At 39.5% G+C, this 132,329-nt stretch overlaps 1 protein-coding gene across 1 annotated transcript; it reads left to right on the top strand.

Moving 5' to 3' along the window:
• Positions 1-35,854: 35,854 nt before the first annotated feature.
• On the top strand, positions 35,855-111,634 carry ATF7IP2 (activating transcription factor 7 interacting protein 2). The gene is made up of 11 exons (XM_082669579.1): positions 35,855-35,968; positions 48,482-49,338; positions 50,353-50,477; positions 54,248-54,382; positions 54,943-55,041; positions 65,448-65,608; positions 84,839-84,909; positions 86,014-86,075; positions 86,514-86,580; positions 109,562-109,647; positions 110,249-111,634. Exons 2-11 carry the CDS (start codon positions 48,492-48,494, stop codon positions 110,660-110,662), a joined length of 2,067 nt encoding a protein of 688 aa, XP_082525705.1. The 5' UTR covers positions 35,855-35,968; positions 48,482-48,491; the 3' UTR covers positions 110,663-111,634.
• The last annotated feature ends 20,695 nt before the right edge of the window (positions 111,635-132,329 follow it).

Genomic DNA, 132,329 nt, shown 5'->3' with positions numbered 1-132,329 from the left:
AAGAGGGAGGATTATATTGCAAGATTAGGTTCTAGAAAGAAATACCTGGTTAAAGATTGTTGAGTCTAGTCACAAACTAGTTAAAGATTGTTAGGCAGTAAAACTCATGAATAAGTTGTTTGGGGTAAATGTTAATTTCATAGACTGGGCCATTAATCAGATATAACCACCAATAAACAAAGACATCAAACAACAAAATTCCTCTTCTATCGACAAGTTGCTCAAGTTTGTTACAGTTATCTGCACAGTGGAACTTGGCCTTGTCTCCATTTTTGGACAACTTTTATCTTCTCAACACATAATCCTCTTTACATCCCCATCCACTTCCCACACCCTAGCTTCTTGAATAAAGATACCATTCTTAAAATTAAAGCCTGTCGAACACATAACACATAAAATTTTTCTTACCAACAAACTCAATTTGCAGTATTTCTTGACCCTTAATATCACACAGATATAAATATTACACACATCAAAATTTGAATTATAATATCCTTGCCTTTCTGGCTTCTTTCTTGGTCTGTTTTGAATGGTTTTCTTGTCATCACATCAGTCGTAATGGCAATATCTGTTACGATCCTCTGAGTAGCAAGCAATGGAGATCCATGTTCACTGTCTTGAACAGTAATGAGAATGTATCACCCCACAAAATTAATAAGCCCAGCAACAGAGCAGACTTCAGCAGCTCAGCCATGTCACCAATGACCTAGTTTCTCTTGGTTATTCTTCAATTTCTCTAAAATTGGCTTCAAACTAAGGCTGTGAAGAGGCGCAGAACATGCCAACCCCAAATACGCCGCTTTGACTTAACAATTATCTTGAGTTGCCGGCACTTGAGAAACAGCAGATGCAGGAAGGGCTCTCTGACCTCCCCTTTCTACCTAAAATCAGGTCATAAAATTTCCCATGAGAATGGTGCCCTCCCTGCACCAGGGAGAGAAGAACATTCTTATCACCAGAGACAGGGAGTCGACACCAAAATGGACCTGTGCAAAGCAACCTACTGTCATAACCCTTATCTTCCATTAGTTTCCCTGTATATTTCCTAGTCACTGCCCCACAATTTACTGACCCTAGACCAGGCTCCTTTGTCTCTTTTCTCAACCCCACAATTTATCGTCATTTGTAAGCTTTTGGGTCTATCGGATTCTTCGGGTCTTCATTTTCCTTCTAAAGATTCCCATGTACACATAAAAATATTACATAAAATCTGTATGCTTTTCTCCTGTTAACCTGTCTTACATGAGTTTGGTTCTTAGGCTCAGCTACAGGACCTAAGAGGGTAGAAGGAAGTTTTTCTACCCTACATCTGCCTCCCAATGTGGTCCAAGGATGCCTGCCAGGAGCCCCAGGGCTACATACTTCTTTTCCTATTAGATGAAACAACATCTTTCCCAGAATTTTTCTCAGAAAAGGAAGGAAACTTCTTTCCCAGAATTTACCAGCATCTCATTTTCACTTCTCTGCCCAAATATGGTCACGTGGACAAACACTCTTAAGACAATTGTGGGTCCTGAGAAATGAAACTGTGTTTGCTGATTGCCTTAAGTTGATCAGGTGCCACTCCCAAGTCTATAGGTGGGGTCAATCCTACCTAAATTGTTTGGCTAATTTTGTTCAAGGAAATCCAGTGGACTGATGCCAGTGGAAAGGAATGGGTGCTAGGCGGCAAGCAATAAGGTTCAATTAGGATGGCTTAAGTTTTACTTGTGAAAATTCTATAGACTATCTCTACCTTCTACAACATATTGGGATAAAAGATTTAAACATTGGTGGAAAGGTTTGTAAAAGTGCTTCTGTTCAAAAACAGTATGGAGGTTCTTCAAAAAACTAAAAATAGAACTACCCTATGATCCAGCAATTCCACTCCTGGGTATATAGCCAAAGAAAATTAAAACACTAACTCAAAAAGATACATGCACCCTGATGTTCATAGCAGCATAATTGACAATAGCCAAGATATGGAAGCAACCTAAGCATCCATCAAGAGATGAATGGATACAGAAAATACAATGGAACCCTAAGAAAGAATGAAATTCTACCATTTACAACAATGTGAATGGACCTAGAGAGTATTACACTTAGTGAAATAAGTCAAGAGAAAGACAAATACTCTGTTATCACTCACACGTGGAATCTAAAAAGTAAAACAAAGTAATATATATAACAAAACAGAAACAGACTCACGGATAAGAGAACAAACCAGTAGTTACCAGTGGAGAGCGGGAAGGGGGGAGGGGCAATACAGGGGTATGGGATTAAGAGATACAAACTATTATGTTTAAAATAGATGAGCAACAGCATGGGTAAATATAACCATTATTTTGTAATAACTTTAAATGGAGTTTAATCTATAAAAATATTGAATCACTATGTTGTACACCTGAAACTAATATAATATTGTAAATCAACTATACTTCAATAAAGCATATGGGATGACAGTACACACACCAAGCCTGGAACAGTGTTTATTGGAGGAAATTATAGAGATAGAACAGTAGCAGGTGTGTGACTCCACTCTCCTCCAACGTCGCTTTTCATAAGGGGCAGAAAACAGACTTTGCAGAGTCAGATAAGAGTCCAGGAGATGAACCTAACCTCTGCGCTCACCAGGTCCACAGCTCCCTTCCATGTGACCTTGGTCTGTGGTCCAAGTCTTTCAGATACAGTCATTTGATATGACATACCACCTCAGCCCTTTTCCACCACATCAGCATGCTTCCAGAAAGGTTATTCTTTTCACTCTGAGCTTTAACTAGTTTCTGTAACTGAAACAGACTCTTCCCAGAGGAAGCCAGCTTCCTCCTTAGGAGGCCAGTCTGCAGGGAAGCAACGTCTGGACAAGTTAATCCTTGCCTCTTGGGCCACCGCTTGATTTCGAAGGATAGCTTCTATGTGTCATAGTCTGTTCCACTAGCAGACTTGTACCTGTACCCGTTGAACGCATAGGATTGTAAAGCTAGTCTCTGGCTTTGCTGTAGTAGACAATGAAGGATGGTTAGAACAGTGAGCAGGAAAAGGAAGGTCAAGAATAACACCTGAAGTCCTCCGCAAAACCAGGGACCAAGGGATGCCGGAGCAGACAAGAGAAGAGGTTCTAAGCTGCTGGTTGGGCACATTACTCAGCCATGCTACCTGTTTCTATATACAGGAGTCTGATTGTTCTACCTTGCCACCAGTGTGAATCTAAGCAACACAGTTTGGTCAGGGTACAATCCATCCCTTATCTGGTTTGCTAGGACACTGGGACTTGAGCCACTTCACTTGCTAGTTGGTCTAGCAGTTGAGAGATCCCATATGGATCTCACCAGTTCATTAATCCCCCAACCCAGAAATGAAGCCCCATGTGAAGCTGTAGTTTCATGTACTATGTACAACAACGACTTCCAGGCCCAAGGCTGGTGTGGATCCTGGGAGTCCTGGAAAACGTGGATGGCTACCCCAGAATGAAGATCATATTCACTAAATATGGCTATCTGTTTAGACAGTTAGAATAGCCCAAGGACACATAGTCTATTCCAGGGAGTTATAGTCATTCATGGTCATTGTCAGAGGTGTTTCAACTGGTAGGCATAAGCCTTGAGTAATTAAATAAGACTGAATCTGTAGCTGTGACTGGGGAGTGTGCATGGCCTGGAAGGAAGACAAGGTGCTTTATAGGCCCTGGGACCTGGATCTTTTCTTGGTGGTTTCACTGGCAGGCATTGGATAGGGTAACACAATAGAGTATGCGAAGGGGCCAGGAGTGCTGGGAGCAGACGTGGCATTGTGACCACTCTCCCCTCCACATCTGATTCTAGACTAATGTCCCATCTTGGAGACTATCAGGGGTGAAGAAATTTTCCTCTACCCTTCTAGGTTCTTCTGGCTGGTCTAAGAATTAAAATGACATGAGACAGATTAACAGGAGAAAATCAAAGAAAGGTTTAATAACATGTATACCTGAGAGAGACCCAGGAAAACTGAGTAACTCACCAAAAGGGTTAAAAACCTCACCTCAAATGCAAAAGAAGAGATTAGAGACGGAAGAGAATTTTAGGGGTAGTGGTTTAGGACTTCAAAAGTGAGGAAGGCAATTGACACTGAGATGGAAAAGCAAATGTTTGCTTAAACAAGTGTTTGCTGGGCCAGGCAGTCAATGGGACACAGAGTGGATTCTGGTCTCAAAGAGTTTCCCCCATAACACCTACTCCATATTCTTTTCAGGTATCTCTGGTGAGAGCTCTACTCTGGGAATATGTCTTCTATCTAAATTCTTTTAGGCAGTTAGGGAAAAGGTCAAAGTTTCTTCCTGAGTCTTGGGCCTTGGATGTTTTCAGTTCTAAATAATCCATGTGCCAAAGAGACGTTTTGGGTTGGCAAGTTTTGCTCCCTTACAAGTTTTGCTCTCTTCTCAAAACAATCAACGTAGTGAGCCTTTTCTCCAACTTTAGATTAGGTTGTACTTTCACGAACACCAGACGAAGCACTCGGCTTGTGTTTGGAAGCATGCCAAACAGAAACGGCTGCTTTTCACATACTAGAATCACATTCATGTCGACGAGATAGATATTCATTCTATGACAAGCACCACTTCCAAAGTGAGGCCTGGGAATTTCAGTAGATTCCTGTCTCCCATTCAAGCTCAGGATGGACAGGGACACAGGCCATTGAGTGCAAAGTGGGGCAGAATCATGGGCAACAGTTATAGTATTTTTGCTGGTATCAGTTGCTCTCTCTCCTGAGCTTTATTCATTTAAATTGAGTATCTATCATATGACTTTACCTGACAGTCTGTTTTGTGTGTGCGTGTGTGTGTGTATTTGTGTGTGTAATTAGCTTATTTTGCAGTTTGTCTACAAATTCAGGGAGAAATAAAACAATCTTGCCAACCAAAGAAACTTCCATACCAGTTTAATATGAAGTAAGCGTTACAGTATTTACGCGCATGCAAGGTAGCACAAAAGTGTCTACAAAGTCTGAACGGAATTTCACACCACTGTACATAGAAAAGTAGAGGCAAAAATAATTAAAACTACTCTCACCTCTGGGATTGTCTCCATATACCTTCAAAGTTAGCCCCGGAGGCATGTGTGTTTACAGCTCAAAGGATCAGAAAGCACTGATTTGCACTGCAAAATCAAAAGGTTGGCCCTCCTACGGGGCCTATTCTGTTTCCAGGAGACATCCCAAGTAGAAGAGGGAGGGGAGGTGTCAGGGAGGGAAAGGTCTCCTGAACCTTCTTAGTGACTCTAGGTCTAAAAATGTAACCAACACAGACAGATTAACAGGAGAAGAGCATACAAATTGATTTAGTACAAGTTTTCCGTGACACAGGAGCCTTCATAAGGAAATGAAGACCCAAAGAGACAGTTAGACTAGTGTAATTTTACGCTGGGTTTGAGGAAGAGTGGACAGTCGTGGGGGACAAGTTAAGGAGTGTGAGGTCTAACAAGTAAATTGGGGGAAACTTAGCAAGGCTGGTTGGTTAGGATTCTTCCTGGTGTCCCTTTATCTTCAGAGATAAGAGTGCTCCTTTCCCAGGTATAGGGAGGGCACCTCTCACCTGAGGGTTTTATGGCCTGTTTCTGGAAAGGACGGCCAGAGGGGGAAGGAGGTCAGAGCGATTTCCTTTCTGCTGTTTTCTCAAACTTCTTCAGCTTAAAATATTCAATATGTCAAGGTGCCATGTTTTAAGGTAGTGTGTCCTGAACCCATCAGAGGCAATCACCTCCCTCCTTTTTTTTAAACAAAGGAAGCTTGACCATGTCACCCTGACTCAGCCTGCTCCTGCCTTTCCTGCAACTGCTATTAACCATCTTTCAGAACAAATCACGTGAAAACTGCCGGGACCTATTTTACATAGTATACGTCTTTATATACTTACAGAAGTAATACGCAAACACATTCCTGTAAAGTTTTTCGAAAAAGACAGAAGTATATAGAATTAAAAGGTAAAATTTTCTTCCTCCGCCACCCTCCACCCACAGCCCACCCTGCCCCCACTCCTCCCTTCAGAAGTGACTCTGCCTTTTTTTATGCATATCAAGAAACAAGGACAGAAGTGATCTGATTGGTTGGGTGGGTCCTCTGGCTTCTTGGGTCTTCCGCACCTCAACGATGTCATGGCCCTCAGAGCAAAGTCTGGGGCACTGAAGGCCATCTATTGTATGAGGTTTTACATTTATTTATAAGGAATTTTATCTGAAAGCTAAACCTTGCCAGACATTACCCTTGACAGCTTGATCAGTGAATCTAGAAGATCTGTGACGGAGGCCCGGTCTGATTAAGATTTCTGGGCTTGTATCGATGAATTTTGACAAATTAAAAGCTACTGGGAATTCCTGGTGGTCCAGTGGTTAGGATCCGGCGCTTTCACTGCCGTGGCCTGGGTTCAATCCCTGGTTGAGTAACTAAGATTCCGCAAGCCACGCAGCGTGGCCAATAAAAAGAAAAAAAAAAAGGAAAGATATTAAGAGTGCCTCTTCTCCCTCTTCTTTCCTCTCTCCCTCCCCTTCCCTTCCTTCTCACCAGAAACATTCTTCCTGGCCTATCACACGCGTGCCAAAGTCTTCAATTACCACCTTCATTAGAATAACTTCGAAGCTCTCCCCAGGGATCCAACCTATAGCCAAGAGCATCCAGATGTGTCTTAGCAAGACTGGCAGCCAAGAGTGGCTCCATCATCCACCCCAATGTCCAAACAGAAACCTGAGTATCACTCCCTGATTTCACCCTCTTTCCTGTCCCCCACATCAAATCGAATGCCAAGCCCAGTGGCTTCTACCTTCTTGTTTAGTTCTTAAATCCAGAGCTTCCCAACCAGCGGGCCCTGCGCACTGCTGTGCCCCAGACCTGGTTAGGGTGGGTTGAGTTACCCGTGGTGCAGCTGGAGGAGGTGAGGGGCGGATCCCCAGGGCCAGTGCCTCAATCTGTGAGCAGTGTCCTCCCAGTGCCCCAGTGCACAGGATGAATAGTATCACTTTGTGTGTTCTGCCACTTGGGTCCTCTCCTCTCCATCCACGGCCACCAAGACTGTGGTCCCCACCGTGTGTCATCTCTCTGCTTCAAGCCTGCCCGTCCACTCCATGTGCCACACCAGAACCAACAATCTTCCCCTGACGATACTTCCCTGCTTCCCTGCCATCTGCAGGATAAACTTCAGGTTCACAGCCCAGTAAATCAGGCTATAGGACTCTTCTGTACCCAGTTGTTGCGGGAAACACTGACTGAAACCGCCCACCCTGGCCAGGCACCACAGTAACCATTTGCAGGAGTTATTTTACAACAGGAGGTCCTGGTAAGGAACACAGAACTAACAAGCCACCACCAACCAGAAGAATTCGGGAAAGGTCAAAAGGAGACGCCAGTCCATATGTCCTACCAACCTCCCAGAATCCTTCTCACTGGAATCCATCTTGGCTTAGCGATGTGCGCACCACCAGGAAGGACCCTGAGTCAGAATGATTGGCCAGAGACAACCCGGAAACGAATCCCATCACCATAAAACCCAAGACTTGGAGCCACGTGGCAGAGCAGTTCTCCTGGGTTCCCTTACCCTGCTGCTCTCCTCCTGGGCGCCCCTTCCCAATAAAGTCTCTTGCTTTGTCAGCACGTGTGTCTCCTCGGACAATTCATTTCCAAGTGTTAGACAAGAGCCCACTCTCGGATCCTGGTAGGGGGTCCCCCTTCCTGCAACACACTAATCTTTCCTGCCTTCTCTCCGCCCTCCCCACCCCCGTTCCCTTCTTCCTCTACTTTCTAGGCACACCAAACTACAGGTCCATCCATCATCCTTTCAGTGCAATTCCAAAAATTAAAATTCAAAATGGTTTTGACAACTAAACATTTTCTTTTCTTTCACAGCAAATTCATTTGGTAGCAAATGACTGACTGGTGGCTATTTATGGTCTTAATTGGTCATGCTTAGTACATGCTTTATACATTTTCCCTACAGATGAATTAATATTTTGCATTACCCACTGAGACGTTATGAAAATATGTATAGGTACTGTATTATCATTCTACAATTAAAACCTCTGAATTCTAAAATATAGCTCACCTTCAGGATGTTGAATAAGTGAGTGTGGACCTGTGGCAGATACTGGAATACTCACCCTGTCACCACCCCTTTTATCCAGCTAATTGATCGGTTGTTATTGCTGCTTCACAAACCATGCCAAAACTTGGTGGATGAAAGAACAATCATTGATTTAGCTCACACACCTGCAGTTTGGTCAGGGTTCAGCAGGGAGAGCTGGCCTCTGCTCCACCAGGTCAGCTGGGGTGGCTTGACTGGGACTGCAGGGCCCATTTCCAGGATGGCCCACTTACATGGCCAGCAAGGTGGGCTGGCTGTTGGCTGGGAACTCAGTCGAGGCTGAGGATGGGCCGAGGGAGGGGACGACTCAGTTCCTTTCCACATGAGCTTCTCCACCAGACCCTCTCCACGGGCTGAACAGGCTTCCTCACAACATGGTGGCTGGGTTCCAAGAAGGGGACTGAGGGACAGGAAGTGGAAGCTGTCCATTTCTAAAGCACAGCATCACTTCCACCTATTCCGTGATCACGTAGTTACAGGGTACTAGTCACAGACCTTGATGGGAGGAGTGTCACAGAATTTTGAAATGTTTTGAATAGCCACAATACTCCTCCTCATTCTTCAAGTAGCAGTTCCAATACCATCCCCTTTGAGAAGTTTCCTGCACTTCTTGGAAGAGTGCAAAACGCTCGTCCTTTGTATTTCCTTACAGTGTGTAGAGAATTTCCTTTTTTTTTTTTTTTTTTTTTTTTTGAGGTACGCGGGCCTCTCACTGTCGTGGCCTCTCCCGTTGCGGAGCCCAGGCTCCGGACGCACAGGCTCAGCGGCCATGGCTCATGGGCCCAGCCGCTCCGCGGCATGTGGGATCTTCCCGGACCGGGGCACGAACCCGTGTCCCCTGCATTGGCAGGCGGACGCTCAACCACTGCACCACCAGGGAAGCCCCAGAGAATTTCCTTTTTAAAAGCAACTTTACTGAGGCATAATTTAAATACATTAATATTCCCCTTTTGTAAGGCTATGGTTTGATCGGGTTTTGATGAATGTATACACCTGTGTAATCACCATCACAATCAAGACATAGAATATTTCCATTACGCTAAAAAGTTCTCTCCACCTGAAAGATTTCTTAAAGAGCTCTGTTGAGACTTTCGTTGTTCTTGTTTTTGCTGCTGCTGTTTTTTTGTTTGTTTATTTGGTTGGTTGGTTGGTTGGTTGGTTGGTTTGAGCTGTGCAAAGGGGAAGTAAAAGTTAAGAAAATCTATGATTAAAGTCTACTCTTTTGAATTAAGCGAAGTAGATGGAACGACGCATTTGTCAGATACTGCTAACCACAAAAGTTTGGCAGTTCCAAGCATTGCTATGCTTTGCCTCACTAAGGAAGTTGGGTAAAGTGAGTAATGACGACTAAGTCCCCACCTCCACAGGCACAAGGCACATCAGATCTCATTTCTGCCTAAGGTGCTCCAATGGCTTCATGCTGCCTTTAGAATGAAATTTAATCCCCTTGCCCCAGATGACACCACTGTGATCTGGCCTCTGGGACTCTCTATGCTATAGTCACATGGCCTTCCTTCAGTTCCTCTCAGCGTGTTCCTACCTCAGGGCCGTTGCACTAGCGGTTCCCCTTTTTGTGGCAATCAGATAGATCTTTTCAAAGTCACCTCCTCAGAGAAGCTGTCCCTAAACTCTTGACCTGAATACATTCCCTTGCATATCACAATATCAATATGCAACCACTCCATATCTGAACAGGGAATGTAGAAAGATCTGGATCTCATGCCCCTTGTCTACAGTGTTCCTCTCCTGTGTGTTTTGGCAGTAAGCTGTATCTTAGGGCTAATGATCCTTGGTGGCACTCTGTTAGTGAAATCAAATTTGTGACAAAACATGTGATTGTAGCATTGATCATACAGTTTTTAAATTACTGATTTACTTGTCCACCTTAATTTCAGATGACAAATCCCTTGGAGGACATGAACTGTTTCTTGTTCACCATGACCCTGGCACACCACAGATATGTTCATTAAATATATATTGAATGACTGAAGAAATAAATGAATAAAACTGTTGATACAAATAATCAATAATCGATCTATACTAAGGAACAGAAGAGAGTTTTATTTGAGCCAAACTGAGGACTATAGCTCTGGAGGCGGTCTCTCAGTAGCTCTGAGAAACTGTTCTGCTGAAGCATGGTTTTCAGCACAGTTTTATATCAGAACAAAGAACATACATCAAATGTGACAGGGGTACATTCCTTCAAGATTTCAAAAGAGATAGATTTGTATGTACACAGAGAGTCAGTATGACCCTGGGGTCCGAAAAGGGAACCTTATCTTCAAGGGAACGCTAATATTGGATGCATAGGAAGGGAGTCATTTATTCTTATCTTCAAAGAGGAAATTCTTTACCTTAATGGTTAAGGCAGATGTGCAACGTATGTTTGACAGGACATAAGTCAGGCTGTTGAAGTTCACACAAAGTTCAGGCCAGAATGACTTCTCCATACCTCAATATCTGAAAATTTCTTCCATCAAAACCTATAATTCTAAAACTGAGCAGTATAATATGAGAAGCCACTGTCACTGATTGAGATTTTGAGTTACTTTCTAACAAGAATCTTTACAGTTTCCCTGCTGGTCTCTTACTCTAGTTGCTACATGTGATGGTTAATTTTATGTGTCAGTTTGACTGGGCTAAGGGATACCCAGATAGCTGGTAAGGTATTTTTTCATCTCTTAATAATCAACTTTTTGTCTCTTGGACAGATATCTAAATATCTGGAAATGGAATTATTGAGTGGTATGATAAACACGTTTAATTTTATGTATATATATAATACTGCCAAGCTGTTTTCCAAAGTGGTGGTACCATTTTATACTCCCACCAGCAATATATAAGGATCCATTTGCTGCACATCCTCACCAGTCCTTGGTATTTTGCATCTATTTTTTTTATTTGAAGTATAGTTGATTCATAATATTTCACATGTATAGCAAAGTGCTTCAGTTATACATATATGTATATATTCTTTTTCAGATTCTTTTCCACTATACGGTATTACAAGATATTGAATATAGTTCCCTGTGCTATACAGTAGGTACTTGTTGCTTTCTGTATCTTTTAAGTTTTCGACATTCTAGAGGGTGTATAATGACATCTTATCATGGTTCTATGTGGCATTTCCCTGACGACCAGCTATGTTGAGAACCTTTTCATGTGTTTAAAGATCATTCTGAAACAGGCTGTACCTGGGACCTGAGACCCTTTGCTGCAGTGCTTGCACCTGGACAAATGTTTCCTCGAGCAACAAAATACAAAGAAACCATAGGGATTGAAAATAACTGCATATATGCTCAGTTGGGGCAAATTATGTTCAACAAGATACAGAAAGACCAAAAAAGCCCAAAAGCCAATTCTGAAGAGCCAGGAGAAAAACAGGGTACTGGGAGCAAAAGCAGGGTACTGCATATGCACCCTGCACACACCACCACCAAAGGGGTGGGCAAGCCACCTAAGCCGCCCCTCTGACCTGACCTCTGGCCCTGCCCCTACACTCACCCCATATAAGGAACCAGCTTATCCCTCCTTGGGGAGCAAGCAAGGGAACCTTTTACTTGTTTTCACTCCCTTCTGCTGCCACAGGAGTCCCAATAAAGCCTTGCCTGAATTTCTTGTCTGGCCTCTTATCAATTTCTATTATTAAGGAGGCCAAGAACCCTGATGGGTAACAATTCCTAGGTGAAATGGGATATGTGAACTTCAACCCGAAGGCAAAATGGAACAAACAAGAAAACACAAGCTTCCAACTTGTGTCCCCAAGACCTCTAACCAATGGGTTTAAAGGTCACTTGCCTCTAATAGCTTTGCCCACTTCCTGAAGTTCAGAGGTGTGGTGAACCCCTTCCTGCTTCCACCATTCTTAGAAATGACTGTGCATCTTCCACCGTTCAGATAACAATATGGCACTGCTACGGTCCTGCACCCAAGTTGCTTAGCAAAATGAAACCAGATGTAGAGGAAACAACTCCCTTGTTCTTGTCCTGCCTCACTACCATGTAGACCAAGACTTGAAAGCAACCTCTGGAGTTTGTCCCATTGATGTGGACGTTGTGAAAATACTTCACTAATTGTATTTCAGAAACTGATATCTTTTCTTGACAGAAACTTAAGTGCTGAGATTTTTTTTATGTGCTTCTTGCATTTAATTGGCTGAAGATACATACGAATTATTTTTTTTAAGAGAAAAGGTTTTCTTAAATCTGGAAAAACAAAACACAGAAGAACCAATGTTTCAAACAGAAAGTCACAAAAATTATAATCAATCTCATCAGTTCACTCAGTCCCATGTAATTAATTTTTTTTCATCTTGTTTTTTTGTTAGCACTTTTATGAATTCATCAGTTTTCCATTAGAGTTCTGAAAATGCTTATTTATTCAGTTCAGCAGTATAGTCAGTTACCAGAAACCTGTACTTGTCAGAGTCTTTTCCATGAATTCCTTGAAGATGAAATCCTTTTATAGGAACATTTTTGCAAAAGCATCAGAGTACACCCAGAACTGTCTCTAAGTGACAAAAGACTTAAGAATGACCACGGTTAAAGGTTTGAAGATACATCTGAATTCTTAAGAAAAATTTCAAATGTCTTCAAAGAAGTGGGCTTTGATTGGATTGATAGAAGAGAGGATACTTTTGTTACAGAAAGAGGAATGGTTATAAATCAACTAAAACCAAAAGAAAACAGGAATTGCAACAGATTGATTCTTAACAGGAGCTCCATGACTGCCAAACGTTGCAGGTTTTGGACAAACTCAAGCCTGAGGCAGGAACTATGATGCAGAGCAAGTTATGGAATGATCAAACTTGCCATGTAATTGAACTTGATACGTGCCTCACCTGAATGGATGCTTTGAGAGCTACCATTTATCCCTGCCACAGGAATGACACATGCTAAGTAGGGGCCACTCCTTCAGTCTGGGTCCAAGAATGGAAAGACACATCTGGCAGCAGTAGAGCCACCACTGACCTGCAACTGTTGTGGGTTGAATTGTGTCCCCTGAAAAGATAAGTCCTAGCCCCTTGTAACTGCAAATGGGACCTTATTTGGAGATAGGGTCTTTGCAGATGTAATTAGTTAAAATGAGGTCATACTAGATTAGGGTGTGCTGTCATCCGAATATGACTGCTGTTCTTATAAGAAGAAGAGAGAACACACAGAGACACACAGGGAAGAAGGTCATGTGACAACAGAGGCAGAGGTTAGTGATGTAGCTACAAGATAAGAACTCCAGGGCTTCCCTGGTGGCGCAGTGGTTGAGAGTCCGCCTGTCGATGCAGGGGACATGGGTTCGTGCCCCGGTCCGGGAAGATCCCACATGCCGCGGAGCGGCTAGGCCCATGAGCCATGGCCGCTGAGCCTGCGCGTCCAGAGCCTGTGCTCCACAACGGGAGAGGCCACAACAGTGAGAGGCCCATGTACCGCAAAAAAAACAAAAACAAAAGAACTCCAAGGACTGCTGGCATCCATCGGAAGCCAGGAGAGGGGAACAGAATGGATTCTTCCTCAGTACCTCCAGAAGAAACCAACCCTATCAACATCTTGGTTTTAGACTACTGGCCTCCACAACCGTGAGAGAATACATTTATTGTTTAGCCACCCAGTTCGTGGTACTTTGTTTTGGTAGCTCTATATAGCAGCCAATGTAAACATGAGCAAGTGAGTAACAAACCTTTGTTACTGGAAATCACTGAGATGTTGGCATCATTTTTCAATGGTTAAAAGTTAATATGTACATTATGGAAAACTGAAAAACACAGGAAGCAAAGTATACAAACACCATCCACAGTTATACGCACTTTATAGCTTGATGTGTCCTTCTAGGTCCTACGTTTGTATACATAGAACTAACCCAATATTTTTATGTAGTTGAGATTAGACAGTATGTATCATGCATTTCCACACATCATGATCATGCATATTTACCAATTCACAGTCCAAAAACCATGAGTATTTTGATAACCAAGAATACCCTACACCAACTCAATCAGGAAAAAATAAAATCAAATCCTTATTCTCTTGGTGTGATGGTTAATTTTTTGTGTTAACTCGACTGGTCATGGGGTACCCAGACTAAATATTATTTCTGGAGCCAATTCTAATTAATCAATCCTACTGGTTCTGTTCCTCTGGAGAATCTTGACTAATACACTTGGGGACAAAATGTCATAAAAGACAAAAATGGCAACAAGCCTCTTACATAAAGATATTGAAAGAATTGTAATTAAAATACTACATTCCCTTATGTGCAATACTAAATGAGACAAAAAGTGATGAGTACAATGCTTTTAAGAGAATTCATTATCAGATATATTCTCTTAAAACATTATCAGGAAGGTATGTTTCCACTGAATTATTTAACAATACATTCCTACAGTACAGCCAAAAGAATTGTATACATACATAAATTGCTATCATCAAAATGTAAATATGAACACATATGCCTACATCCCTCCCCATCAACAACCTAATGTACAAGTCCTGACATTTCACTGCTCAGAGGTGGTTTAACAATGCCATGCTCAAGATGCTTCTTTTGTATTAATTACTTCTTTTAAGATACTTACAATTTGGTTAATTCACTAACTCTATTTTTTTTTTTTTTTTAAGTATGCGGGCCTCTCACTGTTGTGGCCTCTCCCGTTGCGGAGCACAGGCTCCGGACGCGCAGGCTCAGCGGCCATGGCTCACGGGCCCAGCCGCTCCGCGGCATGTGGGATCCTCCCGGACCAGGGCACGAACCTGTGTCCCCTGCATCGGCAGGAGGACTCTCAACCACTGCGCCACCAGGGAAGCCCCTAACTCTACTCTTTATCATACAGTGTTAGCTCAAGATATCCATAAAGCTTAGATAAACACAGGTGCTTTATAAAAAATGCACATATAGAACTATGGATATAAGCCAAGACTATTTTCCAGATATGGAGATACTAGCAGAGAGACCCCTCCCTTCATGTTCTCCCTCTCCCACCGTTTCAATGACCAAGTACAGAATGGTGGTAGCCAGATTGCTAGAGTGGGAGTTACAGACAAGCAAGGGGAGAAGGCTAGAATGTTCCATGTGATAATGATTACAGCAGGGGACATCAGTGTGAAATAATACTTAGCTTAATGCAAACACAGATGGTTACATACTGAAATATTTATAGATATGTGTATATATGTGAGTTAGTATACATATATATTTTCTTGTTCAGTCAGCTGAGACGGTCTCTAAGGAATTAGAAACCAGTAGCAATCCAGCCCCCCAATCTTGGTTTCTAATACCATGCTCCAATGAAAGGAACCAGAGCTCTTCAGGGAAAAATGGCTAATTCTAGGGCAGGAAATGTAAGATGAGCTTGGAATATCTTCTACTACCAGAAAGTATAGAAGAAGTACTCAAACAAAAACACAATAATGGGGTACATCAGAAGGACACAGGAACCAGCTGCAAGTGCTCTATTTAATAACCAAGCTGAAACAATTTGAGCAACAAAATAAACAAGGTAGTATTGGACTATAAACAAAGTAAAAAATAACTAGCCACTAGTTCATATTGATCTTAAACATGGACTGAGTTAATAAATAGACAAATCTCCTGTGCAGAATTCCTAATAATATATGTGGATACTCCACCATGAAGGGTAACTCCCCACTTTCTTCCAAAGGGTACATTATGTAAACAGAGGAAAAAAGAATAATTTTGCAATGGAGAAAGTTGACCACATGACCTCAGGCACGTGATCAACAGTGATTCATCCTCTGTTGAGGAATGAAAAGTCACGTGGAGAGCATTTACCCTGATAAGATGTTACCAAATGGCACCTTACCTCTGTGGTCTTTCTCCAAGAAAACAATTACCCCAATATAATTACGAGAAAAACAGCAGACAATTCCCAGGTGAGGGACATTCTACAAAACATCTGTCTTATACTCCTCAAAACCAACAAGGTCATCAAAAACAGGGAAAGCCTGAGAAACTTTCACAGCCAAGGGGCGCCTAAGGAAACATGATGACTAAGTGATATGTGGTATCCTGAAGCAGAATACCTGCATGGGGAAAAAAACCCGTGAACAATCATCAGAAGACAAATGATACACCAGAAAATAACTCATATAAAAGACAAGCATTAGTATCCCTAATGTACAAAGAGCTAACCAGACATTGAAAAAAAGAAAAACGTCAGAAACCTAAGAGCAAAATGGGCAAAAGATATGAACAGATAGTTCACAGAAATATAAAAACAAGACACATTTTAGATGCATGAAAAAAATCTTCAACCTCTCTCATAGTTAAGATAATTACAGATGTAAACTACATAAACTACTAATTGTTACCTATCAGTTGCCCAAATCCAAAAGTGAACCACATATTTCTATGGGAGAAGCAGTGGAGAAAGAGCACTCTCATGCAGTACCAATGGAAATACAAAATGATACTATCTATAATCCCACCAAAAGGATCAGGTTTATGAATTGTATTCAACGCTTTGACCTGGCAATCTCACTTCTGGGAATTTATCTGATAGAATAAACCTACATGTACAAGGCTATTCATTAAAACATGGTTTGTAGTAGCAAAAGGTTGGAAATAGTTAATAACTAGTTTAATAAACTATGGAACATTCGCAATTGAAAAAAAAAAGAAAGTAAATGAACAAAAAGCTTATTTACTAACTACTCTTTTTTTTTTTCCCTGTCTTCTTCCCACTTTCAGTAAACCGTCTAGGGATTTTTTTTATTCAACCTTACAAAATAAACAAACAAACAAACAAAAACAAAATATGATCAACCTGCAACATCTCTTGACAGGAGCATAATCTGGCTCTGAATGACGCCTCTCTTGGCAGGATTTTAATACTAATTCCAAAAACTGTCAAGGAATGTCATTGGCTTGCGTTTACATAACTGATAAAGTATTGATTCGTGTTAGTAAACCAGAAGGCTTGAACTTAAGATGTGAGTTAATTGGGGTTATACTAACTCTACTCTTGTCATACACTAGCAACTTCTTTAACATCTAGAAAGACTAGATGTTATACAATTTTAACTTGTTTGTCCTTTATATACACCATAGACACCACGAAATAAAGCCAGATGCACAGAACGTAAGAGGATGATGGTTAATCTTGCCTAACTATAAACATACTGGCTTCGATCCCTTTGCCCTTTGTTCTCCTCTCTCCTCCCTGAACCAGCACAAACACCATGTGTTCTGCTCAGAGAGGTAGTTTGACCACTCCATTTCCAAAATACATGATTTCAAATGAATTTTAACAAAAGGATATGTGCAAAATGTGTTATTTCACTACCTCCACTTTTAATAGATTTTATGTACTTCTAAACATCTAGAAAAGGCAGATGTTTCCAATAAGAACTTAAGTTTGTCCCTCATATACACAGTAGTGTTGAATAAATTATATTCGTGTAACAACAGTTGTATCTGAATGTGACTTCTGGTTAGGAACATTATAGTCTAGGATGCTTCATTTCTCTTGATTTCTTCTCTCCAAAAATGACCAGCTGAATGAGATGTGGTTTTATGATTTCATTCCCAAAGCCATTTTCAGAAGACAATCTTTCTCTGAATTTTAACACAAAGTGAACAATATGTGTTCGTTTGCTAACTCTACTTTTGTCACTGATGGGGAAATATACTTAAGAACAAAATCTTCTCCCAACCCAGAAATCCTCTCCACAAATATAATAGAGAAAGAAAACAGTTTTATTATTGGATAAGGATTAAACCAGAATGTGATGCTCATCACAGGGAAGCCACCAAGAGATTGGAAAGCCAGGAAGAAACCTCAGCCTTTCTTCAGGGCATCCTTCCTCATGCCAAGCAGATACAACCTATTACCCATGTTCTCAAGATAAGTGATAACTAGTGTTCAATTGCAAGGACTTGACAGCACCATTCATCACACATCATTCGTCTTAAGTTCACCTGGTAATTGACGTAGCCATCAGGGTTTGCTAATTGGCTTTATCCAAAGGAAAAATAAGCTTATTTTGAGTATTCATGATGAAAGGTAGTTTTGCACCTTAGTAGGATCACACTGAACCTAGGCTCCTACTCTCTCACAGAAGCTGGGGGACAGGGGCTATATCCCTTGATAATTACACTTCAAAGAGATGGCTCCCAGACCCTTGAAAAAGATATTCCTGGATTTATATACAGTACAGCTAAAGTTAAATGAAATGCACATAATATACCGGGCAATGTGTAATATGAAATCTTCCATTACATGCCAGCAAAACACCTTTTGTAATTTTTTCTTCCCATCTCCTTCAACCCAATGAATGAGTACAAAAAGTATACTGTAGAGATGATTTAACAATTACATTTGCAAAGCTGATATTTCCCATAAATTTCTAAAAACCATTTATTGTGGTAAAATATACATGTCATAAAATTTGCCACTTAACCTTTTTTTTTTTTTGCGGTATGCGGGCCTCTCACTGTTGTGGCCTCTCCCGTTGCGGAGCACAGGCTCCAGACACGCAGGCTCAGCGGCCATGGCTCATGGGCCCAGCCGCTCCGCGGCATGTGGGATCTTCCCGGACTGGAGCACGAACCCGTGTCCCCTGCATCGGCAGGCGGACTCTCAACCACTGCACCACCAGGGAAGCCCCACTTAACCATTTTTAAGTCTACAGTTCAGTGGCATTAATTACATTCACATTCTTGTGCAACCATCACCACCATCCATCTCCAGAACTTTTTATCATCCCAAAGTGAAACTCTGTACCCATTAAACATTAACTCCCCATTAGAACACTCCCCCAAGCCCCTGATAACCAGTATTCTACCTTCTGACTCTAAGAATTTGACTATTCTAAGTACCTCATATAAGTGGAGTCATACAATATTCCCATCAATTTTTAAAAGCTCTTTACAAAATGTCATTCTATCTCTAATTTTAAATATACTAAGCACTTCTAAACATCCTGAAAGATTAGAAATTTCAAATAAGAACTTAATTGTCTACTATATATACAATACTGTTAAATAAAACTGCACACACACACACATAGCACTGGTTATAATTGAGGTATCTTCTAAGTATGACCATTTTGGCCTTGAACCATTCCCTCCTTACTTCCTTCTCTCTACCACAATACAGTGGGCAAGTACGGGCACGTATAATGCTTAGATGTGGTTGAACAAATTAATATTCAGAAGTCCCATATAGAAGGCAAGCTTTCCTATGAATTTCATCACGAACTGTGTAAAATATGATAATTTTTACTCACTCTATTTGTCATACGTTGGCAACCTCTTAATCATCTAGAGACTTGATGTTATCAAATTAGGATTCATTTGTCTATTATATACACTATATACACAGCAAAACAAAATGCATAAAGCTCACCAAAAGTGGTTTTGTCTGGAATTATGCAAATATGAACATATTACCATATTACCTTTTGCATTTCCTTCCCTCCCAGCTCCTCCAAACCATTGAACGATATAGACAGTAGTATACTCCTGACAAAGGAAAAATCAAAATGGAGCTGGTATTACTAAGAGACCTCTCTAAAATGGAGCTGGGAGGCCATTGAAGAAGCGTGACTTATGTACATCCAGCCTGATGGAATCTGACCTTTGAACCACTTATTGTCTTAATGAAGGCATCCAGAACATCTGCCCAATGTTCCAGAAACTCAAGATACTTATCAGACCCTCACCCAAAATAACTCATGACAGCCTATCTCTTAAGGACAATTATTTCCTTTCTTGTGTCAGAGTACAGCCTTTTGCCTTTATAAGCCCCTGATCCTTTCTCTTCCCTGGAACACTCTTTCAGTTTTACTCAAATCTGTGTCTTCCAAATTGCAAATTTTAAGACTCCAAATAAACTCTTTTCTTACATGCAGACTTCTGTGTTTTTTGGTTGACACTGCTCACAGAGGTGGTTTAGCAATTCCATTTCCAAAAGACAGTACTTCCTATGAACTTTAGCACAAAGATATTTACAAAGTGATATTTCACTCCCTCTACTTTAAACATACGTCCGGCACTTCAAAACATCTAGATAGACTAGATGTTTCAAATAAGGACTTTGCCCACTATATACACAGCAGTCCTGAATAAACTGCACACATATGACAACAGTTATGATCTAAAAGTGTCTTCTAAATATGAACATTCTGGCCTAGAACCCTTCTTTCTTCTCTGCATCCTCCACTGACCCAGTGAACTATAACACTCAAATTTTCAGGAGACAATCTTTCCTAGGAATTTTAACACAAAGCATACAAAATGTATTACTTTAACATCTATGTTTTTGTCATAAATTTGAGACAGGCTGGAACCTGGGACCTGGGACCCTTTGCTGCAGTGCTTGCACCTGGACAAACGTCTCCTTGACAACAAAATGCAAAGAAACTATAAGGGATTAAAAAGAACTGTGTCACAATGGAATATTACTCAGAAATAAAAAGAAACGAAATCGAGTTATTTGTAGTGAGGTGGATGGACCTAGAGTCTGTCATACAGAGTGAAGTAAGTCAGAAAGAGAAAAAACAAATACCATATCCTAACACATATATATGGAATCTAAAAAAGAAAAAAAATGGTACTGATGAACCTAGTTACAGGGCAGGAATAAAGATGTAGACATAGAGAATGGACTTGAGGACACGGGGTAGGAGGGGAAAGCTGTGGCGAAGTGAATGTAAAATAGCTAGCTAGTGGGAAGAAGCAGCATAGCACAGGGAGATCAGCTCGGTGCTTTGTGATGACCTAGAGCGGTGGGATAGGGAGGATGGGAGGGAGGCTCAAGAGGGAGGGGACATGGGGACATGTGTATGCATATGGCTGATTCACTTTGGTGTACAACAGAAACTAACACAGACAGTACTGTGAAGCAATTATACGCCAATAAAGATCTATTAAATAAATAAATAAGTAACTGTGTCGGATATGCATTTGGGGCAAATTATGAACAAGATACAAAAAGACCAAAAACCCAACTGTCACTTCCAAGGAGCCAGGAGCAGAAGCAGGGTACTGTGCATGCACCCTGCACACAGCACCACCAAGGGGGTGGGCAGACCATCCAAGCCAGCCTGACCCTGGACCAACCCCCACCCTCACCCCATATAAAGAACCAGTTCGCCCCCCATCAGGGAGCAAGAAGAGGAAACTGTTATTTGTTTTTGCTCCCCTCTGCTGCAGCAGGAGCCCCAATAAAGCCTTGCCTGAATTTCTTGTCTGGCTTCTTATCAATTTCTATTGATTAAGGAGGCAAAGAACCCTGGTCAGTAACAGACTGGCAACCACTTTAACATCTAGAAAGGCTAGATGCTGTAAACCAGGAATCGTTTGTTCATTACATGCACTATTACATACACAGCAACGTAAAACTAAATATATGACCCTAAAGGACAATGGTTAATCTTGCCCAAGAATAAACACACTTGCTTAGACACCTTTGCATTTGCATCTCCTCTCTCCTCCCCCAAACCAATGCACAAACACACACAATGTGTGCTCAAAGAAGTGCTTTGGTCATTCCAAACAAACAAGCAATATTTCTTGTTACTTTGAACAGAAAGATATTTATGAAATGTGTTATTTCACTACCTCTACTTTTAATATATATCAGGCACTTCAGAACATCTAGAAAGACTATATATTTCAAAAAAGCACTTAGCATTGTCAACTATATATAGTGAGGAATAAAATGCACATATGGAACAGTGGTTTTACTATGAAAATATCTTCTCAATGTGGCCGGTCTGGCATAGAAGCTTCTTCTCTTCCTCCTCACACCTTCTGCTCCATGTCCTCCAAACTACAGAACAAACACGGATGTGTGTGGCGCATGATGTGGCTTCTAGAGGTCATCTAACGATTCCATTGCAACAGGTCATTCCGGAAGACGTTCTTAAGATTGTTTTAAACAAATGGTTCTGTACAAGTCATGTGATTTCGGGCAACTACTTTACAGCCAGAAGGCCTAGATGTAGCAGAAGGTTTCCTTTGAAAGGTTGGAAGTGAAGAGCAGCTTTTCCATGATCTATGTACAGGCCTTCCGTAAATGGCCAGCAAATCTTCCTCAAGCACGGTGGGCACTTCCTCTTGGCCCAGTGTAGTACGTTATTCTACCATTTCTGGCTTCCAGTGTCAAGTCCTGAGGGCCACCGCCCCAACCTTAGTTGTCATGCGCTCCGTTCGCTTCCCGGCCCTGACAGCCTTCATCCACGTTGTTTGGGACCAATCAGTCGCTCCAGGTGCTGGATCTGTGCGACAACTTGGCCTGACGCTGAGGTGGCCAAGCTCATGCCAGCCTAGACCAGCCTTCCCTGCCCTGCTTACCCTTTCATTGGTCACCGTTGCCCTTGCCCCGCCATGCAAGCCACCCCAAGGCCACGTGTCCTCAGCAGGCTGGTGGGGATTCACCGCGGCCCAACCCAGACAGGGCGGCCTGTATGGCTGGGGCCAGGCTCAGATAGGCCTACAGCCATCAGGTCATGGTGGTGGAGGGAGGAGGTATCATGGGGGGTATGGGGGGAGGGTAGGGGGACAGTGGCGGGGGGTGGGAGGAGCTGTGGCTCTAGGTGTTGCCAGGCTTCTTACCTGCGGTCTGCCAGAAATTGGGGCAACAGTTCAGTTTTCCCCCTTTTAAACAGCAAACAGAGCTAACATAATCAGCTGAAGTTGTTAGCACTAAATAACCTCGTGTTTCCACCTCAAAATTCAGGTTACTGTGAATCCACAGGATCTTCGTCACAGCACTGGGGAGGTGAAAGGAAACACTAGTTTGCAACGACTACATTTTCCTAAATGTTTGGGCTACTTTGGGTTTTCTGTTATTTGCAAAACATCTGAACGGATAAAAGTCTGTCCTTTCTTCCTGGAACAACCTCCCTTTTAGACCAACTTCCCTGTGAAGCCACCATTTGGCAATTCATGTCAAAATTTGATATATAGATACCATTTAACAAAGTACTTTTTTCACGTCTGGTTCCTTAATTTATAGAACTAGGGAACAAGTCAGAAAGATATTCACTGCATAATGTTTATAAAAGAAAATAGGAAGGAGCATCATGCTATGTCTTCCAGTTGGGAATTGGCTAAATAAGTTACTGTACATCTACACAACAGAATGTGGTGCAGTTTTTAAGAAGAATGAGCTGGGTCTATGCTCACATGGAAAGAGCTTCAAGATATTATGTCTTGATGGATAAAGAGAATGGTAGGATGGGCCCATTTGTGTAATAATAAAAACTCTAAAATTGTACGTGCATATGTATAGATGTGTGTGTATGTGTAAGTATATAGGAAAAAGGCTGTAAAGTCATGGTAGGAAGGTTAGAGTGGGAGTATGGTTATGTTTAGTTGTGAAGAGGGGATTTCAATTTTTACTGAGTAGAATATGCTTGTATATGGTTTGTGTTTCATAAGGCTGCATACAGATAATCATTGGGTATATTTTAAAAAATCAAAATCATTTAATGGATTGGTGGTGGTGGTTTTAAAATCAGTCCATAAATTCTAGAATATTCCTCCATTTAAGAGGTAAAATTTACGGACTTCCCAGCTGTCCAGTGGTTAAGACTTGAACTTCCAATGCCGGGGGTGAAGGTTCGATCCCTGGTCAGGGAGCTAAGATCCCACATGCCTCCCAGCCAAAAAAACAAAACGTAAAACCGAAGTAATATTGCAACAAATTCAATAAAGATTTTAAAAATGGTCCACATCCAAAAAAACACAAAAACTTAAAAAAAAAAAGGTAAAATTTAATTTCCCCCCTCTTGAATGTGGGATGTTGCAGGTTAAGTTGTACTTTCCTGCTCAGAACTGGAATCAACTGTTTTTCTAAGAAGCTCTAGTTTCTTGGAGTGGGAAACAACACATAGACTGAACCCTGGGGGAGTCCGTTACCATGAGATTGGTCATTATTTCTTGGCTTTTTCAGTGGGTAAAGTTAGAAATACACAGTTCTTTTGTTTTCAAAAGAGAAAATAGACTATGAATTCACAGTGTAAGAAAAAAAGAGTTATTTGGATGAAGGTGCTTTCATGGTATAGATGAATTTGCAGTTTCCCATTCTCTCTTTTTCTTCAATTGCCTTTTCAAAATTTAGTTGCTAAGGACACACCATCAAATAATTTTTTCTTTTGGTAATGAATCTTCTATTTTAGTTGGAAAGACAGAAACAATTATCCTCTCTTTTTCTAATATAGTTACTTGTCTCTGAATCATTCAGATTAAATTGAGCTGTTGCATAACCAAAATTAGTATCTTTTTTGGTCTAGCTAAATATTTTTAAAATAATATTTTTGAGACAGAAAAGTAAAAAGAACAAAAATATTTTATAATCTTAGCCTTCAGAGGATTACTATTAATGTTTTTAATAAAAATTATACATATACATGTCAGAATGTTAACTGCTCATGGATTGGAAGACTCAATATTGTTATGGTGCCAATTGTCTAGGTATGCAATACAGTCAAAACCAACATCACTGCAGTTTTTTTGCGTAAAGTGACAAGTGGATTCTATAATTTATATGGAAATGAGAAGGACCTAGAATAGGCAAAACAATTAGAAAAAGAAGAACAAAGTTGGAGGATTTAGACCCTCTGAATTAGAGGCTTACTATAAAGTCACAGTAATCAAAGCCATGGAATATCGGCATGAGGATAAATATATAAATCAATAGAAACAAATAGTGAGTCCAGAAATAGATATGCGTATGGTTAAATTGCTTTTTGATAAATATGCCAAGTAATTCAAAGAGGGAAAGAACTGTCTTTTCAACAAATGTTACTGAAACAACAAGAAAAACAGTATGAACAAAAAAGTGAACCTTGATCCTAACTTCACACCACCTACAAAAATTAACTCAACATTGATCTAGACCTAAATATAAAAGCTATAGCTATAAAATGCCTAAAAGAAAACGTAGGTGTGAATCATTGTAAAGTTGGTTGCCAGGGTTCAGCAAACTATGGGCTGCTGACCAAATCTGAGCCACTACCTGTGTTTGTGAATAAAGTTTATACAGACATGCTTGTTCAATTATGTATCACCTATGGTTGCTTTCATACTACAGTAGCTGAACTGAGTAACTGTAACAGAGACCCTATGGCCCACAAAGCCTAAATTATTTACTTTCTGGTGAGAGAAAACGTATGCCAAGCCTTGAAGTTAAGCATATGCTTATTACGTGCCTTCCCAGGTGGAAGAAAAACATACGATCTCTGAAAGACTTTTGCACAAATGTTCAGAGCAACTTTATAGACATAATAGACAAAACTGGAAATAACCAAAATGCCCATCAGCAGGTGAATGGATAAACAAAGTGTGGTCCATCTACACAATAAAACTCTGTTCCCCATTCAAAAGGAAAAAACTACTGAACACAAAGCAACATGAATGGATCTCAAAAACGCTGTGCTGACTGAAAGATATAAAAAGCATATGCTGTATAATTCCATTTATATGAAATTCTAGAATAGGCACAACTAATATATCTTGATTAAAATCAGATCAGGAGTTTCTTGGGGCTGAGAATCAGAGGTTGCGGGTGATTACAAAGGGAACAGGGAACTTTGGGGGGGGGATCTTGACAATGGTGGTAGTTACATTACGCAGAACTCATTGTTTGCTTAAAACGTGTGCATTTTATTTTATGTAATTTTTATACCCATGAAGTCGATTTTAAAGTAAAAACGAAAAAAAATTTTTTTAGATGTTTATTTGTTTATTTTATTATTTACTTGGCCGCACTAGGTCTTAGGTGTGGCACGCTGGATCTTCGTTGCCACGCGCTGGATCTTCATTGCGGCATACAGGATCTTTTTTCTTTTTTTTTTTTAGTTGTTACATGCGAACTCTTAGTTGCAGCATGCGGGATCTAGTTCCCTGGCCAGGGATCAAACCTGGGCCCCCTGTATTGGCAGCATGGAGTCTTAGCCACTGGACCACCAGGGAAGTCCTGAAAAAGATTTTTAATGAATCAAACTTGAACTCATAAAATAGAAACAAATAGTAAAGCAAAGTCTCACTTTAGGACAATATTGAAATAATCTATGCAGAAATGGACCACAGGTCTGAAGCCTATTATTGACATAAGCACCTTGGAGACTAACCCTTGATCCCATTAAGTAAATGGTCAGGAAAGTGCTGAGTTGGTTTGTGCTTGTTACCAACTGACAAGCATAAAATAATGTAAATGTGTTGGGTTGTGCTGTATAGATTTCCTATCAACACGCTGGAGACCAGAGACTTGTGATAAGCATATGGTAAACGAGCAGACATAGAATTTAAGTCTTCCCTCTAGGGAGGGGCCATAAATGAATACAGACCCTCAAATCAGGAGGGGGAAAAGCATCTGTAGCCTGCAGAGTCCTCACTCTTGTTGGGCCTTATCATCCACAGCCATACAACCACTGGGGACGTCCAGGGAACCAGAACCTAGTACCTTTACCTGTTTACATATTACCACCCTGTGGATGTTTCCATAAACTTTGTTACCAGAGTGTAGGTTCTTGTTTCATTACAGAAGGTATTCAGAGGTAAGACATGGAGACCAAGTAGGCAAAGCAAGCATTTATTAACAGACGGAACGCTCTCAGGAGGGAGAGTGGGCAGGCTGAGTTCCTTCTGGCAAGCTGGTTATATGGGGTGTGAAAATGACTGGGCAGAATATTCACTGAGGAGGGTTTGGGGGGTAATTTCCTAGGTTTTGTCCCAGCTCCACCTTCCCAAGGGGAGGAGGAGTTTTTGTCCTTAGTTGGTCTTGCTCGGATCTGTCACGGTGTCAGTGCATGATGGGTACTGCTCTGGTTGCAATGCTAATTCTATTGAAATAAGGGCATAAAGAGCAAAAGGTTACTTTCTGATGCTAGAGATTCCCACTGTTCTTTGTTTGCCTCTAGGACCCCTGTCATCACAAGATGTATCGTTTCCTGTCACATGACTCGTGCCTCCCTTCTCTGCTCATATCTGGCTAACTGCCTGCTCTACAATTTTGCCATCAATGACACCTCATATTCTGTAACACTATCTGTGGGCATCTTTTAAACACATCACAGTCCCCAGATCTGATACCCATGTGGTGTGAATCCCCCAAAACTAAGCCTTTGAAGAAAGTGAAATAATTTCAGAGTTGGCGGACTGAGTGCATTCTAATGTATATTATCTCTTAATATTTCAATTGCTAAACAGACACATCATCCTTTATCAAGATTAGACTTGAAACATGTATGCTTCCTTGTCTGCAAATTCGTCAGAAGAGCCTAAAGTAGGCAATGTCATGGTCATAATAGCCCTCACCAGCCTCTGTTTTCTCACAGTTCTGCAGGCTGGGAAGTCCAAGATCAAAGCACCAGAAGATTTGGTGTCTGGCAAAGTCGTGCTTCCTGGTTCATAGTTGGCTATCTTCTCACTGTATCCTTACAAAGCAGAAAGAGTGGGAGAGAGCCCTCTGGGGATTGTTATATAAATGCTCTTTATCATGTTGAGGATGTACTCTACTATTCCTAGTTTGTAAGAGTTTTTATGATGAGAGGGTGATGGGTTGTTTTTCAAATGGCTTTTCTGCATCAATTAACTGATCAAGTGGTTGTTTGTTTTTTCTGCATTCTGTAAATGTGATGCTTTACATTCATTGATTTTCTTATGTTGAACCATCTTTGCATTCCTGGGATAAATGCCAATTGGTTATGGTGTCTCATCCTTTCAATATGCTGCTAGATATGGTTTGCTTCTATTTTGTTGAGGATTTTGCATTCACATTAATAAGGTATATTGGCCTGTAGTTTTATCTTCCTGTGCTGTCTTTATCTGGCTTTGGTATCACAGTAATTCTAGCTTAACATGAGTTAGAACATGTTCCACATCTATCTGCAGGGAAGGGTTTAAGAAAGATTGGTGTTAATTCTTCTTTAAATAACTGGTAGAATTCATTGCTGAATCTATCTAGTCCTGGTCTTTTCTCTTTTGGGAGGTTTTTGATTATTGATTCAATTTATTTACTTCTTATAGGCCTCTTCAGATTTTCTATTTCTTCTTGAGTCAGTTTTGGTAGTTTGTGGATTTCTATGAAGTTTTCCATTTCATCTAGGTTATCTAATTTGTTGGCATACAGTTTTTCATAGTGTTCTCTTATAATCCTTATTTCTATGTGGACAAGAATGTTGCCAGTCTTATCAGTAAACAAAGGATGTTGTGACCATCAAGCCATCAGCCACTACAGGCGCCCCAGAAGGTGTACCCTGAGGGGATTTAGGATGGAGAAAAACAGGATACTGGCCCTAAATAGTTAAGGTGGATATCAAAGGAATAATTTCATTAAGCCCAGACTCTTTCATCTTCCCATAGTTGGAAAGTGCTAAATTCATTAACCTGAGCTGTCTGATTTTTCTTTAATTAATAGTAATCTTTTGATGTTTGACAATTTGGTTTTTTGAAAAAACTCCTATGTATCCTGGCTCTTCCCTTACCTCTTTGGAAAAGTTCCCCGGAGCTACCTGAGAGGCTGTATCCAGGCTTAAGTCCTCAGTAAAGCTCCGAATAAAACATACTTCTCAACTTTCAGGTTGTACATTTTTTTCAGTTGACATCTATAAGGGTATTAGTAATGTTCCCACAATCATCCCTGCCTTTAGTGAGTCTTCTGTATTTTTTCCTTGGTCAGTTTAGCTAAAGATTTGTCAATGTTGTTGATCTTTTCAAGTAACCAATTTTTTTTTTACTCTGTTGATTTTCTCTATTTTCTGTTGGTTTTCTATTCTCTATTTCCTCTATCTCTGCTCCAATTTTTATTATTCCCTTCCTTCTGCTGGCTTTTGATTAGTTTTAGGAACTTTCTCTAGTTCCTTAAGGTATAAAGTTTGGTTATTTATTTAAAACATTTTCTCTCTTTTAATATAGACATTTACAGCTATAGATTTCTCTTGGAGCACTGTTTTTGCTGCCTCCCGTAAGTTTTGGTATATTGTGTTTTCATTTTCATTTGTCTCAAAATATTTTCTGATTTCCCTTGTGATTTCTTCTTTGGCCCAGTGGTTGTTTAAGAACATGTTGTTTAAGTTCAACATACATCTGAATTTTCCAGTTTTCCTTCTGTTACTGATTTCTAATTTTATTCCATGTGTCCAGAGCATATACTTTCTGTGATTTCAATCTTTTTAAATGTTTTGAGACTTGTATTGTGGCCTAACATATGGTCTATCCTGGAGAATTGTTCCAGATGCACTTGAGAAAAATGTCTAGTCTGCTGTTTTGGTAGGAAATGTCCTGTATATATCTGTTAGATCTGGTTGGTTTATACTATTGTTCAAGTCTTCTATTTCCTCATTGCTTTTCAGAGTAGTTGTTCTATCCATGTTGAAAGTGAGGTAGTAAAGTCTTCAACAATTATTATAGAATTATCTGTTTCTTCCTTCAGTACTGTCAATTTCTGCTTCATATATTTTTAGCTCTGTTTTTAGTGTGAATATGTTTATAATTGTTATATATTCTTTTTTTTTTTTTTTTGCGGTACGCGGGCCTCTCACTGTTGTGGCCTCTCCCGTTGTGGAGCACAGACTCCAGATGCGCAGGCCCAGCAGCCATGGCTCACGGGCCCAGCCGCTCCACAGCATGTGGGATCCTCCTGGACTGAGGCACGAACCCGTATCCCCTGCATCGGCAGGCGGATTCTCAACCACTGCACCACCAGGGAAGCCCGATATAATTGTTATATATTCTTGAAGGATTGACCCTTTTGTCAATATACAATGGCCTTCTTTTTCTCTTGCAACAGTTTTTGACTTAAAAACTATTTGTCTGACATTAGTATAGCCACCCCAGCTCTCTTTTGGTTACTATTGGCATGAAATATTTATTTTTATCTTTTTCATTTTCAACTTACTTGTGTCCTTGGATCTAAAGTGAGTCTTTTTTAAAATTTTAATTAATTAATCTATTTTTGGCTGTGTTGGGTCTTTGTTGCGGTGTGCAGGCTTCTCTTGTTGCGGAGCATGGGCTCTAGGCACGCAGTCTTCAGTAGTTGTGTCATGCAGGCTCAGTAGTTGTGGTGCACAGGTTTAGTTGCTCCACAGCATGTGGGATCTTCCTGGACCAGGGCTCGAACCCATGTCTCCTGCATTGGCAGGTGGATTCTTAACCACTGCACCACCAGGGAAGTCCTAAAGTGAGTCTCTTATAGAGAGGATATAGTGAGATCATGGTTGTTGTTGTTATTTTTAATCTATTTTGTCACCCTCTTTTTTTTTTTTTTTTTTGTGGTACGCGGGTATCTCACGGCTGCGGCCTCTCCTGTTGCAGAGCACAGGCTCCGGACACGCAGGCCCAGCGGCCATGGCTCACTGGCCCAGCCGCTCCGCAGCACGTGGGATCCTCCCAGACCAGGGCACGAACCCGTGTCTCCTGCATCGGCAGGCGGACTCTCAACCACTGCGCCACCAGGGAAGCCCATCACCCTCTTTTTAATTGGAGAGTTTAATCCATTTACATTGAAAGTAGTTATCGATAAGGAACTCCTTACTCTATTATTTTGATATTTGTTTTCTCTGTCTTTTTTTTTTTCTGGTTGTACCTCAATTTTTCCATTACTCCCTTCTTCTGTTTTTTTTTTTTTTAATGGTGTACCATTTTTATTCCCTTCTCATTTCCTTTTCTGTGAAAATTTTAAAAGTTATTTTCTTTGTGGTTACCTTGGGGGATTACAATTAGACTCGTACACTTATAACAATCTATTTTGTATTAATACCACTTTAACTTCAATGGTATACAGACACCCTGCTCTTTTACAGATCTTTCCCTCCCCCTGTCTGTTGTTGTTATCACAAGTTTCATCTTTACACATTGACTTTACTTAAAGTCAACTTATTTGTAGCTGTTAATCATATCTACAAAATACCTTCACAGGAACATCTTTTATAGTGTCTGACCAAACAACTGGGTACCATAGCCTTGCCAAATTGACACATAAAATTTAACCATCACAACAATCACACCAACAAAAAATTATTCAAGATAATAATAGTTTTATCCTATAACTTAATGTTGGATTCATAATCAGCAATGTTTTAATCTTCCATTTTCCCTTAAATAAAATTTAGTTGTTCTATTTTGATTTATGCTAACAGAAATGATACCATAAATGTTATGCTGAAAAATTCCTTCTGAATGAATTCATTCATTTGCTTTCATTTTATGGACTTTTAATGAGCACTTATTATGTACCAGATAATGGAAATAGGAATATATAATGATAACGAGAGGGTGGCAATGATGATTTTATTAGTAATAGTAGTTTTAAACTTTTATTAAGTACATACTATGGGTCAGGCACATCTTATTTAATATAATACATAAAAGATCGATCACCGATCTCAAGGTGCTCATAAGCAGTGGGAAAAGACAAATGAAAAAAGAGACAAAACACAGTATAATAAGCGTTATGGGCTTCCCTGGTGGCGCAGTGGTTGAGAGTCCGCCTGCCGATGCAGGGGACACGGGTTCGTGCCCCGGTCCGGGAAGATCCCACATGCCGCGGAGCGGCTGGGCCCGTGAGCCATGGCCTCTGAGCCTGCGCATCCGGAGCCTGTGCTCCGCAACGGGAGAGGCCACAACAGTGAGAGGCCCGAGTACCGCAAAAAAAAAAAAAAAAAAGTGTTATGCTGTAAATAAAGATGGAACCACCTGACTTGACATGTGAATAGACATTAGCCAGGTGAAGACGAGGAAAAAGACTTTTCCAAATAGTTGGAGCAACTATGCAACAAATGCAAATTCCCAAGTCTTGATTTAAAATGGTATTATTATCTCGATAATAATATAGCCTCTGGAAAGGCTGGAGATCAAGGGGGCAGAAATAAGAATGGTTAGCTAGGCAGGGGTTACTTCCCTGGAAAGTTACCACAAAAGTGTTTTTTCTCTCTGCCATTGCAGGCTTCCAGACTTCTCCGATGGCTTTTGAAAAAGATCCAGTAAAGACTGGTATAAAATCAACTGTCTAACCCCAGAGTTGTTTTTCACAGTTGACAGTGCTGAGAACTATATATAATCCTGAGTTCTTATGTTATAAGGTACTTTGTGGCTGCTAAAACTCCTCAATAGGTAAAGTAGTGACAATATGTATGTGTTTTCAAGATAGGAATGTTGATGATAGGTTTGGAAAACGGTACAATAAATTGGCATTTGGTAGTGTCAATTTTGTTAATCATATGAATAACCCTTTAGATAAAATAGTAAAAACCATTTATTGAGCACGTACTGTGTGTTCAATATTCAGCACTTAAAATGGATTTATCCACGTAATTTAATCCACACAACAATTCTAAGAGGCTACTTTTTACTCTGTGTCATGCATTATTGGTAATTTCACTTTATAGATGAGGGAACTGAGGCATGGATAAGTCTATAAGTAGGGTTCAATCATGAAAATAGAAACTGCTCCAGGTATTTCAAGCATAATGGTATTTAGGACAGAATTAGGTGCTTAAAAGCCTTTGGAAGGGCTGAAGGAGCTAATGTCACATTAATTTTCATTTGTGCCACTGCTTCTATGGTTGGTCCAGAGAATAGAGAAGTTGCTGCTGCTGCCACCCAAAAGCCAGAAAAGTTCAGAAAAGCACTGTTGACCGTCTACTGAGGCAGAAACTGGCAGGGAAGCAAGCCAAAGCCCAAGCAAAAAACACCGAGCAATAATTTATGTCTTTCTGCCACTTTCCAGATCTCAGGAAATACATCCCACTTGACAAAATGTAAATGAATCCAGAACACTGGTGGTAAGGGCATCTGGGAAATGTAGTTCTCAGGATTCCAGTATGCCTTGGGGAGAGCTGAGAAGGGTATGAGAATGAATGCTATTATTAGTTTTCTATTGTTGCCATAAAGTTACCACAAACTCAGTGGCTTAAAACAATACCCACTTATTATCTCACAGCTCTTTAAGTCAGAAGCCTAGTGGACTCAGCTGGGAGCACCGTTTAGGGTCTCATAAGACTGGAATCAAGGTGTCAGCCAGCCAACACTCTGGGGAAGAATCTGCTTCCAGGCTTGTTCCAGGTTGTGGGCAGAATTCATTTCTTTAGTGTGGTTTTCATGTGGTTCCTTCCATCTTCAATCCAGCACCCGTGGTTTGGGTCCTTCTTATGTATGAAATCTTTATGAATTTCCTTTCTGCTGCATCTCTCTGACCTGCTATTTTGCCTTTAGGGGTTCATGTGATTATATTGGGTTCACCTGAAAAACCCAAGCTAATCCCTCCATCTTAAGGTGAGTTGATTAGTAAGCTTAATTATATTTGCAAAATCCCTTTTGCCAAAGATGTAACATAACCATGAGAGGAATACCAGGGGACAAAGATCATGGGAGTCAGAATTCTGCCTACCACAATTCTCACTGGAAGAAACTATCAAACAAAAAAATTCCAACACAAAAGGTTAAGAGATTTGCTCAAGATCATCCATGTTATTCAGCTTTATCAATTTTAATAATAATAACTACAATGTACCAAGTGTCTACTATAAGTCTGGAAATATTCAAGGAGGTGTCTCCCTACTATCCCATGTATTTTTTTAAATCAAATATAGACAATATATATATATATTTTTTGCGGTACGCGGGCCTCTCACTGTTGTGGCCTCTCCCGTTGCGGAGCACAGGCTCCGGACGCGCAGGCTCAGCGGCCATGGCTCACGGGCCCAGCCACTCTGCAGCATGTGGGATCTCCCCGGACTGGGGCACGAACCCGTGTCCCCTGCATCGGCAGGCAGACTCTCAACCACTGCGCCACCAGGGAAGCCCCCTAGACAATATTTTATAAGAACTGTAAATGGAGTATAACCTTTAAAGATTGTAAATCACTATGTTGTACACCTCTAACATTTAATACTGTAAATCAACTATACATCAATAATAATAAATAATATAAAAATCAAATAGCAAATTGAGAGACTTCATAGTACTTCATATACTGAGTTATGAGAATTAATTTAAATAACATGGATAAGTGCTTAGTGCAGTGTCCGGGACAATTAAGAACTCAATAAATCCTTTGTTGTTATTATTCGCATTTTAGAGACAAGATCATTGTGGCTCTGAGAGGTGACCTAACTTGTCCAAGACTACATGGCTAATAAGTAACCCAGCACAATTTTGAATACAGATTGTCCAATTTCAAATGTGGAAATAAATGGGAAAAATGCATGTAATGAACTTAATTGACATAATGCCCAGTAAATATCGATTCTTATTAAAATGGCACACAAAATACCCAATCACCCTAAATAGGCATGATATTTCTAAAGGCTACTTACTCACTATTGACTGAATTAAGTCTAAATTCCTTATCTGGCTCCAGTTTACTTGCCTCACACTCCCTCCCACACCATCCTTCTCTCTCAGCAACCCTATACATACCCTTCAATTATATTCAAAATTGTTATTTTCTCAAGAGATCAGATTTGTGGTTAAGAGAGGTGTGGGGGGGCAGTGCTGGGCACGGAGGGAAGCAGTGGAAATCAGATGAAGCTGGTCAAAAGGTACAAACTTCCAGTTATAAGATTAACAAGTACTAGGAATGTGACATAACAACACGTTAAACACAGTTAACACTGCTGTATGTTATATGTGAACGTTAAGAGAGTAAATCCTAAGATTTCTCATTACACACAAAATCTTTGTTCTGCTTCTTTAACTTCGTATTTATATATGATGAATGTTCACTAAACATATTGTGATAATCACTTCATGATGTATGTAAGTCAAATCATTATGCTGTACACCTTAAACGTATACAGTGCTGTATGCCAATGATATCTCAGTAAAACTGGGAGAAAAAATTTTTACGAAACAAAAAAATTGTGCAAAGATTGGCAACATTTTACATTTTCCCTAGTGTTTGATGTAAAACAGCTGGATTCTCACATCTGTTTCTGCATTCAATCTGTTGCAAAAGACATAAATTTTCTAGAAGCTTCTGGAAAATTCCATTGAACACTTGCGACTATGAGAATGAAAAAGGCCAATAACATCTTCCTATTGTTATGAAAATAGAATGACCTTGTAGACCTCCAGGGATCCCTGGACCATATTTTGGGAACAGACTGGGTTAGAGTAGGTTTTTCTGTTAATGACCTATTTCTAGATTGTCCGACCTTGGCTCATTTTTCTAGTAGCCAGTAGTTATAGGCAGGCAGCTCCACCCTCCATGATGAGGAGGCCTTAATCGAACTAGCTGATGGTGATATTTCCTGCACCCGGTACAGTGAGGGTACTTAACTATTCAATGAACCCAGGATAATCACCAAAAGTGTGGTTATTCGGCCGCAGAGTAGGTCTCTTTAAGTCTGATGCAGCCTAGCTTGGCAGATCCCTGGGTCGATTTAGGAAACTCGAGAGAACACAATGGGGCCATGACCACTCGCCTGGGTTGCAAAATTTAAGGAGTTGTCACAAACCTCTGAAAGCAAGATCAATTATATTTTATTGTAGTGTTTTAAAAATTCAAATGGGTTAGCCAGTGCTTGCGGACGGGCCGCCTGTTTTTGTAAATACAGAGTTTTAATAGTGATTTTCGGAAAACTTTCAGTTGCTCAAAGTAGAGGCCCAGCTCAGGCGCTTGGTCGCGTAACCCGCTGGTAAGTCTAACGTCCTGACAAAGAAGCGCGGGAAGGCGAACTTTCCGCACCCCTCAGCAGACTTCCACTTCCCCGCCGCGTTCTCCCCGCCCCCTTCACCCGCTCGTCTCTGATTGGTTGGGCTGCCGCAAGTGCGCGCTGCCATTGGCCGGAAGTCCATCGGGGCTGGGCGCAAGGGAAACTTACCTCAGCTGGTTCGCGCGGAAGCGTTATTGTGCTCGGCGGCAGCGGTTGTCGGCGGTTGTCGGCGGTTGTGGGGCGAGAAGCGGCTGGCGCGGCGCCGCTCTAGGTACGTTGGGGCCGGGCGAGAACCCTGCGCGAGCGACAGTTGGCCGGCACGGAGGTTTCTTGCGCGCCGCGCGCCTGAGTGCCGGCCTCCGGAGGCCTCGGAGCGCCGCGCGAGCCGGGCGGTTGCGGCGGGGTTGACTCAGATGTGTCCGCGGAGTCGTTGGGGCTCCGACCCGGCCGGCAAGACAACGGCGAAGGGCGAAAGGACGTGTCTCCACCCGCTGTCCGAGCGGGCGGCGGGCAAAGCAGGAGTGGTGGGCGGCGGCGCGGGCGAGTCGGGGCCGCGGAGGGACGTTGCCTCAGGGTTTGGTACTCGCCGAGTAAGTAAGTGGAAGCGTGGGGCCCTACCGGACTACATTTACAGACTAACGGAGAAAATGTAGTAGTCCTCCGCGCAACTTTGGGATTCCGTCGCCAAATTTCCAGGAGTTTCAGTTATAATTTATCTGAGGAAACCAGGTGCCAGAACAGTTAAGTGATCTTCATCAGGTGGTGGGGAGGCTTTCCTTGATGTACATTTTATGCAGAAGGTACTAGAACATCAGGGAAAACAGAAAATTCCGAGCCTTAATGCCCACATGCCTTTTTAAAGGAAAGCGCCTGGAGCACAAACGTGTAAAGTACACCTGTGGAGCTCACCAGTGTTGGGATGCTGTGATTGAAGGATGAAAGCCGTGTAACGGCAGGCGTGGTTCTTTAACACAGTTTATTTTTGAGGAAGTTAAAGAGAAAAAAACCATTTCCTGCTTGTCGCCCTTCCCTCACCTACTTTCAATTTTGGCAAGTTCAAGAATGTGTCCTGTACAGAGGAAGCAATTATTTTGCTTTGTCTCTCTGATTACAACCTTGCTGTGCTTGGAAAACTGGCTTGGAAAACTGACTTCCACCTTTCCGTGATACTGTGTTGAAGATGAAGTTTCCAACATTGTAAGCCAGCACGTGTTGCTTGCTTTGTGACGAGCCGGTATTCACTGCTCTGGAGACTCATAGATGGTCAAGACCTAGAAAAAGATGATCATACTGAGTAATTCATTAGGAATAAAATGTTAAAAAAATAGAAGAATTATGTGAAACCCACTTAAACGGGCTGTTATGCTAGATTGGGATTTCATACTTCTTTATTATGATTTTGTCATATATTGTAGCCAGTAAATGACTGGCGACAACTATTTGCAAAACAAATGGGGAAGAACGTTCAAGATAGAAATAATTTATATCACAGGAAAGCTATTGAAAATACAAAAATGAAGCATCTGGCTGAAGGATTGATTACATTGAGTTCAGCTCTTTTGAAGTATGTCTTCTTAGTTCGTTCATCCTTCAATACATTTTTGGAAATGTTGAGTCTGACCGTAATCAAATTAATCTACTTAACTCTCAGTCTTATCTGCAAATTTGTACAGACTACATCCTAAGATTGACTTCTGCCTCAACAGAAGTGCATGATTTGCATCTTTTAAGAACTGGTGTATCTAGGTACATCTTGAATTTTCAGCTGTTTATCTTATTGACGCTCGTACTTCACCTCAACCTTCAATTCTGCTGTATTTCCTTGCTACTTAATATCTTGAATTCTGGTATGAAAATATTGCATGATCCCTGCATCTTTGCATGTGCAAATCATGTAGTTCTCTTATAGTGGGTGTGTACAGATGTATTTCATTTGATATCAAATTTTAAATAATATATTGGATACTTGTTAAAAATAAACTATGATTTTAAATGCACAAGAGTACTAGTTCTCATTAAGTTGAGTGAGATTATATTAGAATACAAAGAAACATATTCTTCTGTCTTATTTTGTCTCATGTCCTTACATTGTTTAAATACTTATTCTGTTCTCTAAAGCTTAGTTAAACCTTGACCCATACCTTTAAAATGCATTACTATAGACTCAGGTAACTTCGTATCCTTTTTTTATCTTTACCAATCTACGTAGGACAGAAAGATTGTAGTCGGGTAATATCTAGAGGGAAGTAAACATAACTGTTTGGGTAGGGGAGATAATTGGATATAATGTGAATTTTTGAATTTCTGATTAAATTTCTAGGCATATAAGGGGTGTTTGTGTACAGATCTTATTAAATTTAACCGTTAATTATATAGAGGCACTATATGTATCTACTAAATGTGGTATCATTAGTATACCTTTGAAGTTCTACTGTATATAGTGCTGCTGATATGAAATAGCTTATGGTAAAGCTATGGCAAAACTTGCTGAGGCCTGTTCTGGTACTCTTTATTAAGGAAAAAATAACCCTGGGTGGCTTTCCAGAGGTTCATTTTTATAAGTTGAGTATTCATTTAGGCAGCATTTAATAAAACTTCTACATGAAAAGCATCTCACTGAGGATATAAAAGTAAGACAAGTCTCTGCCCACAAATATCATGACTAAAATATAAATTTCTAATGGGAAATTCAGATAAGGAAGTAGTTCTCTTGGGGGAAGTTTTTCTCTGAAGAGATGATCTTTAAACGAGACCTTGAAGGAGTGGAGAATAAGGGAAAATGTTGGTATATGACCGTTCTGATGAATTTGAAAAAAAAGTGAAGAATAGGTTTATAGGAAATTCAGAGATAAAATTTAATAGCTTCAGGAAAAAGGAAATATAAAAAAGACAATGTAGTCGTGATTCTCTGGTTATGTATTTGCTTGTAACAACTCAAGTATTGATTTAATTACAAATGTGATGAAAAGCTGTATAGGGTATAGAAAAGAGCTAAATCCTCATCTGTATGTATAGGACCTTGATAGTGGCTAAAATTTGTAATTCAAGAAATACTACTGTGAATGTATTTTAAAATACTGAGATTAAAAAAAAAGTTAGTTTAAAATGATTGTTACTAGGCATTGAGTGTTGACAAGCAACTACTTTATTTCACTGTGAGCATTTTATGCTGCTTAATTTTTTTTTTTTTTTGGTGGTACACGGGCCTCTCACTGTTGTGGCCTCTCCCGTTGCGGAGCACAGGCTCCGGATGCGCAGGCTCAGCGGCCATGGCTCACGGGCCCAGCTGCTCCGCGGCATGTGGGATCTTCCCGTACCGGGGCACGAACCCGCATCCCCTGCATCGGCAGGTGGACTCTCAACCACTGCGCCACCAGGGAAGCCCTATGCTGCTTAATTTTATACCACTATGTCGATAAAATTTTTTTAAGTAAAAGCAAAATTCTACTAGCACTTAGAAGATGCTAATGCTGCTGGTCCATGGACCACATTTAGGGTAGTAAGGATTAGTTCATGCTCATTATAAGATTGTCACCTGGCACAAGTTGGTCATGTTTTGTCCTTTTGTCGACCACTATATATCCCTTAAAGGTAACCTTGTTACTTCATAATATCTGATTTGTACTTGTGATATGAGATTTGAGTCTTACAATCCTGGGTTTAAATACTGGCTCTGAACTGTGTTTTTCTGAACAAGTTATACAACCTAGCTTAGATTTGTTTTGGTGTAAATGTAAAATATAACAGGAATTGTGCTTTATTTAGTATTGATATTTATAATAAGGTAATATCTCAGCAACAAGGATCACTAGAGATAGAGACATTTTGTAATGAGAAAAACCAGTCCAGCACCAGGAATAGAGAAAATAAACTCAATCAGTATGTACCCATGGCTTCAAACTATATACTGTAGGGGGGGAGAGACAGTGATTCAGTTAAAAGAAATAGACAAATCATAGTGGAATAGACAAGTTGTGGAATCATAGTGGATCACTCTGAACACACTCCTGTTTTAATAGCTGGAAGATTATAAACAACACAGCTAAGAAATTTGAACTAGTTGGCGTCGACATAGAATAACACTGTACCCAACAATGTTGGAATACAGGTTTTCCTCAAATACACATGGAGCTTTTGAAAAAATTGGCTGTGAAACTAGCCTCAACAGATAATACAGGATGGAAATTATTCAGAGGACATTCTCTGATTACAGTGCAATTAAATTAAGCTAACCTTCAACAACAAAACTGCAACTTGGAAATCTGCAATTGCCTGGAAATAAATGTATTTCTAAATAATGCACAGATCATAGAAGGAATTATAATGGAAATTAGAAAATATTTTGAACCAAGTAATAAGAGGGCTTATCAGAATTTGTGAGACTTGACAAAGAGACAGGACTTAGAGGAAATTTTGTAGCTTTAAATGCAAAAAACCAAAAAGGACTGAAAAAGATTTGAGTTTTATCTCAAGCTGGAACAAAAATCAAGCCTGAAGAAAATTGAATCATAAAACTAACAGGAAATGATGAAATAGAACACTGCATACAATAGAGAGGAAAGTCAGAATGTCAGTGCTTTGACAGTATTGATTAAATGGATAAATTTCTAGTAAGAGTGACCAAGAGAAAGAAAAACAAAACATGTCAGCAATATCAAGAATAAAAAGAGACATCACTACAGATCCTGCATATATTACAAATGTAATTAGAGAATATTATGAAGAACTTTATAAACTTGAAATTCTGTTAAATTTTGAAATTTTGTGTGAAAAAAACAAAATTAACAGAAAAGTAAAATATGAATGATTCCTATATCTATTTTTAAAAATTCAAACATAATTGAAAACCTTTATCACTAAGTTAACTGCAAGCCCAGATGGCATTATGATGAATTATTTCTAACATTTAAGGAAGGAGTAATACTATTTGCAGACAAAAACTCTTCAGAGAATGGAAAAAGACTTTCCAGTTTTTTAATGAAGCCAAAATAACCCTGATTTCAAAACCTGATAAAGGAAAAGAATGACTCATCTTTCTCATAACATTGATACAAAGTCCTAAAAAAATGTTAGCAAGTTGAATACAGAAACATGAAGCAAAAAAATGGGCATATTATGACTGACTGAGGTTTCTTTCAGAAATAAGCTAGGTTTAGTATTTTAAGAGATCAACCAATATGATAGAAGTTAATTGAAAAAATGAGATTATATTATCTAAATATATATGAAAAGGATAAAATTGAAAATGCATTAATGATAAAATCTGGGAATAGAAGGGTATTTTATTAATCTAATATAGAGCATTTGTAAAACGTATAGCAAAAATCATAGTGGTGTTAGTGAAACTGCACACCCCTTTCAAGATTGGTAATGAGTGAAGGATGCCTGCTAACAGCATACCCATTCATAGCATACTGGAGGTTCTAACTAGTGCAATAAGAAAAATAAGGCTTAGCAAGAAAATTATGACACTACATAGAAAGTTCAAAAGAACTTACTTGGTTTAATAAGTGAATTTAATGAATTAGTTGGAGATACGATCAATAAAAAAGCACTGATTGTATTTCTATATGATACCAGGCAGAAAAATGAAATTTTAAAGTGATGCCACATAGAAAGTATTAAAAAATGAATATTAAAAAATGAATGCCTATGGGATAGAGGAGCAAAAGACATGAAACATATAAAACAAAGTAAAATGGTAGCCAGAAATCCAGCTATATCAATATTAATGTCAAGTGTGAATGGATTAAACAATCCAGTCAAATACCAGATTGTCAGACCAGAGGAAAAATAGCATCCAACTATATGCTGTCTGTAGGAGACACACATAGATTGAAAGATACAATTATGTTGAAAGTAAAAGCATAGAAAAAATCATGTGAATAGCAACTATAAGAAAACTAGAGTGGCTATACTAATTTCAGACAAAATAGACTTTAAAATAAATATTAGAGGTAAAGAGGGACATTTTGTAATAAAAGGTGCAGTCCCTTAGGAAGTTATAACAATTACAAACATGCCACTAACTAGCGCCAAAATATATGAAGCAAATATTGACAAGAACAGAGAAGTAGCAGATTTCAACAATAATAGTTGGAGACTTCAATACAACACTTTCATAATGGAAAACTAGGTGAAAGATCAATTAGAAAAGACTTGAATAACGCTGTAAATCAACTAGACCTAAGAAACATCTTTTGAACACTCAACCAAACAAAAGCAGATTATATTCTTCTTAAATGTACATAGAAAAATTTCCAAAATAGACATTATGCTAGGCCATAAAACAAACCTCAACACATTTTAAAGGACTGAAACCACAACAAACTACATTCTGTGACCACAGTGGAATGAAATTAGAACCTAAGAAGAAGAAATTTGAGAAATTCACAGCTATGTGGAAATTAAACAACACACTCCTAAATAATGAGTGAGTCAAAGGAGAAATCATGAGGGAATTTAGAAAATACTTTCACATTAATGGAAATGAAGACATAACATACAAAACATTTTGGGTGCAATTAAAGCTTTTCTTAGGAAATTTGTTGTGATAAATGCCTATATTTAAAAAGAAGACTTCAAATCAATAAACTGACTTTTAATCTTAATGCAGAAAGAGGAAACTAAACCTAAGCAGAATGAAGGAAATGATTAGTAAAATCAAGAAAGAAAAAAATAAAATTAATAAAATCAAAAGTTGTTTTTCAAAAAGATCAACAAAATTGACAAACCTTTACCTAGAGTGACCATGAAAAAGACTCAAATTACTGAAATTTGGAATGAAAGGGTGCATTACTACTGATCTTGCAGAAGTTAAAAAGATAATAAGAGACTCCTATAGAACGATTCACTTATATACTGATCAGTTTTATAGATGAACTAGACAAATTCTTTTTTTTTTTTTTTTTTTTGTGGTACGCAGGCCTCTCACTGTTGTGGCCTCTCCCGTTGTGGAGCACAGGCTCTGGACACGCAGGCTCAGTGGCCATGGCTCACGGGCCTAGCTGCTCTGAGGCATGTGGGATCTTCCCAGACCGGGGCATGAACCTGTGTCCCCTGCATCGGCAGGCGGACTCTCAACCACTGTGCCACCAGGGAAGCCCTAGACAAATTCTTAACAAGACCAAAATGAACAAAACTGACTCAGGAAGAAATAGAAAATCTGAAAAGCAAGTAAAGAGATTGAATTAGAACACAAAGAAAAACTCAGATGGTTTTTGTTGTTGAATTCTACCAAGCGTGTAAAAATACCAATTTCTTACAAATTCTTCAGAGAAATAGAACAGGAAGGCACACTGCCCTGATCATTCTGTGAGGCCAGTATTATCCTGGTAACAAAACCAAAGACACTGTAAGAAAATGACAGAACAATATCTCTTATGAATATAGGTGCAAAAATTGTCGACAAAATACTAGCAAGTTGAATCCAGCAACGTCATGACCATGTAGGGTTTATCCCAGGAATGCAAGGTTGGTTTCACATCCAAAAATATATTAATGAATGTACCATATCTGTAGAATAGAGAACAAAGCCATATGGTCATGTTAATGCTGAAAAGGCATATTCTGACAAAAATCCAAGGTTCCTTCATGGTAAAAAAAAAAAAAAAAGCAAAGAAGTAGGGTTAGTTGTGAAATTTTTTTTAACCTGTTAAGAGGTACCTGTGAAAAATCTACAGTTAACATCATGCATAATGATTAAAGACTGAAGGTTTTCCTCCTAAATAGGGAGCAAGACAAGGATGTCCACTCTTGCCACTTCTAGTCTACATTATACAGGAGGTTGTAGTCAGGACAATTAGGCAAGAAAATGGAATAGATTGGAAAGGAAGAAATAAAACTGTTGACAAATGACATGATCTTGTATGGAGGAAATCCTAAGGAATCTGCAAAAAGCTATTCTGAGATGAGAATAAGATCAATAGAGTTGCAGGATGCAAGATAAATATACAAAATTCTATTGTATTTCCATGTACTTGCAGTGAAAAATTCTGAAGTTTCATTAACAATAGTATCGAAAAGTGCAAAACTTTAACTCTGAAAAGTAAACATTATTGAAAGAAATTAAATGTCTAAATAAATGGAAAGACATCCTATATTCATGGATCAGAACACTTGATAGAATGAAGGTAATTGCTCCCTAAGTTGATCTAAAGATTCAACACAATCCCTGTTGAAGTGCCATCTGGCTTCTTTGCAGAAATTGTTAATCTGGTCCTAAAATTCACATAGATATTCCGAGAACTCAGAATAGCAAAAACAGTCTTGAACATTGAGGACTCACACATCCTGAATTCAAAACTTACTAGAAAGCTATAGTAATCAAGACAGTGTGGTACAGGCATAAGGCCATACCTATATATCAGTGGGATAAAATTGAGAATCCAGAAATAAACCTTCACATTTATATAGACAATTGGTTTTTGTTTTTGTTTTTGTTTTTGCATTATGCGGGCCTCTCACTGTTGTGGCCTCTCCCGTTGCAGAGCACAGGCTTCGGACGCGCAGGCTCAGCAGCCATGGCTCATGGGCCTAGCCGCTCTGCGGCATGTGGGATCTTCCCAGACTGGGGCATGAACCTGTGTCCCCTGCATCGGCAGGTGGACTCTCAACCACTGCCTCACTAGGGAAGTCCTAGGCAATTGGTTTTTGATGAGAGAAACAAAACAATGAGGGAGAAGGAATGGCCTTTTCAAAAGGTGCTGGAACAGCTCTATGTCCACATGTAAAAGAATAAGTGTGGACCTTCTCCCTCACTTTATTACTAACACACATAAAAATTAACTCCAAATGTATCCAAGGTAAAACAATAAAATTTTTAAACAGAGATAAATCTTCATGACCTTGGATTAGGCAGTGATTTTTTTTTTTAGGTATGACACTAAAAGCACAAGCAACAAATGAAAAAGTAAATTGGGCTTTATCAAAATTTAAAACTTTAGTTTCTCAAAGTATACCATCAAGAAATTGAAAAGACACCCACAAAATGTGAGGAAAAGTTTGGAAATCATGTCTATAGGGACTTAGATCTGGAATATATAAAGATGTCTTACAAGTCAACCATGAAAAGTCAGATAACCCAATTTTGAAGTGGACAGATGAGCCGAATAGTCATTTCCCCAAAAACAATACACCAGTGGCCAATAAGCTCATGAAATAATGCTCATCATCATTAGCCATAAGGGCAGTGCAAATTAAAATGACAGTGAAGTCATCACTCACACCAAGATGCAATACTAAAACAGACAGATGATAATGAGTATTGATGGATGAAGAGGTGCTAAAATTGGATCCCTCATACTTTCCTGGTGTGAATGTAAATTGGTCCAGACCCTTTGGAAAACAGTCTGTTTCTTAGAAGGTTAAATGTAGAGTTACTGTATGATCAGCAATTCCATCCTTGGGCATATACCCAAGAGAAATGAAAACCTGTTCACACAAAAATTTATACGTGAATGTTCATAGCATTATTTATAATAGCCAAATCTGGTTCTTTAGCAAGATGTGAATATCCAGAGTTATTCTTGAAAGTACAGTTTACCCTTGAACAACATGAGTTTGAACTATGCAGATCCACTTATGTGGGTATTTTTCAATAGTAAATATTATATAGTACTACATGATCTGCAGTTGAATCTGCTGATGGAGAATTGTGGATATGAAAGCATCATAACCACATATATGAAAGGCCAACTGTAAGTTATATGTGGATTTTCAACTGCACGAAGAGTTGAACCCCAACCCCTATGTTCAAGGATCAAGTGTGTGTGTGTAAATATAATGTAAGAGTAAAGTAAAACCTGGGATATAAAGTTCTAAATTCAGTGAAAAGAAATCTCTTGACCTCAGTGGTTAATGAAATGTTAGCTGAAAAATGCTTTTAGGGAATGTTTAAATATACTAGGCTCCACAGAATTGTAAAGCATTTGTAGACCTTAAAAAATAGGACATTTTTAGGGCTTCCCTGGTGGCGCAGTGGTTGAGAGTCCACCTGCCGATGCAGGGGACGTGGGTTCGTGCCCTGGTCCGGGAGGATCCCATGTGCCGCGGAGTGGCTGGGCCCATGAGCCATGGCTGCTGAGCCTGCACGTGCGGAGCCTGTGCTCCGCAACGGGAGAGGTCATGGCAGTGAGAAGCCCACGTACCTCAAAAAAAAAAAAAAAGACATTTTCATACTAAAATGACATGGAGATAAACATAAATAATAAAATGTAAAACATAACAAGTTATAAAAATCAGAGGGCATAAAACCAAATGTAAACTAAAGCTTTAATGTGTCATTTACAATAAATGTAATTGGATTAAATTCTCCTATTAAAAGACATTAGTTTAAAATATTTTCAATAGGTTTTATAAGAGACATCTAAAAAAAGTTGGTGGGGTGAATAACAATATATTCAGCATGAGTTACATCACCAGATAAAATAGAATAAAAGGGACAGATTAGATTATGTTTTTACAGTTCAAAATTAATAGGATGCTTTCAAACAATTACAGGCATACCTTGTTTCATTGCGCTTCTCTTTATTGTGCTTCGCAGATAGTGTGTTTTTTACAGATTGAAGGGTTGTGGCAACCCTGTGTTGAGCAAGTCTGTGGGCAGCATTTATCTAACGGCCTTTGCTCATTTGTGTCTCTGTCACATTTTGGTAATTCTTACAATATTTCAAAACTTTTCATTATTATATTGCTATGGTGATCTGTGATTAGTGGTCTTTGACGTTCCTATTGGAATTGTTTTGGCATTTTTTGGACAATAAATTATTTTCAAATTAAGGTATGTATATTGTTTTTTTAGTCTATTGTACACTACACTACAGCATAAATAGCTTGTATATGCCCTGGGAAACCAAAAACTTCATGTGAGTCACTTTATTGCAGTATTTGCAGTGTCTGGAACCTAACCTGCAGTATCTCCTAGGTATGCCAGTATACATCTGAGGGAAAGCAAAATTACATCCCTTCCTATAACTATATCCTAAAATCTAGATGGATTGAGGATGTAAATTATAAATGACAAATCTTTAAGACTTGAGAAAATGTAGATGACCTGTCGTTCTGACCTTGTGCTGCAGGACAGTGCCACGATTCCAAAGACCTCTGTGAAACGTGGCTTATTTGCAGCAAAGGACTCAAGTCTAAATGTCAGGATGGTGATGCCGGTGATCCCCCAATTAGACTGAGTTGTTGCTTTTTATGCTCCCAGTAATAAATTTCACTCACCCTCACTACAACACGTAAACTATTTCTTCACCTTTTAGGCAGTTACTAGTACAGTTGACCCTTGGAATTATTCTCTTTTTTTAAAATTCTTTTATTTCTATAGCTCTTTTTTTTTCAGACTTCATTTTTTTAGAGTAGTTTTAGACTCACAGCAAAATTAAGAAGAAGATACAGAGATTTCTCATATATCCCCTGACCCCCACATGCATAACCTCTCCCATTATGAATATCCCCCACCAGAGTGGTATATTTGTTATAATTGATCTTGATTCTGGTTAAATGGGTGTATTCAGTTTGTGAAAATTCTTTTAACTGAACACATGATATGTGCACTTTTCTGTAGGTACTTCAGTAAAATGTTTGGGAAAAAAAAAACCCAAAATAAAAAAATTAAAAATTGATCAACCTTGCTAGAGAAAAGATTTGGTTTGTCTTTGGAGAATATTACAAATATTGTATTCATGAAAAGGCTGTCAAATATGTAGTCATATAGAGAAAATAGAGTTCTATTTTGTATCAGGCCCTTAATGAAAATGTGCTGTTTTTCTGGATTTCCTGATTTTTATGTATACATAAAATAAATATTTATTTAGCCTTCAAGTCTAACAAATCCTGGAACTGTTCCTGGTCGAATGATATAGTGAATGAAAAAAATACAGTAAATGAAAACTTCGAGTAAGAAAATAGATAAGGATAAATCAAATTATTCAGGTAGCTTTGACTGGGTTATTTGCACCTTAAAATGTCTTAGATTCTGTCTTCGAGTTTAATAAGTGCTCTATAGTTTGTTAGGTAACTGGTCTATCATGTATTATATAATTTTTTTTTTTTGCTTGTATTATGCCTTTAAGTGCCTTGTAATTTGGCAGTTTTCCTTTCTTTTAAACCATTTACTTACCTATGGTTCAGATCAGGCTTGATGTGGGTACTGAGAAATAAATACTAAAATATTTTTCCCTTCTATGTAGTAGATTTTTCTAAATTAACAGAAATAATTCAGAATTAAGGATGTATTGAAACCTAACTTGGCTTTCTTATTTGAACTAGCATCACGTTGTGTATTTTAGTGCTCATTTCATACTGATGATTGTTGAGAATTACTCGTGCAGTACCATTAATTTGGAAATTTGAACATTAGGAAAGCTTTAAAAAGGTGCCACGGTATGTAGAAAATGGAACATTCCACACAAAACATTGTTTTTCGTTTTTATGAAGAAATGCAACTTAATCTTTAGATTATCTAAAGTATGGCCTACTTGGATTATTTAAATCAGAACTTAATGGTTACAGTAGTGAGGTGATATAACAAAAAGTGGCCAGATAAATGATCAGACTTAGTATCAAACAGAGGCTTACTGACAGTATAAATTTTGACTTTATATAGAGTTATAGAACAAAATTAAAATTATCAATGACAGATGAAAATGGGTATATTTTTCAATAAAAGTCATTATCTAAATCTGGAAAGATTAGTCTCGGCATTATTTTAATATTGTAAGTAAATGTTAACTTTTGTCTGCTAGAGATATTCATTTAAATATGGTATCTTAAATTCTAGGATATGAAAGATGGCAAGTCCAGATAGAAGTAAACGGAAGATCTTAAAAGCAAGAAAAACAATGCCTGCAAGTTGCCGGAAGCAAGCAGAGATCCTGAATAAGTCAAAGAATGTTGAAGCACTAAAAACAGCAGCAATTGGGAATAATGTGTCAAGTAGTAATCAGAATTCAAGTACTGATGTCATAAGTAGCAAATGTAGACATTCTGAAAATGATGCTTCCTCTTTGGACTCTATAAAAAATTCAGTATGTGCACCAAAAAGTAAAGTATTTTCTCAGAACTTAATAAAACCACTAGAAATTGTTGATTCGAAAACAAGATTAGAATACACTGAAGAACAAGTTGTGTACCCTTATGAAAAGCCAAGTAAAACAGTAGAATCTCCCAGGAAACTCTTCACACAAGACGCAAAAGATTCACAAAACACTTCTGAAAGCCATTTTGAATGTCAGGCAATTGTAACACGATCCATTTTTGAACATGAAGAGGATTGTAATCTGAAATCCATTTGCTGTCCATCCAGTGTATTGAGTGGTGTAGTTCAGATGTCAAAGTCTACAATAACCAATACCTTGGATGATAAGAGAACTGACAAGATAGTTTCCTATTTAGAAACAAACTCCAATTCTGAGTTTCGTGATAGAAGACAAAATAACACTTTAACTTTAAATTCAGATATCCCTTTTGTGCCTGTTGATAAAATACCTAACTTGGTAAATTCAGTCATTTCTAGTAACTGTGCTGCTGACATTTTGAAAAGTGAAGAATCCTGTAGAACCTGTCATTCCAGCATTTTAAGTTGTGAAAGTACAGATGCAAAGTGGCTGTCCTCATTTGACACTGATAGTAATAACAGTAAGTGCATACTTACGTTTCTCTTGGAGAAGTTAAAATAGTTACTTTGCTTTGGGCAGTTTCATAATCTCAGAAACAGTAGAGTACACATAAACAGGAAAACAGTAAATGATAATTATTTCAGAGTATCTTATTTCTGAACCATTCTTGGCGGGGAGGGGGAATGGTATCCTCTATGTCCAAAGGGAAGTAAATTCTGGCAAAGAAGGAATCAATCACTTTCCTTTGAAAGTACAACAAAATCAAAAGGTGGTTTATAGAAATTGCTTGGTTTATTTCATTTACACCTTTTTCTTTTTTTTGAAGTTTTATTAAATTAATAAGGAGGCTAGTTGAAAGGCAGAGTGGGTTTTTTAAATAGTTGAACCCATTTCTTTCCATAGAATTGGCCTGTATATCACATGCCAAGTGTAAGCGGATAGATAATGAGAATACATACAGGTTTGTGTGTAGAGTGAGAAACACATCAAATAATTAACCAATGAAGTTCTAGGGTTATAAAGTTATTAAAATAGCACAAATAAATTTCATTAAAAGGGTGTTTTTGTAGGTTAATGAAATATAAGAAAAACTTGATTTACTAGGATAAATTGTATTTGTTTTCTTGTGTATGCTACAGAGTGATCATTTAACAAGGTGAATTTTAAATTGCTTAAAAATAATAGTAGGACCACCTATTAAAAATATGTAGGACTGCCTAAGTAACTCTAAAAATAATGTAAGACCACCAAGTAAATAACTGTAAACAGAAGATCAAATGCTGTAATTTATTGTTTTTGTTAGTATTAAGTGTATATTAAATACTCTGGAAGGAAAGTATATCTGAGACCAGGACTAAAATACTCTTTTTTTTTAAGGATTAGTTTGTCAGAATTTTTTATACATTTTCTAAAAAATGCTGCTGTGGTCACATTTTAGTTTTTTAATTTGCTTAGGGGTCCCTAAATTAGAGAATTCCCCTGTTTCCTTCGTTGGAAGGAGTATTTTTCTGTCTCATCTTTCCGTCTCCCCAAGGCCATAATCAAAAGAAGAGGACGTTTTCAGAACACAAAGAAAATGTTAAGCGTGTGAAAACTTCAGAGCAAGTTAATGAAAATATTTCTCTAGCTCTGGGAAAGCAAACAGCATTGCTGGAACAGGTAAAATATTGGGCTTAAATATTTGCTTCAGAAACTTTTACTTTTGATTAGTAAAAAATGGTAAAAGTTAATTGATCTAAACAATGAGTACAGATAACTTTCATGATGCAGGGCAGGTATATGAAAACTGAATTATTAGCAGGTGGAGATATTAGGGAAAAATAATTGTTTACATCACCAAAACATCTCTAGATCCTTCAAAATGATCCTATGCAGAGTAACCTACAGAATCACATGAAGGTAGAGTGCTGTGGTAGAAAGAGAATGGGCTTTTTAGTCAATATTATGCTCAAATCTCTTCAAGTCAGACACTACCTGACCTTGAGCTTTGTGAACAATTCTGTCTCTTTTGTACTGGTCATGGCGTTCTTGATCTGCAGCTATAGCTGTTTATTATCACAATTGACCACTACTTCATAGACCCAGGCAACCCGGAAGTTCATTACAAAGTCCTGCTACATTCAGGTTTACTTGCCCTAATTTCCAAGAAATTAGGGAAAGGTTTACTTACCCTAATTTACACAGATATGGTGCATTATCTGACGTTTTGCTTTTATAGCATCCTTAAGTGTACTTTTCCTTTTCTTTTTGCCCCATTTCATCTCATTGTACTACAGTTTCCATTAATGTCTGATCAACTCTGACTTTAAGTGTAATGAGCTTCAATTTTAGTAGGTCCTGTATCAAGACTTGTTTTGATGATCATGTTTTGCTATTTTATTACCACTGAAATGCCACAACTAAAAGTCATTATGTGATAGATTGTCGTCAGCTATAGTACACCAAAAAATGTCCCAATCCAAACTATCCTGCTGTTTCAGAAACAAAAACACTGTTTCTAAAACAGGCCATTACAATTACATAGTTACATGTTATATCAACATATATTCACATAATAAATGGAAACCATTGAAAGACTCATGCAGAATCAGCTTAAAAGGTGAGTCAATACTTCCCCTTTCTACTTCTTATTTTCTTCTGCAAGACCAAAGGAGACATTAATAAAAAAATATGTAAATATTCTATTGTTTGCAGGGATGGGGTAGTGGAATTATGTTAAACATGGATCTAGCTTAAGAAGTTGGGCATTGCAGCTGTGTTACTCCCAGTGATTAGTAGCTGATTTCAGAAATAAGTTCTGATACGGACATATAAATACAAAATTTAATCTTCGAACATTTTAATTTCACTGGCACAGAAAAATCAGAGTTTTCATTCACTACTATTATCTATCTCACAAAATACTTGGTCCAAGTTAACAAAGAATATGGTCCTTGCCAGTGAGGTTGAAGGAATGCAGTTTATTTGTTATCCTCCCCCACCACTACCACCAGAAGTTTCTTACATTGTCGGGTGACAGCGTGGGATTTAGCTAATTCCTATCTTTTATCTGTCTCTCAGTAACTAGCTCTCCCTCACTTGATATTTTAATTCCTGTCTGAACAGTTAACTCTCTAAACCACATCTGTTTGTTTTTCTTGTTTGAATCCCAGCGGAATAGGGCCTCCCATTCTGATATTGTTCTTCCCTACTGAGAGAGTCCCAGAGCAGTTAACTCTTATCTTTTGAGGTTTCAGAAGGATCTTGGCCTGGTTGATTCCAATTAAATTACTGAAGTAGAGGGGTTTTTCTTCCGAAGTCCAAGTTGTTAACCCTACCCACCATTGGAGAAAGTTGAGGCGATAGGGGGGAGATATATATATATATATATATACACACACACACACACACACATACACACATAATTTCCAGTTTTTCTCCAATCTTTAGGCCACTTTGCCTACCATCTGCAAATTGTAGCTAGGACTTCATCTGATTCTATAATTTTTGACACATTACCATCTGCAGAAGATATTTATGAGGTATTTGGTGGAGGTTATTGTGTCTTCCTTCTGTATGAAGACCATAACCACTAAATGAGAACAAGTGTGTACTCTACACTAGAGGACGCATGCCTTGGAGGGCAGTTAATCCAAAGTAACCAAGTTTTAAGAGTCTGCCTCCATCTGAATCACCAGGAGTACTTGTTTAAATTGTGGTGTCTTCAGCTCACTACTAATTGTTTTAAGCTTCTCTTTTCTCAGACTTACCCGATAAGAATCATTAGTGGTGCCAGGCCTCTTTTCAGGAAATTGGTGAATCAGGGTAGGTCCTAGGAATTTGTGAATTTAACAAGTATTCCATATGATTCTTCCTTACCAGGGAAGTTTGACGAACACTGTATGGCTTTTGCTTCTTAGCAAAACAGTATTTCTGTATTCAAAACAGTTAAATTTGTATTCCAAGATTCATCAGGGTATGAACTTCACGTATTGACTTCAGCCAGTGAACTGGCAAGCATGCAATAATCCATAAAAACCACACATGGGGACAGGTAATGGCTGTCAATAAAAATAGTATGATTTTCTGAGCACTTATTTACATAATACATATGTTTTGAGCTGTTATTAATCAGATATTTAAAAGTTGTGAGAGTACAAATGACAATCATGTCTAATAATGTTGAGAAACCACTGTAGAAATGTTAATGAAGCATTACAGAAGAAATCGAGTAGATGATAATGTTGAAGATCAAGAACAATAGGGAATGAAAAGGAAAAACCTTGGGAATAATCAAATAAAATTACTGAATATGACTGATCATCTGGGTGACATCAGTATAAAGGAGTTTAACATAGAAACTATGTGCTACAGTTTTGAGCACCAAGAAACAAAATGATATGGGAAGATATAAATATTACTAATAAATACCTTAAATATATCATGACAGAATTTGTTATTAAGAGAGACTACCTACTATGTTGTGAAAGTTGCTAAAAGGGGCATATACATTGAGCAAACACCTGCAGTGGATATTTCTGAATGTATGGCTCAGCAAAGCCATTAATATCAGTAGGCACTGAGATTAATTATGCTACCTGAAAATAGGCCAACCTATTTTCTGAAAACTAGCCAGATAATGAAATTCATTAATGTTTCATGTGCTAACTACTATAGTCTGATAGAATAGCATGCATTATGCCAGATAGCATTAGTCACATAATTGCTTTTTTCACTTAAACAATAAGTCATCCCCTCCCCCTGCAAAAAAAAACTAAAGGAGATTATCTTGTATATTTATTTCTTTCATTTCAATTCAGTGTTTTCCATTTTATGGAGCTCTTATGCATATTATCTTTTTGTTCTTATGAAAATCCTATGAGCATCACTTGTTCAACATTGTATGACATCTACCCATTTGTGGACCAGGCAAATGAAGCTCAGAGATGTTGTGACTTCCCGAAGGTCATATAGCTTGTTAATGGTGGGGTCAAGGCTCAAATTTTCATAATTTCCTTTCTGTCTACTACAGATCAACCAGCCATTTTCACTGGGCTCTGGTTTTCAGATAAGTGGAGTCCCTTTTCATAGAATACTAGGTTTCAGCTATGGTCATTAAAAAGTATAAATGGGATATATATAGACTTTTACTATTCCTTTAATTTGTATTATGGAATTCAACCAAAACTGTAGGAAACTAAAATTAACACTAGGAGAATAAATTTAATTTCTGACTTACCCATATATTTAAATATTAGATGTGTTCTGCTGAATTTGCTATTTAACTTTTATAAACCATATTGACATAGTAATATAAATACATAAATAAAGTACCTGTTATTAGTTACAGTAAATCCAGAAAAGAGCAAAGCTGTTTTTAAGAAGTAGAAAATAAAATTGCTTTTAAATTTGAAACGTGGAGTGTTTTGGTTTTTATTTTAACATTCTAGGTCGGACATTTGATTCGACAGGAGATCTGTAGTATAAATTACAAACTATTTGATAACAAACTGAAAGAATTGACTGAACGCATTGGGAAGACACAGTGCAGGAGTAAACATGAAGCAATAGCTGATGAACTCTTTGTAAGTTTCTAATTTCATTTTATTTCATTTGAGTCCTTTTAAAAAGTAGAATTTAATGATATTTTACATATTAGGAAAGGAAAACAGTAAATGTGGACCCAAATCTGATCCCTGGCCACAACCCTGATGTGCTATACCATTGGTAATATAAGTTATTATATCTCAGCTGTATTGGCCCTTGAGAAATACTTGTAGAACCATCAGCCATTCTGTGTCAGTTCAAAATATATTCTATATTAGAGCTTGTATAACCTGTTTCAAACTTTCTTTAGGTTTTTTGTTTTGTTTTACTCTTCTAGGGTTACTTGCTAATTGGTGTTTCTACCAACATTAATTTTATTGTGGACCAATTAGAAGTTTGATTTTTTTAATCTTCTATTGTTGAACATCTTATAGTAGATCAAACCTGATTTAAATGTTTGGCTTACATAAGAATTTCTCATTTATTTGGTGGATGCCTAAGTCTCACAAAATTACATTGGCAAATATTTTTCTCTCCACCTCTATATGATATATTATTTGGTACTCTGGTTTTGTATTTATTTGTTTTTCTCTTCTAGACAAAAATAAAAAAACTTCAAAGACGTATTAGAACAGTAATGTTATCTCGAAGGAATTGTGTGGAACCAAACGTGGTATCCAGCAATACAGCTTGTAAGGTTGGTATAAACGTATAGGAGTTTTAATAACTTACTTGCCCCACATTATAAGTAGTTGGATTGTAAGAGCAGAATATACTTCCAACGAAGACATAGGTTTAAAAGACAATAAATTTATACTTAGAATGTTCCTCTGACTCTATCTCTGGAGAAGATACCCTCAGATAGCCAAAAGTAAATGCCACCTGTATTTATTTCATAAAGTGAGTAGAGAGGTGATTTGTGATTGCCTGTACTGCCTCCCTCCCCGCCGTTTTATCATGATGAAAAATTTCAAACATAGAAAAGCTGAGAGAATTTTACAGTGAACGCTTGTATAATCAACGTCTAACTTCTACCTTTACTCTTTTAATAAATTTATTTTTGTCATGTATCTGCCAGCCTACTCATCCCCTAAGCCATGTTCATATTTGGTACATTCATAAGTACTAACGTATTTTGTATCAAAATACACTTTGCAGTGTACACTTCCAAAATATTTCAGCATGGGTATCATTAAGTAGAGTTTAGTATCTGTTTATATTTTTTATATAAAATTTAAAATAGGGCTTCCCTGGTGGCGTGGTGGTTGAGAGTCCGCCTGCCGACGCAGGGGATGCGGGTTCGTGCTCCGGTCTGGGGATCCCACATGCCGCGGAGAGGCTGGGCCCGTGGGCCATGGCCGCTGGGCCTGCGCGTCCGGAGCCTGTGCTCTGCGGGACAGGCCACAACAGTGAGAGGCCCGCGTAACGCAAAAAAAAAAAAAAAAAAAAAATTTAAAATAATCATAAGTATACATTCACTGAATTTTTTCTTATGTCTTTATTCCCTGTAGTATCATATTTGCGCTAGCCTCAATAAATCAATTGGGAAGCATTTCCTTCCCTGTTTTCTGAAAGTTTGTGCAAGATTTTTATCACTTCCTTAAATGTTTGATAGAATCCACCTCTGAAATCTGGGCAAGGACCTTTCTTTGTAGGAAGACTTTTTCCTGAAAATGTAATTCTTTCATAGGTATAAAGTAATTCAGATTTTCCTATTTCATTTTGTGTATTAGTTTTGTAAGTTATCTTAGCAAGGAATTTGTCCATTTCATCTAAGTTGATGATTTTGTTGGCATAAAGTTATTGATAAAATTCCCTTGTACTTTTAACCTTTGTAGATCTGTAGTGATATACTCTATTTCATTTCTGATACTAGTATAATCTGTATTTCCTTTTTTTCTTTCTTTCTTTCTTTTTTACATCTTTATTGGAGTATAATTGCTTTACAATGGTGTGTTAGTTTCTGCTTTATAACAAAGTGAATCAGTTATACATATACATATGTTCCCATATCTATTCCCTTTTGCGTCTTCCTCCCTCCCACCCTCCCTATCCCACCCCTCCAGGCGGTCACAAAGCACCAAGCTGATCTCCCTGTGCTATGCGGCTGCTTCCCACTAGCTATCTACCTTACGTTTGATAGTGTATATATGTCCATGCCTCTCTCATGCTTTGTCACAGCTTACCCTTCCCCCTCCCCATATCCTCAAGTTCATTCTCTAGTAGGTTTGTGTCTTTATTCCTGTCTTACCCCTAGGTTCTTCATGACATTTTTTTTCGTAAATTCCATATATATGTGTTAGCATACGGTATTTGTCTTTCTCTTTCTGACTTACTTCACTCTGTATGACAGACTCTAGGTCTATCCACCTCATTACAAATAGCTCAATTTCGTTTCTTTTTATGGCTGAGTAATATTCCATTGTATATATGTGCCATATCTTCTTTATCCATTCATCCGATGATGGACACTTAGGTTATTTCCATCTCCGGGCTATTGTAAATAGAGCTGCAATGAACATTTTGGTACATGACTCTTTTTGAACTATGGTTTTCTCAGGGTATATGCCCAGTAGTGGGATTGCTGGGTCATATGGTAGTTTTATTTGTAGTTTTTTAAGAAACCTCCATACTGTTCTCCACAGTGGCTGTACCAATTTACATTCCCACCAGCAGTGCAACAGTGTTCCCTTTTCTCCACACCCTCTCCAGCATTTATTGTTTCTAGATTTCTTGATGATGGCCATTCTGACTGGTGTGAGATGATATCTCATTGTAGTTTTGATTTACATTTCTCTAATGATTAATGAAGTTGAGCATGCTTTCATCTGTTTGTTGGCAGTCTGTATATCTTCTTTGGAGAAATGTCTATTTAGGTCTTCTACCCATTTTTGGATTGGGTTGTTTGTTTTTTTGTTATTGAGCTGCATGAGCTGCTTATAAATTTTCGAGATTAATCCTTTGTCAATTGCTTCATTTGCAAATATTTTCTCCCATTCTGAGGGTTGTCTTTTGGTCTTGTTTATGGTTTCCTTTGCTGTGCAAAAGCTTTGAAGTTTCATCAGGTCCCATTTGTTTATTTTTGTTTTTATTTCCATTTCTCTGGGAGGTGGGTCAGAAAGGATCTTGCTGTGATTTATGTCATAGAGTGTTCTGCCTATGCTTTCCTCTAAGAGTTTGATACTTTCTGGCCTTACATTTAGGTCTTTAATCCATTTTGAGCTTATTTTTGTGTATGGTGTTAGGGAGTGATCTAATCTCATACTTTTATATGTACCTGTCCAGTTTTCCCACCACCACTTATGGAAGAGGCTGTCCTTTCTCTGCTGTACATTCCTGCCTCCTTTATCAAAGATAAGGTGACCATATGTGGGTGAGTTTATCTCTGGGCTTTCTATCCTGTTCCATTGATCTATATTTCTGTTTTTGTGCCAGTACCATACTGTCTTGATTACTGTAGCTTTGTAGTATAGTCTGAAGTCAGGGAGCCTGATTCTGCCAGCTCCGTTTTTCATTCTCAAGATTGCTTTGGCTATTCGGGGTCTTTTGTGTTTCCATACAAATTGTGAAATTTTTTGTTCTAGTTCTATGAAAAATGCCATTGGTAGTTTGATAGGGATTACATTGAATCTGTAGATTGCTTTGGGTAGTAGAGTCATTTTCACAATGTTGATTCTTCCAATCCAAGAACATGGTATATCTCTCCATCTATTTGTATCATCTTTAATTTCTTTCATCAGTGTCTTGTAATTTTCTGCATACAGGTCTTTTGTCTCCTTAGGTAGGTTTATTCCTAGATATTTTATTCTTTTTGTTGCAGTGGTAAATGGGAGTGTTTTCTTGATTTCACTTTCAGATTTTTCATCATTAGTGTATAGGAATGCCAGAGATTTCTGTGTATTAATTTTGTATCCTGCTACTTTACCAGATTCATTGATTAGCTCTAGTAGTTTTCTGGTAGCATCTTTAGGATTTTCTATGTATAGTATCATGTCATCTGCAAACAGTTACAGCTTCACTTCTTCTTTTCCGATTTGGATTCCTTTTATTTCCTTTTCTTCTCTGATTGCTGTGGCTAAAACTTCCAAAACTATGTTGAATAAGATTGGTGAGAGTGGGCAACCTTGTCTTGTTCCTGATCTTAGTGGAAATGCTTTCAGTTTTTCACCATTGAGGACGATGTTGGCTGTGGGTTTGTCATATATGGCCTTTATTAAGTTGAGGAAAGTTCCCTCTATGCCTACTTGCTGCAGGGTTTTTATCATAAATCGGTGTTGAATTTTGTTGAACGCTTTCTCTGCATCTATTGAGATGATCATATAGTTTTACTCCTTCATTTTGTTAATATGGTTTATCACATTGATTGATTTGCGTATATTGAAGAATCCTTGCATTCCTGGAGTAAACCCCACTTGATCATGGTGTATTATCCTTTTAATGTGCTGTTGGATTCTGTTTGCTAGTATTTTGTTGAGGATTTTTGCATCTATGTTCATCAGTGGTATTGGCCTGTAGTTTTCTTTCTTTGTTACATCCTTGTCTGGTTTTGGTATCAAGGTGATGGTGGCCTCGTAGAATGAGTTTGGGAGTGTTCCTCCCTCTGCTATATTTTGGAAGAGTTTGAGAAGGATAGGTGTTAGCTCTTCTCTAAATGTTTGATAGAATTCGCCTGTGAAACCATTTGGTCCTGGGCTTTGTTTGTTGGAAGATTTTTAATCACAGTTTCAATTTCAGTGCTTGTGATTGGTCTGTTCATATTTTCTATTTCTTCCTGATTCAGTCTTGGCAGGTTGTGCATTTCTAAGAATTTTTCCATTTCTTCCAGGTTGTCCATTTTATTGGCATAGAGTTGCTTGTAGTAATCTTTCATGGTCTTTTTTATTTCTGCAGTGTCAGTTGTTACTTCTCCTTTTTCATTTCTAATTCTATTGAGTCTTCTCCATCTTTTTCTTGATGAGTCTGGCTAATGGTTTATCAATTTTGTTTATCTTCTCAAAGAACCAGCTTTTAGTTTTATTGATCTTTGCTATCGTTTCCTTCATTTCTTTTTCATTTATTTCTGATCTGATTTTAATGATTTCTTTCATTCTGCTAACTTTGGGGTTTTTTTGTTCTTCTTTCTCTAATTGCTTTAGGTGCAAGGTTAGGTTGTTTATTCGAGATGTTTCCTGTTTCTTAAGGTAGGATTGTATTGCTATAATCTTCCCTCTTAGAACTGCTTTTGCTGCATCCCATAGATTTTGGGTCGTCGTGTCTCCATTGTCATTTGTTTCTAGGTAATTTTTTATTTCCTCTTTGATTTCTTCAGTGATCACTTCGTTATTAAGTAGTGTATTGTTTAGCCTCCATGTGTTTGTATTTTTTACAGATCTTTTCCTGTAATTGATATCTAGTGTCATAGCATTGTGGTGGGAAAAGATACTTGAAACACTTTCAATTTTCTTAAATTTACCAAGGCTTGACTTGTGACCCAAGATATGATCTATCCTGGAGATTGTTCCATGAGCACTTGAGAAAAATATGTATTCTATTGTTTTTGGATGGAATGTCCTATAAATATTAATTAAGTCCATCTTGTTTAATGTATCATTTAAAGCTTGTGTTTCCTTATTTATTTTCATTTTGGATGATCTGTCCATTGGTGAAAGTGGGGTGTTAAAATCCCCTACTATGAATGTGTTACTGTCGATTTCCCCTTTTATGGCTGTTAGTATTTGCCTTATGTATTGAGGTGCTCCTATGTTGGGTGCATAAATATTTACAATTGTTATATCTTCTTCTTGGATCAATCCCTTGATCATTATGTAGTGTCCTTCTTTGTCTCTTCTAATAGTCTTTATTTTAAAGTCTATTTTGTGTGATATGAGAATTGCTACTCCAGCTTTCTTTTGGTTTCCATTTGCATGAAATATCTTTTTCCATCCCCTTACTTTCAGTCTGTATGTGTCTCTAGGTCTGAAGTGGGTCTCTTGTAGACAGCAAATATATGGGTCTTGTTTTTGTATCCATTCAGCCAATCTGTGTCTTTTGGTGGGAGCATTTAGTCCATTTACATTTAAGGTAATTATCGATATGTATGTTCCTATTCCCATTTTCTTAATTGTTTTGGGTTCGTTATTGAAGGTCTTTTCCTTCTCTCATGTTTCTTGCCCAGAGAAGTTCCTTTTGAAGTTGTTGTAAAGCTGGTTTGGTGGTGCTGAACTCTCTCAGCTTTTCCTTGTCTGTAAAGGTTTTAATTTCTCCATCAAATCTGAATGAGATCCTTGCTGGGTAGAGTAATCTTGGTTGCAGGTTTCTCTCCTTCATCACTTTAAATATGTCCTGCCAGTCCCTTCTGGCTTGCAGAGTTTCTGCTGAAAGATCAGCTGTTAACCTTATGGGGATTCCTTTGTGTGTTATTTGTTGTTTTTCCCTGGCTGCTTTTAATATGTTTTCTTTGTATTTAATTTTTGACAGTTTGATTAATATGTGTCTTGGCGTATTTCTCCTTGGATTTATCCTGTATGGGACTCTCTGTGCTTCCCGGACTTGATTAACTATTTCCTTTCCCATATTAGGGAAGTTTTCAACTATAATCTCTTCAAATATTTTCTCAGTCCCTTTCTTTTTCTCTTCTTCTTCTGGAACCCCTATAATTCGAATGTTGGTGTGTTTAATGTTATCCCAGAGGTCTCTGAGACTGTCCTCAGTTCTTTTCATTCTTTTTTCTTTATTCTGCTCTGCAGTAGTTATTTCCACTGTTTTATCTTCCAGGTCACTTATCCGTTCTTCTGCCTCAGTTATTCTGCTATTGATCCCATCTAGAGTGTTTTTCATTTCATTTATTGTGTTGTTCATTGTTGTTTGTTTCATCTTTAGTTCTTCTAGGTCCCTGTTAAATGTTTCTTGCATTTTGTCCATTCTATTTCCAAGATTGGGGATCATCTTTACTATCAGTATTCTGAATTCTTTTTCTGGTAGACTGCCTATTTCCTCTTCATTTGTTAGGTCTGGTGGGTTTTTATCTTGCTCCTTCATCTTCTGTGTGTTTTTCTGTCTTCTCATTTTGCTTATCTTACTGTGTTTGGCGTCTCCGTTTTGCAGGCTGCAGGTTCGTAGTTCCCGTTGTTTTTGGTGTCTGTCCCCAGTGGCTAAGGTTGGTTCAGTGGGTTATGTCTACTTCCTGGTGGAGGGGACTAGTGCCTGTGTTCTGGTGGATGAGGCTGGATCTTGTCTTTCTGGTGGGCAGGTCCATGTCTGGTGGTGTGTTTTGGGGTGTCTGTGGACTTATGATTTTAGGCAGCCTCTCTGCTAATGGGTGGGGTTGTGTTCCTGTCTTGCTAGTTGTTTGGCATAGGATGTACAGCACTGTAGCTTGCTGGTCATTGAGTGAAGCTGGGTGCTGGTGTTGAGATGGAGATCTCTGGTAGATTTTTGCCGTTTGATAGTATGTGGAGCTGGGAGGTCTCTTGTGGACCAGTGTCCTGAAGTTGGCTCTCCCACCTCAGAGGCACAGCACTGACTCCTGGCTGCAGCACCAAGAACCTTTCATCCACACGGCTCAGAATAAAAGGGAGAAAAAGTAGAAAGAAAGAATTAGTAGAAGTAGAAAGAAAGAAAGGAGGGAGGGAGGGAGGAAGGAAGGAAGGAGGGAAGGAAGGAAAAAAGGAAAGAAGATAAAGCAACATAAAGTAAGATAAAATATAATAAAGTTATTAAAATAAAAAATAATTATTAAGAGAAAAAAATTAAAAAAAAAAAAGACGGATGGATAGAACCCTAGGACAAATGGTGGAAGCAAAGCTATACAGACAAAATCTCACACAGAAGCATACACATACACACTCACAAAAAGAGGAAAAGGGGAAAAAATCATAAATCTTGCTCTCAAAGTCCACCTCCTCAATTTGGGATGATTTGTTGTCTATTCATGTATTCCACAGATGCAGGGTACATCAAGTTGATTGTGGAGCTTTAATCCGCTGCTTCTGAGGCTTCTGGGAGAGATTTCCCTTTCTCTTCTTTGTTTGCACATTTCCCGGGGCTCAGCTTTGGATTTGACCCCGCCTCTGCGTGTAGGTCGCTGGAGGGCGTCTGTTCTTCGCTGAGGCAGGACGGGGTTAAAGGAGCAGCTGATTCGGGGGCTCTGGCTCACTCAGGCTGCGGGGAGGGAGGGGTGTGGATGTGGGGCCGGCCTCTGGCGGCAGAGGCCGCCGTGACGTTGCACCAACCTGGGGTGCGCCGTGCGTTCTCCCGGGGTAGTTGTCCCTGGATCACGGGACCCTGGCAGTGGCGGGCTGCACAGGCTCCCCGGAAGGGGGGTGTGGATAGTAACCTGTGCTTGCACACAGGCTTCTTGGTGGCGGTAGCAGCGGCCTTAGCGTCTCATGCCCGTCTCTGGGGTCCGTGCTTTTAGCCGCTGTTCGTGCCAGTCTCTGGAGCACCTTTAAACAGCGCTCTTGATCCCCTCTCCTCGTGTACCAGGAAACAAAGAGGGAAGAAAAAGTCTCTTGCCTCTTCGGCAGGTCCAGACTTTTCCCCGGACTCCCTCCCGGCTAGCCGTGGTGCACTAACCCCCTGCAGGCTGTGTTGACGCTGCCAACCCCAGCCCTCTCCCGGTGCTCCAACCAAATCCTGAGCCTCAACTCCCAGCCCCGCCTGCCCTGGCGGGTGAGCAGACAAGCCTCTCGGACTGGTGAGTGCTGGTCGGCCCCGATCCTCTGTGTGGGAGTCTCTCCGCTTTGCCCCCGCACCCCTGTTGCTGTGCTCTCCTCCGCGGCTCCGAAGCTTTCCCCCTGCGCCACCCGTAGTCTCCGCCCGCGAAGGGGCTTCCTAGTGTGTGGAAACCTTTCCTCCTTCACAGCTCCCTCCCACTGGTGCAGGTCCAGTCCCTATCCTTTTTTCTCTGTTTATTCTTTTTTCTTTTGCCTTACCCAGGTACTTGGGGGGGGAGGTTTCTTGCCTATTGGGAGGTCTGAGGTCTGCCAGTGTTCAGTAGGTGTTCTGTAGGAGTTGTTCCACGTGTAGATGTATTTCTGGTGTATCTGGCTTCTGAATAACTAGGCTTCAAAATGCTTAGGATCTGGACTCAACCTCAGCCAGTTTCTGATTAAAACTGAAGTGGCTCCTTTTTTTCTTGATCAGTCTTACTTTGGATATAATTTGTTCTTCTTTTTCCAGCTTCTTAAGAGACAAAGAGCATTAATTTTTAACCTTTTCTACTAGAAAACATTTAAAGCTATAAATTTTCTTCTAAGCACTGTTCTTTCTAAGCACCTTCTAAGCATCTTCTTAATGCTTATATTATGTACTTTTCAGTGTAGAGAGTATAATATAATCTGTATTATATTGTATTTTTGTTTTCCATCAGTTGAAAATAATTTCCAGTTTCCCTTATGGTATTGTTCTTTGACCCATGGGTTATTTAGAAGGATATGTTTAATTTCCACACATTTCTAGGTATCTTATTTTTATAGATATCTAATTTCATTTTGGTCAGAGAACATACTGTGTAAAATTGCAACATTGAGAGTTACTGACACTTATTTTATAGCCCAAGATATGTTTTCCCTTGTTGAATGTTTCATGTATACTTGAAAAGAATATTCGGTATAATATTCTGTAAATGTCACTTCTATGCTAATTGTGTCAAGATGGTTGATAGTGGTGAATCATGGCCCTTAAAGGATGTCCACGACCTAATCCCTGGAACCTGTGAGTATGTTACTTAATGTGCTAAAAGAAGCTTATAGATGGGAAGATTATCCTGGTGGGCTCAATAAAATCACAAGGGTCCTTATAAAAAGGAGTCAAGAAGGTTAAAGACAAGATGGAAATGGGACAATGAAAGCAGAGGCTGGATGATTGCACTGAAGATGGAGGCAAGGGGTACAAGCCAAGGAATGCTGGCAGCTTCTAGAAGCTGGAAAAAAGGAAACAGATTTTTCCCCTGAAGCCTCCAGAAGGGATGCAGCCAGCTAACAACTTGATCTTAATGAAACTGATTTCAAACTTCTGGCCTTCAGAAGTGTGACGGAATAAATTTCTGTTGTTTTAAACCACCCAGTTTGTGGTAATTTGTTATCGCAGCCTCGGAAAACTAATATAGAATGTGGTACCAGGAAGTATGGCATGCTGTTGTAACCGATACCTAAAAATGTGGAAGTGGATTTGGAATGGTAGAGGCTGGAAGAATATTAAGGCGCATGATTTTTCAAAAGCCTGGATTGCCTTGATCAGACTCTTAGTATTATAAAAATATAGATGATAAAGTCTGCAAGTTAGGGCTCAGGAGGAAATGAGGAACATTGTAGAGAAACCCTGTATAGTCTAAGAGAATACCTAAATCTTCATAAACTGTTGGCAGTAATACGGATATTTAAAAGCACTGTTGGTGAGGACTCAAAAGAGGAACATGTTATTGGAAATTGGGGAGGGGATGGGGTTCTTGTTACATAGTGGCAGGAAGCTTAGCTGAAATGTTACCTACAGTGATATGGAAAGCAGAATTCGTAAATGATAAACTTGCGTGTTTATTAGGCTGATGAGATTTTTGAGCAAAATGTTGAAGGTTTGGCTTGGTTTCTTGCTTCTTACAGTAAAATGTGAGAGAGAAAAGATAAATTGAAGGAGAAACTTTAGCAAAAAGGAACCAGGATTTGATTGGGGAAATTCTTAGCCTATCCAAAACTCATCAACTAGAAGAGCAACTTGGAAAATTGATTTATTTCTGGTCTTCACTCTTATTAGAAGTATAACAAAAGTAAAAGTTTCCTTGTTGAAGTCTAATGTTTATTCCTAAAGTTTAGTATAATAGGAATAAAATGTTGTCTAAGTACTTAGGTATTTGTTTCTCCTTCTTTCCGTTCAAGCTAGGAAGTTGATTTGTGCTGTCATTATTTTTATTTCTTTTGAAGTATTTTTTAAAATTCATTTTGGCAGAGTAACTGCAATCATGGTCATCAGCCATTGATATACATATAATTTAATATATGTTTTACTGTGTGTATGCAAGAATATTTTGAGAACACTTTCCAAGTGGAATTTTAACCTATCATCAATTTTGTTGGAAGAGCACAATTGGTAACCCTCCCCTCAACTGCTTTTTCCTCACCCAACTAACAGGTTGCAAATTCAGAGACTATGAATTTGGATAAGAATCCAGAGTCAGTTAATAGTCCACAGGAAAGAAAAACTTCTGTGAACTCTGAACCTTCTAACCCTTCAGAAAAAGCAAGTGAAAAGATTAATTTGTCATGGGAACATAATGAGGCTGTTTCTGAAAGGTAGGCATTTCTATAAAAATGCATAAACTTATCTAAATATGTTTGTAAACACATATACTCAAGCATAAAATACCTTAAAGCTTCATATTTATATGAATGCTATTTTTGTCCATTATGAAGAAATTGGTTCTCAAAAGCTTTTATTGTTGTTTTAACTGTACTAAATAAACTTTTGAATTGGTTAGGTGATCAGGTTTTTCATTGTGATGCTTTCCATCTTTGGTATGGCAACTGGAGTGATCAACTGGATCACTCCAGTAGTTTCCACTTCTACACATGGAAGAATCAAGGCCCTATGAAACAGTGGTTTTAAAGAATTACACAGAGGAGTAAGACTAGGAGAAAAGTGTCTAAAATTAGTTCCCTGAATGTGGAAAGTAGTATCATGATAACTTCAAACTATAGTGAATAGGTTAACTTATTTGTCTGATTGATCACAAAGCAGCTGAGACACCTAATCTCCAATCTAGTCTAATAGAAGATTTGGGGCTGATAGGGAAGAAATAGTTTAGTTTAACAAAGACCCTTGATTGGTGATCCTGGCCTGGATTGATGTTCAAGGATAGGGGGATGGGGACATTTTAATGAATTCTCTTGACTGGTGATTCTCAACAGTTTTGGAGCTTTATAATATTATTTATTGTTAACATTTCACTCCCTAAAATGTCCTATGGTTTTGCTTTTATATGTTAAATTATATGTCAGCTTTTAAAAAGAGGAAAATTTATAACTAAAAATAAGTGAATTAAATGATGGCCATTGTTTGGAGAACACCACTCTTTCCCCCAAATAACTATGCATACTCAAGGATGCTATAAAATGAAAGAGAAGCATTACAGATCGACACCATTTACAGGAGATTCTTGGTATTTGGGAATTCACATGCAGTTCTGGCTCTTCAGAAGAAACCCTAATATTCCATGATATTGAGGCCTGCATTTTAGTTTTGAGCCAGGAAGCTGCTGTGAAGAAGGCACTTATTTAGTTGACAAAGGAAAGAATCACATTTCAGTGAGTGTTTGTTGTTACCACTTACTTGATGCCTGTGCTGAAACTCATAAGGTGACAAAAAAGAAAAATGCTGTTGATGGAAGTGAAAGCGCTGTTAAAGTAACATTTTATAGACTGATATGTTAACTTTATCAGTGGCTTATACCCATGATATGAACAATTCACCTCATGCTCTATAATGAAGGAAGAATGTGCAATTTATGAAACTGTTTCAGCCCATGGTGAGTGTGAGAATAGGTGTAACAATTGTGTAACTTGACCCTGATGGGTAGGTTCAGTGGTGAATTTTATAAAACATTTAAGAAAGAAACAATACCATTTTTAAACAAACTATCCCAAAGAATAAAAAAAGAGGGAATATTTTTCATTTTATGAGACTAGATGCTAAAATTTGGTATAACTCTGATACTCTGATAATAAAATCAATTTAAAAATTTTACAGAAATGGAAAATCACAGTTTACTTTTACCCACAAAATAGATGCAGATATCCTAAACAGAAACTAGTAAACCAAATTCAACAGTCTATAAAAGTTGAGTTTGTTCCAGGAATGCTGCAACATTGGTTTAACAATAGCAAGTCAACTTACATAATGTGCCAGGAGAAGAGTCATCATCAGCTCAAAATAGATGTAGAATTTTATAAAATACATGTTTATGATTAAAAAAAAATTCTTGGCAAACTTGGGATAGGAGGTACCTTCCTTAATTTGATAAAGAGTATCTATAAAAACCCTAAAATTTGATAGTGAAATATTGGAAATATTCCCTTTGAGATAAAAATAGAAGGTTGCCTGCTGTTACCACTTTAAGGTTATACTGGATATCTTAGCTAATGCAAAAATCAGAAAAACAAAAGAAAGAAAAATGTAAAAGATTCAAAAAGAAGAAACAATAAATATTATTACTATTCCTAGATGATTGGGGGTATATATGTAGGAAATCCAAAGGAATTTACAGATAAATTATTAGGATTAATAAGAGTTTAGCAAGATTGCTAAACTCAAACATATAAGAAATCAATTGTATTCCTATAAGATATAAAAAATTCAGAAATGAAAATTTTTTAAACATATTATAGTATTAAATGTATCAAGTACCTAGAAATACAATTAACGAGGCATGTAATAACTGAAGAAAATTTCGAAACTTTGAGATATTGAAGAAGAATTCATTGGAGAAACGTACTATGTTTATGGTTTGGACAATACAGTATTAAAAATGCTTTTACTTTTGTTCAAATTAGTTTATAGAGGACAGTTTCAGTCAGTTTCCCAGTGTGTAATTTTATGGAACTTGACAAGCTGATTTCATTCGAAAATGTATATATAAATGCAATGGGTTAAGAGGCCAAGATACCCTTTAAGTAGAGAAACAGAATGGAAGGAGTTTGCCATCAGATGTCAGGACATTATAAAACTGCAGTAATTAGGATAATGTGATATTGGCAAGTGCTAGACAACAGAGCTGTGTAACAGAGAGTCTGGAAACCTATACCTATAATGTATTATGTGATTTGTGTTGGAGATTGTATGGCAGGTCAATTGGGAAATGATTGACTTTAGTAAATTCATATTGCTGTTCATATTGTGAGAAATATAAAAGAAATTGGATCCCTGAGTCCAATCCCTGTACATCAATCTCAAGTGAATTAAGGAACTAAATATCTAAAGGAAAATTATGAAGCTTTTAGAAGGTAACATAAAATGTCTTCATGAACTTCGGATAAGGAAAGATATCTTCAGACACAAATACCCTTACCATAAAAGAAAAAGAAGATCAATTTTACCACATTAAAATTAGAAACTTCTTTTCTCAAAAGGCACTATAAAGATAGTGAGAAGACAGGCCATCAAGTGGGAGAAGATACTTGCAGCACATATAACCTATAGAGGACTAGTACCCAGAATATATATAAAGAACTTCAACAAATCAATGAGTAAAAGCCAGATAATGCAAAAGAAAAATGGGCAAAAGACTTGTACATCTACTTCACAAAAGAGGAATTCCAAATGGCAAATAAACATATGAAAAGGTGCTCATCTTCACTAGTAATCAGGGAAATGCAAATTAAAACCACAATGAGATACCATTTCATATCAGGTAAGGAAAAGTAAAACATTTTAAAATCTGACAATACCAGGTATTGGTGAGGTTTTGAAATAAAAGGAATTGGTTTTAGTTAATATTTTGTTGGGTGAGTAAATTGGTATAGGATTTTAGAAAAAATTTGGCATTATCTAGAAATAGTGAAGATCTGAATATCCTTTGACCTAGCGGTCCTATCCCTTGGTATATACCCTAGCTAGAGACATGTTCACATGTGCAATAGGACATATCTAGAGGAATGTTTATTAGCAGCATTTTCCATAATAGCCAAAAACCAGGAGGAAAAAAAGTCCATCTACAGCTGAAAAGAAAAATAATTGCTGTAAGTCCATATGGTAGAATTTTGTACATTAATGAAAGTGAAGGAACTACAGTCACATGTAACAGTATGTTACTCCCACAAAAAACATTACTGAAAGGCAGACACAAGGAATAGTATGATTCCATTCAAATGAAGTTCAGAAATAGCCAGCAAAAAGTACATTATTTATGAATTCAAAGCTAGATGGTAAATCTAAAGAGTAAAACAAGGGGATTAGTACCACAAATGCTATTTATGGAGGAGATTTATGATTCAGGATGGAGGCACGTGGGTTTCTGAAGTGCTGATAATTTAAAATGTATTTATCTGGGGCTTCCCTGGTGGCACAGTGGTTGAGGGTCTGCCTGCCGATGCAGGGGACACGGGTTCGTGACCCAGTCTGGGAAGATCCCGGGAAGATCCCACATGCCGCGGAGCGGCTGGGCCCGTGAGCCATGGCCGCTGGGCCTGTGCGTCCGGAGCCTGTGCTCCGCGGTGGGAGAGGCCACAGCAGTGAGAGGCCCCCGTACCGCAAAAAAAAAAAAAAAGGTTAAAATGTATTTATCTGAGTAGTGGCTACATGGATGCTAGCTTTATAATTATTTATTAAGCTGAATATTTTTAATCCAATTTGAAAATAATTATTAATTGGAAATTTTAGATTATGTTTAATGTAATCTTACTGATATATGTGGGCTCATAACTATAATCTTAATACTTGTTTTCTATTTGTTACATTATTTTATGGTCCTTTTCCCTTATCTGTGTCTGTTTCTTTCTCTACTTATTTTAGCCTTCTTTTGGATTTCTTTTTCCCATTCCCCATTACCTCATTAATTATACATCTTTCATTGTACCTTTTGAAGTTATCCTAAAGATCATGATATGGATTCTTGAGTCTAACATTAGAGTCTAATATGAATTGCTACTTTTACCATTTTATAGGCAATGCTTGACCTTAGAACACTTTTAACTCCATTTAGTGCTCCCTCCCATTGTTTGTTTCATGCATTTAAGTTTTACATTATTTTAAATCTCATAAGACAATATCATTACTTTGTACAGTCATTCACTTAGAGTTACCCAAATACAGTTGTTGACTCTTGAACAACAAGGGTTTGAACTACTCGAGTCCACTCGTATACATGGATTTTTTTTCAATAAATATAGTACCTATAAACAAATAATTTCTTTTTCACATTTTCTTTTCATTTTTGATGTCTAATGTTTGTAATACATATAACATCTATGGTATTTATATCATTAGGACAATATTGATATAGGTACTGACAGACGATTCATCTTGTAAACAGACAGCATAAACTTATAGTATCAATAAATAGAGGACACTACTGCAACTGTATTTTCCTTATGATTTCTTAATTTTTTTTCCTACCTTTATTGTAAGAACACAGTATATAATATATATAACATACAAAGTATGTGTTAATCGACTGTTTATGTTAACAGTAAGCCTTCTAGTCAACAGTAGGCTATTACTAGTTTGGGGGTGAGTCGAAAGTTATACTTGGATTTTCTGATGCCTTCATTGTGCAAGGGTCAAGTGTATTTACCCTTTCTGTTGCTCTTTATTTCTTCCTGTATTTCCATCTGGGATAATTTTTCATCTGCCTGAATAATTCCATTTATCATTTATTTTAAAAATTCTGCTCAGGATAAACTTTGTTTTTATTTGTCTGGAAATAACTTCATTTTATCTTTATTTATTTTTTTTCTTTATTTTTTTTTTTGCGCTGTACGCGGGCCTCTCACTGTTGTGGCCTTTCCCGTTGCGGAGTACAGGCTCCGGACGCACAGGCTCAGCAGCCATGGCTCACGGGCCCAGCCGCTCCGCAGCATGTGGGATCTTCCCGGACCGGGACACGAACCCGCGTCCCCTGCATCGGCAGGCGGACTCTCAACCACTGTGCCACCAGGGAAGCCCTTGTCTTTATTTTTAAAGGATATTTCAACATAGGTATTGAATTATAGGTTGGCAGTTATTTTTAGCACTTTCAAGATGTCATTACATTGTTTTCTGACTTCTATAATTTCTGTTGAAAAGTTAGATATCCATCTTCTTGTTCCTTCTTTGAGGATGGTGTCTATTTGTCCAGCTGCTTTCAAGATGGTCTATATATTTTTGGTTTTCATCAGTATATTCTATGATGCTGGCGGTGGGGGGGGATTAATTTATCCTAATTGGGGCTCATAGTTTTTCTTGAATCTGTGACTTCATATCTTTCATTATCTTTGGAAAATTCTTGGATATTATCTTTTTAGATATTGCTTCTGCACCATTCTGTCTCTTCTTCCCTTCTGGTATTCCAATTATACTCTTCTGTGTACACTCCATCTATTTTGTTCTCCATGCTTTTGTCTGGATATTTGCTACAATTTTCTAGTTCATTCTCTCTTTAGCTGTATCCATGTGGCTGTTAAACTCAGGTATTTAGTTCTTAGTTTCAGTTTTTTTAATTTTCCAGTCTCCTCTTTTCATTGGATCTATTTTCTCTCCATTATTATAACTAGAGAAATCCAGGAGGCTTTATAATTGTTTCTTCTGATACCCCAAGTGTTGAAGGAATTAGTGCCACTACTAACTTTCTATGTCTATAGTCATGGTTCGATTTAGAAGTTTAAGCATTTTCTTTTTAGAATGTGAAGAAAATGGGAAAGGCAGTAACAGCTGAGCTGAAGAAGCTCATAGAAGAGAAGTCCTGTGGACCAGAACACATATTTGATGAAGGAACTTGCTTAAATAGAAAGAAAAGGCTTTCATATGCAATCTTTTCCAAAGAGGAAAAGTAAGCATCAAGGTCTAAGGCACCCAAGAACAGACCACTTCACCAGTGTTGATGGAATGAAACATTAATATTGTCTGAAAAATGTCTTGCATTGAATTTCATGTGAAGAAATGTTTACAGAGATACAAAGGAGAAAAAAGTAGTTACCAGCCATAGTATTATAAGAAATTTTCCACTGTTTTTCATGTGCTCCTTCCTACTCATTATTAACACTTATTTAATCTCACGTTTATGACATATCCCTCTTTAACAGATCAGGAAACCAAGTTTCCTGTCCCCCAAACACTGAGCTAGTAAATGGCAGAGCCAGGATTTAGACCTAGACAGTTTTGTCTCCAGATCCCATTATTGAACTATGTACTACATTATAACATTACCTGGAGAATTTTAATTACTGATTTTAGACACAGAAGTTTTTCTCCAAGGTAGAATACAAGTAGAAAAATAGGTGCATCTAGAAGACCATGAAAATCATCAGTGTCCTCAGTTTTCCTCCCAGATACGGTTCATTAAAAAAAGAGCCATCATTGGAAGCAGTCAGTGGAACAGTTTCATGAAAGTTACGTATCATTAAATGCTCGTGGAATTCCAATCTTTAGTGTGTAGATGTATAAATGAATTTCTCAGGATAAGCATTAGCAGCTTTACATACATACATACACAGACACATAATTTTTAAAATAAAGTTAATTGACCTATAATACCTACTGAAAACTGCACAAACAGTAAATGTATAGTTTGGTGAATTTTGAAAAAGTAAACACATTTTGTAATTATCACCCAGATCAAAAAACAACACCAATGGCATCTGTTCTGCCTCATGCCAGTCACAAGTCCCACCCCTACCACACTGACTTCAGTAAACATCATCCTAACCTCTAACACCATAAGTTGTTTTTGTTTACTTTTCCCCTTTATATAAATGGAATCATACTCAATGAACTCTTTGGTGTCTTGCCTCTTTTGCCCAACTTTATGTGTTAAGAGATTCATCCATGCTGTTGCTTAGCAACAATAATTTGATCATTCTCATTGCTATATAATGTCCATCATATGAATATACCACAGCTTATTCCATTCACAACTGTTGATGGACATCTGAGTTATTTGCAGATTGGGGAAATTATGATTAGTGCTGCTATGAACATTCCTTTACGTGTTTGTTGGTGAATATACATAGGTAAATTTCTGTTGGACCTTTGACTGGAAGTGGAATTGGTAGGTCATAGGGTATGTGTATTTTCAGGTTTAATAGATACTACTAAATACCAAAGAAGTTCTATCAAGTTACACTCCCAATGAGAGTATATGAGGTTTTTCTTATTCTATATCCTTGCCAACACTTGGTATTATCTGCCTTTTTCACTTTAGCCACACTGGTATGTTTATAGCATCACATACAGGCATGCCTTGTTTCTTTGTGCTTTGCTTTATTTTGCTTCACAGATACTGTGGTTTTTTACAAATTGAAGGTTTATGGCAACCCTGCGTCAATTCTGTTGGCACCATTTTTCCAATAGCATTTGCTCACTTTGTGTCACAGTTTGGCAATTCTCACAATATTTTTTTTTCCTCACAATATTTCAGACTTTTCCATTATGATTTGTCATGGTGATCTGTGATTAGTGATCTTTGATGTCACTATTGTACTTTTGGGGGGTTGCCACAAACCACACCCGTATAAGACAGCAACTTAATAAATGTGTGCATTCTGACTGCTCCACTGATGTCATCTGTCTCCTTTCCTCAGGCCTCCCTACTCCCTGAGACATAACAATATTGAAATTAGGCCAGTTAATAACCTTACAATGGTCTCTAAATGTTTAAGTGAAAGAAGACCTACATGTCTCTCACTTTAAGTCAAAAGCTAGAAATTAAGCTTAGTGAGGAGGGCATGTTGAAAGCTGAGACAGGCCAAAAGCTAGGCCTTTTGCACCAAATAGTTAGCCAAGTTGTGAATGCAAAGGAAAAGTTCTTGAAGGAAATTAAAAGTGCTACTCCAGAACACGTGAATGATAAGAAAGCGAAATAGCCTTATTATTGATATAGAGAAAGTTTAAGGTCAAATCAGCCACAGCATTCCCTTAAGCCAAAGCTTAGTCCAGAGCAAGGCTCTAACTCTTCAATTCTGTGAAGGCTTAGAGTGATGAGGAGGAAGCTGCAGAAAAAAAAGTTTGCAGAGGTTGGTTCATGAGGTTTAAGGTAAGAAGCCATCTCTATAACATAAAAGTGCAATGTAACGCAGCAAATACTGATGTAGAAGCTGCAGCAAGCTATTCAGAAGATCTACCAAAGATAGTTAATGAAAGTGGTTACATTAAACAAAAGATTTTCAGTGTAGAAGAAACAACCTTAAATAGCAAGAAGATACCATCTAGGACTTTTCATAGCTACATAGAAGTCAATACCTGGCTTCAAACTTCAAAGAACAGGCTGACTCTCTTTTTGAGGGCTAGTGCAGCTGGTGACTTTTAGGTTGAAGCCAGTACTCATTTACCATTCCAAAAATCTTAGGGCCCTTAAGAATTATGCTAAATCTGCTTTGCCTGTGCTATATAAGTAGAAGAACAATGCCTGGCTGACAGCATATCCAGGCTTGAATTACTGAATATTTTACTCAACTGAATGTTTGAGACCTACTGCTCAGAAAAAAGATTCCTCTCAAAATTTACTGCTCAAAGGGGACTTCCCTGGTGGTGCAGTGGTTAAGAATCTGCCTGCCAGTGCAGCGGACACGGGTTCAATCCCTGGTCTGGGAAGATCCCACATGCTGCGGAGCATCTAAGCTCGTGTCCCACAACTACTTAAGCCCACATGCCTAGAGCCCAGAGCCCGTGCTCCGCAACAGAAGAAGCCACCGAAATGAGAAGACCGCACACCACAATGAAGAGTAGCCCCCGCTCACCACAACTAGAGAAAGCCCACGCACAGCAACAAAGACCCAATGCAGCCAAAAATAAATAAATTTATTTTAAAAAAAAATTTACTGCTCATTGACAATGCACCTGGCCACCCAAGAACTCTGATGGAGATATACAATGAGATTATTGTTGTTTTCATGCCTGCTAACACAACATCCTTTCTGCAGCCCATGGGTCAAGTAATTTCAACTTTCAAGCTTATTATTTTAAGTACTTTGTAAAGCTGTTGCTGCCATAGATAGTGATTCCTTCAATGGATCTGAGCAAAGTAATTTGAAAACCTTCTGGAAAGGATTCACCATTCTAGATACATTAAGAACATTCATGGTTCATGGCAAGAGGTCAAAAGATCAACATTAACAGAAGTTTGGAAGAGGTTTACTCTAACCTTCATGGATGACTTTGAGAGGTTCAAGACTTCAGTGGAGGAAGTAACTGCAGATGTAGAAATAGCAAGCAAACTAGAATTAGAAGTGGAGCCTGAAGGTGACTGAATTGCTGTAATCTCATGATAAACTTTAACGGATGAGCAAAGAAAGTGGTTTCTTGAGATGGAATCTATTCTTGATGAAGATCCTGTGAAGACTGTTGAAGTGACGACAGAGGATTTAGAACATTACATAAACTTAGCTGATAAAGCAGTGGTTGGGTTTAAGAAGATTGACTCAAACTTTGAAAGAAGTTTTACTGTGGGTAAAATGCTATCAAACAGCATTGCATGCTTCAGAAAACCAATCACTTGTGAAAGGATGAGTTAATTCATGCAGCAAATTTCATTGTTTTATTTTAAGAAATTGCCAGAGCCACCCCAGCCGTCAGCAACCACCACCCTGATCAGTCAGCAGCCATCAGCATCAACACAAGACCATCCAGCAACAAAAAGATTACAACTTACTGAAGGCTTAGATGATGGTTAGCATTTTTTAGCAATGAAATATTTTAAAATTAAGGTATGTATTGTTTTTTTAGACATAATGCTGTTGCACACTTAATAGACTATAGTATACAGCACACTATAGTATAGTAAACATAACTTTTGTATGCACTGGGAAATTAAAAAATTCAAGTGATTCACTTTATTGAGATATTCGCTTAATATTGTTGTGGTCTGGAATCAAACCTGCAATATCTCTAAGGTATGCCTGTATTCGTTTTAATTTGTTTCCTTCTAATAATGAAATTAAGCACTTTTTTTATATTTGTTAGTCATTTGGATATCTTCTTTCATAAAGTTTCTCTAAGACTTTTGCATGTTTTTCTTTTGAGTTGCCTGTCTTAAGTTTTTTATCAGATATATTGACAACAAGTATCTTTTCCCATTCCAAGTCTTTCCACTTTCATAATAGTGCCTTTATATGTATTGACTCTTCTTAATTTCAGTGTAGTCTTTTTTTTCATAGATTATGCTTTTCTGATGAATGTTCCATCTGGTTTTGACTATTTTCCCATCTTTCCTCAGTATTCTTAAAACTATTCATCATAGTTTTTGGGGTTTTTTTGTTTTGTTTTGTTTTGTTTTGTGGTATGTGGGCCTCTCACTGTTGTGGCCTCTCCCATTGTGGAGCACAGGCTCCAGACGCACAGGCTCAACGGCCATGGCTCACGGGCCCAGCCGCTCCGCAGCATGTGGGATCTTCCTGGACAGGGGCACGAACCCGTGTCTCCTGCATCGGCAGGTGGACTCTCAACCACTGCGCCACCAGGGAAGCCCAGTTTTTTTTTATGTCCTTGTTTTATAACTCCAGTACCTCAATCATCTGTACATATGTTTCTATTGTTTTTCTCTGTTTCTAGTCATTTGATTCTGTCTGTTAGTGTGCTTGATAGTTTCTGAAGAATTGGTGAGGCTCTGAATAATATCTTTCTATAGACGAGATTTATTCTGTTCTCTGGCAGGTAGAGTAGGGCCTGGTCACCTAATCTGCTCAGGTAATGGTATAAATTCAGGCCTGTTGTTATTTTGGTAAGTCTCCTATATCTACTTCACTCTGGCTTTTAAGATGTAGCCCTTAGTGGATTCCAGCTGAAAGCTTGGAGTGTTCACCAGGGCCTCTCCGCCTCGGTGGCTTCTAAATCTTTACCTTTACCTCCTCAGCCCAAAATTCCAATGAGATTGCCAAAAATTTCACTCTGATTTTTAGTCTTTCTGCTTAATGTCTTAGACTCCTTAATAACATTATATTTGATATACTGTAGCAGCAAATAAAGATATTTAAAACATTAGAAATATAGAAATATTAAATGAAGAATTTTGAGATTGATAAGAGATTTTGACTATAGTATAATGAAAAGAGTTGCTTATAGTTGTAGTTAAGCAACAAAATAAATACAGCTATTAGTCTTTCATCCACTATATGACTATTATTGAATACTAGTAGAAAAAAGTATATACAAAATAAACTTTGTAAGCTGTGTTAAAGGCCAAAAATGAGTAGAAGAGTAAAATATTATTGATAAAATTTAGATCTGAACTTTTTTGTTGTTAATTGAACTTAGAAATAATAGCTTTTGTCAGAATCTTTTATTGATAAATTTGATATGGAAAAAATTATTGAATTTGTTTAAAAGGGTACATGAAAAACAGTTGATTTCACAAAATGGAAATCAGTGTGTGGGAAATGTATCCTTCTGCTCATGAAGTATTAACTGCACAGGAATTGTTCTTTTGCTGTAAACAAACAGAAAACTAGACTAAAGAAAAGAAATTGTGTTTAGACATTGTTCAACAGGGAGCACACAATTATGATCCCTGTGAGAAAAGAAACAAAAGAAATGCACCCTACCATTGTGCCAGTTCTGCCTGGAGGCATTTCCCAAGTTGAAAAGCAGGGGTGGGAGGAGCCCAAACAGCCTGCTGGTCTTGGTGCATTTAGATCAGATATTGGAGAATATGAATTATCTAGAATTTGTGAGGCAAAGCAAGAGAGGTAATTGCATAAAGGTAGAGCTCTGGAGATCTGCAAAGGGAACCCCTTGAATCATTGGCTGAATACAGATCTATATGTGCAAAGCATGAAACTACAAGAGGCTGGGTCAAGAACCACTGAAAAGAAGAAGGCCATACATTTTTTGGAGGTTGCACAGGGCTGGGAACATTTTGCTTTCTCACTGGCTGTAGTGAAGAGACTTAGCATGCACCAACAGGTAGAGTCCTTGGATGGGTATAGCTGTAGTGAGGCTAAATTAATTCTGGACTAAAAGACTCCAGTGGACCTACCCCAGAAAGCTAAAAGGACTCAAAGGAGTCAGAACTAATCATGGGTAATTTAACTGTATGCCAGAACAAAGTCCAACACTCTGATAGAATGAAACATCATCCAACAGTGTGAATTTAACAATGTCTGACATCTAATAAAAACTTACCAAGCATGCAAAATATGAAAAGTAACCCATAACAAGGAGAAAACCAAAATGATAGAAACAGAATTAATATGGTTGTTGGACTTAGCAGACAACATAAAATAGCAATTATCAGTATATTATTCATATCTAACAACATAGAGGAGAATGTCAACGTGATAGAAATGGAAGATGTAAAAAAAAAGACCCAAATTGTACTTCTAGAGATGAGAAAGACAATAAAGTGAAAAGTACATTGGATAGGATTAATAACAGAATAATTACTGGCTTTTTAAATATCAGTGAAATACCAGAAACTGTTCAGACAAAAGCATGGGGAGAAAACAGGCTAACAAAAAAATGAACAGAGCATCAGAGACTTGTAGAACAGTATCAAGTAGTCTAATATATGTATATATCATTGAAGTCATCACTAGGCAGGGGGGCAGGAAAATATATCTAAAATTTGTCCAATTCTAAACCCATAAATAGAAAGGAAGAAAGAAAGGTTAACAAAGCTAAGCAGAAGCATAAAGGAAAAACACATCATAACCAGACTGCTAAAAATCAATGGTGACAAAATCTTAAAAGCAGCCAGAGAGAAAAGACACATTACATAGAAAGGAACAAAAAATAAGATGAGAATTCTCACTGTAAACTATTCAAACTTTAGAGATGTGGAAAAGGAGACAGCTCTAAAGTACTGAAATGGAGAGACATCTCTAAATCATTAAAAGAGGAACTGTCTACAGTTTCTACAGTTCTACACTCAGTGAAAATATCTTTCAGACGTGTACAAGAAAATGGACTTTTTCATACTCAAAAAAAGTGAAAGAATCCATCAGCAGCAAAATTGCACTACAGGGAATGCTAAAGGAGTTTCTTCAGGTAGACGGAAAATAATATCAGATGGAAATTTGGATCTATACAAAGGTAAAGTTATGAAGCGTGCTGGAAATTATAAATATGTGGATAAATATAAAATATTTTATTGTTTCTATGTAGGGTATATATGTATGTATATATCACACTATTCCTTTGTACTATGTGGTGTGTATATATATGTTATAATACTGGTTGTCTGTAGTATTTCTGTGTACAGGCAACAAACAGTTGGAATTTTAAATTAATACCATTTACAGTAATATCAGAGTATGATATTCATAGGGGTAAATTACCAAAATACATATAAGACCTAACTCCAAAACAAGATTTCTGGTCCAGCCTGTAAGGTGTCATCACTCCATACTAACAAGTAAAAGCTGAATAGACTGAAAAAAACCACTCTTCTTTGATCCACCAGAGAAGTAAGGTCATAGAGCAAACTACTGACACCCAATTTGGAGACAGAAACAGGTGGAAACAGAATCAAAACGCCCTGGAAGTGGAGCAAAAACCTCCGTGGCAACCACTGCTGGGGTAGGGAAACCTAAATTGTAATTGCTGGAGGCTCAGAGTAAATAAATCTCAGAGATAAAAACTCCAAGGGGCGGGGGGTCCAGGTAAGGGAGGGGCACAATTTTGTGAGTTTTACCTCTAGAGCTCTACTGATCTTTGCAGTGAATATTGAAGAAAAATCCTCTCATGCTTCCAGCAGGGGGCAAGATAAAAAGAAGCTTTTGAAATACACCAGAGCACTCTGTTCTTAACAAGGCCTGCCATCAGGAGAAAGTATTACCAGAGATTAACCTACCTGGAGGAAAGGAAATATCTAATACCTACTCCCTCCAGCCTTCCACATGGAGGAAGAGAAATACCCAACTCTAGCCCCCTCTAGCCATCCTGTCCCACCTAAGAGGGGTATGGAGACTGGGCTGCATTAGTGAATTTCATACTCTAGGGGCACAGGCTCATTAAAAGACTGAGACCTACTCATAGGACTAGTAGAATGCTTCCCCTTCCCCCACATTTTACCACTACATTACTAAAGGCATGTTTACCATAGTTCCTTTTACCCAGTACATCATGTCTACCTTTCAACAAAAAGTTACATATTAAAAACATATTATAAAAAAAAGACATATTAAAACCCAGAAAACACAATTTGAAGAGACTGAGCAAGCATCAGAACCAGAGTCAGATATGGCAGGAATGTTCAAATTACTAGACCAGGAATTTTTTTAAACTATGATTAATGTGCTTTAATGGAAAAAGTAGACAAAATGCAAGAACTGTTAGGTAATGTAAGAAGAGAGATGGAAATTCTAAGAAAAAGAAATGGTTGAGATCAAAACTACTAACAGAATGAGGAAAGCCTTTGATGGGCTCATTAGTAGAATAGACATGGCTGAGGAAAGAATCAACAACCTTAAGAATCTGACAATAGAAACTTCCAAAATGGAAAAGCAAAGAGAAAATAAAAGACAAAAACAACCCAGAATATCCAAAAACTTAGGACAACTACAAAGGGAGTTATATATGCATAATGGGAATTCCAGGAAGAAAAAAGAAAGGAACAAAAGCAATATTTGAAGTAACTGTGACTAAGAATTTCTCCCAAATTAATGTTAGACACCAAGCCACAGATCCAGGAAGCTCAGAGAATACTAAGCAGGATAAATACCTAAAAGAGTACACCTAGACATATCATATTTAAACTTCAGAAAATCAAAGCTAAAATCTTGAAAGAAGCCAAGGAAAAACACCATACGTGTAGAGGAGCAAAGGTAAGACTTACATTCAACTTCTCCTTAGAAACTATGCAAACAAGAAGAAAGTAGAGTGAAATATTTAAAGTGTTGCAAGAACAAAACTTAACCAACCTAAAATTCTTTACAGTGTGAAATTATCTTTCAAAGGTGAAGGAAAAAGACTTTCTCAGACAAACAAAAATTTAGGGTATTAGTTGCCAGTAGATCTGCCTTGCAGGAAATGTTAAAAATTCTTCACGGAGAAGGAAAATAGTATGTCAGAAAATCAGATCTACATAAAGAAAAGGAAGATCATCAGAGAAGGAATGAGTGAAGATAAAATAGAATGTTTTATCTTTCTTATTATTAATTGATTTAACTGACAAGAGTTTGTTCAAATTAATAGCAACAATGTATTTGATTATGTATGCTTGTGTTTGTGTGTGTGTGTGTGTGTGTGTGTGTGCATGCTGCATTCACGCACTTATATATAAGTGAAATGAATGGCAGCAATGATTGAAAAGGAACAGGAAAGAGGAATTAGGAATATTTTGTTATTATAAGGTACTTGTACTACTTGTGAAGCAGTATAGTATTATTTGACAATTGACTTGGATTAGTTGTCAATGTGTATTGCAAACTCTGGGGCAACCACTAAATACAGAAGTGTAGTTTGCTAAGAAAGGAGAGAAAATGGAATCATATAAAATGTAGTTTTATTCATAACTGCCAAAACTTGGAAGCAACCAGGATGCCCTTCAGTAAGTGAATGGGTAAACAAATGTGGTATAGGGTTGGCCAAAGTTTCCATTGGTTTTTAAGTAAAAATAAAAGAAACATTTTTCATATTCACCAAGAACTTGGTTGAACAACATATTCACCATTTTGTTCCACTACCTTCTGACATTTTTCAGGCAACTTCATAATTCCATCTTCCCAAAACTTGTTACCTTTTTGAGCAAAGAACTGTTCCAGGTGCCTTTTACAGTCTTCCAGGGAATTGAAATTTTTTCCATTAAGCGAATTTTGTAAAGAGTGAAATAAATGGAAATCCAAAGGTGCAAAGTCTGGTGAATACAGCAGATGAATCAGAACTTCCCAGCCAAGCTGTAACAGTTTTTGCCTGGTCATCAAAGAAACATGTGGACTTGGGTTACCCTGATGGAAGATTATGCATTTTCTGTTGACTAATTCCGGATGCTTTTCATTGAGTGCTGCTTTCTTTTGGTCTAATTGGGAGCAGTACTTGTTGGAATTGTTTGGTTTTCCAGAAGGAGCTCACAATAGAGGACTCCCTTCCAATCCTACCATATACACATCATCACATTCTTTGGTTGAAGACTGGCCTTTGGTGTGGTTGGTCGTGGTTCATTTCACTTGCCCCACGATCCCTTCCATCCACATTGTTGTACAGTATCCACTTTTCATCACCCGTCACAATTTGTTTTTAAAATGGAATGTTTTCATTATGTTTCAGTAGAGAATCGCACGTGGAAATGCGGTCAAGAAGTTTTTTTTTTGCTTAACTTATGTGGAACCCAAACATCAAGGCGATTAACATAACCAAGCTGGTGCAAATGATTTTCAACGCTTGATATATTTTGAGTGTGTCAGCTATCTCTTGCCTGGCATAATATTAATTGTTCTCAATTAATGTCTTGATTTGATCTCTATCAACTTGAACTGGTCTACCCAACCGTGGAGCATCGTGCAGCAAGAAAATCTCCAGCACGAAAGTTTGCAAACCACTTTTGACGTGTTCGATCAGTCATAGCACCTTCTCCATACACTGCACAAATCTTTTTTTGCATTTCAGTTGCAAATAATAAAGCATAATGTGCCAAAAATGTTGCTTTTTTCTTCCATCAATATCAAAATGGCTTCACATAAATTTACCAATTTTGATAAGTTTTTTAAAATGCATGCTGATATGGCAGCTGACACAATACAATCTAACAAAATTGTTTTGAATGAAGTTAAAGACATCTAAGCACTACTAGATCCATGTTACGGAAAAAACCGAACAAACGTTTTGACCAACCCAGTACATTCAGGCAATGGAATACTGTTTAGTGCTTAAAAAAAAAAGATCTATCAAGCTATGAAAAGACATGGAGGAAACTTAAATGCATATTATTAAGGGAAAGAAGCCAATCTGAGAAGGCTGTATACTGTATGATTTCAACTATATGACATTCTAGAAAAGGCAAAACTGTGGAAATAGTAAAAAGATCAAATGTTGCCAGAGGTTGGTGGGGAGGGATGAATAGGCAGAGCACTGGGGATTTTTAGGGCAGTGAAACTATTTTTTATTATACTGTAATGGTGGCTACATGTCATTATATACTTGTCAGAATCCACAGAATATCCTAACACTAAGAGTGAATGTTATTGTAAACTATGAAGTTTGGGGGTAATGATGTTAACGTAGTTTCATCAGTTGTAACAGCAGTACCCACTGGCAAAGGATTGTGTGGGAGGTTGTGTGTGGGAGGGATAGGGGGTATATGGGAAAACGCTGTAGTCAATTTTGCTGTAAACCTAAAGCTGCTGTAAAAAAAACCCCAGTTAATAATTTTTAAAAGTACAAAATATTGCTGTGAAAAATTAATGGAAATATAAATATATGGTGAGATATGCCATAAATATATGGTGAGATATGCCATGTTTACAAATCAGAAAATTCATTGTTAATATCACTTCACCCAAATTGTTTTGTATATTTAATGCACCCTTAAACAAAATCATGGCATCCTTCTCTGTAGAAAGTAACAAACTGATCATAAACTTGTATGAAATGCAAAAGACCTAGAAGGTGAAAACAGTGTTATAAGAAAACAACGTTGGAAGACATACACTACCTGAGTTCAAGACTTACTATAAAGCTATAGTAATTAAGAGAATGGTGTTGGCATAAGGATAGAAATATAAATCAATGGACAAATTAGAGAGTATATATAGAGTCCATTGGTTTTCAGCGAAGATGCCAAGGTAATTTAATGGGGAAGAGAGAGTTGTTTCAACAACTGTTGCTGAAATAACCAGAGGGGAAAAGTGAACCTCAACTCTTACACCATACACAAAAATAACTTGAAATGGATCATAGGCCAAATACAAAGGCTAAAAATTAAAAACATCTATGAGAAAATGGTACAACCCTGTGTGTAGAAAATTCATGTAGCAAATTAAATGGGCTTACTGAAATTTGTGTCAAGGTTTTTTTAACAAAAATTCTGATTTTAAATGTCACATTCAAAAAAGTGGAGTCGGGGTCAAATGGGAGCAAAAGACAGTCTCATGACTCAGAATATTCTGTAACCATAATCAGCATCCTTTATCATCATTGCATAGTAAATATTGCTACTATAGTGATATAGAGTAGTGGCAGAATTAATTTTTTAATATCTTTATTTTTTATAGTTCTACATCAGTAACAAGGTTTTAATCAGTTTCTTTTATACATTGTTTCATTTTCAAGAAGGCAAGTATATGTGCTAGAGTGACTTTTGTATATTTTGTACATTTATATATGTTGAATACTTATAGTTCATACATTTGGATTTATTGTAAATGGATTTCTATTAAGTTTTTTTAAATAAATTTATTTATTTTTGGCTGCATTGGGTCTTTTGCTGCTGTGCGCGGGCTTTCTCTAGTTGCGGCGAGTGGGGGCTACTCTTCGTTGCAGTGCATGGGCTTCTCATTGCAGTAGCTTCTCTTGTTGTGGAGCACAGGCTCTAGGTGCGCAGGCTTCAGTAGTTGTGGCACATGGGCTTAGTTACTCCGTGGCATGTGGAATCTTCCCGGACCAGGGCTCGAACCTGTGTCCCCTGCATTGGCAGGTGGATTCTTAACCACTGCGCCACCAGGGAAGCCCTCTACTGTTAAGGGTCTATGTTTATTGTATATCATGAACTTTCGGTCATATAAATAATTGGCTATACACAGGGTTTCTTGGGTACTTGGTTTTATCATTTTCATTCCACATCCTCCCCATTGTTAGATTAAAACATATCAGTTATGAAATGTTAAATTAGAAGAATTAAAACCATTGATTGCACATCTCAGCATAATCACGTTTATTTTATTTATTTATTTATTTATTTATTTCAGTAAAGATGATATCATGTTGATTTCTGTGGAAAGTCCTAATTTGACAACTCCAATTACATCAGATCCAACAGGTATCTTAAAATATGACCTAGCAAATCAGAAAGCCTCAAATCAGTATTTGTTTAAAATAGAGAATTGAATATTATCTTTTAATAAAATAAAAGTTTTAATTCTACTCTCAAAAATGTTTAATTTATATCTGTGATTAATATTACCTGAATAAATCAGTGATTGCTTAATAAAATTGAGGTTTCTTGTTAACTTTGTGTTTATCAATTTATGGCCTTTTGTTTCTTTACTGTGTTTAATGGCTTTGTAAATTATAAAACTACTTAACCTTTCATATCCGTTATTTGTACTTGTTTACTCTGGTCTTGTTGCTGATAGTGATGGTTTATTTTTTGTTTGTCTTTTGTTTTATCGAGTTATAGTCTACTAGTTTGTCTAATCTTTAGTATCTTTGATTTTTTTAAACTTTTATAAATAATACTTCTGTTACTCTTTAGAGTTTCTCATTACACTTAATGTAAAAATCTTTAACCTTAGATTTCCAATAAATTTCCTTTCCCTTAAAATAGCTATCTTTTTTGCCTCATAATTTCTCCTTCAAAATTCCCCATTTCCTTTTCATTTTTAATATACATTAGAGACTTTAATTTGCATCTTAATTTCAGAAAGCTTTGTCTGCACTTATATAGCTACTTAATTGCCACTATGATTTGGGCTGTTAACATTGTAAATCAGATAGTTAAGGGATATTAAGCATTTATCTGAGGCTTTTACTGGTTCTGTGAAGAATCCTCCTCAGCCATCTCAGGTGGTCTAGTCTAAAGATACTATGAATAAAAAATGTGTAAATTTCCAAGTTATTTCCTCAAATGCTATAGTGGTTTACAGATAGATACTCAAAAAAGAGTTACTAATATAGCTGTAAAGTTAGAGAAGGAAAAAATCTTTTGAACCAAAATTAGAGTTTGCTTTTTTTGGACTGGTTCATTGGTCTTTGGAATAAGTAAAGTCGATTGAGTTACATTTTTGAGTTACAACCATGATTATATAATGGTTAAGTAGCATCCCCATTATTATTGTTTCAGCATTCACATATTATAAAGTCCATAAATATTTAATAGTTAATAAACTTGTCAAATGTTCATATTTTAATAATTTTCTTTCAGATACTGGAAAAATTACATCAGGAAATTCTAACAATTCACCTGATGCTGAAACTGAAGCTATGGTAGGTATTAAATATTGTCTCTGAATATTGTTTATTTGAATACGTTAGTTCTAGGAACTTTAGTGTTGCTACATGTTGGATGACTCATCTTTGTCATTCATTCTTTGGGAGATTCATTCTCTGAGAAATTAATGTCTCCTAGTTAGCGTGACCAGGTTTCAGTCCAGCTTAAACATTAAAAAGCAAACAGCTAATGGTAAACGTATTTCACAACCATATTTATTACCAAATTAACTCATTTAGACTCTGCTTAGTTATATTCACAGAAACCATATAGTATTTCACGAGCTTCTCTTTCATAGTAGAGTTAAATTAAGCTGTAAGACTTATAGAATGTTCAATCTCTAGCTTCTAAATAGTAATTTTAAATGATATGTGTTTTATTTTTTAAAAACATTTTCTGTTGAGGCAAAATCTTATTTTTTAACAACTTTTCAGGCTAAAGAGAAGAAACTTGATTCTGTGATTGATCTAACGAAAGAAGGCCTGTCACACTGCAACACAGGTAAAGGATTTGTCTTTTTCAAGAAAGAGGGAAGGGTAACAACTCAAAATACATTTGACCCATTTATGAAGTTTTTTTGTGTGTGTTAGTGTGTGTATTTAGTAGCTCTATGCAGTTTTATCACGTGTGTAGATTTATGTAACTGCCACCACACTCAAATTATACAACTGTTCTATCATTACAAGGTTCCCTCATGCTATCCCTTTATAGGATTTTTTTAAGAGTTTGTTCCCAGTCCCTAAACCCTGGCAACCACTAATCTGTTCCTCACTATTATAATTATATGTTGTTTCATGGATGTTATATAAATGTGATGTAATATGTATCCTTCTGATATTGGCTTCTTTCCCTTAGCTTAATTTCCCCCAAGGGTCATCCAAGTTGTTTAGTAACTATTCCTTTTTATTGCTGACTAGCATTCCATGGTGTGGATGTGTAATGGTTTATCCATTCACTCACTGAAAGACATCTGGGTTGCTTGGGACTATTAGAAATCTCTTTTCTACCTGTGAGACACACTTTTTTCCTTAACCATAGCAATACTGGCTGTGAGAGGATGCTAGGGCATAACATGAAAATGCAGAGGGAGAGTGACAGCAGTGCCCTCTTTCTCAGATTTAAACAAAAAGAAGTAAAATAGAGTCTTCTGGGGCTGGTAATCAATCATAAGGTTTCATCTCTTAGTTGCACTTGAATGTTTATGGTACTCTTGATGAAATATTTGATTCCACTTATTAGCATTAGTAAATTAATATTTAAAAATGGAGATTACTACAGGAACTATATAGTCCAATTCATTCTCTGATCTCAACTGTGGATCCAAACAAAGGTTGGAACCATTGGAATCTTTAGGCACCCCATGATAGAATCAAAAAACCCTTCAGTTTCCAATTTCATGAAGATTAGAATGAATTAAAAAATGAAATTGGAGTCCATAATGAAGTATCATTAATGATTAACAATTTTAACATTAATATTAACAATTAAGATTACTAAATATTTTTTAAAGTACACGATACAGTATTCGAGTTGCAGTAAAATAAAAACATAGATTCATTCAGTGCTTGATAAAATAAGTTATACCTGTAATGGGGTTGAGGGGGGATTCACTTTGAAATCGAGCAGTTGGAAAGATAAATCATGCCAATTCATGATGCTAACTCATGATAATGTGAATGTGAATCTGTCTTGTAAAATGTTCAGTTCTGAATAAGGGTATAGTTAGTTAGTCAGATGAAACTTGGACCGTTTCTCATATTCCCAGGCTTGATGAATGGTATCACCAACTCATCCAGTTTCTCAAGCCGGAAGTAAGAGTCACTTTTGACTCATAGATATGCCTCATTCCACTGTGTAGTCAGCTTTCAAGCTCATCAGTTGTCTCCCGAAAAGCTAACAGATGTAGTCCATATATTTCCTTATTTCAGAATTCTATAATCTGTAGTCTATTGCCATAACTTAATAACTAATATTTCTGTCCTAACTTACTGCTTTTAATGAATCTTCTAAGTTGCCACTAAAATATTATTTCCTGTATCCAAATCTGGTTATGTTTTTGTCTTTAGGATAAAATCCAAATTCTTTAACAAGATATACAAAATTCTTAATGACTTAAACCCTGAAAATGTTTCTAGATTTATCTTCTACAGATTCCTTACCTCTTCTTTGATGGCTTCTCAGTAGGTAGTGCTTCTTCTCTCCTTGCCATCACCACATATCCTGTTCTCTTTGCCAGGAGTGCTCTCCCCTCTGTACCTCCCCAGGCTTGTCTGATGACCCCACTTCTCATCCTGCAATATTCAGTTTAGACACTTGTGACAAACTGTTCTGGCAGAAATTGTCATCTTTGCTCTCCTTACCCTTGGTATTTTGTGCATGCCTATATTATACCTTTATTTCATTGTTTCTGTACATATCTGTTTTCCTAAAAGGACTTGAAATTCGTTTCAGCAGCATTAATGTTTTTATTAATCTGTATGTTTTCATCTTTTTAGCACAGTGCTTGGCACACAACATATGTTCCAAAAAAAAAGGGTTGAATTAATGCAGATTTTCCACTAAATAGTTTTAAAAGAAATGTAAGTTTATATACTGTGAATAGGAGTGTAAATTAATCTTTCTGGAAGACATTCTGTCAATATCAAAACTTTACAAATATGCAAGCCTTGTGACTCAATTCTTTGAATAGTTACCTGAAGAAAATAAAGTATAGGGGAATACGAAAATGTTCATTGCAGTGCTATTCATGAAATATAAAACTTTGGAAACCCTTAAAGTTCTAGGAATAAGGAATTAATTACAAAAATTAGATTTATATGGTACAACCATATTCAACCATTAAAAATAATGTTGAGGAAGTATATGTATTGATGTAAACATGTTAATAATATAACAAGAGAAAAAAGTTATAAAAGTATATATGTAGAGTCATGGTGGAGTAAGTGGGCTCAGACTTAACTTTTCTTCAGTAAACAAGTAGAAAACTAAACAAGATATAAGAAAAAATTTTTTAGATATTGCAGTACAGGACTGCAGTCCCTGAGAGAAGGGAAATGCATGAGATGAGCCCTATGGGCTGCCCCAGCTTTCTTCCTAGATTGTGGTGCACTGATGGAGATCCCAAGCAGAGAATGGCTGTCTTGCTGAGGTAAAGAGAGATTGGCATTCAGAGAGGCTGAGGCAACTGGAATGAGGGGAAGAGTACTATCAGATGAGGAAGCCACTTGGAGAAAGAGCTCCAAGAGGTTAGCATAGGAGTCCTTTTGAGTCTTTGCGGAAATATTAAGTCACACATGCAGAGTGAAATTGCATGAGTCTGGGCAGAGAATGACCAAGGACCTTTACACTAAACAATTTCCAGAGCTCAAACAGCAGCGGGAAATGTTTCAGGTCTGACCAGCCATTGTGGTAGATTCTTACTGAATATACGGGTGTAAACTCATCTTAGAGCAAAGGCAACTCTAGCATTGCCCTAATAAAACCAAACTCAGAATTCAACTCACAACCATGTAAAATTCATAATATCCATCATCCAATTTTAAAAAGTCACTCGAGATATGAGGAAGAAAAATGGAATCCATAACCAGGAGAAAAATCAGTCAAAAGAAACAAACTTAGAAATGACAGTTGACAGAATTAACAGACAAGGACCTTAAAAGAACTGATAGAAGTACACTCAGAGATTTAAAGGAAAACATGAACATAATAAGAGAAATAAAAGATATAAAAGAGAACCAAATGAAATAAAAATACTTGAAGTTCAGTGAATGGAATAAATATTATTATATTAATAAATATTAATTAATTAAATGTTAATAAATATATTTAATAAATATTATTAAACACCAGAGAAAGAAAAACAAATTGGTATACTGGAAGAAATAGTACATGACTGTATAATTTGGAAAGAAACTATACAAATTAAAGAAAGAATATGAAAAGAAAAGAAAAAAGACTGGGAAAAAGGAATCAGACCTTTAGTAAACTGTGGGACAATATCAAGTGGTCTAACATACATGTATGGTCAAAAGTTTTACAAATTTAATGAAAAGTACAAGCCCACCATAACCAAGAACTTCAGTACTCTGCAGGCAGGATAAATACAAAGAAAACCACATCGAGGAACATCATAATCAGTTCCTGAAAACCAGTGATTAACAGCAACAACTTTAGAGCAATCAGAAAGACACCATGTATATAAGATATATAGGGAAGAACAAAGAATGCACAGTTATCTCAATTGGAACTATGCAAAACAAATCAAATGGCATTATTAAAAGGCTGGGGGAAAATAATTGTCAACCTAGAATTCTATATCCAGCTAATATAACTTACAAACATGAAAGCAAAATTAAGACTTCTGTTTATTAAGATAAACAAAAATTGTTGCCAGTAGACCTTCACTGTCAAAAATAAAGGAAGTTCTTCAAGCAAAGGGAAAATATAAGATGGAAAGTGGATCTACACAGAGGAATGTAACAGTATGTTTTGGAGTTTATAATTTATGTAGAAGCTAATGTATGCCAACAGTAGTGTGAAAGATGGTCAGAGGAATGGAAGTATGCTGGCTGTAAGGGTGTTACATTGTGCGTAGTATAATGTTATTTGAAGATAGACTATACGTTATTAAAGATACTAGATACATACATACGGCAGTGCCTAGAGCAATATTTTTTTAAGTGCAAGTATGGCTGATAGACCAATAGTGGAGGTAGAATGGAATTTTTAAAATACTCAATCCAAGAGAAGGTGCAAAGAACAAATGACACTAAATAGAGAACAAATTACAGGATGGTAGATTTAAACCCAACCATATTGATAGTTAGAATAAGTATAGAGGGTCTAAACACTCCATTAAAAAGCACACATTGTTGGACTGGGTAACAAAACAAGACCCAACTATGTGACAACTACATGATGTATGTTAAATATAAATATATGGATAGGTTAAAATTAAAGGGACGTAAGAAGATAAGCCATGCAAAAACATACAAACAGGGCTTCCCTGGTGGCGCAGTGGTTGAGGGTCCGCCTGCCGATTCAGGGGACACGGGTTCGTGCCCTGGTCCGGGAAGATCCCACATGCCGTGGAGTGGCTGGGCCTGTGAGCCATGGCCGCTGAGCCTGCGCGTCCGGAGCCTGTGCTCCGCAGCGGGAGGGGCCACAACAGTGAGGGCCCACGTACCGCAAAAAACAAAAAGAAGCATACAAACACTAATCATAAGAAAGCTAGAGTGACTATATTATTATCAGATAGACTTCAGAACAAGGAATATTACCAGGGATAAAGAAGGCTGTTTCGTAACAGTAAAGCAATCATTTCATCAGAAAGACACACTAAACCTACATTTATGCATATAATAGTAGAACTTCAAAATTCCTGATATAAAAACTGATCGGACTGAAATTATAAGTAGACAATTATAATTGGAGGTTCCAACACTGCCTTCTCAGTAATTGATATAATATGTAGTCAGTAAAATTTTGGAAGCCTGGGCAATACTATCAACCAACTTAACCTACTTGACATTTATAGAACGCTCAAACCCAGCCACAAAAGAATACACATTCATTTTAAGTGCATATAAAACATATCAGGTTCTGGACCACAAAACTAGTCTCAGTATATGTAAAAGTTTAGAGAACATACTCTGTATGATTACAGATACAATTAAATTAGTAATAGAAAGCTAGTTGGGAAATCCCTAGATATTTGGAAGCTAAAGATTACATTTCTAGATAACCCATGAGTCAAAGAAGAAATCAAAAGGAAGGTTTAAAAATATTTTGAACTGGGGCTTCTCTGGTGGCGCAGTGGTTGAGAGTCTGCCTGCCGATGCAGGGGACATGGGTTCGTGCCCTGGTCCGGGAAGATCCCACATGCCGTGGAGTGGCTGGGCCTGTGAGCCATGGCCGCTGAGCCTGCGTGTCCGGAGCCTGTGCTCCACAACGGGAGAGGCCACAGCAGTGAGAGGCCCGCATACCGCAAAAAAAAAAAAAATTTGAACTGAATGAAAATGAAAACACAGCATATCAAAATCTGAGGAATGCAGCTGAAGCAGTGCTTAGAAGGAAATTGCTAGCATTAAATGTTTATAGTAGGAAAAATGGAAAGTCTAAAATGAATAATCTAAGATTCTACATTAAAAAGAGCAAATTAAACCCAAAGCAAGTAGATGACACTTCACTAGAGAAGATATGGGGATGGCAAATAAACACAAGACATCCTCAACATTGTTATTCATTAGGGAAGTTAAGACCACAATGAGATACCACAACACATCCACTAAAATGGCTAAAATGAAAACAACTGAAAATATACAAAGTGTTGGTGAGGATGTGGAGTTACCTGGAATTCTCATGTTTTGCTGGTAGGAGTGTAAAATGGTGAAATCACTTTGGAAGTGGTCTGGCAGTTTCTCAAAACATTAGCTATACTCTTAGCAAATGACACTATTATTCCACCTTTAGGTATTTATCCAAGACAAATGAAAACCTACATCTACACAAAGACTTTTACACAAATGTTCATAGCAATTTATTCATAATAGCACTGAAGTATAAACAGTCCAAATGTCCATCAATAGATAAATAGGTTGTGGCATATCTATCTCTACAGCTAAGTACTACTTACTCAACAATAAAAATGAACAAAATATTATTATATGCAACAACATTGATGAATCTCAGAAACAAAATGTTGGGCAAAAGAATTGTACATACTGTGTGATTTGCTTTATGTCAAATTCTAGAAAAGGCCAATCGATAGTGACAACAGACCTGTGATTTCATGGGGCCAGCAGTGAGAGGGATTGAGAATGTTACCAAGACCAAGTTCATACTGCTCGCTGCACAACAGGCCAATAAATCAAGAGATGAATTGTTGGGTCAAGGAATGGCAACAGCAAACCGAGAAGATGGTGGACTAGTGTCCCAAAGAACCATCTTCTCCGAATTAGAATTCAGGCTTCTTTTATACTAAAAGAGGAAGGGTGTGTGGTTGGTTGCTACAAACGTCTTGGGGCTGGAATCCTTGGTTCTTAGCAGCTAGCTGTCCAGTAGGTCATTTCACAATGTTGCTATAAACTTCCAACAAGACAAATGTTATTCTCTGTTCTACAACTTTTTACCTCTATTTAAATGGATAAGTGTTATACCTTTTAAGGTCAGGGCCTTGAGAAAGAGCTATCCTGTATATTTCAGGCTACCGGCAACATTTTTAACTTGTAGCAAAATCAATAGAATACAAAGGTTAAAGTAAAAGAAACAGATCCAATGTGGAGTCAGATTTGTTCTTCCATATTACCAGAAGGGACACTATTTGGGGTAATAAAAACATTCTGTCTTGATTTTGGTGGTGGTTTCACAACTGTAAATTTGTCAAAACCCAAAGAATGGCACATTTAAAATGGGTACATTTTGGGGACTTCCCTGGTGGTCCAGTGGTTAAGACTTCAACTTCCAATGTAGGGGGTGTGGGTTTGATCTCTGGTTGGGGAGCTAAGATCCCACATGCCTTGTGGCCAAAAAACCAAAACATAAAACAGAAGCAATATTGTAACAAATTCAAGAAAGACTTTAAAAATGGTCCACATCATGGAAGCAACCTAAGTATCCATCGACAAATGAATGGATAAAGAAGATGTGGCACATATATACAATGGAATATTACTCAGCCATAAAAAGAAACGAAATTGAGTTATTTGTAGTGAGATGGATGGACCTAGAGTCTCATACAGAGTGAAGTAAGTCAGAAACAGAAAAACAAATGCCGTATGCTAACACATACATATGGAATCTAAAAAAAAACAAAAAATGGTTCTGAAGAAATTGGAGCAAGACAGGAATAAAAATGCAGACGTAGAGAATGAACTTGAGACATGGTGAGGGGGAAGGGTAAGCTGGGACAAAGTGAGAGAGTGGCATGGACATATATACACTACCAAATGTAAAATAGCTAGCTACTGGGAAGCAGCCACATAGCACAGGGAGATCAGCTCGGTGCTTTGTGTCCACCTAGAGGGCTGGGATAGGGAGGGTGGGAGGGAGACACAAGAGGGAGGAGATATGGGGATATATGTATATGTATAGCTGACTCACTTTGTTATACAGCAGAAACTAACACACCATTGTAAAGCAAAATTATACTCCAATAAAGATGTTAAAAAAAAAAAAGGTCCACACCAAAAAAATCTAAAAAAATAAAATGGGTACATTTTATTGTATGTAAGTTATATCTGAATAGTTAATTTTTAAATGCAAACTTTAAAAATCATGTCTATCATATAAATATTTACATAAGTGAACGTGCATCTACATGTGCATATACATGCAGCAAAGGATCTGAAAGGTCAAACACCAAAGGGGTAAGTTGAGACCAGAGGCCACAATTCTCACCTAGCAGTTTAATGAGGAGGAACTTTAAAATAATCGGGTACTGGCTCCTGTTGCTTTGAGAATACAAAGTGCTAAAGTAACCATTACTGGACTTCCCTGGTGGCGCAGTGGTTAAGAATCCACCTGCCAATGCTGGGGACACGGGTTCGATCCCTGGTCCAGGAAGATCCCACATTGCTGCGGAGCAACTAAGCCTGTGCGCCACAACTACTGAGCCTGCGTTCTAGAGCCCGTGTGTCGCAACTACTGAGCCCATGTGCTGCAGCTACTGAAGCCTGCGCACCTAGAGCCTGTGCTTCACAACAAGAGAAGCCACCGTACTGAGAAGCCCACGCACCACAGCAAAGAGTAGCCCCCACTTGCTGCAACTAGAGAAAGCCCATGCGCAGCAGCCAAGACCCAACACAGCCAAAAAAATAAAATAAAATTTAAAAAAGTAACCGTTACTCATTTTTATATAGATAAGGGTAAAAGCTGCAGAGTATTTACAAGACATTGACATTGCTGACACAAAGGATCTAAACATAAACTGGTTTGGGATAAAAATCCTGTTTTATCTCTTATCATAAAGTTGAGTTTCTGTCTTAGCCTGTTTTAATTTGCCAAGGGCTTGTTGACTTACTACCTTGAAAGAAGGAATGTTAGTTATGGGAAGTTATATCTATTAGAATTTTTTTTTGTATGAAACTGTTCACTTGAAAATTTAAAGGAGGTTATTTGTATCAGCTCTTGTGCATTGATTAAGCTGCAGATTATGATTTCACAAATTTAGTTCTAATTAACCAGTTATAAAAAGGGTGTATAGATTCTCCTACAATTTGTAATTTTTAAAATTTATTTCTTATACAGCAGGTTCTTATTATGTTTTATACATATTAGTGTATATATGTCAATCCCAATCTCCCAGTTCATCCCACCACACCCCCCCACTTTCCCCCCTTGGTGTCCATAGGTTTGTTCTCTACATCTGTGTCTCTATTTCTGTCTTGAAAACAGGTTTATCTGTACCATTTTTCTAGATTCCACATATATGCATTAATATATGATATTTGTTTTTCTCTTTCTGACTTACTTCACTCTGTATGACAGTCTCTAGGTCCATCCATGTCTCTACAAATGAACCAATTTCATTCCTTTTTATGGCTGAGTAATATTCCATTGTATATATGTGCCACATCTTCCTTATCCATTCATCTGTCGATGGACACTTAGGTTGCTTCCATGTTCTGGCTATAGTAAATAGAGCTGCAATGGACATTGTGGTACATGACTCTTTTTTTTTTTTTTTTGCGGTATGCGGGCCTCTCACTGTTGTGGCCTCTCCCGCTGCGGAGCAACATGACTCTTTTTGAATTATGGTTTTCTCAGGGTATGTGTCCAGTAGTGGGATTGCTGGGTCATATGGTAGTTCTATTTTTAGTTTTTTAAGGAACCTCCATACTGTTCTCCATAGTGGCTCTATCAATTTACATTCCTACCAACAGTGCAAGAGCGTTCCCTTTTCTCCTCACCCTCTCCAGCATTTGTTGTTTGTGGATTTTCTGATGATGCCCATTCTAACTGGTGGAGGTGATACCTCACTGTAGTTTTAATTTGCATTTCTCTAATGATTAGTGATGTTGAGCAGCTTTTCATATGCCTCTTGCCCATCTGTATGTCTTCTTTGGAGAGATGTCTATTTAGGTCTTCTGCCCATTTTTTTATTGGGTTGTTTGTTTTTTTAACATTGAGCTGCATGAGCTGTTTATATATTTGAGATTAATCCTTCATCCGTTGGTTCATTTTCAAATATTTTCTCCTATTCTGAGGGTTGTCTTTTCGTTTTGTTTATACTTCCCTTTGCTGTGCAAAAGCTTTTACGTTTCATTAGGTCCCATTTATTTATGTTTGTTTTTATTTCCATTACTCTAGGAAGTGGGTCAAAAAAGACCTTGCTGTGATTTATGTCAAAGAGTGTTCTTCCTATGTTTTCCTCTAAGAGTTTTATAGTGTCCAGTCTTACATTTAGGTCTTTAATCCATTTTGAGTTTATTTTTGTGTATGGTGTTAGGGAATGTTCTAATTTCATTCTTTTACATGTAGCTGTCCAGTTTTCCCAGCACCACTTATTGAAGAGGCTATCTTTTCTCAATTGTGTATCCTTGCCTCCTTTATCATAGATTAGTTGACCATAGGTGCATGGGTTTATCTCTGGGCTTTCTATCCTGTTCCATTGAACTGTATTTCTGTTTTTGTGCCAGTACCATATTGTCTTGATTACTGTAGCTTTGTAGTATAATCTGAAGTCAGGGAGTCTGATTCCTCCTGCTCCATTTTATTCCCTCAAGACTGCTTTGGGTATCCAGGGTCCTTTGTGTCTCCATACGTATTTTAAGATTTTTTGTTCTAGTTCTGTAAAAAATGTCACTGGTAATTTGATAGGGATTGCATTGATTCTGTAGATTGCTTTGGGTAGTAGAGTCATTTTCACACTACTGATTCTTCCAATCCAAGCACATGGTATAGCTCTCCATCTGTTTGTGTTATCCTAGATTTCTTTCATCAGTGTCTTATAGTTTTCTGAGTACAGGTCTTTTACCTCCTTAGGTAGGTTTATTCCTAGGTATTTTATTCTTTTTGTTGGCAATGGTAAATGGGATTGTTTCCTTAATTTCTCTTTCTGATCTCTTGTTGTTAGTCTATAGGAATGCAAGAGATTTCTTTGCATTAATTTTGTATCCTGCAACTTTACCGAATTCATTGATTAGCTCTAGTAGTTTTCTGGTGGCATTGTTAGGATTCTCTATGTTAGTATCATGTCATCTGCAAGCAGTGACAGTTTTACTTTTTTCTTCCAATTTGTATTCCTTTTATTTCTTTTTCTTCTCTGATTGCTGTGTCTGGGACTTCGAAAACTATGTTGAATAATAGTGGTGAGAGTGGACATACATTTGTTGTTTCTCATCTTAGAGGAAATGCTTTCAGTTTTTCACCATTGAGAATGATGTTTGCTATGGGTTTGTTGTGTATGGCCTTTATTATGTTGAGTTTCCCTCTATGCCCACTTTCTGGAGAGTTTTTATCATACATGGGTGTTGAATTTTGTCAAAAGCTTTTTCTGCATCTATTGAGATCATATGGTTTTTATTCAATTTGTTAATATGGTGTATCACACTGATTGATATGCCTATATTGAAGAATCCTTGTATCCCTGTGACAAATCCCACTTGATCATGGTGTGTGATCCTTTTAACTTGTTGTTGGATCCTGTTTGCTAGTATTTTGTTGAGGATTTTTGCACCTATATCCGTCAGTGATATTGGTCTGTAATTTTCTTTTTTTGTGGTATCTCTGGTTTTGGTATCAGAGTGATGGTGGCCTTGTAGAATAAGTTTGGGAGTGTTCCTTCCCCTGCAGTTTTTTGGAAGTTTGAGAAGGATGGGTCTTAGCTCTTCTCTAAATGTTTGATAGAATTCACCTGTGAAGCCATCCGGTCCTGGACAGTCCTGGACTTTGGTTTGTTGGAAGATTTTTAATCACAGTTTCAATTTCATTACTTGTCATTGGTCTGTTCATATTTTCTATTTCTTCCTGGTTCAGTCGTGGAAGGTTATATCTTTCTAAGAATTTGTCCATTTCTTCCACGTTGTCCATTTTAATGGCATAGAGTTGCTTGTAGTAGTCGCTTATGATGCTTTATATTTCTGCTATGTCCATTGTAACTTCTCCTTTTTAATTTCAAATTTTATTTTATTTTATTTTATTTACATCTTTACCGGAGTATAATTGCTTTACAATGGTATGTTAGTTTCTGCTTTATAACAAAGTGAATCAGTTATACATATGTTCCCATATCTTTTCCCTCTTGCATCTCCCTCCCTCCCACCCTCCCTATCCCACCCCTCCAGGCGGTCACAAATCACCGAGCTGATCTCCCTGTGCTATGCGGCTGCTTCCCACTAGCTATCTACCTTACAGTTGGCAGTGTATATATGTCCATGCCTCTCTCTTGCTTTGTCAGAGCTTACCTTTCCCCCTCCCCATATCCTCAAGTCCATTCTCTAGTAGGTCTGTGTCTTTATTCCTGTCTTACCCCCAGAATCTTCATGACTTATTTTTTCTTAAATTCCATACATATGTGTTAGCATACAGTATTTGTCTTTCTCTTTCTGACTTACTTCACTCTGTATGACAGACTCTAGGTCTATCCACCTCATTACACATAGCTCAATTTCGTTTCTTTTTATGGCTGAGTAATATTCCATTGTATATATGTGCCACATCTTCTTTATCCATTTATCTGATGATGGACACTTAGGTTGTTTCCATCTCCGGGCTATTGTAAATAGAGCTGCAATGAACATTTTGGTACATGAATCTTTTTGAATTATGGTTTTCTCAGGGTATGTGCGCAGTAGTGGGATTGCTGGGTCATATGGTAGTTTTATTTGTAGTTTTTTAAGGAACCTCCATACTGTTCTCCATAGTGGCTGTACCAATTCACATTCCCACCAGCAGTGCAAGAGTGTTCCCTTTTCTCCACACCCTCTCCAGCATTTATTGTTTCTAGATATTTTGATGATGGCCATTCTGACTGGTGTGAGATGATATCTCATTGTAGTTTTGATTTGCATTTCTCTAATGATTAATGATGTTGAGCATTCTTTCATGTGTTTGTTGGCAGTCTGTGTATCTTCTATGGAGAAATGTCTGTTTAGGTCTTCTACCCATTTTTGGATTGGGTTGTTTGTTTTTTTGTTATTGAGCTGCATGAGCTGCTTATAAATTTTGGAGGTTAATCCTTTGTCGATTGCTTCATTTGCAAATATTTTCTCCCATTCTGAGGGTTGTCTTTTGGTCTTGTTTATGGTTTCCTTTGCTGTGCAAAAGCTTTGAAGTTTCATTAGGTCCCATTTGTTTATTTTTGTTTTTATTTCCATTTCTCTGGGAGGTGGGTCAGAAAGGATCTTGCTGTGATTTATGTCATAGAGTGTTCTGCCTATGTTTTTCTCTAAGAGTTTGATACTTTCTGGCCTTACATTTAGGTCTTTAATCCATTTTGAGCTTATTTTTGTGTATGGTGTTAGGGAGTGATCTAATCTCATACTTTTACATGTACCTGTCCAGTTTTCCCACCACCACTTATGGAAGAGGCTGTCCTTTCTCCACTGTACATTCCTGCCTCCTTTATCAAAGATAAGGTGACCATATGTGCATGGGTTTATCTCTGGGCTTTCTATCCTGTTCCATTGATCTATATTTCTGTTTTTGTGCCAGTACCATACTGTCTTGATTACTGTAGCTTTGTAGTATAGTCTGAAGTCAGGGAGCCTGATTCTGCCAGCACCGTTTTTCGTTCTCACGATTGCTTTGGCTATTCGGGGTCTTTTGTGTTTCCATACAAATTGTGAAATTTTTTGTTCTAGTTCTGTGAAAAATGCCATTGGTAGTTTGATAGGGATTGCATTGATTCTGTAGATTGCTTTGGGTAGTAGAGTCATTTTCACAATGTTGATTCTTCCAATCCAAGAACATGGTATATCTCTCCATCTATTTGTATCATCTTTAATTTCTTTCATCAGTGTCTTATAATTTTCTGCATACAGGTCTTTTGTCTCCTTAGGTAGGTTTATTCCTAGATATTTTATTCTTTTTGTTGCAGTGGTAAATGGGAGTGTTTTATTGATTTCACTTTCAGATTTTTCATCATTAGTGTATAGGAATGCCAGAGATTTCTGTGCATTAATTTTGTATCCTACTACTTTACCAGATTCATTGATTAGCTCTAGTAGTTTTCTGGTAGCATCTTTAGGATTCTCTGTGTATAGTATCATGTCATCTGCAAACAGTGACAGCTTTACTTCTTCTTTTCCAATTTGGATTCCTTTTATTTCCTTTTCTTCTCTGATTGCTGTGGCTAAAACTTCCAAAACTATGTTGAATAAGATTGGTGAGAGTGGGCAACCTTGTCTTGTTCCTGATCTTAGTGGAAATGCTTTCAGTTTTTCACCATTGAGGACGATGTTGGCTGTGGGTTTGTCGTATATGGCCTTTATTATGTCGAGGAAAGTTTCCTCTATGCCTACTTGCTGCAGGGTTTTTATCATAAATGGGTATTGAATTTTGTCAAAAGCTTTCTCTGCATCTATTAGATGATCATATGGTTTTTCTCCTTCAATTTGTTAATATGGTGTATCACATTGATTGATTTGCGTATATTGAAGAATCCTTGCATTCCTGGAATAAACCCCACTTGATCATGGTGTATGATCCGTTTAATGTGCTGTTGGATTCTGTTTGCTAGTATTTTGTTGAGGATTTTTGCATCTATGTTCATCAGTGGTATTGGCCTGTAGTTTTCTTTCTTTGTTACATCCTTGTCTGGTTTTGGTATCAAGGTGATGGTGGCCTCGTAGAATGAGTTTGGGAGTGTTCCTCCCTCTGCTATATTTTGGAAGAGTTTGAGAAGGATAGGTGTTAGCTCTTCTCTAAATGTTTGATAGAATTCGCCTGTGAAACCATTTGGTCCTGGGCTTTGTTTGTTGGAAGATTTTTAATCACAGTTTCAATTTCAGTGCTTGTGATTGGTCTGTTCATATTTTCTATTTCTTCCTGATTCAGTCTTGGCAGGTTGTGCATTTCTAAGAAATTTTCCATTTCTTCCAGGTTGTCCATTTTATTGGCATAGAGTTGCTTGTAGTAATCTTTCATGGTCTTTTTTATTTCTGCAGTGTCAGTTGTTACTTCTCCTTTTTCATTTCTAATTCTATTGATTTGAGTCTTCTCCCTTTTTTCTTGATGAGTCTGGCTAATGGTTTATCAATTTTGTTTATCTTCTCAAAGAACCAGCTTTTATTTTTGTTGATCTTTGCTATCGTTTCCTTCATTCTTTTTCATTTATTTCTGATCTGATTTTAATGATTTCTTTCCTTCTACTAACTTTGCGGTTTTTTTGTTCTTCTTTCTCTAATTGCTTTAGGTGCAAGGTTAGGTTGTTTATTTGAGATGTTTCCTGTTTCTTAAGGTAGGATTGTATTGCTATAATCTTCCCTCTTAGAACTGCTTTTGCTGCATCCCATAGATTTTGGGTCGTCGTGTCTCCATTGTCATTTGTTTCTAGGTAATTTTTTATTTCCTCTTTGATTTCTTCAGTGATCACTTCATTATTAAGTAGTGTATTGTTTAGCCTCCATGTGTTTGTATTTTTTACAGATCTTTTCCTGTAATTGATATCTAGTGTCATAGCATTGTGGTGGGAAAAGATACTTGAAACACTTTCAATTTTCTTAAATTTACCAAGGCTTGACTTGTGACCCAAGATATGATCTATCCTGAAGAATGTTCCATGAGCACTTGAGAAAAATGTGTATTCTGTTGTTTTTGGATGGAATGTCCTATAATTATCAAGTAAGTCCATCTTGTTTAATGTATCATTTAAAGCTTGTGTTTCCTTATTTATTTTCATTTTGGATGATCTGTCCATTGGTGAAAGTGGGGTGTTAAAATCCCCTACTATGAATGTGTTACTGTCGATTTCCCCTTTTATGGCTGTTAGTATTTGCCTTATGTATTGAGGTGCTCCTATGTTGGGTGCATAAATATTTACAATTGTTATATCTTGTTCTTGGATCGATCCCTTGATCATTATGTAGTGTCCTTCTTTGTCTCTTCTAATAGTCTTTATTTTAAGGTCTATTTTGTGTGATATGAGAATTGCTACTCCAGCTTTCTTTTCATTTCCATTTGCATGAAATATCTTTTTCCATCCCCTTACTTTCAGTCTGTATGTGTCTCTAGGTCTGAAGTGGGTCTCTTGTAGACAGCAAATATATGGGTCTTGTTTTTGTATCCATTCAGCCAATCTGTGTCTTTTGGTGGGAGCATTTAGTCCATTTACATTTAAGGTAATTATCGATATGTATGTTCCTATTCCCATTTTCTTAATTGTTTTGGGTTCGTTATTGTAGGTCTTTTCCTTCTCTCATATTTCTTGCCTAGAGAAGTTCCTTTAGCAGTTGTTGTAGAGCTGGTTTGGTGGTGCTGAACTCTCTCAGCTTTTGCTTGTCTCTAAAGGTTTTAATTTCTCCATCAAATCTGAATGAGATCCTTGCTGGGTAGAGTAATCTTGGTTGCAGGTTTTTCTCCTTCAACACTTTCAATATGTCCTGCCACTCCCTTCTGGCTTGCAGAGTTTCTGCTGAAAGATCAGCTGTTAACCTTATGGGGATTCCCTTGTGTGTTATTTGTTGTTTTTCCCTGGCTGCTTTTAATATGTTTTCTTTGTATTTAATTTTTGACAGTTTGATTAATATGTGTCTTGGCGTATTTCTCCTTGGATTTATCCTGTATGGGACTCTCTGTGCTTCCTGGACTTGATTAACTATTTCCTTTCCCATATTAGGGAAGTTTTCAACTATAATCTCTTCAAATATTTTCTCAGTCCCTTTCTTTTTCTCTTCTTCTTCTGGAACCCTTATAATTCGAATGTTGGTACGTTTAATGTTGTCCCAGAGGTCTCTGAGACTGTCCTCAGTTCTTTTCATTCTTTTTTCTTTATTCTGCTCTGCAGTAGTTATTTCCACTGTTTTATCTTCCAGGTCACTTATCCGTTCTTCTGCCTCAGTTATTCTGCTATTGATCCCATCTAGAGTACTTTTAATTTCATTTATTGTGTTGTTCATTGTTGTTTGTTTCATCTTTAGTTCTTCTAGGTCCTTTTTAAATGTTCTTGCATTTTGTCCATTCTATTTCCAAGATTGGGGATCATCTTTACTATCATTATTCTGAATTCTTTTTCTGGTAGACTGCCTATTTCCTCTTCATTTGTTAGGTCTGGTGGGTTTTTATCTTGCTCCTTCATCTTCTGTGTGTTTTTCTGTCTTCTCATTTTGCTTATCTTACTGTGTTTGGGGTCTCCTTTTTGCAGGCTGTAGGTTCATAGTTCCTGTTGTTTTTGGTGTCTGTCCCCAGTGGCTAAGGTTGGTTCAGTGGGTTGTGTCGGCTTCCTGGTGGAGGGGACTAGTGCCTGTGTTCTGGTGGATGAGGCTGGATCTTGTCTTTCTGGTGGGCAGGTCCACGTCTGGTGGTGTGTTTTGGGGTGTCTGTGGACTTATTATGATTTTAGGCAGCCTCTCTGCTAATGGGTGGGGTTGTGTTCCTGTCTTGCTAGTTGTTTGGCATAGCGTGTCCAGCATCCAGCACTGTAGCTTGCTGGTGATTGAGTGAAGCTGGGTGCTGGTGTTGAGATGATCTCTGGGAGATTTTTGCCGTTTGATAGTATGTGTAGCTGGGAGGTCTCTTGTGGACCAGTGTCCTGAAGTTGGCTCTCCCACCTCAGAGGCACAGCACTGACTCCTGGCTGCAGCACCAAGAGCCTTTCATCCACACGGCTCAGAATAAAAGGGACAAAAAGTAGAAAGAAAGAAGTAGTAGAAGTAGAAAGAAAGGAGGGAGGGAGGGAGGGAGGAAGGAAGGAAGGAAGGAGGGAAGGAAGGAAAAAAAGAAAGAAGATAAAGTAACATAAAGTAAGATAAAATATAATAAAGTTATTAAAATAAAAAATAATTAAGAGAAAAGAATTTTAAAAAAAAGATGGATGGATAGAACCCTAGGACAAATGGTGGAAGCAAAGCTATACAGACAAAATCTCACACAGAAGCATACACATACACACAAAAAGAGGAAAAGGGGAAAAAATCATAAATCTTGCTCTCAAAGTCCACCTCCTCAATTTGGGATGACTCGTTGTCTATTCATGTATTCCACAGATGCAGGGTACATCAAGTTGATTGTGGAGCTTTAATCCGCTGCTTCTGAAGCTGCTGAGATTTCCCTTTCTCTTCTTTGTTCGCACAGCTCCCAGGGGCTCAGCTTTGGATTTGGCCCCGCCTCTGCATGTAGGTCGCCGGAGTGCGTCTGTTCTTCGCTCAGACAGGACGGGGTTAAAGGAGCAGCTGATTCTGGGGCTCTGGTTCACTCAGGCCAGGGGGAGGGTGGTCCATGGAGTGTGGGGGGAACCTGCGGCAGCAGAGACCGGCATGACGTTGCACCAGCCTGAGGTGAGCCGTGCGTTCTCCCGGGGGAGTTGTCCCTGGATCCCGCCACCCTGGCAGTGGCAGGCTGCACAGGCTCCCCGGAGGGGAGGTGGGGATAGTGACCTGTGCTCACACACAGGCTTCTTGGTGGCGGCAGCAGCAGCCTTAGCGTCTCATGCCCGTCTCTGGGGTCCGTGCTTTTAGCCGCGGCTCGCGCCCATCTCTGGAGCTCCTTTAAGCAGCACTCTTAATCCCCTCTCCTCGTGTACCAGGAAACAAAGAGGGAAGAAAAAGTCTCTTGCCTCTTCGACAGGTCCAGACTTTTCCCAGGTTCCCTCCCAGCTAGCCGTGGTGCACTAACCCCCTGCAGGCTGTGTTCACACCGCGAACCCCAGTCCTCTCCCTGGGCTCTGACCGAAGCCCGAGCCTCAGCTCCCAGCCCCGCCCGCTCCAGCAGGTGAGCAGACAAGCCTCTCTGGCTGGTGAGTGCCGGTCGGCCCTGATCCTCTGTGTGGAAATCTCTCTGCTTTGTCCCCCGCACCCCTGTTGCTGTGCTCTCCTCCGCGGCTCTGAAGCTTTCCCCCTCCGCCACCTGCAGTCTTCGCCCGCGAAGGGGCTTCCTAGTGTGTGGAAACCTTTCCTCCTTCACAGCTCCCTCCCACTGGTGCAGGTCCGGTCCCTCTCCTTTGGTCTCTGTTTATTCTTTATCTTTTGCCCTACCCAGGTACCTGGGGGGTTTCTTGCCTTTTGGGAGGTCTGAGGTCTTCTGCCAGCGTTCAGTAGGTGTTCTGTAGGAGTTATTCCACGTGTAGATGTATTTCTGGTGTATCTGTGGGAAGAAGGTGATCTCCGCGTCTTACTCTTCCACCATCTTCCCAGAAGCCTCTCTAATTTTATTGATTTGAGTCCTCTCCCTCTTTTTCTTGTTGAGTCTGGCTAAAGGTTTATCAATTTTATTTATCTTTTCAAAGAACCAGCTTTTAGTTTTATTGATCTTTGCTATTGTTTTCTTTGTTTCTATTTCATTTATTTCTGCTCTGATCTTTATGATTTCTTTCCTTCTACTAATTTTGTGTTTTGTTTGTTCTTCTTTCTGTAGATCCTTTAGGTGTAAGGTTAGATTGTTTGAGATTTTTCTTGTTTCTTGAGGAAGGATTGTATAGCTATCAACTTCCCTCTTAGAACTGCTTTTGCTGCATCCCATAGGTTTTGGATCGTCATGTTTTCATTGTCATTTGTCTCTGGGTATTTTTTGATTTCCTCTTTGATTTCTTCAGTGATCTCTTGGTTATTTAGTAATGTATTGTTTTTCCTCCATGTGTTTGTGTTTTTTTACATTTTTTCCCTGTAATTTATTTCTAATCTCAAAGCATTGTGGTTGGAAAAGATGTTTGCTATGATTTCAATTTTCTTAAATTTACCGAGCCTTGATTTGTGACCCAAGATGTGATCTATCCTAGAGAATGTTCCGTGTGCACTTGAGAAGAAAGTGTAATCTGCTGGTTTTGGATGGAATGTCCTATAAATATATATTAAATCTATCTGGTCTAATGTGTCATTTAAAGCTGTGTTTCCTTATTAATTTTCTGTCTCGATTATTTGTCCATTGGTGTAAGTGAGGTGTTGAAGTCCCCCACTATTATTGTGTAACTGTCGATTTCCTCTTTTATAGGTGTTAACAGTTGCCTTATGTATTGAGGTGCTCCTATGTTGGGTGCATATATATTTAAAATTGTTATATCTTCTTCCTGGATTGATCCCTTGATTGTTATGTAGTGTCTTCCTTGTCTCTTGTAACATTCTTTATTTTAAATTCTGTTTTATCTGATATGAATATTGCTACTCCAGCTTTCTTTTGATTTCCATTTACATGGAATATCTTTTTCTATCCCCTCACTTTCAGTCTGTATGTGTCCCTGGGTCTGAAGTGAGTCTCTTGTAGACAGCATATATATGGGTCTTGTTTTTGTATCCATTCAGTGAGCCTGTGTCTTTTGGTTGGAGCATTTAATCCATTCACGTTTAAGGTGATTATTGATATGTATGTTCCTATTATCATTTTCTTAATTGTTATGGGTTTGTTTCTGTAGGTCATTTTCTTCTTTTGTGTTTCCCACTTAGAGAAGTTCCTTTAGCATTTGTTGTAGAGCTGGTTTGGTGGTGCTGAATTCTCTTAGCTTTTGCTTGTCTGTAAAGCTTTTGATTTCTCCATCAAACCTAAAGAGATCCTTGCCGGGTAGAGTAATCTTGGTTGTAGGTTCTTCCCTTTCATCGCTTTAAATATATCATGCCACTCCCTTCTGGCTTGTAGAGTTTCTGCTGAGAAATCAGCTGTTATCCTTATGGGAGTTCCCTTGTATGTTACTTGTCATTTTTCCCTTGTTGCTTTCAGTAAGTTTTCTTTTTTTTTTTTTTTTTTTTTTTTTGCGGTACGCGGGCCTCTCACTGCCGTGGCCCCTCCCCCCGCGGAGCGCAGGCTCAGCGGCCATGGCTCACGGGCCCAGCCGCTCCGGGGCATGTGGGATCTTCCCGGGCCGGGGCATGAACCCGCATCCCCTGCATCGGCAGGCGGACTCTCAACCACTGCGCCACCAGGGAAGCCCTCAGTAAGTTTTCTTTGTCTTTAGTTTTTGTCAGTTTGATTACTGTGTGTCTCAGCATGTTTCTCCTTGGGTCTATCCTGCCTGGGACTCTGTGCTTCCTGGACTTGGCTGGCTATTTCCTTTCCTATGTTAGGGAAGTTTTTGACTGTAATCTCTTCAAACAGTTTCTCGGGTCCTTTCTATCTTCTCCTTCTGGGACCCCTATAATGAGAATGTTGGTGCATTTAATGTTGTCCCAGAGGTCTCTTAAGCTGTCTTCATTTCTTTTCATTCTCTTTTCTTTATTTTGTTCCATGGCGGTGAATGCCACCATTCATCTCCCAGGTTACTTATCTGTTCTGCCTCAGTTATTCTGCTATTGATTCTTTGTAGTTCATTTTTCATTTCAGTTATTGTATTGTTCATCTCTGTTTGTTTGTTCTTTAATTCTTCTAGGTCTTTATTAAACATTTCTTGCATCTTCTCGATCTTTGCCTCCATTCTTTTTCCGAGGTCCTGGATCATCTTCATTATCATTATTCTGAATTCTTTTTCTGGAAGGTTGCCTATTTCCACTTCATTTAGTTCTTTTTCTGGGGTTTTATCTTGTTTCTTCATCTGGTACATAGTCCTCTGCCTTTTCGTTTTGTCTCTCTTTCTGTGAATATGGTTTTTGTTCCACAGGCTGCAGAATTGTAATTCTTCTTGCTTCTGCTGTCTGCCCTCTGGTGGATGAGGCTATCTAAGAGGCTTGTGCAAGCTTCCTGTTGGAAGGGACTGGTGGTGGGTAGAGCTGAGTGTTGCTCTGTTGGGCAGAGCTCAGTAAAACTTTAATCTGCTTGTCTGCTGATGGGTGGGGCTGGGTTCCCTCACTGTTGGTTGTTTGGCCTGAGGCGACCCAGCACTGGAGCCTACCCGGCTCTTTGGTGGGGCTAATGGTGGACTCTGGGAGGGCTCATGCCAAGGAGTATTTCCCAGAACTTCTGCTGCCAGTGTCCTTGTCCCCACGGTGAGCCACAGCCACCCCCCGCCTCTGCAGGAGACCCTCCAACACTAGCAGGTAGGTCTGGTTCAGTCTCCTGTGGGGTCACTGCTCCTTCCTCTGGGTCCTGATGTGCACACTACTTTGTGTGTGCCCTCCAAGAGGGGAGTCTCTGTTTCCCCCAGTCCTGTCGAATTCTGCAATCAAATCCCACTAGCCTTCAAAGTCTGATTCTCTAGGAATTCCTCCCCCCATTGCCAGACCCCCAGGTTGGGAAGCTGGACATGGGGCTCAGACCCTTCACTCCAGTGGATGGTCTCCTGTGGTATAATTGTTCTCCAGTTTGTGAGTCACCACCTAGCGGTTATGAGATTTGATTTTATTGTGATTGCGCCCCTCCTACCGCCTCACTGCGGCTTCTCCTTTGTCTTTGGATGTGGGGGTATCTTTTTTGGTGAGTTCCAGTGTCTTCCTGTCAATGAGTGTTCAGCAGTTAGTTGTGGTTCTGCTGCTCTCGCAAGAGGGAGTGAGCACACATCCTTTTACTCTGCCATTTTGAACCAATCTCTCATGCATCGATTCTCTTACAATTAAAAGCGTAAAATCATTACCTTTACAAAAACGTATTTTAACACCAGTAAATAAAGCGATTAATAAGTTATCTTTGAAACAGTGTAGAATCTCAATTATCCTTGTCAGTTAAAAGAAAAATACAAGTAAAAAATTTTATTGGGGGAGATTCTTAAAGTACGTTAAACAGTTATATCACTGCACACACAGTGGATTAAAAATGATTTTTGCTGCTTATTAGATATGTTCAAACTTCTCAAATTTTTAGCTGTCTGGTCCTATTACTTTCCAACATGGAGGCACTTTTCTTACTATCCCCATGGTACTTTCCCCAGTTGCCCTCAAACCATTCTTGTGCCTACTAAACCTTCTTTCTCTCCCTCACACCCACATTTTCTCTATTTTCCTCCTTTTCTTCTTCTAACCATCTCTCTTTCTTCCATTCTCTCTTCTGTCTCTCCTCCCTTCCCCTCCCTTTCAGCAGTCCACAATTGATGTCTAATTCCCTCTAGGCTACCATGGGATACCTCCAACCCCAGCCTGCATGAGTTTTAGTTTGAATTCCCAGGCCTTGTTTGTATCACACATTCTTATAGGATTGTAAACAGTTCTGTGTTTGCAAACATCCTTGTTGACCTAACAGAGCAAAATCTGCCTCTAAGACTGCTAAGCAGGAATCCCTCTACCATGGGTAATTTTTCCTAGTTCCCAGTTGCATCATGACATTAGTGTTTACCTTGAGGAATTTTTGTCACATTAAAGAAAAATTCTCTATATTTGATACCTTTGCATATCAAAAGTTATCTTCTTATTTCACAGTTTTATAATTTTAGTTCACATTTAATTACTACCCAAGATGTAAACTACTGTTTGCTTTAAAGGCTATGGGACTGATTATTGTAGATACATTTTACTTTTAAACCTTCTGTTGTTCACAGAAAGTCCAGTATCCATGCTTGAGTCACCTACGAAAGCTATTTCAATCTCAAAAGAGACAACCCCAGAGGCACAAAATGCAGCCCAGGTACTGATATGAAATGTTCTGTAAGGGATATTCGTTCCAAATTGAGTGGAAGTATCCATTTTACTCATAAAGAAACATTTGGGTTACATTTCATCTTAGAAAGCACTTTAATATGCTTTTTCAAATGTGCTATTGTGAGTCTACTTATTTACTCAATTAAAATAATTTAATTGAATTTTCCAGAAGCTACAGAATTAGAACAACTACATTTTTTAGTCCAACAAATTGGAAAAGATTTTTAAGAATAATAACCATTGTTGATGAAGGTGGATGGAAATGGGTGTTCTCCTACACTCACACTTTTCATGTTTGGGAACACAGGTTTGGAAATGAGATGGAATATTTCTCCAGAATGTCTGGGCCCTAACCCATTCTGGATTAGTGATATTCCAGAGTGTAGAGAGCTTAACTCTTAAAGAAGCTTATGCTTGAAAGAAACTGGATCCAGCCTCACGTATCCTTGAAGCATCCTTTTGTTCTCATGATTTTGATAAATGGATTGAGGAATGGGAAATATATATTGTAGAACTGCAGCTGACCACTTAAAAAAAATCAGAACCCACCAATTCAGCTTGCTAAACTTTTTATAAATGTGTTTTAGGTTCTTGAATCCTTTGAGCACCTGCCACCTCTCCCAGAACTACCACCACTACTACCCGAACTGGTAGACAAAATCCGAGACACACTTCCTCCCCAGAAGCCTGAGCTCAAAGTAAAACGGGTGCTGAGACCCAAGGGCATTGCCCTGACTTGGAACATAACCAAAATCAATCCCAAGTGTGCCCCCGTGGAAAGCTACCACATCTTCCTGTGCCATGACATCCCTAATAATAAGATGAGCTGGAAGAAAGTTGGAGAAATTAAAGCTTTACCACTCCCAATGGCCTGTACTTTATCTCATTTTTTAACTTCCAACAAATATTATTTTACTGTCCAGTCAAAAGACATTTTTGGGCGATATGGACCATTTTGTGATATAAAATCTATTCCTGGGTTTTCTGAAAATCTTACCTAAAAGTAAGAAAAGTATTTGATAATTATATATTGTACTACATTTTTTTTTCATACTTCAGTTGTTTGTTTACAATGGGTCTCTAACCCTATTCAATGTCTTAAAGGGCCAGTTCAGATTGTGAACCCTTTATACAGGGACAGTCCTCTTCCCTATGTTGTAAGTGGCCTCTAGTTTCATGAATTTCTGATTTGCATTCAATAAATACTTCCAATGGATATGTTCTAAGACATAAACCATCATGGACCCATGTCGCTAAGCTGTGTTAGTTACAATACATTCGGTAACTATGGAGCTGCTGCTTCTATCAGAAGCCCTAGGATGCAAGCAACCACTATTTCCTCTCTTGAATATCAGCTTTTGGTGACCTGCTTGTGGTCAGTATAGGTACAGGAAAATTCAGCTCTTTACTGAGGCCAGATCATCCTTGGGGTGCATCTACACCAAGATTTTATGAAAATATGTCTTCCCGTTCTGTTCAAATTCTAAGGGCTATTAATTTGTGCCCCTCCCTACTCGCCCCTTTTGTTTTAGGCCATGTCAATCATTTAGGGAAATAGTCTAGGTTTTCCCGAAATCGGTTTGTATACTTACATATGTAATAAAACTACTTAAACGTATGCTGTGTACACAAAAAATACAGTATCTCTTGTAAAATAAAAAATTACCCAACCTGCTATTTCAGTGGAGGAAAATGGAGTTGTCTGCCTTAGATTTAAGGCTTTAATTTGCTGATTCCCTAATGAGACCCTTTGCTTATTTCCTGGCTACCGTCATTACAACATAACACTAAGGGGCTCCCATAGATGTCCTGCTTACCTCTGTCTGAGGGAACACTGATGTGAGCTGTGGCTCCTACAAGTAGCCCAAGAAACTTGACGGGTGGGCAGACTGGGTAAGTGTAAGTCAGTCCCTAATGGGACAAACCGTGGATGAGTAATACTAGGACACTGAGAAAACAGAAAAATAACAGTTAGTGTGAAAGTCTGTTCAAGAGAGGCATTCTCTTCTGGTATATAGTGAAAGTTCAGGCCTCAGAGGCTCTGAGATTTAAAAAATTGAACAGGAATGGCTTTCCTTGGCATTTTGTGAATGCTGTCACATCTTCAGTCATAAATAAAGATGTTATTTTTCAGTCTCCTGTGTCTACCTTTTAAAACATTATGACTGAAAGAGCCAAATTCTGACCTGAATTTGAAGAGATGAGCTGCCCTCTGTGAGGTTCTATTTCAGGCTCGGAGCAGTGGAGGGTGTCCTGCAGCACAGGACAAGGGCTTCACTTGAGGACAACTGCACCCTTGGGTTGGCATCAACTAGCCATTCACTCACTGAGCGAAGCCCAAAGCCAAGACTTTGGTGTGCATCAGCAGAGCGAAACTGCATCCCAACCAGCAGATCTTCTGGAACGTTGATAGGTATACAAGTCTTAAGCAAAAGAGCTCTTCACAATAGTAGAATGAGGAGGAACGCTGATAGCAAGCAAGCATCTTACAGCTGGTGGCCCAGAAAGCATTAATGTTTCTTGCCTTTTGGAGGGGCAGGAGCAAGATCCTCAACTGTTACCTATCAGGGACACCAGAAGAGAACCGGCCTGAGAACAAGACCCAGGACTGTACAGTTACATAGTACAAGGTAAACACCCCACCTCCACCCAGGAAATGTTTCATGCGCTTTTGGTGGGAAACCTTTATGCCTCCTTGAAGCAACAGACCCAAACTCCTGATTGATGAGCTAAAATTGAATATATTGAGAAAAGGCTGTGGGGCCGTTCCTGGAATCAGCAGGGAGCTGAGAGACTCTGGCTTGGAAAACAGGAAAGGGGAAAAAAAGATACTTTGCAACAAATTCCCATGAGGTTTCAAACCTGAGACAGTTTATGCAATTTATACCCCATAATAATATGTTAAGATATTTTCTGCCCATTTTAAAGAGTGGAAACAGGTCCAGGGAGCTTAGTTGGCTTGCCCGAGTCACAGAGACCCAGCCCATTCACATGCGGCGCCCTGGTCCTGGGTTCCGACTGTATACACAGGCTGTGCGGCCTCGTGGGGACAATGGGCAGAACAGAAAGCCTTTCCCACTGTCCTTGCTGCCTTGTGGTTCCAGAATCAAAGCCCAGACACATATCAGATTGGCTTATCCTAGGGCATGTGTCAAAGCTGCAAGGCGAACAAGAAAGTAAACCTCTGGCATTTTTGGTCAGTGAGAGGTATACTCCGCTACTCTTGACACTCAGGGTAGGTGTAGTGGCTTTGGATGATGTCCATGTCGCTAAGCTGGAACTACCTTTCCAAGGATGTCCTTCCCTGGCTGGTTCAAGTTTAGCGTTGGTCACGTGACACTGCATGCATTTTGGAGCAGAAGCAAAACATCAGTTCTGTGTTTTATGTTCTGAAGATAGACACGGGGCATCAGAGCGTGGAGGCTTCTATGCTCTGCTGGCTCATAGACCCACAGCTCCTGCCAAGTGCCTGGCCAAGTGAAGGGCACCTCTGCGTGCTGCTCTGTGCCTTTCCTATAGGCTGTGTTTCCTGTGGCTTCGAGGCTGGAGGTAGTCACACACAGACATGCTTCCAGTTCGTACTTGTCCGCTTCCTTCCTTCCTTCCTTCCTGACGGCCACCTGGCTGACCTCTGGCGACTCCAGACTCAACACTAGACCCAGAGGGAACACTTTGCATAGGCTTCTCCACCAGCTCTCCCACACTGGGCCAAGCCTAGCCCCTGTAATCAGTTCCAAGTTCTATAGTTTTGATGGCTTCCTCACCAAGACCACAGGGCCCCCAGACAGAGGAGGCGCATCCTCACCCCGGGAATTGAGTATCAGGGCAGTAGCTTGTCCACCTGTCCTGGACACTGAATGTCTCCTACGTTGTTCTCGTGGGATAAGGAATTCACAGACAGACCCTGAGTCTGAAAGCCAGTTCCAACACTTACCGTGAGGTCAGCATCTCTGAGCCTGCTTTTTCTCAATGTGTAGAATGAAGGCAGTGCTGACTGCTTCCTTCTGCCTCTTTCTCCCTCTCTTTCCTTGTTTAACTGGTTCTGCTGCCTGAGCTCAAGAGCCCTGATTCAGGGTCATTGTAAGGAGTTAACGATGTAACATAGAATACCTAGGACAAAGCAAGTCCTTTATTAGTAAATGGTAGAAAGCAAAAACGTAAAACCTTTGCTGGGGATGGGTAAATTAGAAATACCTTGTTTCCGAGGTAACTGCTAATTTACTGGGCCAAAGGGTCAGCAGGAGATGGCATGTCACTCAGAGGTGGCCATGGAGATAGAAGAAAATTCTTCTAAAAATCATAATGTGAACACGTTTCCAATATGGAGATAGAGGCAGAGATTGGAGTGATGCAGCCACAAGCCAAGGAACACCGGAGCCACCAGAAGCTGGAAGAGCCTCTGGAGGGAGCACAGCCCAGCCAACACCTGGATTTCAGACGTCTGTAGAGCTATGAGAAAATACACGTCTGTTGTTCTGAGCCACCAAGTTTGTGGTAATTTGTTACAACAGCCCTAGGGAAACTAACACAAGCACTCTTCCCTGGGACCACGATTTGTTCAAAACGTGGACACCTGGCCCTTACCCCATATGCTGCAGAGGTGGGGCCTCCTGTGTGTTCCTAGACACTCATGTTGGCCTGGGGGGGTGGTTTTATGCCCCCAACATGGAAGATGCAAAGCCTCTGTCAGTCATTTCACAATGTCTTCTGTCAGTGAGATGTGCCCGACATCGTGACATCAGATGGTGGCTTTATCTTTAAGTGGTAGATGGCAGCTGTTGAAGAATAATCAGTATCAAGGCTTCAGAAAACAAAGAGCCTTATTTGGGGTCCTAAGAATTGCAATTCGGGAGTCACAGATTCAGGTAAAACCAAAAGAGTATTCTGGGGAAGAGGGAATCAGGGGCTTATAAAGGCAAAAGCCACAAGGTTATGGTCTGGCGAGAATTATGACTGATGCAAAAAGGAAATATTTTGAACGCTGGCAGAAGACCTCAGACCTCCCAAAAGGCAAGAAAGCCCCCACGTACCTGGGTAGGGCAAAAGAAAAAACTAAACAGAGACAAAAGGATAGGGACGGGTCCTGCACCAGCGGGAGAGAGCTGTGAAGGAGGAAAAGTGTCCACACACTAGGAAGCCCCTTCGCGGGTGGAGGCTTCGGGAGGCGGAGTGGGGGAGCTTGGGAGCCGCGGAGGAGAGCACAGCAACAGGGGTGTGGAGGACAAAGCGGACAGATTCCAGCGCAGAGGATCGGGCCGACCGGCACTCACCAGCCGAGAGGCTTGTCTGCTCGCCCGCCGGGGCGGGCGGGACTGGGAGCTGAGGCACCGGCTTTTGTCGGAGCGCCGGGAGAGGACTGAGGTTGGCGGCGTGAACACAGCCTGCAGGGCGTTAGTGCACCGCGGCTGGCCGGGAGAGAGTCCGGGGAGAAGTCTGGAACTGCCGAAGAGGCAAGAGACTTTTACGTCCCTCTTTGTTTCCTGGTGCACGAGGAGAGGGGATTAAGAACGCTGCTTGAGAGAGCTCCAGGGACGGGCGCGAGCCGCGGCTAAAAGTGCGGAGCCCAGAGACAGACATGAGACGCTAGGGCCGCTGCTCCCGCCACCGGGAGGCCTGTGTGCGAACACAGGTCACTAGCCACACGCCCTTCCGGGGAGCCTGTGCAGCCCGCCACTGCCAGGGTCCCGGGATCCAGGGACAACTCCCCCGGGAGAACGCACAGGCGCGCCTCAGGCTGCAACGTCTCGCCGGCCTCTGCCGCCGCAGGCCCGCCCCACACTCCGTGCCCCTCCCTACCCCCGGGCCTGAGTGAGCCAGAGCCTCCGAATCAGCGGCTCCTTTAACCCCGTCCTGTCTGAGCAAAGAACAGACGCCCTCCGGCGACCTACACGCACAGGCGGGGCTAAATCCAAAGCTGAGCCCCTGGGAGCTGTGAGAACAAAGAAGAGAAAGGGAAATCTCTCCCAGCAGCATCAGAAGCAGCGGATTAAAGCTCCACAATCAACTTGATGTACCCTGCATCTGTGGAATACCTGAATAGACAACCAATCATCCCAAATTAAGGAGCCGTGTGGATGAAAGGCTCTTGGTGCTGCAGCCAGGAGTCAGTGCTGTGCCTCTGAGGTGGGAGAGCCAACTTCAGGACACTGATCCACAAGAGACCTCCCAGCTGCACATAATATCAAACAGCAAAAATTTCCGAGAGATCTCCATCTCAACGCCAGCACCCAGCTTCACTCAACGACCAGCAAGCTGCAGTGCTGGACATCCTATGCCAAACAACTAGCAAGACAGGAACACAACCCCACCCATTAGCAGAGAGGCGGCCCAAAATCATAATAAGTCTACAGACACCCCAAAACACACCACCAGACGTGGACCTGCCCACCAGAAAGACAAGATCTAGCCTCATCCACCAGAACACAGGCACTAGTACCCTCCACCAGGAAGCCTACACAACCCACTGAACCAACCTTAGCCACTGGGGACAGACACAAAAAACAACAGGAACTACGAACCTTCAGCCTGCAAAAAAGGAGACCCCAAACATAGTAAGATAAGCAAAATGAAAAGACAGAAAAACACACCGCAGATGAAGGAGCAAGATAAAAACCCATCAGACCTAACAATTGAAGAGGAAATAGGCAGTCTACCTGAAAAAGAATTCAAAATAATGATAGTAAGGTTGATCCGAAATCTTGGAGATAGAATGGACAATAGAATGGACAAAATGCAAGAATCAGTTAACAAGGACCTAGAAGAACTAAAGATGAAACAAGCAACGATGAACAACACAATAAATGAAATTAAAAGTACTCTAGATGGGATCAATAGCAGAATAACTGAGGCAGAAGAACGGATAAGTGACCTGGAAGATAAAATAGTGGAAATAACTACTGCAGAGCAGAATAAAGAAAAAAGAATGAAAAGAACTGAGGACAGTCTCAGAGACCTCTGGGACAACATTAAACGTACCAACATTCGAATTATAGGGGTTCCAGAAGAAGAAGAGAAAAAGAAAGGGACTGAGAAAATATTTGAAGAGATTATAGTTGAAAACTTCCCTAATATGGGAAAGGAAATAGTTAATCAAGTCCAGGAAGCACAGAGAGTCCCATACAGGATAAATCCAAGGAGAAATACGCCAAGACACATATTAATCAAACTGTCAAAAATTAAATACAAAGAAAGCATATTAAAAGCAGCCAGGGAAAAACAACAAATAACACACAAGGGAATCCCCATAAGGTTAACAGCTGATCTTTCAGCAGAAACTCTGCAAGCCAGAAGGGAGTGGCAGGACATATTGAAAGTGTTGAAGGAGAAAAACCTGCAACCAAGATTACTCTACCCAGCAAGGATCTCATTCAGATTTGATGGAGAAATTAAAACCTTTAGAGACAAGCAAAAGCTGAGAGAGTTCAGCACCACCAAACCAGCTCTACAACAACTGCTAAAGGAACTTCTCTAGGCAAGAAACACAAAAGAAGGAAAAGACCTACAATAACAAACCCAAAACAATTAAGAAAATGGGAATGGGAACACACATATCGATAATTACCTTAAATGTAAATGGACTAAATGCTCCCACCAAAAGACACAGATTGGCTGAATGGATACAAAAACAAGACCCATATATTTGCTGTCTACAAGAGACCCGTATGCTAACACATATATATGGAATTTAAGAAAAAAAAAAATGTCATGAAAAACCTAGGGGTGAAACAGGAATAAAGACACAGACTTACTAGAGAATGGACTTGAGGCTATGGGGAGGGGGAAGGGTAAACGGTGACAAAGCAATAAAGAGGCATGGACATGTATACACTACCAAACGTAAGGTAGATAGCTAGTGGGAAGCAGCCGCATAGCACAGGGAGATCAGCTCGGTGCTGTGTGACCGCCTGGAGGGGTGGGATAGGGAGGGTGGGAGGGAGGGTGACGCAAGCGGGAAGAGATATGGGAACATATGTATATATATAACTGATTCATTTTGTTGTGAAGCTGAAACTAACATACCATTGTAAAGCAATTATGCTCCAATAAAGATGTTTAAAAAAAAAAAAAAAGGGAAATATTTGTCTTTAAGGGATCGGCTGAAACGAGTTATTTAGGGTAAGGGTCTAATAGGTATCTTGAACTTCTGGAACATTGTGCAGATGTTCTGGATGCCCGTGTTAAGATACTAAGTGGTCAAAGGTCAGATTCCACCCGGAATGAGACGTGCGTGAATCCCACTTCCTCGACAGCCTCCTGGCTCCTTTCCGGAGAGCTCTCTTAGCAATACTCACTCCATCTTATTTTCCTTTGACACAGCTGAAGTGGCAAATGCTCAGAGATAGACTTACATTACCTATTACCACAAATCCAGAGGATAGAGTTAAATCATTGAATTTTAAAAATCAGGAGTCCTACAGTGCAGACAAATCTAATTCAGTCAGTTCCTACCTTTCAGCCTCCTGAGATTTTCTCAGGGGGAGGATGTGGCTACTTGATTTTTTTTATCTGTGTTGAAAGGGATCAAAACGTGCCACCACAAAATATGCCACTTTGGCATAAGGATTATGTTGAGCTGAACGCATTTGAGAAAACAGAAGACACAGGAAGAGTTCACTTGGCTCCCCCTTTCTGCCTAAAATCAAGGCATAAATTTCCACTTGTGAAGGTGACATAAATTTCCCTCTGTAAAGGGGTTTCCCTCTCCAGTACCTGGAAGACCTGAGATGAATCTGCATAACAAACCCTATTAAGCAAACCTTTATCTGCTATATATTTCCTAGTCACCTTCCCACAATTTACCACCTCTAGGAGCCCCAAATCCCTTTCCTTTGTCACTTCCCCATAATTTAATCGCCCTTTGTTAAAGCCCTCCAGGTCTAACCACTTCTTTGGGGTTTCACGTGTTTTCTCTGAAACCTCTGTGCATGTAAAAATATTAAAATTTGTATTCCCTTTCTCCTATTAATCTGTCTTTTGTCAGTTTAATTCACAGGCTCCATTCATAGCCCCTAGAAGGGAAGAGGAAGTTTTCTTCCTCTACAGTGTGAACTGTGGGTGGTAGAACTGTGTTGGGTTAAAGAGTCGCACCCACTGGGATCTAATCCTCCAAATACACAAGCAAAGTCTGAGATGACAGAGACCACAGGAATTACGATGGGTGGTGGGAGAGCTTAACAGATTAGCTATTTAGATGGTGGAAAAGAACAAACATTAGTTAAAACTCAGACCATCACTGGTCAACAAGCAACAACTCTTATACATAGACAATGAATTAATCATCCATATACCAGGATGTTTTTCTCAAATTTCTTTGAAAGGAAAATTTCTTATCATTTTAAAACTAGGGCCAGGGTTTTGTGAGATTGAAAGCGAGCAGGACCCTGCAGGGCCTTCCTGGTGGTAGATCCCTCGGTGTCCCCTGTTTCTTGTTTGTAGGAGAAAGGCTTCAGTCTCCTCGGCCTTCCCCAGGATCCAAAGAGCAGACTCAAGCAGTTACTAATTAGAGAAGTGAGGGAATGCAGAAACAAAGGAAAAGCAGTCCAGCAAGAAAATTAATGATAGCTTAAGCAATAGGTCAGCCGTAAAACAGAGTCACAGGACCCCAGTTCCTCCTCAAGGGATATAGATAACAATCGGACACATATCCTTGAGTTGTTTTACAGAAACCAGGGCCTCACTGGATAGAAATTGCTGACCACAAGCACGTAGACCCCAGATTGGTTGGAGTCAGAAGACTGATGGTTAAGATTGCCCAAACACCTCCCTGTTACCTCACCACCGACCAATCAGAAGAACATCCATGAGCTGATCATGTACCCTGCAACCCTCTCCCCTAACGTTGCCTTTAAAAATCCTTCACTAAAACCCATCAAAGAGCTCGGATCTTTTGAGCATAAGCTGCCTGTTCTTCTTGCTTGGCACTGTGCAATGCACCACAACCTGGTGTCCGCAGATTGGCTTTTCTGTGCATCTGGCAAGTGAACCCGAGTTCAGTTCAGTAACAAGATGGACAGCTGTTTGTCAATGCCAGTGAAATAAAACACCTTAAAGATTGCAGTAAGTTGGATCAATGAAGATGGTATCAGAAAACATATCTGTAGATGCTATGACTGACCACAGGGGCAAAGACACCTGAAGTTTCTTTTCCTTACTTTGATAGAGGGAAATGACGTCTGATGTATGAAGAAAATCTTTCTACACTCAAGATTTATTTAAAACGATTTCTAACCCAATTATGTTTCCCTGGATTTTGGCTATAGGGGAATATAGTAAATGCAGTTGGACAGGTTCGGATGGAATTTGGGCCAAGATAATACAAAAGGCAGATCATATTTGATTTTTGCCATACAGAGTTTTAACTATTCACATTAAAGAGAGTATTGAGTTTTGGGGGGTTCCTAAAGATCTGAGTAATCTGTGGGATGGATGTCCAGAGTGCCTGTGAAGGATACAGATGCAGCACAGCTGGTTCTGTAATGATAGCAAACAGCCAATCCTGGCCGTGGCAAACTCTGCCACCATGGAAACCACACATGGTGGTAAGGATCATGGGGAGTGTGAACTACCCACAAATTGCCCCCATCACCTCCACAGCTTGAGGTCAGTTCCTTTTGAGCTAATTGTGCTTATCTACCACTTCTCTCTTCATGAAAAAAAATTATCCCTTAGCCTGGGGATACTCACCCATGTCTTGCTCACAGACTGGGACCCATGTGCAGCAAGCAGAGATATTTGGGGTAGTTTAAGTAATAGGACTGAGGGCCCTGTTTCAGGCCACATAGGCTCTGTATAAATGCAATTTGGTAAATTTGTGGGCAGGGGTTATTCGTCTGAGCGAAATAGAGGCCAAGCTTAGGTAGGCTGGATTGTAGCCCAAGACACAGGAGAAATTCTTAGCAGCTGTGTTAAGAGGTTTACGACATGGTAAAAGTTTGGTAAAGACATCAGCCCCAGCAACCCAAAACTCTATTTTCACCCATTGGTTAAAATTTCACAGTGAAATATTCATGTGTTCATTCATCAAGGGATCTACCAGATTCCAGACACCGTGCCAGGTGCTAACATGGAGAACAAGACTTATCACTGTCCCTGCCCTCTTGGAGCTGACCTAGTGGGGGACACAGGAGAAAAATGGAAAGTACACACATGAGATTTTCAGAGAGCAATGTGATGTTGTCCATATGAAAATAAGGAGGGAGATATGGTGGGGCATGATGGGGGCAGTGAGGTTATGTGAGACAGGCTGGTCAAGAAGAGCCTCCTGGAAGAGGAAGCACTTAAGCTGAGGGATGATAAAGAGAAAGGCATGAGAGTGCCTGGGGGAAGGGCTTGTGCCTGACCAAGGAGCTTAACGCACATGGGGAAAGTCCTCTGAAGGAAAAGGATTTGGGTGTAAGAGGGGATCCCACAGGACAATGAAATGCAATGCATGACCCACAGTGGATCCTGGATTTAGAGGATATTATTTGGACCTTGGTGAACTCTGACTATGGATAATAGTGTTAAATCACCTGAAAGTGATCATCGTATTCATCGTATTGGGCTTACGTGGGAGGACAGTCTTGTTTTTAGGAGATACTGCCGACGTCCTTGGAGGCAAAGTGCCTTGACGTCTGCAGCTGACACACAAATGGCTCATAAAATATTTAGACACACACACACACATACAAAGAGAAAGATAAAAGCAAATGTGACAAAAATGTTCATAGTCGGTGAATCTAAGTAATGTTATTCTTGCAACACTTCTGTAGGTTGAAAATTTTCAAAATAAGCAGTGGGGGGACAAAACAATGGACCATGGACTCTTAGAGTCCACATAGGGTCAGGTGAGACTACCCTCTAGAAATCCTGATTTAGCTGGGATCTGCAGAATGGGTAGAACTCACCAGGTTAAGTGCACAGGGAAGGACATTTGCAAGAGGCAGGTGGCTCTGGACAGTCTGGTTTGGGGCCTGCGGGACGAGGCTAGACCTCCTAGTACCTCCCAGGCCACTTGCCTCTCTCCCCTGCCTGGAGGTGGAGTCTCTCTCTCCACCTCCTTGCCTCTGGGGAGATCTATGATTGCTTTGACCAATAGAATACAATGAAAGCAATGCTGGGCCAGCTCTGGGAGCCAGCCAGGCGGCTTCTACTTCCTGCCTCTTGGACACCAGCCACCACATAAGAAGTGCAACCACCCTGAGATTACCAGGCTGTGGGAAGCCCAGGCCATGAGACCCTGGAGGACAAGATGCCACATGGAGAGAGGGAGAAAGAAAGAGACAGGCCAGGGAGCACTGAGATGGCAGACCCGTGAGTGAAGAAACCATCTTTGGAGCAGATCCTGGATTGCAAATGCCCCAGCTGAAGCCACGTGGAGCAGACGAATAGCCAAACTGAGTCCTATCCAGATCTGGACCCACAAAACTGTGGCAAAATAAGTTATTTTGGGCTTCCCTGGTGGCACAGTGGTTGAGAGTCCGCCTGCCGATGCAGGGGACACGGGTTCGTGCCCCGGTCCGGGAAGATCCCACATGCCACAGAGTGGCTGGGCCCGTGAGCCATGGCCGCTGAGCCTGCGCGTCCGGAGCCTGTGCTCCGCAACGGGAGAGGCCACAACAGTGAGAGGCCCGCGTACCGCAAAAAAAAAAAAAAAAAAAAAGTTAAGCCACTAAGTTTGGGGTTTGTTTATGAGGCAACAACAGCACCTGGGACACTGCTAGAGACTGTTGTCAATGTTAAGAAGTTTGGTCATCATCTTGGGAGTAACAGAGAGCCATTGAAGCCTTCAGGCCCGATGAATGACAGGACCAGAGTGGAGGCTGTGGTCACTCTGGCTGCCACATAGAAAATGGGCTGGGGGCTGGGGTGGGGGCGATGGGTAGGGGGGAACCAGGATGACAAATTACAAGTCCATCACAATGGTCAGGGTGACACGACAGCAGCTGGGACTGGGTTTGTGGAAGTGATGTCCAGAGGAAGGGGAACTGAAGAACAAATCCTTTCCAGGGAAACGTCAATGCACATACCAGCCCCAGACCCCAAGGTCCAGTTATTCTGTCCCGATGCCACTAAGGAAGCCAGAATAAATGTGCACACCCTTCTTCCTCCGGGAAAAAAATAACATGGCAGAAGGAAATGTAGAATGACCACAAATGGAATCACTGTAACGATTTCTCTGGGAATATCCGATTTGAAGAAAAAAAAAAAAAGGAAATTTTATCTGATCAGACCAAACCAAATTGTTTTGGTTTATGATTGGGATTGTAATTGAATATAGAAATGTATAATATGCAGGTCAGTAGCCAAATGTTGAGGCTTTGGAATGTTTGCGGTTTACTGCCGGCCTTCAACATCGCAAATTTCATCCCTACAAGACCTGAACGAACAGTTTGGAAAATTGGCCACCAGGTGGCGGTAATGCCCCTTCTCCACCTTTCTGAAAATAAACCTGCTTTTTGTCATGTTTGGTGTTGAAACCAATCGATTGTCACAAAACTACCAAACAACATATTTGAAATATGGTGCCAGTGTAGCAAGACTCTGGCTAATATTTAGGTACAGCACAGTCCTTTCTTCCCAGACCTCCACATTGATTCTCAGTTGATTTTGAGTCTTTAGTCAAAATTTTTAACTGGAATTGCTTCTCTAAACTTAGAGTCAGAAGCTCTTCCTTGACTGTGTTCTCCGTTCCAGAGCTTCAGTTCCATTTAGAAACAAAAGCCCTTGCAGGTGGATTTTATCATCCTCACTTCATTTCATCAAATTGGAATTGATGTAGATTAGAGGCAGTTTAAGCTGAAAATCCAATGCAAGTCGAAAAAGACTCAGATCTCAGTGAGGCTCTGGAAGCAACTTACCCTTAGTTGTCTGTGATGAAAATGTAAAGCTTTTCTGAGGGACTGGATTGAAAGTGGCAAAATGTATAGCATAAAAACGACTCACATTACCGCCCCATCTCCGCTCCTCCCCTCTCCCCATGACAAGTCAAAACAGGACAAAGCTTTCCAGAACTCTGCAGCAGCATGCGGACATAGATTAAGAGAGAGCCTGGGACTTCCCTGGTGGCACAGTGGTTAAGAATCCACCTGCCAATGCAGGGGACGTGGGTTCGAGCCCTGGTCCGGGAAGCTCCCACATGCCGCGGAGCAACTAAGCCCGTGCGCCACAACTACTGAGCCTGCGCTCTAGAGCCCGCAAGCCACAACTACTGAGCCCACGTGCCACAACTACTGAAGCCCGCGCGCCTAGAGCCTGTGCTCCGCAACAAGAGAAACCACCGCAGTGAGAAGCCTGCGCACCACAACGAGGAGTAGCCCCCGCTCGCTGCAATTAGAGAAAGCCCGTGCACAGCAATGAAGACTCAATGCAGCCAAAAATAATTTAAAAAGAAAAGAAGGCAAAACATTAGCATCTGTTTAAAAAAAAAGAGAGAGAGAGAGAGAACCTTAGTTCCCAGAGTTGTCTAGCGGACCAGAATTTCAGCAGCAGAGGGGTTTATGGGAGGGGCCTGGGGTAGCCCACAGAATTGTGCTGTAGGCTAGAGAAGGCCCAGAAAGGAGCACAGAGAATAATCGAAGGAACAGGAGCTAATGGAGAGAATAAGATGCAGCTGTTTGAGGGCTGGGTTTTCCACCCTCACAAGCCTAGGAGAGAAATGTTGATTGACTTGGCTTGGGTCACGTGCCACCAGACACCCTGATGGATCGACCTGCCCACCCACTGGGAGGGAGAGATGATTCCAAAAGGAATTTGGGGTGTTGCTACCAAAGCAAGGGGAACTGCATATTAGGTGACCAGAAAGAAAGCAATCCGTGTCAACGTGATTCACAGGTATTTTGAAAACCTGCAGACCATGAAGTGAGATTTCCTTTCTTTTTAAAATTTATCATTTTTGATTGGACTGCAGGTCACTGCATTTCCAAACCACCTCTGAGGTCTGTTTATCCTGCTCAGTGAGACAAAGGAGAGAACCAGCAGAGAAGAAAGGAAGTTCAGGTTGGATGGGCCACGACCACCTCTTAATTTGGGCTGTCTGGCCTGGTTTTCAGTGTTAAGCATCCCATGAAATACTCCCAGCTGTGATCCACCAACATCGTTTGGTCCACATACCTGGAGAGCTCGGTAAGATGGCCGATTCCAGGGTCCCACCCCTTGAGGGTCCCACTCCACAAGTCTGGGGTGTGACCCAGGAACCTGTATTCTCAACATGCTCCCCAGGGAGTTCCAAGGCAGCAAGTCCTTGGACTAGACTTTAAGAATCAGCCCCCTACCCCACCCCTTCCCCACCAGCAAATTATAAAGACTTTTTCACGTACAAGGAGACAGAAATTTAGGCTGAATTTGCAATCAGTTGAGCTGCTGGCAAAATCTGGCAAATCACACGTTTTGCTCGCTGGCTCTCTGCCTCCTTTGCCAGAAAACAAGCCAAGCAAGACGGAGGCTGGAACTGGAGGCTGAGTCATCCATCCTTTAAATAAGCACGCTGGTTACTGCGTCAACTCAGCCAGGGGCAGGGAGGCTGCAGGCCACACCTTGCTAACAAGCGGAGGCAATTCTCCGAGGCTGGCTGTCTGCAGTTCACACTGAAGGCTCCAGATCCCGGCTTGGATCTCCTAGCAGCCCTTCTCTCCCATTAATCCCTTGGGAAACGCTTCCACGCCAGCAGCTGCCCCACATGTTGGGTCCACATTTTCCGCCTCTTCCTGGAAGAGCCTGGAGGCTCCTCATCCAGGAAGCCCTTCTGATTCAGTCCCCCTGTTTTCAACCTCTGCCCACCCTGGAGTCTTCAGCACTTCCCTGAACCACCTGTTTGAGCCTGTCTTTTTTTTTAAGTTGTGGTAAAAAAAAATTTAATTTTTTCATAACATAGCATGAGATTACCCTCTTAACAAAGTTTAAGTGTATGGAACTGTACCGTTACTTATAAGGACTATGTTGCACAGCCTCTCTAGAACTTTCCCTCTTGCAGGACTGAAATGCTGTACCCATTGAACAGCAACTCCCCATCCCCCCTCCCCAAGCCCCTGGCAACCATCCTTCTACTTTCTGTTCCTATGAATTTGACCACTTTGAATACCTCATGTAAGCAGTATCAGCTGATGTGGAGAAAGAAATGACAGATGAGTAGAGAAAGAAAATGTGGTATGTACATAGGATGGGATATTATTCAGGCACGAAGAAGAAGGAAATCCTGTCACACGCTACAACGCGGATGAACCTGGAGGACATTATGCTCAGTGAGATAAGCCAGCCCTGGGAGGTCAGATTCTGCCTGAGCCTGAGTGTCGTTCACCTGAGTTATAAGGCGGCACATTAGAATCACCTGGAGACCCTCAACACTCTCCACACCTGGCTGCTCCCCAGACCAAGGAGATGGCAGCCTCTGCAGGATCCAGCCTTCAGAAGCCTCCCAAGTGATTCCAGCATGTGGCAAGGTTGAGAACCCAAGATTTGGAGTCAGAAAATCTAATTTTAATCCTCAAGTCTGCCGCTTACTTGGTAGGTGGGCTTGGCCCAGTGACTTGATGATAATAAAAGACAATAAAAGCCCCCACTGAGCACTGGGTGTAGGTCCCCTGCTGTTGCTGTCACAGCTGTTCCCATTTTACAGGCAGCAGAGGCACAGAGAAATCAAGCAGCTTGCCTGAGGTCATACAGCAGGAAAATGCTGAGACCTGGTTTGAAGGCAGGCAGCCAGCTCACCGGGTAGAGTTAGCCCTGGCGTGCTGGTCTCATTGGTCCTAGTGAGATATTTCCAGACATCACACCTTATTCTGAGAACGTCTGGGGACCTTTCAGGGTCCTTTTTCTCAGGACAAAAGACCATCCACCCCAGGAGACAGAGGGTGACAAAGAGAGAAAGCGGGCTTCAGGAAAATGCAAAGCTAAGCACAACTAAGAGGACAGAGGCATGGTGACCACCTTGTTACACCCCGTTCCCCATCACCAGCTCAGCGTCAGACTAGGGATGCGGATGCTTTCCTGGCCAGGCTCTCCTCTCCAGCAGCGTTCATCTCTGGACGAGGCAGCAGCACATCATGGCAATTTAACTTCCCCCAATGGCAAAAAAGAAAAAAAAAAAAAAGATAGCTGTTATTTAAGGGAACCCTATGCCAAGGTTAAGTCATACCTCTCTTTCCTCACATGTGTCCAAGTCCCCCGTGAAATTACACTGTTGTCCTTCTACAAACACAGAGAGGCAAGTCTTTCCTGGTTCCTCCGGTCTCTGTTTGTTCTAGTTGATGACAAATATTGAGCTAATATGCCATTTAAGCTTTGGGACCAGGAACATCCTGTGCTGTTCAGAGACAGGCCAGGGGCCACGGTGGGGTGGGCTGTCACTGGCTTCTCCCTGTTTCCTCTCCCAGTGGCATGACCTGCTGTGGACCCTGGTGGCCTCCTCATGGTTGCCAATCACTGTATTTCCTGGTATATAAAGCCCTACAAGTGGAGGTTCCCAGCTGGGGGCAATTTTGCCTCCCCTCCCCAGGGGACATCTGGCAATGTCTGGAGACATTTTGGGTTGTCACACTCGAGGGGTGCAGTTGACATCTAGTGGGTGGAGGCCAGGATGCTGCTAAACATCCTACAGTGCACAGGACAGACCCCCACAGCTGAAAACTATCTGCCCCCCCAATGTCGATTGTGGCAGCGTCGAGAAACCCTGACAGATAATATGAATCTCTTTCAAGGAAAAATTTTGAGAAAAAACGTTCACAAGTACTTTTCATAATACAATTATTCAAAATGGCTTCAAAGTGGTTTTGCACTTAAAATATATTCTTCTCATGCAAGAATAGTAAATTCTACACTGACATCCAGCTGCAAACTGTAAATCCCTCTCAATGTAATAGTCTACTAGCTGAAAACAAGAGTACAAATTTTAAAACTGAGCTGAAAATTAATAAATTGAGCTCAACGAAAATAGCTACATAGCCATGTCTGGTAGTAATAGATTAAACTGTAAAGCAGTGAGGAATAACTCAAATTAGCTCTTATCAGCTGTCTTGTATTTGGCTGAATTGTATGTGAAAGAAAAAAATCTTTGCTCCGGTGCTTTATTGCTCTGTTGTGTTGCCACACACCACCACTAGGAGGCGGTAGTATTACCTTCTATTTCACTCCCTGGGCACTTGGCCTTTCAATGCCCGTAAAGCAAATGCATTGGAAGCAGGATAATTTTTGGACACATATGTTTTGGAGGGAGGAGTAGAGATTCATATTCATGTCCATACATAATATACTTCTTGTTCCAGTGTTTACCTCCAAATGTAAAATGAAAACCCATCTGTACATAGGTCTGATCCCTTAAAATGATGATTTGCAAACTTTTGTGATCATCAGAATAAACTGAAAGGCTTATAAAATTCAGATTCTGGGTCATGCCCTTAGAGATTTAACAGGTTTAAAATCTGCACTTTCACAAGTATTCCATCTGTGCCCTAAATGGTTCAACTGTTTCACACACACATGTACACACACACTATTCTCTATTGCATGGCCCTAATTGGAAGCCTGCAGTAATAGATTACATTAATGGCCCTAATCTGCTCCCACCCTCACCTCCCCATCCCCTTCCTTGTGTTCCTCTCACTGAAGGAGGGAGTTGATTTCCCCTCCTGTGAACCTGGGTAAGATTTGTAAACTGCTTGGCCAGTAGAAGGCAGAGAAGTAATGGTATCTTAATTGCAAGCCTAGCCCTTAAGAGGCCTTGTTTCCACTTGCTCTCCTGCGTCTCTGCCATCACATGAGACTATACCCGAGTCAGTCTGATACAGGACAGGAGACATATGAACAAGGTTGAGTTGCTTCAGCCAAGGGCATTATCAGCCAACACCCAGACCTGTGAGCACATCCAGCAAGGTCAGCAGGGCTGCCCATCCAGACTCCAGCTGATCCCAAACATGTGAACAACGAACACTGACTGTTGTATGCCGCCATGCATTGTGGCTATTTGTTACCCAGCAGTAGCTAACTCACCAGCTGCTGTCTTGCAAGCATCCACTGTCGATCAAAGGAGGTGACTTTTGGGGATCCGAGAGACCAAAGGGAAAGGCTTTGCCTCCCTGCTCTACTTAACTGTTCTTCCCATCACTTTCCCATCAATAAACTGGGCACACCAGTGTCTGCCCTATTTGGTGAGTGGTCATGAGAATCAAATTAAATGATACAATTCACATGAAGGTGCTTTGTAAACTGAAGTTCTGGGTATCTCTGGAAGCACAATGTTCCCTACATGGTGCCAGGTCCTGTGTATGCATTACCTTATTTAATCCTTACAGCCATGTATCCTAACTGGCCCTGCTGCCCAGTCCTTCCTGCTCTCAGCCGTCCTGATACAGGTCTTAGCTTAAATGTCGTTTCATCAATGAGTCCGTCCCACATGGCCTATGTTGCTCTCTTTACATGACAGTATTTCCTTCACAGATGATATCCCAACTTGTAATTTTATTTATCTTTTTTCTTGCCTATTGTCTGCTCCTCTCCCCCACTATAATGTAAGCTCCGTGAGCGCATGGGACTCTTCTGTCTGGTACATCTTTGTGTCTCTGGTGCCTAGCCCAATGTGTGGCACATAGTAGGTGCTCAACAAACATTGGGTGAAGGGGAGACCAATGGAGTAAGCATTACCCTGGTTTTGCAGAACACGAGGTTTAAAGAGTCTAAGTAGCTTACTCAAGCCTCTTGGCTCCTAATTGCAGAGTTGGATTGGAACTGTGGTTTACGCTGCCTCCCAGGGAGGGTTTGGTCAGTCGCAGAAGTCCTGGGTCACGGCCTTGGGTAGGGGCAAGAAAAGCAGCGATCAGAACAGAAAAAGGCAAATGAAAGCTCCTGCCCCCTGGGCAATGAGTCAGAAACCTCAGCTGCTTCTTTTTTTTTTTTTTTTTTTTTTTTCCGGTACGCGGGCCTCTCACTGTTGTGGCCTCTCCCGGACGCGCAGGCTCAGAGGCCATGGCTCACGGGCCCAGCCGCTCCGCGGCATGTGGGATCTTCCCGGACTGGGGCACAAACCCGTGTCCCCTGCATCGGCAGGCGGACTCTCAACCACGGCGCCACCACGGAAGCCCAATCATATCTCATTTTTAAACTGGGTCACTAATGACAACGGATGCTAATCTCCAACTTACTCCAGAAATCTGAAATTTCAAAAAATCATAAATTTAGTTTTTCTTCTGAATAAATGTATTTATATAAAAAGAGTTGATTTAAGGAAAAACGTTCAGTGAATAATAGTGTAGTATGTACGTACATATGAGCAAAGAGCATGTGGATGGGCCATGGATCAATAAAGTTTGGGAAGCACTAGCCTGGCTGTGGGTCAGTAGGGAACTGGGCTTCTGATGGGATTCAGCAAGCATTGGCCTTTCTGTTTGCCCAGTATCTGAGTGTCCTTCCTTCGTTTGGGGCATTCCCTTCCTTCTGAGTCTCCGTGGGCTGCAGAACTTACCTCCCACTGTAGAAACTGAAGATGCTTGCTAATCATTTCCCAGCCTCCTTTGCAGTAAAGCCATGGTCACGTGACCCAGCCTTCACCAATCAGATGCACCATGCCCGGCTCCGAATCTAAAGAAGTAGGGGTAGCACAGATGCTTTCCATAAGATCAAGTTCTTGGTGCAAGAACTTGGTGTCCTGTTGTGGTGACAGCAGTGGTTTCCTCAGCAAACTGTGCTCTGTGGGGGAGAAGGCTACCTGATTTCCTTTTAATGAATTCCTTTTCTATTTAAATCGACCAGTCGCTGTTGCTTTCAACTAAGAACCCTGATTTATACAGAATGTGGGTGCTACAAGCAACAGACAGGTGGCAGAGCAGAGGGCAGCTGTGACCCGCTTCCCATGCTGGGAAGCAGTGGCCCTGACATTGCTATTGCAAAACATTTGGTTTACACCAAGGTTTGGCAAACTTTCTGTAAAGGGCCAGCTAGTAAATGTTTCATGCTTAGGTCATGTGGTCTCTTCTGCCGCTACTCAGCTCTGCCTTTGAAAGCAGCCTTGAACAATATGTAAATCAGTGGTTGTGGCTGTGTGCCAATAAAATTTTGTTTACAAAATCAGGTGGTGGGCTGGATTTGGCCCTTGGTCCATGGTTTAACCCTGGTTTAAACTGTCACCTGCCAACCATGTACCCATGGATGTTGTAAGCATCAGAAAAACTTGTAGAAACACATCAGGATGTTGCCATGTTCAGCTTCTTAGAGCCTTGAGTAAGTTCCTACAAGAAAAAGTCAATCTTGGGTCAAAGATGGTCCATTTAACAACAAAAATGGAAGAAAACATGGCTTTATTGAGACTCTTTCTGCCTGAAGCCTGCAATCTAAATTGGTGGAGAATCCAATGATTTGGAGATTTGCCGGGATAAGCAAGTCAAATTCTGAAGCAGGGGCTGGTAAACTTTATTTGTAAAGGGCCAGTATTTTAACTGTTACAGGCCACATAAGGTCTTTGTTGCATATTCTTCTTTGCATTTTTAAAAATAACTCTTAAAGAATGAAAAAGCATTCTTGGCTTGAGGGCCATAAAAAAGGCAGGGCTTTGGCTAACAAGCCAGGAGTTTGCTAAGCCCTGCTCTAGACTAAGGATCCATGGTGTGGAGGCAAAAAGCTTAGCAAAGACATATGGGATGACAGGAAAAGATATACCAAATCCTCAAGCATCCTTCACCAGACAAAGGACCAGCCTGGGGACATAGCTTGGCTCGAGGGCTTGAAGAGACAGAGTCATAAGAGAGAACAGACTTGTGGTTACCAAGGGAGAGGGGTGGGTGGGGGAGGGGTGGACTGGGAGTTTGGGATTAGCAGATGCAAATAGTATACATAGGATGGATAAACAACAAGGTGCTACCATGTAGCACATGGAACTATATGCAATACTCCGTGATAAATCATAATGGAAAAGAATATGAAAAGGAATGTATATATATGTATAACTAAATCATTTGCTGTACAGCAGGAATTAACACAACATTGTAAATCAACTATACTTCAATAAAATAAATTAAAAAAAAAAAAAGACTGGGAGGCAGGAATTCTCAGGCTCAAAGATGAGGTCCACCTCTTTCATATAAGACTGTAAAGCAAAACCACCCTAATACACTGCTACTGGATTCCTGACTGTCAAAATTCGTGTGATAATAAATGTTTGTTGTTTTAACCAAAAAAAAGTCCAGATAAGAGCTCTGGCTGGCTTGGCCTTCCATGGCTAAAGGAACCGAGAACCTCCTGTGACTAGCCAACCCTGAGGTACTTCTGAGACCCTAGGCTTCATGACCACAGGAAGGAGGGAAGGGCCTCCTCCCCAGCGCCCATCTTAGATACAACCCTGGAGGACTGCGGACTAGAGAGATCGTCCCTCTGAGTGGAACCAAGGGCCCTGCATTGACCAACCCCTGATCTTACTCCCGACCAGGGAAGGGAGTTCTTGGTGTTGGTACCCAGCACAAAATGTGGGCCACTGGGCACTGATGCTCATTCTGCTTATCCGTTTTCCGAAGGGGAACATTTATGGTAGGAATCCTGTTCCTTTTCCTCCATTCTATACTGGGTGCCTTTGGGAGTATATAGCAACTTTTACTCATAGGTTGCTGGGCCATGAGGAGACACTGGGCCTGATGAGAGGATATTAACACATCACCAAGCGACCCTGGCGTGGTTGTGACTTCAGGGTGTGTACCTCCCAAGAAGGGGTTGGTT

The sequence above is a fragment of the Grampus griseus genome (genome assembly GCF_964374135.1).
Source record: "Grampus griseus genome assembly, chromosome: 14".
NCBI classification, from domain to species: Eukaryota; Metazoa; Chordata; class Mammalia; order Artiodactyla; family Delphinidae; genus Grampus; species Grampus griseus.
Note: the sequence above shows the minus strand (reverse complement) of the source record. Positions and strands in the feature narration are given on the sequence as shown.

What these genes read in the sequence shown, in the direction of transcription:
- ATF7IP2 (XM_082669579.1), top strand. Translation starts at nt 48,492, where the DNA reads ATGGCAAGTCCAGATAGAAGTAAACGGAAGATCTTAAAAGCAAGAAAA. An exon ending in CCTGTCACACTGCAACACAG is followed by an intron (nt 86,581 to 109,561) that starts GTAAAGGATTTG and finishes TGTTGTTCACAG; the next exon opens with AAAGTCCAGTATCCATGCTT. An exon ending in AGGCACAAAATGCAGCCCAG is followed by an intron (nt 109,648 to 110,248) that starts GTACTGATATGA and finishes AATGTGTTTTAG; the next exon opens with GTTCTTGAATCCTTTGAGCA.